This window comes from Mesoplodon densirostris, chromosome 2 (genome assembly GCF_025265405.1).
Source record: "Mesoplodon densirostris isolate mMesDen1 chromosome 2, mMesDen1 primary haplotype, whole genome shotgun sequence".
Taxonomy (NCBI): Eukaryota; Metazoa; Chordata; class Mammalia; order Artiodactyla; family Ziphiidae; genus Mesoplodon; species Mesoplodon densirostris.
In genome coordinates this window covers 140,676,370-140,820,548 of record NC_082662.1, presented here as the reverse complement: position 1 = coordinate 140,820,548, position 144,179 = coordinate 140,676,370, and the positions used below count along the sequence as shown (strand labels likewise).

General features: G+C 40.2%; 2 protein-coding genes across 7 annotated transcripts; one reads left to right on the top strand and one right to left on the bottom strand.

The window, feature by feature from the left end:
- The first annotated feature begins 61,408 nt into the window (after positions 1-61,408).
- LOC132484449 (membrane cofactor protein-like) lies at positions 61,409-118,614 on the top strand. Of its 6 annotated transcripts, none has more exons than XM_060090977.1 (16): positions 61,409-61,661; positions 77,851-78,039; positions 78,393-78,495; positions 85,703-85,788; positions 86,849-87,046; positions 96,900-97,082; positions 97,469-97,513; positions 97,626-97,670; positions 99,437-99,481; positions 99,593-99,637; positions 101,631-101,681; positions 108,011-108,061; positions 109,557-109,592; positions 110,095-110,155; positions 113,566-113,623; positions 116,283-116,367. In XM_060090977.1, the coding sequence occupies exons 1-15, from the start codon at positions 61,541-61,543 to the stop codon at positions 113,615-113,617; spliced, it is 1,311 nt and encodes a 436-aa protein (XP_059946960.1). In that variant the 5' UTR covers positions 61,409-61,540; the 3' UTR covers positions 113,618-113,623; positions 116,283-116,367. The 6 variants fall into 6 exon arrangements, with proteins under 6 accessions (XP_059946960.1, XP_059946962.1, XP_059946959.1 ...); XM_060090979.1 differs by lacking the exon at positions 113,566-113,623 and adding an exon at positions 110,725-110,768; XM_060090976.1 differs by lacking the exon at positions 113,566-113,623 and having other exon boundaries at positions 116,283-118,614.
- On the bottom strand, positions 82,869-83,405 carry LOC132483852 (ubiquitin-ribosomal protein eL40 fusion protein-like). The gene has a single exon (XM_060089667.1). It carries the CDS (start codon positions 83,403-83,405, stop codon positions 82,869-82,871), a length of 537 nt encoding a protein of 178 aa, XP_059945650.1.
- Positions 118,615-144,179: the final 25,565 nt, after the last annotated feature.

Below are 144,179 nucleotides of genomic sequence, written 5' to 3'. Positions count from 1 at the left end.
TAGTGCAAAGGAATGTACAATCCATGGATACTAGGTTAAGTAAAAAAATTTAAAACTAATTTTCCTACTTCTTTTCCTTTTTTTAATGTAGCTTCTACAAAATTTAAAATTACCTGTGTGACTCGCATTATATTTCTATGGACAATGCTGGACTTGAGTAATAGGTTTTAGAAAGCTGTCTGTTGTTACAAAAAAAAAGTGTGATGTGAGTTTCATTTACTTAGGAGACTCTCTAACCAGAACACATGATTTTCTTGACAGTGAGGGGTAAATGAGGCATTACTGAACTTGAACGCCACTGGAATTGTTACCTTTTTAAAGATTTCATCTCAGAGACAGAATTAAAATTGTATTTTAGGGAAAACATGTACTTCTCTCTAGTTTTTCTCACTGGCCCTAAACTAAAATAAGGGAATATTTACAAAGTATATGAGACTACTCTATTTCTTGTTTTGGAGGGAATCAGAAATATAATACAGGGATAGAAAAAGGGTTCCTGGAGTGAGACTAATTGAACATTTGAAATTACTTTAAAAGAATCATTTATTTCCTAGTTCAGTGACTCTTACTGCTATAAATACATTTTTTTCATTGTCCATTTTGTAAATGTGCTTCTGGAGTTTAATTTCTGTACTTAATTATGTTCACCTCTGATGCTATCTTTTTGTCTTTCCTTGTAGGAAAGAGGAAGTTGGTGCTGGACCCACCACTCACCAGAAAAAACCAACCAGTCCATCAGTGTAGAAGCACTAATTATTTTCCACAAACCCATGTGTCAGTTTATCATTTGATTCTATTAATATGTTAAGATCTACAGTAAATTCATACAGCAACTATGGAAAACAGTATGCAGGTTCCTCAAAAAATTAAAAATAATGCCACCATATGATTCAGCAATTCCACAATAGGTATATAGCCAAAGGAAACGAAATCACCCTGTGAAGAGATAACTGCACTTCCCTGTGTATTGCAGCATTATTTACAATAACCATGACATGGAAGGAACATAAGTGTTCAGTGATGGATGAACAGATAAAGAAAATGTGAGAGATATAGGTATATATATATATATATATATATACACACACATACACGCAAATGTATATACATACACATATACACAGCATACAGTGGAATATAATTCAGCCACGAAAAAGGAGGAAATCCTGCCATTTGCAGCAACACTTATGGAACTTGAGGGCATTATGCTAGGTGAATAAGCCATACAGAAAGAGACAAATACTGAATGACCTCACTCATATATGGAATCCCAAAATCCACACTCACAGAAAAAGAAATCAGATTTCTGGTTGCCAGAGGCAAGGAGTGGGGATGATGGGGGAATTGGGTGAAGGGTGTCAAAAGGTACAAAATTCCAGATATAAGATAAATGAATACTGGGATATAATGTACAGCGTAGTGACAATAATTAGTAATGCTTTATTGTATACAGCTGACACTGTATCTGATGGTTCTGCATCAGCATCCATGGATACAGAGGGCCGCCTGTGCTATGCCATATAATATAAAGGCCTTGAGCATTCAGATTTTTATTTGCAGGGGAAGGGGGTGGGAATCTGGAACCAGTCCTCCTCGCATATCAAGGAAGACTGCATTGGCAAATTGCTAAGAGAGTAGGTCTTCAAATTTCTAATCATGAAGAAGAAGAGGAAAATTTTGGTAACTATGAGAGGTGACAGATGTTAAGAAATTTATTCTGGTAATCATTTCACAATGTATACATTATCAACTCATGCTGTACACCTTAAACTTATACAGTGTTATACAGGCATACCTCAGTTTTCTTGTTCTTCACTTTGTTGCACTTTGCAGATATTGCATTTTTTACAGATTGAAGGTTTGTGGCAACCCTGCATCAGCAAGTTTATTGGTGCCATTTTTCCAACAACATTTGTTCATTCCAGGTCTCTGTCACATTTTGGTAATTCTTGCAATAATTCAAACTTTTAAAATGATTATTCTATTCATTATGGTGATCTGTGTTCAGTTATCCTTGATGTCACTACTATGATTCACTGAAGGCTCAGGTGATGTTTAGTGTTTTAGCAATAAAGTAATTTTTAATTAAGCTATGTACATTGTTTTTTAGACATAATGCTCTTACACTCTTAATAGACTACAGGATAGTGTAAACAGAACTTTTATATGCACTGGAAAAACCAAACAATTCATTTGACTCAACTTATTGAGATAAATCGCTTTAATGCAGTGTTCTAGAACCAAACCCACCATGTCTCCGAGGTATGCCTGTATGTCAATTATGTCTCAGTGAAACCAGAAGGAAAAAAATGATCTACAAAAGTTATTCTCTGGTTTCTCTCACTCTCATGTATGCAACTGTTAAGTAACAATACTAACATTTTACTGCGGCTTAAATGTAGTCATCATACTTTATGCTTCTCTGAAACATGTAGGAATTTGGAATTGAACATCTTGCCTATTTTCCCTTAAATAACACTTGTATTTATAGCGCAAGTCAACAGAGTATCCCCGGTAGTATTAAAGTGAGAAAATGTGGTTTTTAAATAAAATCTCCAAACTCAGAGAAATATAATTCAAAATGAAATTAATTAATTAGAATTCATTTGTAAAGAAAGTGATTTTGAAATCTTTTCTATTCAAAGATTAAAGCCAAGTCTTAAGATTCATTCCTCAACAACCACAAAATGTGTTTATATATTGTTTATTATAAGAAACTTTACAAATGTGTGTACACTACTTCAGCCCTTAGACATTAAAAACAAGAATACTGAATACTGGGAATTTGAACAAGTTTGACTTCCTTAACTAAGAATATCACTGGAAAATACTCTTACAGTTTAGTAGGTTAAAATACTATTTTAAAAAGTGTGTAACCTCTTGGTGATTTAGAGAAGCTATACAGTTTATGTCTGGCATTTGTTCTTCACCCCTTTTAATAACAACTAGCCAGTCTAAAAAATCAAGAAGAATTCAGCATAAATTTCAGGCTTCTGTACAAAGTTAGAGGGCTCTAACACCCATAGCAGGAATGCCAGTTCAGGAAAAGTGAACACTGTGGGCTTGTAGTTTTCTTAAAAAGAATTCCATTCTTTAAGAGAGTTAGAGTCCACCCTAAATTCTGGCTATAGGTGGTTTTCTCTCCCCACCTGAATCTTTATTCAAGTTGCATCAGAATCTGAGTCTCACCTCATCTGTAAAGGGCAGAGTAAAAATGAAGCCCCTTACTTCAGAAAAGCAAACTTAACTTTGTGGATTTGCTGTAGGTCATACAAAGGGATGGAAAGAAGAAAGAGCTCAGGTAGCTCTTGATGCTCAGGTGGGACAGATCCCAGCCCTCTTCTCTGTCCTCACACCAGGCAGCGCCTCCTTCAAATGAGCCAGTGGCCAAAGAGGGAGCTGCTCTAACTCAAATTTACATTTTTACATGTTTTGCTTCACACTTTTTTTTTTTAAGAATTTGAGGGAATTCCTATCAGACATTCTGTTTTTTAATACTTATTTATTCATTTATTTATTTTTGGCTGTGTTGGGTCTTCGTTTCTGTGCGAGGGCTTTCTCTAGTTGTGGCAAGTGGTGGCCACTCTTCATCGCGGTGCGCGGGCCTCCCACTATCGCGGCCTCTCTTGTTGCGGAGCACAGGCTCCAGACATGCAGGCTCAGTAGTTGTGGCTCATGGGCCTAGTTGCTCTGCGGCACGTGGGATCCTCCCAGGCCAGGGCTCGAACCCGTGTCCCCTGCATTGGCAGGCATATTCTCAACCACTGCGCCACCAGGGAAGCCCCTGCTTCACACCTTTTGAGTTACTTTTTTTAGTCACAGCACAAGTTGGGCCAAAGAAACGTTGCCTTGAGAAGGATATGAATGAGGAATCAAGGGTGAACCAGAGTAAATATTGCTTTACTCCCTAAGAACATGTTTGTAAAGCCCTGTAAGTGGTCTTTCTCTTTGTAATCTCAGGCAAGGCACTTTAGGAAGATAATTCTGAACAGAATAAATTCAGGAGTTCTGAAATAAATATAGAGTTGAAGTTTTGCTGTACCCACTTTCACACGCTTTTCAAGAAAGCAGCACTTGCTTAGAAACAAGGGGTGGCTGTAAGTACTTATTTTTTAGAAACCCTCAAGGAGGTATTTTTCAACCAAAGATTATTATGCTTACCAAAATAAATGGACTTCCATAGTAGTTTCCACTTCAAATTTAGTTTTCCCAATTTAATGTATTTATATGTGAGATTGAAATATGTGTGCAAATATAAATTATGTTCTCTTTGTCAAATATTAATTTGTCAATTACTTAAATATATGGGGAAACCATTTCTCTAGAAATGTTTGTTTAAATGAGAGAGGGAAAAGTGTATTTGAATTTGAGGCTTTCTTAAAACTTCAAGAATATATCCCCAGTGAAATGAGAAGTCTCATGTCTGTATTGTTCATTTTTTGAGAATTGGTCCTTCAAATGTATTTAAAAAATAAAATGTCATTATGGAGACATTTCATTTGTGATAATGCATTTATTTCCAGTGTGTTTTATCTCAAATCAGAGTATGCTTCTAATCGGGGCCCACCTTCTAGTAAGCATTCCCCTCCAACAATCATCACTCCTGCCCCTCCCATCTCAGAGCCTTAACTTAAACATGTCCAGGCTTCTCCCCTCCCCAGCGGTCACGTGCCTCCCCTGCTCAAAGGTGCTCAGTCCTACCTCCGTTACCCACAGGATAAAGTCCATTTCATGAAAGATACTTGAAAGCTTTCTACAGTTAATTCCCAACTTTTCTTCCCAAGCCTTCTCTTTCTGCAAGACTTCAGGTAACCTGCTCTCAGTCAAGCCAGACCATCCGTCATGTGCTCTCTGCTGTATTCCTGGTTCACTATTGGCTGAAGCGCCTCTGGTCTTGTCTGATCCTGGGCATCTTCCAGGGCCCAGCTCACAGAGCCCATTCTGTGCAGCACTTCCTGATTTCTGCCCAGCTCTCAGCCTTCATTATTTCCTGGCCTTGAGTTAACCACGTTCAAGTATCTATACCCGTGTGTGGGAGAAGACATATCTTCCACATCACGTTAGTGCATGCGTGTGGCTGAGTAATTAAAAACCCAAATCCCAACCATGAAAGCGTAACATGCTTCTGAACAATGGCTGCACACTGGAATCCCCTGGGGACTTTTACTGATGCCTGGGTCCCACGCCCCAGAGATTTGTCATGTCGTTGACCTGGGGTGCGGCCTGGGCATCAGGCTTCTGTCAAGCTTCCTAAGTGATTCTAACATTCAGCTAAGCGTGAGAACCTCTGCATTAGTTGTTCTCAAGCCTCAGAGTCCACTTCTACATGTGAACTTATAAAGACAAAGGTTAAGTGCTTTTATTTACAAGAGAAAATTGTGGTTTTGTAATTCAGCCTATTAAAGAAGTCAGAAAATGACTAAGACTTGAATTAAAATCTTGTTGCCTGGCTAAGCAATGGAAGCTATCTGTAGTTTAAAAGAAAAAAAGAAGAAACAATCTTTGTAATACCATCACTGAGTGAAAGTTAAGGTTGCCTATAAAGAAAGAAAACATTTTGTCAAATGTCATTTGCCTATAACTTGAGACTACTGTATTTTTTTAATTGTCATAAGATATACAAGGAGAGCTTTTAAGGTGAAAATAAAAGTCTTCTGCAAGAATGCTAAAGAGAACTGAGATAGGCAGGAAGTTGAATTTTCATTGTTAAAGTACATTCTAGGGTTTAAGGAAAATAGGCAACTGTGATGCTGCATTCTAAAAGTCAGTAGTGCCTGACAGCTAGCATTTTAATGAAAAATGAACTTTTATGCATATTTTTTAAGACTTGCATATTTGTACTCAAGGGCAACATCTAACATAAAGGGTCTACCGACTTCCAGAAATGATACAAAATTGATCTTTACGCAAAGATGTGTAAGCTGCATTGCTTTCATCATTTCCAGGCTCATCTGGAAAAGGTTACCCTAAAATGAAGTGGTGCGCCTTTATAGTATTAGCACTGCTGCCCTCCTGTGGACTGTTAGGGCATTTGACAGTTCCCTTCCTTAGTTGTTCAAACTTTGTCATTCCTCAGAGGTTTCAGTCATTGCTGTGATATCTAGAAGTCATTTTCAATTATATTTTAATTAACTAGCCCTTTTCTATGTACCTTCTAGGAAATTAACTTTTTTAAAACGGCTAACCTCTGTCCTTTATGGCATACAAATGGGAGAAGCATGATATAGGGGTCTGCAGTCAATAAACCATTTTCCCTTCCTCTGGCTTACATACAAGCAGAAGGTGACAAAATTGCTTTAAGTATGGATCACACTAAGAAAGCTACCCGCCCTGATTCTTCACTTGCTAGCCAGAGAAAATCTGTATGGGGTGGTAAATAGGTGGTAAAACTTAGAGAAGCGGGACCCATGCCTGACAAAGCCTTTTCTGCCTAAGTGGAAAGCATAGTCTCAAAAAACAGACTCAAGATGTGTCCCAAAGAAACATTCTGCTTCGCAATTTATTAGCAAAAACTACCTTGGAATGCTAATTTTAGGTAAAGAGCTGTCCACCTCCAGATGCATAATGAAAAATAATCCTGCTGAGAGGCCCTTCAGTTACAAGTAAGGGGCATGCATTTTGCTTCTCATGACACATCCATGAGCACTGTTTAAAATCAAGCATTCATGGGAACACCAGAAACTACTTTTATGGAAAAGATATCCCAAGTCATTGTTTTTGTACTTTCATGTTAAACTCGATCATCTAGCACTTTCTTATTTGGGGACTGGAATCACAGCAACCTGCTGGCAGAATCCATGAGTTACTTGTTTTATTTGGAATACATAGACTGGAGCTAGGGACACAGTAGGTGAATCAAAAGTTGTTCAGTTTGTTACAACTGACCCAAAGCTGTTATGCCTATAGGTCTATTGTAACTACCTCGGTAGAAAGGTGAATAAAACAATTCAGGGTCTTAACTGTTCCCACCACCACATCCTGGGGATTAAAACATGAATTCTCCAGTCAACAGCCTGAAACAGCACTGCAGCTGCAGTGAAAGGATGCATCCCATTCACCTGGAAGTTTTCCCAACAAATGCTTCACCTGTCCCACCCCCACCCGATTGGGCACGGCAACCAGCTGGGGGAAGACTGGCAGGAGGTGGACTTAGAAAGGCTTCCCAGGTGCTTGAGATGCCACCACTTATGGAGAACCACTGGCGTGAAACAAAAGTCCTACAGGTAGGTCAGGGCTGGCCTTGCATCTCTTGTGCAAAATGGTCAATCAAGGGGACACAGCTCTCCTACCTAAAGAGTCCCCAAGTTTAATCCCCTGTGAAGTCAAATGTGGCTCATCCCTGAAGACCTTTACAGAACTGGTTCACTCTCTCTACAAAGGTTGATAGAAACGAAGAAGCAAAAGTAGCAATACTCCTGCATCTCTTATAATGCAGCTGAATTCATCAGTGCTCCTCCAAGGGCCATGTGAGTACAGGCTCAGTTATGCCAATGTTTCTGAGGGAACACTGACTGCAGAGGTTCCAGGGCTGCAGCCCACTGGGAACCGAGGTCAGTTTCCCGTTCAATAAGCAGCATCCTTCAGCCCAGGTCTGCAACGTGTCTCTCTTCTGTAATCTTTTTTCTCATTTTATTTCTTGGCTCATAGAATTTCATTCTTGTCTTCATAGGCTACATTTTTAATATCTGTCTGCTGCAACAGACTTCAAATTCTTTATGAAGTAGGCAAGATCTGCACAGCAAATTAACTTTTCAGGACCCCACTTCTCATCATCATACAATTAGGAATGAAAAATAAAAGATAGAAAGTGAGGACATGATAAATTGAATATAGTAAACCATTTACTAAGGTCAGGACACATGAACAGGAAGATAATTCAACAGCAACCAATTTATAGAGTTTATAGAACTACCATATTTCAGCAAACTGAGGACATCAGATAAATTTTAGTGATTTGCTTCTAAAAATCCATTAACTGATCTATTACCCGTGCATAAAGTATTGTAGATGTAGTTGAAGAAACTAGTCGGAAAAAGCATAACCTTCCTCTCCCTCTCTCTGCACATCCATCTTCCAGGAAGCCCCAGGCTGTTGCTGACCAGACTTGGCATGAGGCCTCGAGGCTGCTGCTTTTCCCCCTACATCATAACCGATTTCAAATGGTGCTAGACAAAAACAGACTCTGAACACCAGGAGAAATCGGTCAGCCTGTGTAAGAGATGGGTCCAGTGGTGCTCGGTGGGGTCCGGCACCTTGACAGTGCAGGTGGCAAGTCTGAGTTCAGCTGCTCGGCAACTGCAGCTGAATGTTCCACGGCATCTAGGAGCAGGTGGACAGTGCTGATGTGATGAGATAGTCCTTCTGGGACATAGCCCTCCCCTTGCCTATTGCAATCAAGTACCCAACCCAGCATTGCCCAAGCATGTGCTCAAAGGCCCTACCAACAGGCTACTGCTAGGGGCTGCCGCTCCCGTCAACAGAAAGACTCTCACAACGTCGGGCTCTGCTCAAGCCTCTGAGTTCCTATTGAACACAGCCCCATCCCTGCACTGTCCCCCTCCACAACCCAACACACTCAAGAGTGTACTTTGTTTCTCAAGTCCTTCCTTTCTTGAACCGGCTCGTGTGGCAGGAGGAGGGAAGCTGATCCCACGAACAGCAGCTCCTCTGAGGTTGGCCTTTTGCTGTGCTGCAATTCTTACTCCTAAAACACTGATTTCAAATGGTGCTAGATACAAAGATGGAAAAATCTAAGCCACCATTTGAAACCAGCTTCCAGAAGAAGAGGATCTCACTGAAGAAAGAAGGGAGATGCGATCGGAAGACCCAGTCTCTGCCCCGAGCAGAGGTGTCTTCTTGCAGTTCCACTAGTGATGGGACACGATATATGGATCCATTAGAAAGGCACAGAGAAGAGTTATAAAGTGACGCTCAAAGAACATGAAAGTCAAGGCTGATAATTTACATAGACAATCGCAATACAAAACTCATGAATTCTAAGTTATTTAATTCCATAACCAGTCCCTACATATTATTATATATATGACAAAATAAAATGGCCAAAGCTGTTACTAAACTGGGTTAATATTCACATTAGTACTGCCCTGCTTTGTAAACTACTTGACAGTGTGCAAAGCATTTTCCGATATTATCTCACGTCATCAGGAAACAAGCACCCTTTCTGCCTGTGAGGCTCTAGCCACTACACAAAGGTGGGTTTCACCTGAGCCAGGGCAACTCTTCCATATGTCCTAGTCATGTAGATCATGGGCTCCTCCTTCCCAGCCATAGGTGAGTGGTCAGGACATTCAAATATGACCCCATTAACTGCCAATCTTATTTATTCTCTACTGTGACACAAAAAGATTAGTGTCTTATAATTGTACTAAGTAGATAATCCTCTAATAAAAGAATGGAGTTTTGTTTTGTGTTGTTTTCAAATTCTGCCTGAAAATTAGGTTTGCAAATGGTGTTCAAATTAGATTTCCCATCTCCTAATTGCACCATCTTTTTTGGTTGTTTGAAGCTGAGAAAATATGTCTGTATTTCCTCTGACACCATAACCAAGAGAAAGAAGAATCTGTATTTCTCCGGTTCCCTACCAATTCTTCAGGACTCTAGATAAACCCTTTTATTTTTTATGCCTCCTGGACATAACATCATGTGCTGCTCTAGAGAAGAGAAGGAAATAAAATTTGAACACCAAGTTGTGCTCTTGAATTCTGACAACAGTCTTGCGGAGTAGGTATTATTCCCATTTTTGCAGGAGAAGAAACTGATCCTCAGTGTGGTTCAAAAACTTGTCTGTAGTCACATGACTAGGGAATGGTGTTGTTCCCAGATCTAACTCCAAAGTCTGTGTTCCTACCCCTCTACCCACTGCTGCCTGCTTTGTAGTTGGACTATCATCTCATTCTGTTCTTGAACTTAATTATGAGCAAGATTGAGGGTAAAGGAAGTCATAGGCAATATTTCTGCATGGAAGTGGGGCTTTACTGACTGTACAACACATTAAACTTGGGCAGAGATGAGAGCACGCCTGGTTCTGCAAGGAGCCAGTGCTTTGATACTTGCTTTGTTCTCCAGCACCCTGGTGCCTCTGTGGTCTCCACTGCACGGCTGTGGGAGGGGAAGACGCTGGGGATGAATTGGCCTGCAGTACCTGTGCTGGACGCCTGAGGAATCCTGAGAGCAGCACTAGGCTCTGCAGCCTGTGGGATGAGAAAACACTTCTTTAGCCATGAATGACCTTTGTTGTAAGATGCAGAGTAATCTTTTTCAAAGCAGTGCTCTGTATCTGCTTGATTCTGAGGTTGTTTGGGGTTTCCTCAAAGTAGTCAATTCTTGGAACAATCAGAAGTATACAGGACATTCAGTATGCTACACTCCAGTCTGAATCTTAAAAACAAATGTAAATAGAACTGTACACCTCATCCTGAATTCTGCTGCTTTTTTGTAGGAAAATCATGTGCAAAACCTCCAGAACTCTTCAGTGGCATGGTGCAAATAAACACAGATGCCCAGCTCAGATTAACAGTTAAAAATTCTTGTAATGAAGGGTCAGTTGTGAGCACTATCTGTGGAATATGAGTTCCAGAACAGCAATGCCAACCTTCCACCCGGTCTTAGATATGCAAACCAGAATATAGATATCTCACTTCCAAAAGTAAGCAATAGGACTTCTGGGTCGAGATGGTAGCTTGAGCAGAGGCATATGACCAAGGAATATAAAAAAGAAGGAGTAATCCGTACCTGTGTAATAAACTAGGGGAAGGCACCATGGTCCTGTTGCAGGTAGCACATGAGAAACCTAGCAAGATATTCACTGGCTAAAAAGAATCAGACTGCCAAATAAGTTAAAGGAAAAATGCTGGTTGAACCATGCAAACATCTTTAACTGAGATCAGGTGGGTATAGTTGATTAGAGGATCCTGGGGCAGGGTTTAGAAGGGTAATCTTAAATGTTACAGCAGCTTTAGGAAATGTAAGTGTTAAAGTGCACACAGTGTGGGGACCTTAATGGAGTTCTTGCCCTTGACTTTTCCCTGGGCTGGGGAAACATGCTAGAAACTAATCCCTCAACTTAAAGGGAGCAATTAAAGAATGTGTACTAACTTGCAGCTGTTGCTACAATAAAGTCAGAGGAAAAATGACATCTATACTAAATCTTCCTGTGAAAAGTGTCCCTAGTCCTCAGCTCCATCCTATTCAACCCAAGATATTGTACCTATGATCCAGCAAGTGTAAACTAAGATAAATCAATATTTGCCTCTTCTCATTTTGTCTGAGCCTGGGAGATTTTAAAGCTTTCCATACAATCTCATCATCAATCCCTTCTCACCTCCCATTTGAATAAGCCTAAAGCTCTCTGTGTGGTGAGCAAACAAAACATCACTAAACATAAAGGAAGATACCGCAACTGAAAATAAAAGAGACCAATCTGAGAAATCAGAGAGAGTATTCCTCTACAAATCAATGTACTGCAATAAACAAGGGAATAAAAAATCCAAGACATGATATTAGAAATCTCTCATATGTTTTTGTAACATAGAATTCATAAAACAATGAGGCATTTGTAAGATATAATGACTTGATATCAAGAAATTTTACATATGAATAAAAGGAGAGTCTAAAAACAGCAATAATCAATAGGTTATTGAATCTAGAAAAAAAACCCAAAGAGATCATGAGAAAACCAGATTAAATTCTCCATAATTAACCATGGACAAAACTGTAAATTATATATATACACACACACACATACACACACACACTCACATGTATACACAGATCTAGATATGAGAAAAATAAAAGAAGGAAAGAAGAGGTGAAGCATTAATTAGCAAATAATGAAGACAGTTTCCCAGACTAGGAAGAAAAAGACTACATTGTTTGAATCTTTAAGGTTTACTAAACAAATGCAAGTTTGATGATAAGAGGCCCTGCCCTGAATGGAGAAAATTTATGAAATTCAGATATTAAAAATTATTGTAACTATCCAGAGATTTTTTTAAAAATACAGAAAAAGAAGAAATTCATATTGGTATCAAATGTCTTTTTCATATACTAAATAATAGAAATTAGTGTTTTGAGAGAAAATATTATGGCATAAAATTTCTGTACTCATGCAAGCTACCATTTATCTACAAGGCACAGATAAATAGTCTTACGTGAGCAAGAATCCAAAACATACACCAATTAGATATACTTCCTAAAAAAAAAGAATAATTCTTACAAACCCATGGGGAATTTTTAAAGAAGAAATCAAAGAAATAGTAATGAGGCACCAAACTAGTTAAATAGTGTTTTTTAATATGGATCTGAAACTAGATATAATGGCAGGACTAATTCTTGAAAAAGAACTCATGGACCATGAAAAGAAGAATAATAAACTTGATATAAAATAATAGATTTTGTCACTACAACTAGGAAGTTGGGATGAAGTAAAGATAAAAATTATGCTTAACTTGTAATACATAGGGGATAAGTAGAAAACACATATTCTTGACATGATAAAGAGAAAATGGTATTCCATACTAGTATAAAATCGAAAAATGCAACTTCAAAATCACAAGGACAATCAAAACAGCAAAACCACTTGGTTCATGTAACAAAAGAGGGATGAGAAAAGGAAGAGCAAAGAAGCTTTCTATCTCTCTTGCTGGAAACAGCATCAGCAGAGCAAGAATGGAGCTAGTCTTGTACAGTGTTGAGTTCTAGCCCTTGGAATTGTTAAATAAATAAAAGGGAAAGAACACTACAAGCAAGATCAAACACGTCAATTATAGCAGTACATGTGAACAGCTTAAATTCCCCTTTTGAAGGACAATGCTTTCTAAATACAGTCAATGAAAACTTCAAACTACATGATATTTGAAGACACATTCCTAAAATAAAATGACACAGAAAAATTCCATTTATAATAACATCAAAAACAATAACATTTTTAGACATATATTTGACCAAGGAGACACAGACATACACTGAAAACTATAAATTGTTGCTGAAAGAAATTAAAGATCTAAGTAAATAGAAAAACATCCATATTCAGGGATTTGAAGACGTTAATATTCTTAAGATGAAAATACTACCCAAAGTGATATACAGGTTTGATTCAATCCTTATCAAAATCCCAAAAGTACTTTTTGAGGAATGGAAAAAACATCCTAAAATTCATTTGGAATTTCAAGGGACCCAGAATAGTCAAACAATCTTGAAAAGAACAAGGTTGGAGGACTCACACTTCCTGATTTCAAACTTACTACAGTCATTAAAACACGGTGTTACTAGCATAAGGTTAGACATACTGAACAAGGGAATAGAGTGATAGCCTAGAAATAAACCTGTATATTTATGGTCAATTGATTTTCAATAAGAGTGTCAAGACCATTCACTCAGGAATGAACAGTCATTCAACAAATGGTCACGGGAAAACTGGATATCCACCTGCAAGAGAATAAAATTAGAGCTTTACTTTATACCATATACAAAAATTAACTCAAAATGGATCACAGACCTGAATTTAAGATCTAAAATTATAAAATTCTTAGAGGAAAACTGTAGGGGCAAATCTTCCCAATCTTGGATTTGGCAGTGATTTCTTAAATATGACACCAAAAGCATAAGCAACAAAAGAAGACATAGATAAATTGGGCCTTACTAAAATTAAAAATCTTTGTGCATCAAGACACTGTCTAGTCTGTTTGGGCTGCTATGACAATATATCACAAACTAAACAGCTTATAAACAACAGAACTTTACTTCTTATCCATTTAGAGGCTAAAACTCTGAGATCAGCGTATCAGCATGATCAGTGAGGTTCTTCTTCCAGGTTGCACATGTCTCGTCATGTCCTCACATGGTGGAGGAACTAGGAGCTCTGTGTGGTCTCTTTTATAAGAGTACTAATCCCATTCATGAGGGCTCCATCCTCATGTCCTAATAACCTTCCAAAGGCCCCACCTACTAATGCCATCACTGTTGTAGGTTAGGATTTCAACATATGAATTTTGGGAAGATAAAAACACCGAAACCATAGAAGACACCATCAAAAGAGTGGAAAGACAACCTACAGAATGAGAAAAAAATATTTGCAAATCATGTATCTGACAAAGGTTATATATCCAGAATATATAAAGAACTCTGTAATCCAACAATAAAAAGACAAACAATCCAATTTTGAAATGGGCAAAAGACTTGAATCGACACTTCTCCAGAGAAGATATACAAAAGGGCAATAAACACATGAAAAGATACTAAACAGCATTAGTCATTTGGGAAATGCATATAAACCCACTTCACACTTCCTAGGATGGCTTTAATAATAGTTTGTTTTAAACTGAAAATAAAAAGTGTTAGTGAGAATGTGGAGAAATTGGAACACTTACACATTGCTGGTTGGAACGTAAAATGGTGCAGGCACTGTGGAAATTGTAAGATATCTATACTATGAACTATTTTGCATCAATGAAAAAGACTTCATTAGATCCTGTATTCAGTGGCCATGATGTGGTATTAATTGAGGAAACAATTTGCAGAGAGTCATGTAGAGTTTGTTCTCAATTTAGAAAAAATAATGTGACAATTTTGGAGGATATGCTCTATATGTATATGTGTGTTTGAATGCTCTTGAAAAAGTGAGGTTATTGAGACGGGGTGAGACTGACAAAAAAATACATGTTATTCTAAGTAAATACATATACTGTAAAATTTTGTTGTCACATTACTGAAAAGAAATAAATTAAACTTAAATAAGTGAATAACCAAGGAGCAGATGCTAACCTGGACAAATGAAACATAGATTGCTTTGACAAAAGGATGACAAACGTTTTCTGTGAAGAGCCAGATAGTAAATATTTTCAGCTTTGTGAGCCTTACAGTCTGTGTTGTAACTACTCATCTCTGTAGTTGCAGTGGGACAGCAGCCCTAGACAATACATGAATGAATGTGTGGTTGAGTTCCAATAATACTTAATTTACAAATACAGGCTGCAGCATACATGGGGCCCATGGGACTTAGTTTGCCAACCCCTGGATAGATGAAGGGATTGTCAACATTATTTTTCCTCAATTCCTGTTGTTGATCAAAATCAGAGAAGTTTTACAAAGAAGTAAAAAGATAAATTTTAAAATAACAATAATAGTTGAAAACTTCATATTGGGTAAGCAAAGGTACAAAAAATAAGACATTGATGGATGAGGCTGTTTTGGTACATGTGTATTGAATTTTTTACCTTAAAGAGAATGCAAACTCTTTCTAGTAACCATTTATGAGAGTTGATAGCATATCACTCTACAGGGTGTACCTCAATAAATTTGAACATAGGAGAAACTAAAACAGCTATATACTCTTATTATAATAAAAATAACACTAGGAACTAATGACAAAAGAATAAATAAAAATTCAAGTTTTGGCAAAGAATCCACCTTACAATGCAGGCGACACAGGTTAAATCTCTGGTCAGGGAATTAAGATCCCACATGCTGCGGGGCAACTAAACCTGTGCGCCACAACTGCAGAGCTCACACGCCTCAACTAGAGAGCCTGCATGCCACAAACTACAGAGCCCACGTGCCCTGGAGCCTGTGCGCCACAACTGGAGAAAGAAAACCCGCATGCCACAATTAGAGAGAAGCCCACCACAAAGAAGAGCCCATGAGCCACAACAGAAGATCCTGCATGCCTTAACAAAGATCCTGCGTGCTGCAGCTAAGACCTGACAATTAAACAAAGTGGTCAATTAAACAAACAGAATTTAGCCAATTGTAATTTCACAAAATAACAAACCTACAAATACCCATGAATCAGAAAGAAGATATCACTATAGATGTTGAAGAGATTCAACTATTTTAAAAATAGTATATCATCTGTATTCTAATGAAATTGAAAACATCCATGAAATATGTCATTTTGTAGGAAAAATACAATTTATCAGATGGTACGTAAAAACAGGTAAATCAGATGATTTATCCATTTCTGTGAGTCTCTTTTTTCAGTCCTTTCTGATATATAGTTAGGATTGGAATTGCTGGGTAATATGGTAATTCTATGTTTAAGTTTTGAGGAATCACCAAACGGTTTTCCACAGTGGCTTTTACATTCTCATTATCAGTGTTCAAGGGTTCCATTTTCTCTACATTCTCACCAACATTTTACCTTCCATTAAAAAATTATTATTATAGCCATCCTACATGGTGCGAAGTGGGCCTGATTTGCATTTCCCTAACAACTAATGATGTTTAGAATCTTTTCATGTTTTTTTATATAGATCTTTATTGGAGTATAATTGCTTCACAGTACTGTGTTAGTTTCTGTTGCACAACAAAGCGAATCAGCCATATGCATACACATGTCCCCATATCCCCTCCCTTTTGAGCCTCTCTCCCATCCTCCCTATCCTACCCCTCTAGGTCATCGCAAAGCACCGAGCCAATTTCCCTGTGCTATGCTGCTGCTTCCCACTAGCCAACTATTTTACATTCTGTAGTGTATATATGTTGATGCTACTCTCACTTCGCCCCAGCTTGGCCCTCCCACCCCATGTCCTCAAGTCCATCTTCTATGTCTACCTTTTTATTCCTGCCCTGCAACTTCCTTGGATAATGTCTATTCAAGACTTTTGCCCATTTTTAAATTGGGCTGTTTGTCTTTTTGCTACTGAGTTGCAAGAGTTCTTTCTATATTCTGTATATTAAACCCTGACCAGATATTTAATTTGCAAATATTTTCTTCCATTCAGTGGGTTGTCTTCTCACTCTCTTGATAGTGTCATTCATGTTGACTGGGACTATAGTCACCTAAAGGTTTGACAGGATTGGAGGATCAACTTCCAAGAAGTCTCACTCACATGGCTATTAGCAGGAGACTTCAGTTCCTCATCTCATGGACCTCTCCTAAGGGCAGCTGGCTTCTTCTAGAATGAGCAATCTGAAAGACAGAGGAAGACTTCATAGTGTCTTTTCTGACCTGGTTTCCAAAGTTGCTCACTATCCCTTATGCTTTTATTTTATTCATTAAAATCACATCACTAAGCCCAGCCTGTATTAAGAGGAGAGGAATTAGGCTCCACCACTTGAAGGGAGATGCATCAGAGAATTTGTGGGCATTTTTAAAACCACCACAAAGAAAAGTGCCTTCAAATAAAGAAAATGGCCCAGATTTATGACTCCTTTTAAACCTCAATAAATAAATAATAAAAATATTATTTAAACTATTACAGAGTATAGAAATAAAATTTTGCCCATAGTAAAATTTGCCAAAGATGGCAAATGAAAAGAAAATACATTTCTGGTTCATTTCCTAATATAAATGTTAAAATCTTAAATCAAATATTAAAGAAATATAATATAAAAAGAATCATGCAGGGCTTCCCTGGTGGCGCAGTGGTTGAGAGTCCGCCTGCCGATGCAGGGGACACGGGTTCGTGCCCCGGTCTGGGAAGATTCCACATGCGGCAGAGTGGCTGGGCCCGTGATCCATGGCCACTGAGCCTGCATGTCCAGAGCCTGTGCTCCACAACGAGAGAGGCCACAACAGTGAGAGACCCGCCTACCGCAAAAAAAAAAAAAAAATCATGCAAAGTGAACAAGTAGAACTATTCCAGAAATGGTTCAAAATTAGAAATCCAAAAATTTATTTCATAATAGTATAGACAAATATATTGTTCCTTTCATATAAATATACTATATGATACCCCTCCAAAAAAACAACATAAAAAAAGGAAAAGATAAAAATGACACCATCCTAGCCCTTGATTCTCTCATCCCTGACATTACTTAATGGGCTCTCCAATGCCTCAGCGTGCTTCTCCACAGTGTATAAGATGCTTACAAGGAAAGAAATCTCATAACTCCTCTTGAACAACAGTTTAGATTCAGATTCATGACTACACAAATTTCTAATGCCCAGGGGAGCTAAGTAGGCTCCAATAAAAGAACTTCACAGAGATGGGAAATCAGGTCAGGAAAAATTACAACATAATCACTACTGGGTCTTACAGTACATTCAAAAATAGTCACTGGTTTTGGGCTTCCCTGGTAGCACAGTGGTTAAGAATCTGCCTGCCAATGCAGGGGAAACGGGTTCGAGCCCTGGTCCGGGAAGATCCCACATGCTGTGGAGCAACTACGCCTGTGTGCCATAACTACTGAGCCTGTGCTCTAGAGTCCGTGAGCCACAACTACTGAACCTGCGTGCCACAACTACTGAAGCCCACGCGCCTAGAGCCTGTGCTCCGCAACAAGAGAAGCCACTGCAATGAGAAGCCTGCTCACCGCAACGAAGGGTAGCCCCTGCTCACCGCATCTAGAGAAAGCCCATGCACAGCAACAAAGACCCAATGCAGCCAAAAATTAATTAATTAATTAATTAAAATTTAAAAAATATTCCCTGGTTTTTATAGCCATACAGAGGCTGGAACTTGCTTCACATTTTTACTCCAAGGCTCTAGCTTAGTCATAGTGAGCACATTAAGAGCAGCCTTTATTAGGTCAAAAGTCAGAGGACACCCATGACCCTGTGCTTCTAAGGCCACTTTTAAATGTATGATAGGAGACGGGCAGAAGGAAACACACATGTAGTAGAGGGATTATTCTTTCCTTACTCAAGTGGTTCTCAAAATGTTTGTTTGCAGAAAATTTGAAGATTAAATATTTGTTGGCACACTTAAAACATTTTACAAGATAGCCAATAAAAAACAAGTTAATACTAAGTAAAATTCAATCACTACCTAAATATAAAAGTGACTCACTGTGTCTACAAAAATATTCACTGTCATTGCTATACCCACATTGTTCCCATCATTTTTATATGTCACTGTTTCAGGAAGCGCTGATATATCTGTTAAGATTATATTAAGCTGTAAAAGACAGGAAAAAAAATAACAGGAGTTTAAACAAGACAGCAGTTGACTTCTCTCTCAGGTTAAGAATGATGGTCCGCCCAGGGCTCAAACGGCGGCTCCATTATCCACAGAAACCTGGGATCCTTCCATTAGAGAATCCATCTCAGCTCATGGTCCAAACTCTATTCAGCAGAGGAAGAATGGAGGAAGGGAACACATCCCTGTAAAGGCACTTTCCAGACACTCCGCTTACATCTCTCTCTAGCCAGAATATGGTCACATGGCAGTAAGGGAAGCTGAGAAATGAAGCCTTTAGGAAGGTGGCCAATGGCCCAGTTAAAAATACAGGGTCCTGGGGCCTCCCTGGTGGCGCAAGTGGTTAAGAGTCCGCCTGCTGATGCAGGGGATACGGGTTCGTGCCCCGGTCTGGGAGGATCCCATATGCCGCGGAGCGGCTGGGCCCGTGAGCCATGGCCGCTGGGCCTGCGCATCCGGAGCCTGTGCTCCGCAACGGGAGAGGCCACGACAGTGAGAGGCCCACATACCGCAAAAAGAAAAAAAAAAAAAAAAGAAAAAAAAAAATACAGGGTCCTGTTACTAATGAAGAAGAGGAAACTGGATACTGGAGATTCCAGCAGTCTCTGCTACAAAAGGGTACTGCCCTGATCACGTCTTAGGTAATCAAGAGGCAAAGTTCTTAGCTGTTCCAGTAACTACCTCACTGTTATATGACTTTGCCTTATACCCCTTGCCTTTTACTTTATCAACTTTAGCCCTCCTGTACATTGGAACACATGAAGAGCTTGGCTGAGTATCTTTTGTGACATTTCTCACAGTAATAGTACTGAGATACTTAATACATGAAAAAAATATAATGAAATGTTCCAAATTTGGGGGCCTGCTCTAAATGATTTTATGACACAGTGAGTAAGTAACCCTGTCTTTTACATTTAAAGTGTTAAGATGGTTAGCTATTTCCTCTGGCTCTCACTTAGTGAGTCTTCAGGGTAAAGACACCACTCATTACTTCAACAAATATTTTTGAGCATCCCAAGCTTAACAGTCTTTAGGCTAGGTGTTGGAGAGTGCACATATTTCAATAAGGCATCTTCCCTGTCATCAAGGAGCTTATAATTCCCTGGATGGAAGTACACACGAATAAAATAACTCTGTGAAGTTCCCTAAAGACAAGCACAAAAAATGTCCCATGATGAGTAAGGAAAATACTGCATTAAGTTGTGAGGAGATCAGGAATGAAGATAAATTAAAGAGGTAAGAATTTAAGCTTCTCCTTAGAAATAAAGGACTAATTTGCAGATGGAGATGATCTTTCTTCTTTGAGGTCTCCCGTGCATAATTAGTAATTTGTAACAGCCTCCTGCTATTATGTGTAGAGTATAATCATTTTTCATTCTTCGCTTCTACATATTGAATGATTGGTTCCCCTTCTGCTACTTGTCTCCTCTCAGGCAATGAGGTCACTTGGGATAAGGAGGCACCTATCTGTGAGTCATTAAATTTTTTCCCATAATTCCCTCCACATGATCCTGATTTGTTTCCAGAGTTGCAAAGAAAAACTCTAATCCTTCTTGCATGGAGTAGTCTCTAAGATATTTGAAAATTGGAGTCATGTGCTGTGTGGTCCTCCTAGATTTTCTTTACTTTAGGAGGAAATTTATCTGAAACTGTGGGCTTAAACTCAGGTAAAATTACCCTACTTTCCTTCTCTGATAGTAAACTCTTTCCAGTATAAAGATCCTTCTCCTTAGTGACTAAACTTAAAAGACATCAGAGAAAATTAAATCTGCCTGTGCTACTTCTTAAAATAACATTACAATCCCAGGAAGTATATGTCTCCCTTCCTCATTATTCTTCTCTGAACAATGAAGAATTTCCCCAAGCCTCTGGTCATTCCGCATTTTTCTTCATCCTTCATATTCTTATTTGGGCTTCTGAGGGCTCCTTCCCTTAGCTGCATTTGTTGTTGACTAGTAGACAGTCCCTCTTGTCCTTTTATTTTTTATTGAAGTATATTAATTTACAATATCACTACTTTCGGGTGTACAACATAGTAATTATATTTTATACATTACTTTTATAATTTATAAATTATATACATTATGAAATGATCAACATGATGTCTAGTTATCATCTGTCACCATACAAATTTATTACAATATTATTGACTATATTCCCTATGCTGTACATTATATCACTGTGACTTCTTTTATTACTGAAAGTTTGTACCTCCTAATCCCCTTCACCTATTTTGCTCATCCCCTCCACCCTCTCTCCTCTGACAACCCTGAGGTTTCTCTGTATCTATGAGTCTGTTTCTGTTTTGTTTTTGTTTTTAGATTCCACACATAAGTGAAATCATATGGTATGTGTCTTTCTCTGACTAACATTTCACGTAGCATTATCCCTTTTAGGTCCATCCATGTTGTCACAAATGGCAAGATTTCACTTTTTATGGCTGAGTAATATTCCATTGTGTACCTATAACACTTCCTCTTTAGCCATTCATCTATTGATGGACACAAGTCACTTCTATATCTTGGTTAATGTAAATAATGCTGCGATGAACGTAGGGTGCGTATATCTTTTCTAGTGTTCTTAGTTTTTTCCAGTAAATATCCATAAGTAGAATTCCTGGATCATATGGTAGTTATATATTTTTTTATTTTTTGAGGATCATCCATACTATTTTCCACAGTAGCTACACCAATTTACATTCCCACCAACAGTGAATGAGGTATCCTTTTTCTCCACATTCTCACCAACCATATTTTTTGTCTTTTTGATAATAGCCATTCTGACAAGTGTGAAGTATATCTTGTAGTGATTTTGATTTGCATTTCCCTGATGATTAGTGATGTTGACCATTTTTTCATGTTGGCTGTTTATCTTCTTTGGAAGAATGTTCAAGTTCTCTGCCCATTTTTAAATCAGATTGTTTGTTCTTTTGATATTAAGTTGAATGCATTCTTTATATAGTCTGGATATTAAGCCCTTATTGGATATATATGATTTGCAAATATCTTCTTGCATTCAGTAGGTTGCCTTTTCATTTTGTTGCTGGTTTCCTTCACTGCATAAAAGCTTTTTTAGTTTGATGTAGTACCATTTGTTGACTGCTGTTTCTGTTGCCTTTGTCTGAGGAAATATCAAAAAAAAATTGCTAAGACTGATGTCAAAGAGCATAGTGCTTGAATTTTATTCTAGGAGATTTATGATTTCAGTTCTTACCTTTAAGTCTTTAATCCACTTTGAGCTTTTTTTTTTAATATGATGTAAAAAAAAGTGGTCTAGTTTCATTCTTTTACATGTGGCTGTCCAGTTTCCCCAGCACCACTTATTGAAGAGGCCGTATTTTCCCCATTGTAGATTCTTGTCTCCTTTGTTGTAGATTAATTTACCATATAAGTGTGGTATTGTTTGTGGGCTCTCTATTCTGTTCTTTTGATCAATGTGTCTGTTTTTGTGCCAGTGCCCTACTGCTTTGATGACTATAGCTTTGTAGTATGGTTTGTAATCAGGGAGTGTGATACCTCCAGCTTTGTACTTCTCTTTCAGAATGTTTTGGTTTTCGGGGGGTCCTTTGTGGTTCCATACCAATTTTAGGATTATTTGTTCTAGTTCTGTGAAAAACGCCATGGGAATTGTATTAAATATGTATATTGCTTTGGGTAATAGGGACATTTTAACCATATTCATTTTCCAATACATGAGCACATTATATCTTTCCATTTATTCATGTCATCTTCAATTTCTTTCATCAGTGTCTTGTAGCTTTTTGAGTACGGGTCTTTCATCTCCCTTGGTTAAGTTTATTTCTAGGTATTTCATTCTTTTTGATGAAATTGTAAATGGGATTGTTCTCTTAAATTATTTTTCTGATAGTTCATTAATTAGCATATAGAAATGTAATGGATTTCTTTATATTAATTTTGTATCATGCAACTTCACTGAATTCATTTATTAGTTCTAATAGTTTTTTAGTGGATTCCTTACAGTTTATTGTATCTTGTGATCTGCAAATAGTAACAGTTTTACTTCTTCCTTTCCAATTTGGATGCCTCTTATTTCTTTTTCTTTTTTAATTGCTGTGGCTACAACCTCCAATTCTACGTTGACTGAAAGTGAAGAGAGGAGGTATCCTTGTCTTGTCTTTCAGGTTTTCATCATTGAGTATGATGTTAAATGTGGGTTTGTCACATAGGCCTTTATTATGTAGCAGTACATTTCCTCTATACTCATTTTACTGAGAGTTTTTAATCATAAATTGGTGTTGAATTTTGTCAAATGATTTTTCTTCATATTGAGATGATCATATGAGTTTTCTCCTTTTTGTTAATGTGGTATATGATGTTGATTGATTTGTGCAGATCTAGAACTATCACTGAATCCCTGAAATAAGGTCCACTTGATCATGGTGTGTGATTCTTTTAATGTATTGTTAGATTTGATTTGCTAATAGTTAGTTGAGGATTTTTGCAGACTAGATTTTCAATTGGATATTTTAAAGTTATCCTCCAGAACTTTAAGAAACATGGAAGAATGACTCACTGCAATTTTGTAAAGTATTAATTAAGATTGTGAAGAAATCAGTGTCACACAGAGCTGATGGCAGTAAAAGTGGGCACAAACTACTGGAAGGCTAATAAACAATATTTACAAAAGCCTTAATGCAAACACCCTCTTATGTGGCAATTCCATTTTTCAGAATTTATCCCAAGAAAAAAACCATGGGATTATCCTATGATTTTGGTTCAAAGACACTCAATGCAACAGAATTTAGGATGGCAGAAAATCTTAAAAATCTAAATGTTCAGTATGGTTTGTAAATAGCTAATGGAAGAAATGAGGTTTATTAAAAATGGCTATGATGAACTTTTAAGGAAGATATAACATGTACCATGAGGTATTAGAGATTGAGATGCCTCATCTTAGTGGAAAGAGATAGTATATCTAAATATCTACATGCCACCAAATATGATTTCCTAGAAAATATATCCATAGACATATATGCATGTGCACACATACATATTTGAAAAAATATACATTAAATTGTTAAGAATCGTTATTTTGGGACCACTGTCATTTCCCTCTTTTTGTTTGTCCATATTTTATAAATTTTCTAACATAAGTGTTAATTGTGTTCAAAAGTACTCACAAAAAGAAAATAATGCTGACATTAAAGATTTAAGAAATGAAGGAGATGTCATAAATGGTGCCGCTCTTATCTGCCAGAGATTTAAAATTGTCTGAAAAAAAATCAAATTAGGAAGGTATTATCAGTTTACTATAAAAAAATGTCTAGGTCTGGCAACTTTTGTAAGCAGTTATCTTCAAAGAAAACTGTTTCCACCTCTATTATATTTATAGGTCAATAAACATTTAACTGAGTCAATATTGGTTACATATTCTCTTTTTTTGCATTTTATTTTTTATATACAGCAGGTTCTTATTACTTACTTTTTAAATATATATTAGTGTATATATGTCAATCCCAAAATCCCAGTTCATACCACCCCCACCCCATCCCCACTTTCCCCGTTGATGTCCATGAGTTTGTTCTCCACATCTGTGTCTCTATTTCTGCCTTGCAAACCAGTTCATCTGTAAAAATTTTCTAGATTCCACATATATGCATTAATAGTCGATATTTGTTTTTCTCTTTCTGACTTACTTCACTCTGTATGAAAGTCTCTAGGTCCATCCACGTCTCTACAAATGACCCAATTGCGTTCCTTTTCATGGCCGAGTAATATTCCATTGTATATATGTACCACATCTTTATCCATTCATCAGTTGATGGGAATTTAGGTTGCTTCCATGACCTGGCTATTGTAAATGGTGCTGCAATGAACATTGGGGTGTATGTGTCTTTTTGAATTAGGGTTTGCTCTGGGTATATGCCCTGGAGTGGGATTGCTGTGTCATATGGTAATTCTATTTTTAGTTTTTAAAGGAACCTCAATACTGTTCTTCATAATGGCTGTACCAATTTACATTCCCACCAACTGTGCAAGAGGATTCCCTTTTCTCCACACCCTCTCCAGCATTTGATGTTTGTAGATTTTGTTATGATGCCCATTCTAACTAGTGTGAGGTGATACCTCATTGTAGTTTTGAGTTGCATTTCTCAAATATTTAGTGATGTTGAGCAGCTTTTCATGTGCTTCTTGGCCCTCTGTGTGTCTTTGGAGAAATGTCTCTTTAGGTCTTCTGCCCATTCTTGGATTCAGTTGTTTGTTTTTTTTAAATATTGAGCTGCATGAGAAGTTTATATATTGAGGAGATTAATCCTTTGTCAGTTGTTTCATCTGCAAATATTTTCTCCCATTCTGAGGGTTGTCTTTTTGTCTTGTTTGTAGTTTCCTTTGCTTTGCAAAAGCTTTTAAGTTTCATTAGGTCCTATTTGTTAATCTTAGTTTTTATTTCCATTACTCTAGGAGGTGGATCAAAAAAGGTCTTGCCATGATTTATGTCAAAGTGTGTTCTTCCTATGTTTTCCTCTAAGAGTTTTATAGTGTCCGGTCTTACATTTAGGTCTCTAATCCATTTTGAGTTTATTTTTGTGTATGGTGTTAGGGAGTGTTCTAATTTCATTCTTCTACATGTAGCTGTCCAGTTTTCCCAGCACCACTTATTGAAGAGACTGTCTTTACTATACTGTATACCCTTGCCTCCTTTGTCATAGATTAGTTGACCATAGGTGTGTGGGTTTATCTCCGAGCTTTCCTTCCTGTTCCATTGATCTATATTTCTGTTTTTGTGCCAGAGCCATATTGTCTTCATTACTGTAGCTTTGTAATATAGTTTGAAGTCAGGGATTCTGATTCTTCCAGCTCCATTTTTTCCCTCAAGACTGCTTTGGCTATTCGGGCTCTTTTGTGTCTCCATACAAATTTTAAGATTTTTTTGTCTTAGTTCTTTAAAAAATTCCATTGGTAATTTGAGAGGTATTGCATTGAATCTGTAGATTCCTTTGATTAGTATAGTCATTTTCACAATATTGGTTTTTCCAGTCCTAGAACATGGTATATCTCCATCCGTTTGTGTCATCTTTGACTTTTTTCATCAGTGTCTTATAGTTTTCTGAGTACAAGGCTTTTACATCCTTAGGTAGTATTATTCCTAGATATTTTATTCTTTTTGTTGCAATGGTAAATGGGAGTGCTTCCTTAATTTCCCTTTCAGATTTTTCATCATTAATGTATAGGAATGCAAGAGATTTCTGTGCATTAATTTTGTAACCTGCAACTTTACCAACTTCACTGATAAGCTCTAGTAGTTTTCTGGTGGCATCTTTAGGATTCTCTATGTATAGTATGTCATCTGCAAACAGTGACAGTTTTAATTCTACTGTTCCAATTTGTATTCCTTTTTTTCCTTTTTCTTCTCTGATTGCCATGGCCAAGACTTCCAAAACTATGTTGAATAATAGTGGTGAGAGTGGACATCCTTGCCTTCTTCCTGATCTTAGAGGAAATGCTTTCAATTTTTCACCATTGAGAATGATGTTTCCTCTGAGTTTGTCATATATGGCCCTTATTTTGTTGAGGTAGGTTCCCTCTATGCCCACTTTCTGTAGAGTTTTTATCATAAATGGGAGTTGAATCTTTCATTTATTTCTGATATGATCTTTATGATTTTTTTCCTTCTGCTAACTTTGGAGTTTTTTTGTTCTTCTTTCTCTAATTGCTTTAGGTGTAAGGTTAGGTTGTTTATTTGAGATGTTTCTTGTTTCTTAAGGTAGGCTTATATAGCTATAAACTTCCCTCTTAGAACTGCTTTTGCTACATCCCATAGGTTTTGGGTCATTGTGTTGTCATTGTCATTTGTTTCTAGGGTCTTTTTTTTGATTTCCTATTTGATTTCTTCATTGATCTCTTGGTTATTAAGTAGTGTGTTGTTTCGCCTCCATGTGTTTGCATTTCTTACAAATTTTTTCCTGTAATTGATATCTAGTCTCATAGAGTTGTGGTTGGAAAAGACACTTGATACGATTTCAATTTTCTTAAATTTACCAAGGCTTGATCTGTGACCCAAGATGTGATCTATCCTGGAGAATGTTCTGTGCGCACTTGAGAAGAAAATGTAATCAGCTGTTTTTGGATGGAATGTCCTATAAATATCAATTAAATCTATCTGGTCTAGTGTGTCATTTATAGTTTGTGTTCTTTATTAATTTCTGTCTGGATGATCTGTCCATTGGTGTTAGTAAGGTGTTAAAGTCCCCTGTATTATTGTGTTACTGTCTATTTCCCCTTTTAGAGCAGTTAGCAGTTGCCTTATGTATTGAGGTGCTCCTATGTTGGGTTCATATATATTTATAATTGTTCTATCTTCTTCTTGGATTGATCCCTTCATTGTTATGTAGTGTCCTTCCTTGTCTCTTGTAACATTCTCTATTTTAAAGTCTATTTTATCTGATAGGAGTATTGCTACTCCAGCTTTCTTTTGATTTCCATTTGCATGGAATATCTTACTCTATCACTTCAATTTCAGTGTGTGTGTGTCCCTAGGTCTGAAGTGGATCTCTTGTAGACAGCATATATATGGGTCTTGATTTTGTATCCATTCAATGAGCCTGTGTCTTTTGGTTGGAGCATTTAATCCTTTCACGTTTAAGGTAATTATTGATATGTATCTTCCTATTACCATTTTCTTAATTGTTTTGGGTTTGTTTTTGTAGGTTCTTTTCTTCTCTTGTGTTTCCCACTTAGAGAAGTTCCTTTAGCATTTGTTGTAGAGCTGGCTTGGTGGTGCTGAATTCTCTTAGCTTTTTCTTGTCTGTAAAGCTTTTGATTTCTCCGTCAAATCTGATGAGACCCTTTGCAGGTAGAGTAATCTTGGTTGTAGGTTCTTCCCTTTCCTCACTTTAAATATATCATGCCACTCCCTTCTGTCTTGTAGAGGTTCTGCTGAGAAATCAGCTGTTAACCTTATGGGAGTTCCCTTGTATGTTATTTGTCATTTTTCTCTTGTTGCTTTTAATAATTTTTCTTTGTCTTTAATTTTTGTCAATTTGATTACTATGTGTCTCGGTGTGTTTCTCCTTGGGATCCTGCCTGAGACTCTCTGCACTTCCTGGACTTGGGTGTCTATTTCTTTTCCCATGTTATGGAAGTTTTCGGCTATAATCTCTTCAAATATTCTCTCGGGTCCTTTCTCTCTCTCTTCTTCTGGGACCCCTGTTATGTGAATATTGTTGCGTTTAATGTTGTCCCAGAGGTCTCTTAGGCTCTCTTCATGTCTTTTCATTCTTTTTCTTTTTCTGTTCTGCAGCAGTGAATTCCACCATTCTTTCTTCCAGCTCACTTATCCATACTTCTGCTTCAGTTATTCTGGTATTGATTCCTTCTCATACATTTCCATTTCCATTATTGTACTGTTCATCTCTGTTTGTTTTTTCTTTAATTCTTCTAGGTCTTTGTTAAACATTTCTTGCATCTTCTCGATCTTTGTCTCCTTTCTTTTTCCGAGGTCCTGGATCATCTCCACTATCATTATTCTGAATTGTTTTTCTGGAAGGTTGCCTATCTCCACTTCATTTAGTTGTTCTTCTGAGGTTTTATCTTGTTCCTTCATCTGGTACATAGCCCTCTGCATTTTCATTTTGTCTACCTTTCTGTGAATGTGGTTTTCATTCCACAGGCTGCAGAATTGTAGTTCTTCTTGCTTCAGCTGTCTTCCCTCTGGTGGATGAGGTTACCTAAGAGTCTTGTGCAAGCTTCCTGTTGGGAGGGACTGGTGGTTGGTAGAGCTGGGTGTTGCTCTTTTGGGCAGAGCTCAGTAAAACTTTAATCTGCTTGTCTGCTGATGGGTGGGGCTGAGTTCCCTTCCTGTTGGTTGTTTGACCTGAGGCGACCCAGCACTGGAGCCTACAGGCTCTCTGGTCTGGCTAATTGCTGACTCTGGAAGGGCTCATGACCAGGTGTACTTCCCAGAACTTCTGCTGCCTGTGTCCTTGTCCCTACAGTGAGTCACAGCCCCCACCCCCGTCTCTGCAGGAGACCCTCCACTGCTAGTACGTAGGTCTGGTTCAGTCTTCTATGGGGTCACTGCTCCTTACCCCTGGGTCCTGATGAGCATACTACTTTGTGTGTGCCCTCCAAGAGTGGAGTCTCTGTTTCCCCCAGTCCTGTCAAAGTCCTGCAATCAAATCCCACTAGCATTCTAAGTCTGATTCTCTGGAGATTCCTCCTCCTGTTGCCAGACCCCCAAGTTGTGAAGCCTTATGTGGGGCTCAGAAACTTCACTCAAGTCACCAGACCTCTTTGGTATAATTGTTCTCCAGTTTGTGAGTCACCAGCCCAGTGGTTATGGGATTTGATTTTATTGTGATTATGCCCCTCCTACTATCTCATTTTGCCTTCTCCGTTGTCTTTGGATGCAGGGTATCTTTTTTGGTGAGTTCCAGTGTCTTCCTGTCAATAATTGTTCAGCAGTTAGTTGTGATTCCAATGCTTTCACAAGAGGGAGTGACTTCACGTCCTTCTACTCTGCCATCTTGGACCCATCTCCTTGGTTACATATTTCAGGTGAACATACATGTAGTAAGTTATACCAATATTTTAAATTTATTATGTTATGATAAGAAAGTTTTCATTATAATTTTATTACCCTGATTCTGATTATTTCATTTCTTATGGCTTCTTTTTTATATATTTTTCTGTTTTCTTTTGAGTAGTGCCAGAGGTAGTATATTTATCCTGCTGTTATTAAATCATCAATAGAAAAAAATAGTCCAGCAGCAATAATAATTTTTGGTAAAATCTCAGAGATCATCCACTTAAAATCATAAATATGTAAACCATAGTAATACATAGATATTTTTACACAAAATAATTATTATGTACCGAACCCAATCACACAAAACGAAGTTTCAACTATGTAAACAACATGTCTGATTACTATCAAATATTATAAGAACAGTATTTTAATTAGCTATATTTTAGGAAGTCATTTGATTCTTTTTATTTGTTATTTAAATTCATAGTAAAATCTTTCATAGTTAAAAACTTAATTCTAGAAAAGGCAAAACTATGGAGATGATAAAAACATCAGTGATTGCCAGGGGTTGGGTAGGAGGTGGTATTAATATGCAGAGCACTGAGAAATTTCAGGTAAATGAAAGTACTCTGCATGATATCATAATGATGGGTACATGTCACTATATATTTGTCAAAACCCATAAAATTTGCAAACCAAGAGTGAACCCTCATGTAAACTATAACTTTGAGTGATTATGATGTGTCATTGTAGGTTCATCAATTATAACAAATGTAACACCCTGGTAAGGGATATTGATAATCAGGGAGACTATGCTTTTAGAGGGGCAGCACGTATATGAGGAATCTCTGAACATTCCCTTCAATTTTTCTCTGAGCCTAAACTGCTCTAAAAAACTTATCTTAAAAAATTTTTAAATTAAGCTATTGTTTACCACTCTCTCTTTTATCCCAGGTATATCTTTCTTTGTAGTTTCATGACTTCCTTTAGTGGTATCCTTAAATTTCCTCTCTATCTTTTGTGTATTTACTATAGGTGTTTGTTTTGTGGTTGTCATGAAGCTTATGTATAACAACTTATATCTGTAACAGTTTATTTTAAGCTGATAACAAATTAAGTTTGATCCCATTGTTAAACTCAGCATTTTTACTCTCTCCTCCCACAATTTATGTTTTTGATGGCACATTTTACATCTTCTTATCTTGAGTATTCTTTGAGTAATTGTTGTAATCATAGTTGTTTTTACTAATTTTATCTCTTAAACTTCATACAAGATTTATAAGTGATTAACTCACTACCTTTACTATTTATTTACCTTTCCAATGAGATTTATCCTTTCATGCATGTTCTTATTACTAATTAGCTCCCTTTCTTTCAGCTTGAAGAATTCCTTTTAACATTTCTTGTAAGACTAAAAGAAAAGCATTTTAAAATGCTTTTTTCTTTTTGTTGCACTGTTTGAGTGAGTTCCACTACCCTGTCTTCCAACACACTGATTCTTTCTTTGCTTCATCCAGTCTGTGGTTGAGTCCTTCCATTGTAGTTTTCAGATCAGTTATTGTATTCTTTAGCTCTGTGGCTTCTATTTTGTACTGTCTTGTATTTTCCATCTCTTTGTTGGTGTTCTCAATAGGTTCATCCATTCTTCATGACCATTACTTTGAATTCTTTATCAGGTAAATAAATTACCTCAATTTCATTATTTCCTGAGGTTTCCTCTTGTTCTTTCATTTGAATATATTCCTCTGTTTCTTCATTTTGTTTGACTCTCAGTTTTGATTCTTTACAGCAGATGAAACAACCACCTCTCTCGGTATTGAAGGAGTAGTTTCATGTAGGAAATAAACCTTGTTCAACTCTGCCTCAGCCCCTCATTGTCTCTCAAACCTCTGTGCTTGGCTAGAATATCTATTATATTTTGAATAGTTCTCAGTAGTTAAGGATGTACCAGGACATGTCAGTGACCCAAAAGGAAGGATCTCAGCACCTAGATTCAGGCTAACTGGAAGCCAGACTGTCAGGCATCAGCTTTTAAGAGTATGGAAATACATACAGTCCTATGGTACCACAAGCATAAGTTCCACTGTTCACCAGTGCCAGGCCAACTGGAGGTGTCCCCTGAGTAGCTGTCACAGAAATTGGTGCTCCAGATGAATGTATAAACTCTGTTCTGGGTGATACCCTCAAGCTGAAGCAAGGCAGAAGGGGAGGGCCAAGATGATGTATACAGCCTATATTCCCTGAGAGCAGCTCCATAGGCCACTAAATGTGCACTGAACCTGAAGACTGTTCCTCAGACCAGAGCTCCAGGACAGGCACAGAGGGCTTCTTCACGGAAAGTCTGGGGAGTGTGCCCCAATCCACTGTCTGGGCAGTGCCTTGGGAGTGGTAGCCTGTCAGAACCATCTCTCCAGTTGCCACAGTGCTGTGGGACCCAGGATACAAGACCCCCAGCCATCAGAGCCAGGCCATCAAGTGGCATCCCCTGGGAAGCAGTCACAAAAGCTGGGGCTCTAGACAAAAACCATGGCACCAGTCACACATAAATCTACCCTCCAGGAGACACTGGTGCACTGGAGTGTGGCAGAGGGTGACCATGAAGGTAGTGCCCACCCTCTAAGTTCTCTGGAAAGGATTACAATAAGCCCCAAGATCCTGCCTAATCAGAAGCCCACCCCTCGGGCTGCAGTCAGCATGATCAGTTAAAAAACCTTCACAGGAAAACCAAGCTCCTGAACCTGTTTCCTCTTGCCATGCCCAGGGGATGGTAGCTGTTTAAAAACTTTCTCTCCATTGGTTACAGTCCTGTGATACCCACTGGCCCCCAGAGCCAGGTGATGTAGAAGTGCCCCCTGGCAGCAGTCTAAAAAATTGGGGCACCAGAGAGTGGTATGAGATCCTTTCTGGGTGACACGAATTATTAAAGAATCATGGGAACAGGAATACAAGATCCCCTGGTATCCAGAGCCATGGATGAAGAGGTGTCCACTAGGAAGAAGCCACAAAAAGTTGGGGCACTAGACACAAGCAAAAGTTCCCCTCCAGGAGACAACAGTGCTCTGAAGCATGACAATAGAAGAGCGTGAAGATGGCAGGCACCAGTCTATGTCCCCAAGTGTTTGAGCAGGCTCCAAATGTGTGTTAAATAAGATGCTTCCCCCTCAGGCCAAGGCTTTAATCTAAGCAGATGAGCCTCTTTCACTTTATGTCTGAGCACTATTGGCTGCCTCTGAGCTGGGCCCTGGGGTGGGCAAGTCTGAGCAGGAGCACTTTAAGAGTGGTCTCTCAGATCGCTATCATCTTGTGGGTCTTGGGAAGTGATCCCATTGGTTTTCAAGGCCAGATGTTTAGGGGTTTCTCTCTCAAGTGTATGTCCCCAAAGTTAGAATGTCTGGTGTGGGGTCTGAAACCCTTGATCTTCAGGGAGAATCTCTGGGTTCAGAGTTCCCTCGTGGTTGTGGGACATCATGGGGGGATAGGGTTTATGGTGAGATAGTTTCCCAGGTTCTGCTACCCACCTCGATGTCATTTACATCTTGTTTGGACAATGTGTAGTTCTCACTCAGCCAGGCTTTCAAACGTTTTAAGAGGAAATTGTTCCATAAGTAGCTGTAGACTCAAGTGTGTCCATGGGAAGAGGTGAGTTCAGGACTTTGTATGTTTCCATCTTGGAATAGAACCTACTTCTTATTCATTTTTAATACATTGTATATCGTTCAGATTGAGGCTCAAATGTGTTCTGATGCCCTGAGAACACACCAGTTGGGCTGTGAATGGAGGCAGCCAAAATCTGAGTCACAATATGCTCTACACAATATATTCTCTAAGTCTATAGCTTTTTACTTTTATGGGGATTTTGTTCTTGACGGCTTCTCTTGTCTTCTTATGCTGAAATGGCTGGCTTAGCAGTGGAATGGGAAGAATCCATGCTGGCACATAGGGACCAAGCAGAGGCTTATAGTTCTGGAGGAGGAGTTGGGAGAAAAGATGAAGGGGGATGGGTGACTAACTGTACTGTAAGCTAGGTGTGGGGTCTGTTGGATGACACTTGGGCAAAGGTATCCCTTGTTGAGGCCAGAAAGAATAGCTTTCTAGGAAGTGTAAGAGTGGAACTATCCACCAGCACTCACAGCTCTGTACTGGATGGCCAGTCCTGGAAAGCAAAGGAACATTCTGCTTGTAGTCTTAGGAATGTTTTAGTAGAAAAAACACAGACAAGGTGTTGAAGAAATGTTTATTCTACTCACAGCTCTGCCCTGTGGCCTTAGTTTGCTTACCAGTAAAATGTGGGTACTGAACTAGCACATCTTTTAAAATCCACACTCTCTAAGTAGGATTTTTAAGCTCCCTGGCAAGCACAGGATAGAGCAGAAGATATTTCCTCATAACTGACAGGTACTTTGCTGTTCTTTCCTCAGTATGTCAACCACCTCCAGAAATCCTGCATGGTAAGCATGCCGCAAGACACAAGGATGACTTTTCCGCTGGGCAGGGAGTGTTCTACAGCTGTGAGCTCAGATATGATCTCAGAGGGGCTTGTTTCCCTGCCTTGTACACCCCAGGGAGACTGGAGCCTGGCAGCTCCCAGATGTGCAGGTGCCTGTATTCTTATCTGGTCTGAGGATCAATCTCTTTGTCCCTCACATGGACATCTAACTCCTGTGTTTTTTTCCTAGTGAAATCTTGTGCTGACTTCCTGGACCAACTTCCTAGACCAACTTCCTAATGGACGTGTGCTCTTTCCACTTAATTTCCAACTTGCGATAAAAGCATCCTTTTTTGTGATGAGGGACTGAGGGACCCTACAAGAGAGACCAGGGACTCTGTGATGGATAGAGACTCTCTTGGGTTCAGGGATTAATCCACAAAGGGAAGCTGACCTATGGAATAGAAGTACCCGGAGGACTAACTGCTGGGCAGTTTTGAAATAAGTGTCACGACTCGGGAGCATCACTATCAAGGAGATGAAGAAAATGGCATATGTAATTCAGTGTCAAATACAAACATAAATATAGACAGTGATCTTGAATTCATGGTTAGAAGTTGAAGTAAATGGGGAAATAGTTGTTTGGAGGCAGGAAAATGTAACTTTCTAGGAAAATCTGCTAGTAAAAGGCTTGACATATAAGACAACAATTGTTTGCAATGTGATAGATCAGGGAAAGGTTGTTTCAGGAAAATAAAAACCAATCAAGAGTGGAATTTGTAATACTATATGGATAAGAAATAATTCAATCATATATCTTTGCATCTGTAATATCTTGGTCTTTGGGATCATAATGGCCAATGTTATTGTTTCAGGAAGTATTATTAACTGTTCATGTGGATCTAGGACTCTCAGTAGAATGCAATGTCTGTGAGAGGTAACAAGACTGGGTAATATAGTAGTTACTCTAAACAATTTCCAAGGAAACTTTGATATTTACAAAGTCTGCCACCCAGTAATGATGAGCAGATTTCATAAGGACCATAGGATCTAACAATAATCTGAGCATTTCAGTGGCAGAGACCTCTGTGAGCCCCTTCTGGCCATTACAGCTCTGGTGGCAAGAAGAGCAATGTCGGTTCTCTTTCCCGATGTTCCCTGTTTTGATTCCCCAAGTCAGGAGCCGATCTTGCTCATGACCTACTAATTAGGATAAGAGGAATGTCAGAGGACTGTCAGTGAGAAATGCAGAATGGGTCTAGGGCACTGGGGAGAGTCCAGCTCTGTGTTCAGGGACTTCTGAAGTGACACTGGGCTATGTCTGTTTGACTAATAAGTGTACAAGTTCTGATTACTTTGTCTGTCACAGGACACCGCAATACTTTAGAATAATTTGGCTTCTGAATTTCTGCCAGCTACTGAATGCAAGTCCTTAATAAACTGAGACTTCTGGCTTGTTCTGAACCTAAGAAACAAATGGTATTTAGGCTGAAGTGAAAAAGCTGAGCATCTATCAGTGAAGAGATGAAGGGAGAAATGGGAATTGCTCACCTATTTGCTACCCTTTTTCTCCTTAGGTTCTGATTAAAAGACAACTCTGCTAGCCATTGTGTCTTAGTTGGAATGTAACCCCCTTGAAGAGCAATATTACTGTGTGTGAACGTGAGTACAAATAATTCTGCAGCCTGGATATATCTCCTTATATTTTTCCTAGTGTGTTTCACCTCATTGAATCACCTGTTGTCTGGATCTTTATTTAACTAAATTACTGATAAAATACTTCTTTGTTGTAAGAATTTTTATAAGGTCTGGTAGGTCTTATACATCATGTGTTCATGTTACTAATCTGTAAGTAACTAGTTTAATGTTGGTGTTGAATTTTGTGGGGAATATGTGGGGAGAAAGTAGATGACATAAAGGTATGTCAAAATTTATTTATTCATTTACTTTTTAAGTTTCACCACTAAAGACTAATCTCTCTTAAATTTTTATGTCCTTCTATCCCTCACATAGGTGAACTATTTTTTCAGCCTCTCATTTAGCCCATAGTATTTACGAGGAAGGCTTCCCATGTGCCAGGACTTTCCATGTGGCGGGGGGTGCTGAATAGGAAAGTCTTATTCCTGCTCTTATGAAGTTCATTTTCTATTTGGGGAGGCAGACAATAAACAGGAAAATAAGTCAGTAAACAAATTAAAAATAGAATATATAAAATAGTATGTTAAAAAGTGATGTGCTATGGGACTTCCAAGGTGGCACAGTGGTTAACAATCCACCTGCCAATGCAGGGGACATGGGTTCGAGCCCTGGTTCAAGCACAGGCTTCACGTGCTGTGGAATAACTAAGCCCGTGTGCCACAACTACTGAGCCTGTGCCCTAGAGCCCACAAGTCGCAACTACTGAGCCCACAAGCCACAACTACTGAAGCCTGCGCACTTAGAGCCCTTCCTCTGCAACAAGAGAAGCCCCGCAATGAGAAGCCCGTGCACCACAATGAAGAGTAACCCCCACTCACCACAACTAGAGAAAGCCTGCATGAAGCAACGAAGACCCAACACAGCCAAAAAAAAAAGGGGGGGTGTGCTATAGAGAACAAAAGCAGATTTATATGATAAATTAGTATGGTTCAGAGAGGTGAGTCAATATTTGAAATGTTGAGGTGAAGTACCTTAAATTTCCAAACGACCTGTTTAAACAAAACATACCAAAGACTCAGAAATTAATAAATAGGTAAAAATATTTTATATACCAAGACATTACTGATGTATCCTACTCTGTTTACTAAAGCAAGGCAAGATTTTTTAAATCCCTTCCTGATGATTAGAAAATGTTTTATTTTGGATTTCATTAAAGTACTTTGCTGGAAATCTATTTGGACATCTTATGGGATTATGATGGAACTTTTAAGAACACTCGATACGTATAAAATTCATATATACAATAAACTTAACCTTCCTGAAACACAAAAAGCTGAAAATAAGTTAGGTAAATTTTGGAGAAACATAAACACACAGTTAAGAGTCCAGATACGAGGAGTCAATCATTGTTTGATGTACTGAGGTCCTCATCTGGAGACATTCCCTATGGAAAAGAAGTACAGTGGACCAACTGTATCTACAGGTCCTGCATCCGTGGATTTAATCAACTGAGGATTCAACTAACTTTTTTTACTGAAAAGTAAAACTTAAATTTTCCCCATGCTAGCAACTGTTTACATGGTACTTACATTGTATTAGCTATTATAAGTAATCTAGAGATGACTTAAAGTATACAGGAGGGGGTACTTAGGTTATATGCAAATACTACGTTAAGCCATTTTATATAAGGGACTTGAGCATCCATGGACTTTAGAATCCATGGGGATTCTGGAACCAATCCCATGTGGATACTGAGGGCAAATTTATCTTACAAATGTGACCTCCCCCTCCAAGACAGAGAGATGACCTTCAGCCTCACTGGGGACAGCACCACCCAATGCACAAGCGACAGTCAAGGGATGGGGTTTGGAGCAGCGCCGCCCCTCCCTGTGAACTTTCTGGTCCTACTGGTCAGTGCACATTTCCCCATGATCCAGAAGGATCAGTGTATCTAGATGAAACCTCCGTGTTTCTATAGTGACAATCGTTTTTGCTTGTGATATAGCTTTGTTATGAATGTCAGAGGCAAAATTACCTGCAGGATGAATAACATGTTTTAGATGTGCTACAATCTCTCCCAGTTGGTGGTATTCTGATGACCCTTCCCTCTGGAGTGAGGAGTGTGGGATGGTGAGGAGAGGTGGGAGTAGAGAGAATAAGTAAAGGCCAGATTTTACAGGAAATATTTTCAAAACACAGAAAACAAATGCCAAAGAAATATTCTGTTATGCCATCTCTACTGAGTTGTCCTTATACTAGATAGATGGGTGCGCAGAGCAAAAAGCACATGTTGATGTCTGTAATTTACTTCAGAACTGATGATGTTACTGAGTATAGGAGATGGCAGAGTAGGAAGACCCTGAGCTTACCTCTTCTCACGTGACATCAAAATTATAACTATTTACAGAGAAACTAATTGATGAGGATGACCAGAACCTAGTAGAAAAGAGCTTCTACAACTAAAGACTTAAAGACGGAATCACAACAAGATGGCTAGGAGGGGCAGAGTCAAGGTAAATCGAAGACCCATACCCCTGGGTGGTGACTCCCACAAATGGAAGAGTAACTAAAACTGCACAGGTTCTCTCCAAGGAGTGAGGGGTCTGAGCCCCACATTGGGCTCCTCAGCCTGGGGGTCCTGTGCCAGGAGAGTGAGAACCCAGAATGTTTGGCTTTGAAGGCCAGTGGGACTCTAGGAAATAGAGACTCCACTCTTAAAGGGTGCACACAAAATCTCACATGCTCCAGGACCCAGAGCAGAAGCAGTAATTTGAAAGGAGCCTGGGTGACCCACGTACTGATCTTGGAGAGTCTCCCAGAGAGGTAGGAAGCAACTGGAGCTCATCCTGAGGACAAAGACACTGGTGGCAGCCATTTTGGGGAGCTCCTTCTATCATGTGGACATTGGTGCTGGCAAGTGCCATTTTGGAATTCCCCCCATTAGCTTTTTAGCCTCAGGACCCAGGCCTGCATCTACCCACCAGCCTGTACGCACCAGTACTGAGCACAGCTCTACCCACCAGCAGGCTGCCTTAAGACCTCCTAAATCCAAAGATAACCCTGGACACAGCCCTGTATGGCAGAGGGCCCAGGACCCAGCACCACACATGGTGTAGTCACTAGACTTGGGACTCCCAGGGTCCTTGTGGCCAGAGACCCTAGGACCCAGCCTCACCCACCAGTGGGTGGACACCAGCCCTATAACAACTGCAAGTCCACAGCCTGCCATGTCAGGACACAGCCTACCCATCAACAGGCTGGCACCAGCCCCAGGAACCACTGGGCTCCAGCCCCACCCACCAGCAGGCCAGCATCAGCTCTGAAACACTTTGAGCCTCTCAGCCAACCTCAGTGGATCTGGCCCCACTCACCAGCTAGTCAACACAAGCTTCAGGACAACCCAGACCCCACAGGCAGCTGTGTAAGGACCTGGCCCCACCTACCAGCAGTTCGACACCAGCTCTGGGACCACAGTCAGAGACCACAGATCCCAGTTCTGCACACCAGTAGGCTGGCACTAACCCCAGGACCTGGTTTCACCTACTGGACCTACTGGTGGGCAGGTATGGGTTCCAGGATCTCCTGGGCCCCACCCCCACCCACCAGCCACTGGTCCCAGGACCACCACAGCCCACAGCCTTCCTTGTAAGGACCCAGCCAATGTACCAGCAGGCTGGCAACAGTCCCAAAATTTCCCAGGCTCTGGCTCAGCACAGCAGCAGGCCAGCTCCAGCTCTGGGACACTATGTGACCCTCAGCCAATGGCCCTGGATTCCAGCCCTATGCACCAGCGAGCTAAAACAAGCTTCAGGATTCCCAGGGTGCTCTAGACAGAGTCCCCAGGAAATGGGTCCACTCACCAGTGAGCCAGCACTAGTCCTGGGAACACATGGGCCCTGGACCCACCCACCATCATGGCATCAGCAGTTATGAGACACCTTAGTCACTTTAGCCATACACCCCAGGATCCAGCCCCATTCACCAGTGGGCCAGCACTAGCTTTGGGACACCACAGGACCTGCAGCCGGCCATGTTAGGAATCAGTCCCACCCACCAGAAGCCCAACACTAGATCTGGGAACCCCAACCCTGCAACCACCCACCGTGGAACCCAGCCAGCTCTGCCAGTTCTACCAGTGAGCCAGCACTAGACCTGGGACCCACTGCAAAGCCAGCCAAGTCATAACCTAGCCCCATAAACCAGTGGTTAACAGCCTCCACACAAGGCAGGGCCTGGCAACAAACTGAACTGGGGGCTAGCCATGACTATCAGGCCACCCACAGTAGTCAGTCCACCACAAAAGAAGGACTCATGCAGCTCACATAAGGGGCAGCCCTAGAGCATATAAGCTCTGGTGACCAGAGGGGAGTGTGCTACAGGAACACATAGGATGTCTCCAATAAAAGGCCACTTCTCCAATATCAGGAAACTTAAACAACCTACCAGATACATAGAAATAAAGTCAGCAAATCAGGCAAAAATGAGGCTAGAGAGGCATGTTTCCCACACAAAGAAACCAGATAAAACCCCAGGAAAAGAACTAAATGAAGTGGAGATAGGCAATCTACCCAAGAAAGAGTTCAAAGTAATGACTGTAACAGTGATCAAAGAACTCCAGAGAAGAATGGATAAATAGCACAAGAAGTTAGATGCTTTTAACAAATAGGTATAAAATAGGAAGAACCAGACATGAAAAACACAATAACTGAAATGAAAATTACACTAGAAGGAATCAATAGTAGATTAAATGATACAGAGGAACGGACCAGTGAAATGAAAGACAGACTAGTGGAAATCACTAATGCTGAACAGAAAAAAGGAAAAAGAATAAAAAGAAATGAGGACAGTTTAGGACACCTCTGGGACAACATAAAACATACTAATATTCACTTATAGAGGTCCCAAAAAGAGAAGAGAGAGAGAAAGGGGGAGTAAACATATTTGAAGGCATAATAGCTGAAAACTTCCCTAACCTGGGAACAGAAATAGACATCCAAATCCAGGAAGCATAGAGAGTCCGAAGCAGGATTGACCCAAAGAAGACCACACCAAGAAGCACTGTAATTAAAATGGCAAAAATTAGAGATAAAGAGAGATTAAAAGCAGCAAGGAAAAAGCAACAAGTTGAGTGCAAGGAACTCCCATAAGACTATCAGCTGGTTTTTCAGCAGAAACTCTGCAGGCCAGAAGGGAGAATCATGATATATTTACAGTGATGAAAGGGGAAAACCTACAACCAAGAATACTCAACCTGGGAAGGGTTTCATTGAGATTTGATGGAGAGATCAAAAGTTTTACAGATAAGTTAGAGCTTTAGTACCACCAAACCTGCTTTACAAAAATATTAAAGAGACTTCTCCAAGTGAAAAAGAAGAGGCCACAACTAGAAACATGAAAATTATGAAAGGAAAAAGCTCATTGGTAAAGGCGAATATACAGTAAAGGAAGTAAATTAACCACATACAAAGCTAGTAAGAAAGTTAAAAGACAAAAAGGAGTAAAATTATCTGTATCCACAATAATCAGTTAAGGGCTACACAAAACAAGTAGATGTAAAATACAAGGTCAAAACCAGTAATGATAATAGGAGAAAAATACAAATGCAGGGTTGTTAAAATGCATCAGCAACTTTAAATAATCATGTAAATATATACAGATTGCTATATATAAATCGTATTATAACCACAAACCAAAAATAGATACACACACAAAAAAGAGAAAGGAATCCAAACATAACACCAAAGACAGTCATCAAATCACAAGAGAAGAGAGCAAAGGAAAAGAAAGGAATGAAAAATAACTGCAATAACAACCTCAAAACAATTAATAAAATGGCAAAAAGTACATACCTATCTATAACTACTTTAAATGTAAATGGCTTAAATCCTCCAGTCAAATGTTATAGACTAGTTGAATAGATACAAAAACAAGACCCGTATATATGTTGCCTACAAAAGACTCACTTTAGATCTAAAGATTCACAAAGGCTGAAAGTTAGGATATGGAAAAAGGTATTCCATCCAAATGGAAATCAAAAGAAAGTCAGGGTAGCAATGCTTATATCAGACAAAATAGACTTTAAAACAAAGAGATAAACAGGACTTTACATAAAGATCAAGGGGTCAATCTAAGAAGATATAACAACTGTAAATATATATGCATCCAACATAGATTTAGGAGCACCTAAATACATAAAGTAAATATTAACAGACATAAAAGGAGAAATCGACAGCAACACAATAATAATAGGGGACTTTAACACCGCACTTACATCAATGGACAGATCATCCAGACAGAAAATCAATAAGGAAACACTGGCTTAAGTGACCCATTATACCAGGTGGACTTAATAATATATACAGCATATTCCATCCAAAAAGCATAATACACATTCTTTTCAAGTGCACATGGAACAGTCTCCAGGATAGATCACATGCTAGACTGCAAAACAAACCATGGTAAATTTAAGAAAAGTGAAATCAAATCAAGCATCATTTCCAACAATAATGCTATGAGACCAGAAATCAACTACAACAGACAAACTGCAAAAACACAAACAAAAGGAGGATAAACAATATGCCACTAAACAACCAATGGATCACTGAAGAAATCAAAGAAGAAATTTAAAAAATATGTGGGGACAAATGAAAATAAAAACACAACAATCTAAAATTTGTGGGACACAGCAAAAGTAGTTGTAGGAGGGAAGTATAGCAATATGAGCTTACTTCAGGAAGCATGAAAAATTTCAAATAAACAACCAAATCTTACACCTAAATAGCAAGAAAAAGAACAGAACAAAACTCAAAGTTAGGAGAAGGAAAGAAATCATAAAGATCAGAGGAGAAATAAATGAAATAAAAACTAAAAAGACAACAGAAAACATCAATGAAACAAAGAGCTGGTTCTCTGAAAAGATATACAAAATTGATAAACCTTTACCCAGACTCATCAAGAAAAAAAGGGAGAGAGCCCAAATCAATAAAATCAGAAATGAAAAAGGGTAAGTTATAACTGACATCACAGAAATACAAAGGATAATAAGAGACTACTACAAACAACTACATGCCAATAAAGTGGACAACCTAGAAGAAACGGACAAATTCCTAGAAATGTACAATCTCCCAAGACTGAACCTTGAAGAAATAGAAAATATGAACAGACCAATTACCAGTGATGAAATTGAATCAGTAATATAAATAAAAAACTCCCAACAAACAAAGGCCAGGACCAGATGGCTTCACATGTAAATTCTACTGAACATTTAACTGTGCTGACTCCAAAACTAACAGCATAGTACTGCTTGACAGCTAAATAAATTCAACTCCAGAAATAATGTAAAAACTGAGAGACAACTTTATTGGAATCTCTCAAAGAGGCTCAAAGAAAGATTACACTATATGATGCTCATTAAAATGTCCTAAAATCCACTTTACCCATTTATGTCCCCCAGGGTTCCATTCCTTAAAGCAACTGCTTTCCTAAAACCTAGCTTCTCTCTCTTCCTCTCAGACTCTCTCTCAAAAGCTCCAGCTAAAGTTGGCTTATCTGTCTTCTACTATGCCCTTACCATCTGAATCTTCTATTTCATCAAAGTCTCCATGACATTTCTAAGGTAAATAATGTTTCTTCTCTACAGCTCAACAAAACACAACACTGAAAGGGGCACAGGGAAGTGCAGAAAATATCTTAGAATGTGGGGTTGGGAGAAAGGGTGCAAATATATGTTTATGCTGGCACATAAATATCGGGAAATTGTTTAACCTCACTAAAACTGAAAGAACTGCAAAAGAAAAGAACAAGTTACCATTTCTTTGTCCATTAAATTGTCAACAACAGAAGGTTCTTATGTGACCCCCAATAAAAAGCAAAATGTGATGAAACTGATACCCTCATATGTTGAAGGTACAATTATAATTGGCAAAAACCCTATGAAAAACAGGTATGCAATGTATGTAGACAGTAACACAAATACTCATGCCAATTAGCCCTCCTAGAAATCCAATCTAATGAAATAATGTAAAATACAAAAATATTTCATGCATTTTTATCAAGGATTTCATTACAAATAAAACTTGAAACAGCTTAATTCTACAATAGAAATCTTGAACTACACTATGATACATTCACTAGAAAAGTTTATATTACTTTGCCTCTGACATAATATTCATTCCTATTGTATCACTATGTAAACTTTAAATGCATGGGAAAATTTACCGGAAAGGAATGTACCACAACATTTCAGGGTAGTAGGATTATGGATGATATTTTTCTTTTGCTCTGCTTTGTAAATCTTCTGCTGTAGTTATATTATTTTTATGACAAAAATATTACATTAAAAAGAATAAAACACACTTCTCTGAGTACAAAAAATGAGATTGTGTGAGTAAAATCAATGGCTTTTTATATCATAAAAGGCTTTTTATATCAGAAAAAATTAAGACTATGTATTGAAAAAAATCAGGATGAATTATAACTCACTGAGAGTTCCTGTTTGATCATATTGTGTGCCAGACTGACGTTTTTTGTGGCTTTTGCTTCCTTTTAGACACAAGTGATAATCTCACAGTTGGTAAGTTTTATGAAGAGTTTGCCAAGGAAACCTAGCATCCTTAACAGTAAGTATCCACTTATAATAAATGAAATGTAAAAAGAGAGATCAAAATATCCTAGACTGCAATTTTAATTAGAAAGAAAAGAATAATGAATTCAGGCCATAGTGTAGCAAAACTGGTATCCTTATATGCATATAGAGTGAGTGTCCTTTATCAAAGTTTCTATACTATCTTTGAACCATTATTAAAAAAGAATCCTTCTTCCTATTTTATGTCTGGAGAAGACAACTTGCTCTTTGGTTTATAACCTAGGAATAGCCTTCAGGATGGTAATCGTGCCCATTTGCACAAATTGAAAGCCACAAAGACCAATTTTCTAAGACCATTTCTGTGATCTGCCTATGTGAGAGGAATAGTTTTGTGGTAGAGTTTCTAAGAGAATCAGTAGAGTCTGCTGCATAGAGTATCTCGTGCCTTGTGCCTCACACAAGAGACATGCAGGGTCATGGCGAGCTGAGCAGAGGAGCTCCAGTGCTTTTTTTCACCCACTTGTTGAAAGGCTGCTATTGGACAAAGGTTACAAACTGCTCTCTCACAGCTTATCTGTAACCCTGTGGTAATAAGACTAATATGCTAGATTAAACCAGGAGCAGAGGGGAGTTCTTAAAGATAAGCCTGTGGGAGGTGTTTTTAGTAGCAGAATTTGTAGTTATATTTTTTTAACATCTTTATTGGAGTATAATTGCTTTACAATGGTGTGTTATGTAGTTACATTTTAAAAACTCATTGGCAATCTCTAGTGGGACTAGATATTAAGATAGAATTTAAAACCTCCAGGTTAGGGACTTCCCTGGTGGTGCAGTGGTTGAGAGTCCGCCTGCCAATGCAGGGAATATGGGTTCGAGCTCTGGTCCAGGAAGATCCCACATGCCACGGAGCAACTAGGCCCGGGCACCACAACTACTGGGCCTGTGCTCTGGAGCCCTCAGGCCACAACTGCTGAGCCTGTGTGCTGCAACTGCTAAGGCTCATGCTCCTGGAGCCCGTGCTCTGCAGCAAGAGAGGCCACTGCAATGAGAGGCCTGTGCACTGCGATGGGGACTGACCCCCGCTTGCTGCAACTAGAGGGAGCCTACACGCAGCGACGTAGACCCAACGCAGCCAAAAAAAAACCAAAAACAAACAAACAAAAAAAACCCCTGCAGGTTAAAATATAAGCCATGACCCCTAAAACTCCTATAAGAGAAAGTCGGCAAAACATTCTTTGACATAAATCACACTAATGTTTTCTTAGGCCAGCTCCTAAGGCAAAGGAAATAAAGGCCAAAATAAACAAATGGAACCTAATCAAACTTATAAGCTATTGTACAGCAAAGGAAACCATAAACAAAACAAAAAGATAACCTATGGACTAGGAGAAAATATTTGCAAATGATGCGACCAACAAGGGCTTAATTTCCAAAATATACAAACAGCTCATACAACTCAACATCAAAAAAACAAACAACTCAATCGAAAAATGGGCAGAAGACCTAAATAGACATTTCTCCAAAGAAGACATACAGATGGCCAATAGGCACATGAAAAGATCCTCAAGCATTGCTAATCATTAGAGAAATGCAAATCAAAACTCCAGTGAGGTACCAACTCACAACAGTCAGAATGGCCACCATTAAATAGTCTACAAATAACAAATGCTGGAGAGGATGTGGAGAAAAGGGAACCCTCCTACACTGTTAATGGGAATGTATGTTGGTGCAGCCACTATGGAGAACAGTATGGAGGTTCCTCAAAAAACTAAAAATAGAGTTACTATATGATCCAACCATCCCACTCCTGGACATATACCCAGACAAAACCATAATTCAAAAAGATACACACACGACCTATGTTCATAGCAGCACTATTTACAATAGCCAAGACATGGAAACAACCTAAATGTCATCGACAGGTGAATGGATAAAGAAGATGTGGTATACATATACAATGGAATATTACTCAGCCATAAAAAAGAATAATGCCATTTGCAGCAACATGGATGGATGCAACTAGAGTTTATCATACTAAGAGAAGTAAGTCAGAAAGAAAAAGATAAGTACTATATGATATCACTTATATCACTTAAAATATGACATAAATGAACCTATCTATGAACCAGAAACAGAGTCACAGACATAGAGAATAGACCTGTGGTTGCCAAGGGGGAGTGTGGGTGGGGGAATGTTGGCTTGGGAGTTTGGGACTAGCAGACACAAACTATTATATAGAGAAAGGATAAACAACAAGGTCCTACTGTGTAGAACAGGGAACTATATTCAATATCCTGTAATAAACCATAACAGAAAAGAATAAGAAAAATATATATATATGTGTGTGTGTATGTATATATATATATATATATATATATATATAAATCTTATTTATGCTCAAGAATAAATAAGATTCAATAACCATTTCATAAAAATGTATTTCTTTAGAAATCATTATCTTGTCTAATCTAAACAACCTTAGATCACACATCATTTCTTCATGTATTCCATCTCTTAAAACCTGCCTGCTGGGCCTCCCTGGTGGCGCGCTGGTTGAGAGTCCGCCTGCCGATGCAGGGGATACGGGTTCGTGCCCCGGTCTGGGGGGATCCCATATGCCGCGGAGCGGCTGGGCCCGTGAGCCATGGCCGCTGGGCCTGCGCATCCAGAGCCTGTGCTCCGCAACGGGAGAGGCCACAACAGTGAGAGGCCCGCATACCGCAAAAAAAAAAAAAAGGAAAAAAAAAAAAAACCTGCCTGCTGTTTTTCTTCTATGTTCCATAAATGTGTAATGTCCATGGCAGGAGCATTCTCTCTCTGACCAATGGCAAACCAGATGGTGGCAGGGGAAAAGATCATGGTCCTCTTTAATCTTAAAGGTCAGGGAGCAAACCTCCCAAACATGTAAGCAACTCATAATAAAACCTATTGTGTGTAATTTATCAAAATTTCAAAACATTTAAAAAACGTTTATTTTTCACTTGATTCACTTCTTGGGATAACAAGCAACTCACAATGAAACCTATTAGGTGTAATTTATGAAAATTTCAAAACATTTTAAAAACTTTCATTTTTGGCCTGATTCACACCTTGGGATAACAAAATGCCATTTATTTTCATCTTAGAAATAATGTATAACTCTAATTAGAAAAGGAAGTTCTAAGCTTAAATAATCAGAATGCAGAAGTCCCTTCTCTACCTGGAAGGAACTTGTATTCTAGTGGAGGAAGAGACAACAGTAAACCAGACACTCAATGAATTACAGGGGATAAAGGCTATGATTTTCTTTGCCTATTTCTGAATCTGATATTGTGTCATTGAAATTCCATATCCAGAACTGTATAGTACAAAGCTGAAATAATTCTTTTTTTTCTTTCAATATTCCTTTTTTTCTTCCCTCTATTTTATTGGATTTGTATTAGCTTTCTGGTAGATTGAACCAGTATCTTTCTGGAGAACAGTACTCAATCTCTCCTCTTTCACTGTATTCTGAGTTATTAGCCTATAAGAAAATTACAGTCTTTCTGTAAGGGTATCTGTCCATATTAAGGTTTTGTGAAAACTTTCCTGTTTGTTTGCACAGACTTGCAAATTCTTTGTGATTTAACCTCACCGGCTTGACATTTCACTAGTGAAAAAAATACTATTATCAGCACATTTGATATTTTACTGTGTATTTATGACATAATAATTTGTGACAAATGTTAAACAAGATAAATCATGCACCTATCACTGAGAAACAATACTGTTAGACTGCTCCACAGAGCCCATTTATCCCTGCCTCTTTGTTTCTGCCTCTAATCCACTCCCATTTCTATACAAAAAACCTTCTTGTCCACAGTCAGATAAAGCCTTGAGTTTTCATTAGTATTATGCGTATTTCAAAACTATTAAGGCCGCTCTCTGGAAAGGCTCGCTGCATTACCCTCTATTCACATTAGCCATCAACCACCTGCACAGCCATTCTTTGAACACATACTCACTAAGGTTGTATCCTCTCACGCCCCATGTACCACTCAGCATCCAAGACCACTTTCAGGCCATTACTCACCTAACCACCTAGTCACTGCTCCTTGGACGCCCATCCAACGTGGCTGTCCAGCCCTCTATGCTTCCTCATGCATGAATCTCAAGTTGCCCTTCCTCGTCCTGTGGACACTTTGCTCCTGACTCACAGTCTCCTCTTTATCTCAAGTGGTGCCACCATCTAACCTCCATGAGAGGGTAAAGAGGAATAATGAGGAAGTACTGGGAAGTGGTGGAGTGAGTGAACTCTTTGTGCTTCCATTCTTAAATCCCTAATGCCAACTTAGACTTGAAATCTAAAGGTACTAGTATTGTATGATTCATCATTTCATTTATGTAAAGTGAAGTGCTGATTAAATGACCCACAAAGGCAGAGGAGCATACCCGGTAAGACCCTGGGCTTTGCAATCGGTAAGACTTGTGTTCACACTCACTTACTACTATGAGACCCTCAACAAGATACATATCCTGTCTAAACTCTACTTTCCTTCCCTGTAAAATAGGGAAAATAAGAGTTTCTACCTCACTTAACACAGTGCCTCACTTATGATGAATGCCAGAAAATTTTAACTATTGTTATATATGCATGATTATTATTACTGACATTTAAAAGTCATTAAATACTTCTATTTACTGTCAGTTCTCATATACCTTCATGACAACTACTGCTGCTCTCCTAACTGTGGGTAATAATTGTACAGAAAAGAGAACTTATGTCTTCACGACAGGGGAAGAAAGAAGTCTTGTGTAAGATTGCAATGCAAAGACATTCACATTGTGAAGCCTAAATGTCACAGTGTTGTGGTGAACAATATTCAGTAATCAAAATTACTTTGGGAATGGTGAAATGTGTTGTTTTAAGGCATGGGCCCTTGTCTAATAGGCAATTTAGATTCTTCTGACATGATGGATAGGATGGTTTTATTATTATGTCCTAATAAGTTTTTACTTAGTCTTGAAAGTTGGGATTTAGTTATGTTTTTCCTTTTAGATACCTTGCAAATATTTCAAAAACTTGAGACAAATTATGTTCTAAATTTCAAAAATTAAAGCAACTAATTTCTTTCAATACTGAAACATATAACTGAGATACTTTTCCTGCTTTTCCCCATTGCCAATTAGCAATAATACAGATGAAAAATCTAAAAAAGTGATTATCCATTTATATTCCCAAGAAGGCAATGGTGTTCATCCTCAAAATCAGCAAACAAATCAAGAAAATAGCAAGTACCTAATACACATACTGAATTAAAAATTTTTTCAACAACTCAAATGTTGAAAGTGGAAACAATTTGAATATGGTACTTCACTAGTTGGATCACTGGTACCAAAGAAGTTGGAATGTACTTCAGGAGGTGGAAATGCCTTTGTTGTTGTTGTTGTTTCTGGATTATTGTTTCTTCTAGTGATTTGGGGTGATGACTCTGTCAGGGCTGTGCACAGGCACTATCTTTTTCAAAACAAAGACTAAGACTTCTCCCAGAAGAAGGAATTGAGCCCCAAGACTGCAACATAGAAACCTCACCTAGTTTCCAGCCTGCGTGTCTTGCCTGGTGGAGTTCAGACTCCAGACTGCAATATCATCTCTACCCTGAATCCCCAGCCTTCTGTTCTGCCCTGCAGATTTCAGACTTGTCTACCCAACAACTTCATGAGCCAATTGCTTAAAAGAAATCTCTCTCTATATATGTAGATACCCTATTGTTTCAGTTTTCTCTGGAGAACCCTAATACAGTTGCCATTGGTCAAAATAAATAAATAAAGTAGTCTTACCCAAGCTGTTGTGTAATAAACGTGTTAGCTGTTTGCATAAGGTTTGGGGTGAAAAGGAAAATTATGCTACAGCCAAAAGTGGCACACAACCTAGACTGAATAGTAGAAGTCACTGAACCAAACATAACTGTTTCGTAAATAGTTATACTGGAACACAGGCACACCCATTCCTTACTTAATGTCTATGACTCTTTCATATTACAGCAGCACACTTGAGTGCATGCCACAGAGACCCAGAGACTGCATGGCACACAAAGCCAAATATTTACTACTGGCCCGTTAAAGGACAAATTTGCTGACCCCTGAACTACACCAGACTGTGAGGATTTTCTCACAGGCTGGTCCCCCTTTAAGTTTTGCTTTCTACCCTTTTCTCAGGCCTTTCTCCCATTAGACACTCATCCATTCAAATCTTTACTGCAATCTCAGGGTGCCTCATTTCAACTCAAGGTTTTCTTGTAAATTCAAAACTTCTGTTTTTCATACAGAGTCATTCACCTGGTCCTTGCTTACTCTGGCTATGGCCAGGAGTCCTAAAATTTCCTATCCATAATATCCTTAGGGCATTTTCAGAAACACTACCTCCAAAAGCACTAGAAAGGTATTAGGCCATTCCTGTAGAAGCAGAAGCAAAATCATCACATTTTTTAGTAAATTTCTTTTGTTTCTGACCTACCTCTTTCCCTTATCAATGTGCATTAATCTAAATCTGGCATCTTATATCTACATACATGTCAGAAGTTATAAATTTAATAGAGAAGAGTGGAAGGAGCCACAGGAAAAGGTAAGGAAGTGGGAGAGGCATTTTATAGTTAATTAAGTTATATGCAATTCAACTTTTTCTAAACAAAAATATACAGGATAAGGTCAATTTTCTCCTAAATAGAAATGAATTTGCAAAGCCCTATGTTTATTATCTGGCTTCTACTCACTTTGCTTCTGTCAAACAGCTTGTTTTTCATGACTGTTAACGGAAGCAAATGAAATGTCTATTGCTTTTAAAAGCTTCAGAATTGGTAATTTATTTTTTGAAGGTTTAATGATCATCTAGCCTGATGCTCCCCCAATGGGCATTTGCATATGCCCTGGGACTGCTTGGCTGGTATACCAATAGGATATAGAAGTCATGAGATAAAAATGGCAAGACTTCCTAGGAGAACATTTTTCCTAATGTTATTCCAATAGTTCAAATGGAAAATAGCATTATATTAACACAAATACATACGTAAGAAAACAGAAGACAAATAAGGCAGGATATTTTAAGATGAGTAAGACAGAGAATATTGTACATTCAGGGCTGCTTTAAGGTCTCCAAGGCTCATGGCTGATGAGTACCTTTTCTTTGCTATTGGGGTACTGTGATGGAAAATTTGTGCAAAACTGTTCCATGGCCAGCCATGTTGCCTCCAAATATAAACAGCAGACAAAATGGTCGTCTTTTCAAGAGTTCATTTAAAAAAACAGTCCATAAGAGTGCTTAAAATATCATTTTATTTGGTCTCATTCCTGCCAGGTTACCTGTCTAAAACACGTTTCACCTTTCTTCCCATCTAAGTTGCATTAACCCAGCTCAGAATTCACTCACCCAAGAAGCTCTCCCAAACAATTCCAATCCAAAGTGATGTTTTTCTTTGGAACTCACAGCACTTCCTTTCTATACCATTTTAAAATAATCTAGTTTCTTTAAAAGTAATGTGTGCTCACTATTGAAAACATGTAAAACACAGAAAAATAGAAAGAATATTAAAATTGCCTATAAGAGCCTCCACCCAGTGGTTAGTGTTTTTAAGCTTCCTTCATAATATTTTACATTTGCAAGGTTATACCTTGAGATTATATTGATGGTATACTATTTTTTTTTCACCAAATGACAACCATTTCTCCCATCATTTCCCCCAAGCTTTATCTAAACACATCCCATAGTATTTGACATTTCATGTCTTGTTTTTTATCTATTAACTCTATGACAGTCATTCACTTGCTCATGCATTCATTCTTGTAACACTCAGTAGTCAAATATAATGTACCAAACTTTGTGCTTACGTGTTTTCTTTCCCATACTAAATTAACTTATGGGTAATGAGCACTTTTTAAATTGTCCCCACATTTCTGAGTATAGATTTAATCAAATGAGAAGTATACAGTAAGTATTTGAGAATGAGCTTACCAAAATTTCATTCATCCTCAACTTTTTGGAAACATTCTTTTCTTTTTTTTTTTTTCCTGTACGCGGGCCTCTCACTGTTGTGGCCTCTCCCGTTGCAGAGCACAGGCTCCGGATGCGCAGGCTCAGCGGCCATGGCTCACGGGCCTAGCCGCTCCGCAGCAAGTGGGATCTTCCCGGACCGGGGCACGAACCCGTGTCTCCTGCATCGGCAGGCAGACTCTCAACCACTGCGCCACCAGGGAAGCCCTGGAAACATTATTTTACATCAAGGTGCATCTCAAATTGTGCATGTTGACTACTGACCACCTTTTAATAAAAAGGTAGGACGTCCTTAATGAATTGTCTCAAATGTTTCCTTTTAAGCTTGCAATTTAAAAAAAAATAAATTTACTTATTTATTTTTGGCTGCGTTGGGTCTTTGTTGCTGCATGCGGGCTTCCTCTAGTTGCAGTGAGCCGGGGCTACTCTTTTTTGTGGTTCGTGGGCTTCTCATTGTGGTGGCTTCTCTTGCTGCGGAGCACAAGCTCTAGGCACGCAGGCTTCAGTAGTTGCGGCATGTGGACTCAGTAGTTGTGGCTTGCAGGCTCTAGAGCACAGGCTCAGTAGTTGTGGCGCATGGGCTTAGTTGCTCTGCGGCATATGGGATCTTCCCGGACCAGGGATCGAACCCGTGTCTCCTGCTAAGAATCTGGCAGGCAGATTCTTAACCACTGTGCCAACAGGGAAGTCTCTAAGCTTGCAATTTTGATCACTGACTACCAAAGGATCAAGGTTAATCATTTGTGGCAACATATGGTAGACAAGGCATCAGAGTCTGTACCAAGCTTAACACCTGTGCACCCAGGCCAGGTGCAGGAGCAGAGAGGGCAATAAAATTAAAGAAGCAGACTCCAAAGACACGGCTGTGTTTTGAAGGCCATGACAATGTTCAAAGATGATGCAGGTAACACATGATGTTGGGAAATCTTATGAGGTAGAAGGAGAACAATGATGAGGAATCATTAGTAACTGGGGGTGTCAGGTAAACTGACAGGCCTCATCAGGGGTTTGTGCACTGGTGGAAGGACAGTGTTCCTGGCCTTATGAAACAGGAGAGGCTTCAGCATGGCCAAGAGAACATTCTGATATCTTGTATTATACAATAGTTTCTTTCAATCCTGACTGTGAGTAGGGGAGGAGGATGTGCTATCTGAAACTGACACTCCTCCAAACTACCAGCTCTTGTTTATTTCCTCTAACAAAATCATCATTCAGAAAAAAGAGACTCAGGAAATATTTTTTGTATTAAGAGGAACCTATATGTGTTCTGGAATGGGGCTCTTTTTATTTAGTTGCTCAACTCTGAGAACAAAAGAAGCAATGTGAAAAGGTCAAGTTACTCATTACCCTCTCTTATCTACTCAGTGTCTCAATTTATGCCATACTTTCTTGTGCCCAAAATAGCAACCACCACAGCAGGCAATAAGCACTTCCTTTGAAATTGTAATTTATGTGTAATGCTTGCATCATGATTATCAGCATATAAATTCTGGGTAGTCCAGTTGTCGACCATGCTGTCATCTAAATAAAAATATTTTGTTATTTCAGTGTCCTTCCTTGACAAAGTACTATAAAGCTGGAGAACACCTCCAATTAAAATGTTGATTGGAAAAGAGCCAATTCATTTCAACAGAATAAGATCTGAGACTCATAAAATCTTTTAAGTGACTTCACAGAGATGCAAACATGTGCACTTGAAGATGCTGAAGTTCTCCCAGTACCTACTGAAGCACCCTCTTCTTAGCTTGGATTACAGTCACCCCTTCACCCTCTTCTCTTGTGCTGAAAGCACACATTACCTAGTCAGGGGAAAACTACACTTAGGATTTATAAGTAGTCTCAATTACTTAAAGAAATGTCACCCAGGATTTCTGTTTACATGTTTGTCATTTTTCTTTCTTATTATCAAATATTATAATATGAAATAGGCTCATTGAGGAGAATTTGGAAAATGCAGGAGGAAGATATGAAAAACTGATCAGTCACATAAAAATATATTACCTAGTGATAACAACTGTTAATATTTCAATTCATTTTCTGCTAATCTTTCTTCAAGTATATTTCTTTATACACACAGATATCTTTCTTCTTTAAATAACTTCTTTGCTTTTATAGAGCAGAACGCAATCCTTATAGATAGACTGTGGTAAAATGTATGCTATAACAGTTTTCACTTTCTCTAGAAAAAAATTAATTTCTGTTTAGTAAAAAGGCATTAAATGATTACAGAGAGAAGGATCAAGGGAAATATCTGGAACAAAATAAGGAAATTAATATTTCCTAAGCTCTAGTTCAAAAGAACTTTGTACTGTGTTCTATATAAAAAACACTAAAATTTAAATAAAAGAATAATTTTTATTACAAAAGTAGCTAGATTATTTTTTATGGATTCAGAATAAACTAAATTAACTAAGAAAGCATGACTTTTAAGAATTTATCAAATTAATAAACATGTATTGATACTTTCTTAATAAATGGCCCTGGAGTCTCAACTGGTCCACATCTTTATAGATCAAAAATTTATTTGGGGACTTCCCTGGTGGTCCAGTGGTAAAGAATCCACCTTACAATGCAGGAGATGTGGGTTCGATCCCTGGTCAGGGAACTAAGATTCCACATGCTGCAGGGCACCTAAGCCTACGCACCACAACTACTGAGCTCAGGCGCCTCAACTAGAGCCCATGGGCCCTGGAGCCTGTGCACCACAACTAGAGAAGAGAAAACCTGCACGCCACAGCTAGAGAAATGCTGCGTACTGCAACTAAGACCTGACGCAGCCAAAATAAAAATAAATAAATAAATAAATAAATCTTTAAAAAAATTGTTATGATATTATGAGCCTTGCTAATGATCTCTAGAAAATATCAGGATATTTCTGAATATTTAACAATAGATTCTCATATGACTACTGCTAACTTCTGTGTAATTCTGGGTTTTAATAGTTGCTTTTAGAGTGTATTCTGCCATATATACTTTGATAAATATAAAGAGTGAGCTGGACATCAACCTGAATTTCAGTTTTAAATTACTCAATACAGAAAAACAAAAAACAGCATAAGCAAAGTCAACTGACAAACTGTGACAAAAAAATTGCAACCTCTATCACAAATGAAGGGTAACTGGCTTCTTTAGAGAGTTAAAAATTCAAAGACCAGGCTTCCCTGGTGGCACAGTGGTTGAGAGTCTGCCTGCCGATGCAGGGGATACGGGCTTGTGTCCTGGTCCAGGAGGATCCCACGTGCCGCGGAGCGGCTGGGCCCATGAGCCATGGCTGCTGAGCCTGCATGTCCAGAGCCTGTGCTCTGCATCGGGAGAGGCCACGACAGTGAGAGGTCCACGTACTGCAAAAAAAAAAAAAAAAAAATTCAAAGCCCAACCCTCCCCCAACTTCCCAAAGTATGGGTAAAGGACATACACCTAGGTCACCCAAAAAAGAAAAGCAAATAACCCACGAATATATGAAAAGATGTTCAATGGCTTTGCTTAGTTGAACCTCTATTATTATCTGCATTATTTCTTGGGTTTCTGGAGAAGAAACTTTTAAAGGAAAAGACCCCAAATAGCCAAAGCCATCTTGAGAAAGAAAAACGGAGCTGGAGGAAGCAGGTTCCCTGACTTCAGACTGTACTACAAAGCTACAATAATCAAGGCAGTATGGTACTGGCACAAAAATAGAAATATAGCTCAGTAGAACAGGATAGAAAGCCCAGAGACAAACTGATGCACTTATGGTCACCTAATCCATGACAAAGGAGGCAAGAATACACAATGGGGAAAAGACAGTCTCTTCAATAAGTGGTGCTGGGAAAACTGAAAAGCTACATGTAAAAGAATGAAATCAGAACACTCCCTGACACCATACACAAAAATAAACTCAAAATAGATTAAAGATCTAAATGTAAGACCGGACACTATAAAACTCTTAGAGGAAAACATAGGCAGAACACCCTTTCACATAAATCACAGAAAGATTTTTTTTGACCCACCTCCTAGAGTAATGAAAATAAAAATAAAAATAAACAAATGGGACCCAATTAAACTTAAAAGCGTTTGCACAGCAAAGAAAACCATAAACAAGACGAAAAGACAACCCTCAGAATGGGAGAAAATATTTGCAAATGAAGCAACTTACAAGGGATTAATCTCCAAAACATAATCTCCAAAACATACAAACAGCTCATGCAACTTAATATCAAAAAAACAAACAACCAAAAACTGGGCAGGAGACCTAAATAGATGTTTCTCCAAAGAAGAGATACAGATGGGCAAGAGGCACATGAAAAGATGCTCAGCATCACTAATTATTAGAGAAATGCAAATCAAAACTACAATGAGGTATCACCTCACACCCATCAGAGTGGCCATTATCAGAAAATCTACAAACAATAAATGCTGGAGAGGGTGTGGAGAAAAGGGAACCCTCTTGCACTGTTGGTGGGAATGTAAATTGATACAGCCACTATGGAGAACAGTATGGAGTTTCCTTAAAAAACTAAAAATAGAACTACCATATGACCCAGCAATCTCACTACTGGGCATATACCTTGAGAAAACCATAATTCAAAAAGAATCATGTACCACAATGTTCACTGCAGCACTATTTACAATAGCCAGGACATGGAAGCAACCTAAATGCCCATCAGCAAATGAATAGATAAAGAGGATGTGGTAAATATATACAATAGAATATTACTCAGCGATAAAAAGGAACAAAATTGGGTCATTTGTAGGGACGTGGATGGACCTAGAGTCTGTCATACAGAGTGAAGTAAGTCAGAAACACAAAAACAAATATCATATATTAACACATATATGTGGAATCTAGAAAAATGGTACAGATGGACCTATTTGCAGGGCAGGAATAGAAATTCAGTCATAGAGAACAGATGTGTGGACACAGTTGGCAGAAGGGAGAGTGGGATGAATTGGGAGATTGGGATTGACACATATACACTACCATGTGTAAAACAGATAGCTAGTGGGAACGTGCTGTATAGTGCAGGAAGCTAAGCTCAGTCCTCTGGGGTGACGTACATGGGTGGGATGGAGTGGGGTGGGAGGGAGGCCCAAGAGGGAGGTGATATATATATACATATAGCTGATTCACTTCGTTGTACAGCAGAAACTAACACAACATTGTAAAGCAACTATACCACAAATTAAAAAACAAGGAAGTAGAAATTAAATGCTTGGAAATAGGCCTTTCTTAGAATTAAAATTCTCCAGCACAAGAAAAAATGTGTTTTGTTTTTTTCAAAAATGGAGTAGGTAGGTCACTGAGCAATATGATTAACAAATATCTGATGCCTGTGACTTTTTAATTTCAAGAAATCTGTGAGATTTTTTCTATCACATCAGTTATCTATGGGAAATAGTGTATCTATTAATGATGCCTAAAATATTATATAGCTAACTTGTATTATTGAGCAATTCTTTTCACCCCTGGCCTTACATTTTTCATGTGAAAAGCAGGGACTGGAACAACCGGTCTCCAAAGCTGTTCCTAGTGCTAACATTCTAATTTTGTTTTGTTTGACTTTTTGTATAGTTAAGTGTGAGATGTAAGTTAGTTTAAGTCTGTGGGGTTTTTTGTTTTTTTTGTTTTTGTTTTTTTTTTGCAGTACGCGGACCTCTCACTGTTGTGGCCTCTCCCGTTGCGGAGCACGGGCTCCGGAGGCGCAGGTTCAGCGGCCATGGGTCACGGTCCTAGCCGTTCCGCGGCATGTGAGATCTTCCCGGAATGGGTCATGAACCCATGTCCCCTGCATTGGCAGGCGGACTCTCAACCACTGCGCCACCCGGGAAGCCCAAGTCTGTGATGTTTAAATGCACTGTCTCCACCATTATAATGAAAGGAATAAAAAAAATTATGTTTGCAAATGTACTTATGGAATATGGTTTGTAATATATTTACTTTTTAAAGCCTTGAAAAGCCAAGAGGAAACAAAATGAATATGTGATCCTTATGAGAAATCCACTCCTTGCTGTACTTGACTGGGTTCAGAATCCCTGTGTTGGATGTGGCACCACAGTAACGCTCTTGAGGTTAACAGCCAAGTAAGAAGGTCAGTTTCCTGGCAGGTGCCTACCAGGTGCAAGTAGAGGTGGCAGAGCTCCCAGGACCAGCATCAAAAAGGTGGCTTAACTATCCTCTGTTTAGCCATTCTCTTTCAGGTTTTCACAAATAACTAACCTGTAAAGCAGCATGACAGGGGAAAGCCTCTTCTCAGAGCATTCACAGGCCCCTTCATGCTGCTACCTTCACCTCTGAAAAGCAAAATGTAAATATACCAATTTAGGAGGCAAAGGATCATCTAACATTGTTTTATTTAATGAAGTCCCCCCTCGGGTTAATGACATCCACAGACACCTCCCTCCACCTTACCGCCATTCCTAAAGCTTACAGGAGAGCTACTACGTAGCTTAAAACCTGGTCTACAGTCATCTTCTCCATTCTCTCCTTATTTTCCTGTTTGCAGTTTTACAAAATCTTTAGGGGGAGTTGGAGGAACCATTAGGGTTTGAGCCCCTACTTCAGTCAAAGCCTCGACTCTTGAGTTCTATTCCTCTCAGCACCTTAGGAAGTTCACAGTCAATACCCTCCCTTTGAACTCAGTCACTAAAATGACCTCAAGGCTAAGGGTTAGACAGTAGATCCACTTCATAGGTCAGCTTGCCATGCCTGATTTAGGAAAGTTTTCTGTGCAGACAGTTGTAGACAAATCCTTTCAGAGACAAATTCTGCTTGTTCCCAGTACCTAACATTATTAAACTCAAAATTTCTCAGAACTTTTCCAGCGTTGGGTAAATCCATGCTGGGGAGGATTGGCAGAGACATGTTAAATGCACTTGACAGCAATGCCCATTTATTTCATTCAGTATTTAACGGGTATTTGTTATGCACCTGGTGTAGGTCTAGAACTGTCTCAGCACTGGAGATACAGCCAGAAAACTGTCCCTGCCCCATGGAGCTAGTCCAGAAAAATAGGGAATAAGGCTCAAAACCTGTCAAATGGAGCCTCAGTTGGGTCGAATCAAAGTAAGTTAGAGAAATCTATGTGAAAGTCTTCAGTTATATTAAGAATGGCTTGATGAAACACAGGTATAGAAATTTCACTGATTGAAATAAAATTCCAGTAAAGCCCCAGTTCTTGAATCTAATCTAGCATTTGTAACTAGTAAACCAAATGCTAGTCATATGTTTTTCCCTTTTAAATTTTCTCACGAGAAATAAAAACTTACTTCCAAGACTAGAAATAGATGGGAAAGTTTTTTTCAACTTTATTCAGATATAACGGACATATAACATTATGTACCAATAGTTACAGAGAACATAAATAGATCCATTTTAAGTGCCAACATTGAACCACAGAACATTTCTGTTATATCACTGTTTTACAACTATAAGAAATAACAGAAATGATAAGTCCCCCTCATTGAGTTTTCTATTCACTGTCTCCTTAATTGTACCTCCTTTAATTGTCATCATGGAGTGTCTGGAGTTTATAATCCAAGACACTAAGGTGTTTATTTTATACATCACCTCCACACTTAGTATCTTGTATGCCAGATATAAGAATCCAAACATTGTGTTGGTGTGGGAGGAAACGGAAATTCCATAGTTTGCTGAACCCAGAAAACCTTTAGTACATCTCAGATATAAAGTTGTTTAAATATATATAAAATTCTCTAATTGCAGAAGATGCATTTGAGGTTTACACGAAGAGCTTCCATTTTCTTACCATCCTCTCATACCTTAACCCTATGTGATACAGGTTCTATTCCCACCATTCTATGAACAAAAGAGCAGGTGATATACAGGCTGGCTTTTTTAAAAAGTGTTTCTTTCCCTGATTCCAAATGTAACAAAGGTCAATACAGAAAAAAAAAAGCACACAAAAATGAAATATAGATAAGCCTATGAACTGTTAGTTAATTTTGACTTATTTCAAACTAATCTCTTTTTAAGTGTATCAGTATACTATTTTGTTTTAATAAAAGTAATGACAAAAGGCACACACCGATTTGGAGTTTGCTTTTTCTACTTACGAATATACCATAGTTTTTCATATTTTTTTTCACACTGCTTGCTGCGTAGAAATTCATTCCATAAAGCTGCCTATCAAAAACTCTTATACTTCTGCTAGACATTTAAGAGTTTATATTTTGTTCAAAATTATACATCTTTGCTCACAGCTCTGATGATATCTTTGGCATAAACTCTAAATGAAACTAGTGGTTTAAAATTCATGTCCATTTAAAATTGTAACGCATGAGAAAGTTATGTAAACTAAAACTTTGAGGGTGCTGCCCCCCACCCCACCCCGTCCCCAATATGTTTACACACTGGTTGACCTTTTTATTCTTTACCAGCTAATACGAAGAGAATGTCAGCTCCTTTGTTTGCTGTTTAAATCCGGTCATGTTACTTTCCTTTCCTTTTACTAGCCATACAGGTTTACTCACAACTCTACAAATAAATCTTACTCATTCTTAATTTCCAGCATTGAGAGATTGGTTCACCAGAAAAGGTGTCGTTCATCAATTCCTACCCATCCCAACTCTGACGACATTCATTGCTTCCAGAAATATGGCACTTAATGCACCCTTGTCCTTACCCTTTTCATGCATGTATATGTCATCTTCAATAAAACATTTAGTCGTTCGAAGGCAAGGCCGTAGAGTTGAGGCCCAATATGCTAATGGCCCGGTGTTGTTTAATAATTTACCTTCCCAGGGGTGCTCTCCTGGGAATACAGGTGAGACTAATTGACTTTAGCAGTTGGGAGAGCAACAGCCAAACCTTCCATGTTTTTGAAATCTATCAGGCCATGAGAGGCTTCAGTAGCAGAGGCTCAACCACGGAAATCTCAACTATTGTCCCGAATTATGCCTGACTAATGCCAAAGATTGAGCAAGGGCCCAGGTATCCGGACAGTCTGGAGTGCCCCAGGTCCAGACTGGAGTCCTGAGGGGTGTCTGCCCCACATTGACCCACTGCCTGGGCTCTAGTTTCTATCTTCAGCTCGATGAGTTTTACTCTTTAATCTAGCGTTCCGGAAAACTGACAATGCTGACCTCGCCAAACCTTGCTTCCTTTCCACCCTTCCTGTATAGGGTGGTTAACAGTCTTTACGAACAGGCGGTGAACAAGCCATTTCTCTCAAACCGCAGCTGTGCTTCCTTGAGGTCTGCAGAAGGAGGAGCCAGGTACAGCCAGGGTCCAGCAGTGAGGCATAAAGCGGCCCGCGCGCAGGGACTGTTAGACCCTGGCAAGCGCCACGCTCCGCCTCTCCAGGTCTAAGGGCCACCCCCAACACCGAAGCCCCGCCTTACAGCCCGCCTATTGACCCGGCAGGCCCCGTCCATAGAGTCACTTCCGCCCTGGGCTCGGTCGAGGCCACGCCCGGCTGCGTCACCGCAGTTGATGGTTTGTGAGTGTGCTGATTCTTATCTCTTGGTAACCGGACTCAGAAAGATCTCTCCTGAACTGTTTCAGGTTTCTCCCTGACCTCCCGAAAATGACGGCGTCTTTCTCCTCTCGCAAGGCACCCCCCTACCGCTCCGAGAGTCCCTTTTCTTCTAGGTGCTTCGTTGGAATTCTTTTGGTGGCGCTACTGCTCCTGCTTCCCATATCCTCCGGTAGGAGCCTGGAGAGGGTGTCGGCACAGGCGGCGAACTGGAGCGGGTGTTGGGGGGGGGCAGGCCGGGTCGGCGGTCAGGCCCACTGGAGCCGAGGGTCGGGGGAGCTTTGCTTGGTGGCTCGGGGCGGTGGCTCGGGGCGGAGGCTCGGGGCGGAGGCGCGGGGCTGAGTCCACCCGGGGTCGTAAGGAGTTAGGGTAGAAGGTGTGGCCAGACTGTCCCCGGCTCGTACCGTGTGGGGACCCCGGGGGGTGGGGACCACGTAGTGGCCGAAGAGCAGGCTTGCTTGGTGGCGTGGCTGGGGTTTACCCGGGGCCAAGCTGGGTCTCTAGCAAAAGCCTGCACGGTGTTTCCGGGACTGATCAAGTCGATAAGGGAGCGCCAACCCGGGGCTGGTGGTGAAGGCTTGCTCTTGAGTTGCCCAGGTGCCTGGGGATGTTGCTAGGCTGGTGCTGTGCTCGTGGGGAGAGTTTGCCCTGTGTTCCCTGGGCGGGATGACGCCTTGTGCCCTGCTGGGCGTGGTTAGGGGAGCCCAGGCCAGGTGTACGCAAGTGTGTGCTTTGAGGAAATGGCCAGTGCAGCCGAGCCGAGTGTGGGACAGGGAAGCTTGCTACTTGCTTAAGTGGGCCTGCGGAGCAGATGTTGTGCCTGTAGCACTCCGGTGAGAGCAGGCTCTGGGAGCCTGGGATTTAGAGGGTTTGGAAGTGGGCAAGGTGCTTTTTGTAAATAAAGTTAACAGGAAACTTGGTACTCGAGATCGTATTGATATTGATTTGCAGGTTCTTCTTTTTTTTTTCTTTGCAGTAGAGTTATCTTCCTGTTCTCATCCAAAAGACAGTATTCAGTTCTATTACCGAATGGCTTTTTGGCATTGCTTTCCTTCTTTCTGAAGGTTGGGTCATGTTTGAGGGTATATCCGAAGCAACCTAAAAAACACTGGTAGCCACATCTACGGAAAAATGAGTATCCTAAGAAGTGAACCAGAAATGGTGGTAATCTGGTTTTCTCCTATAGCTCATAAACTAAACCTGAAGGCCCAACCACTAAGTTTGTTTCATGTTTCACAGAAAGCACTTTGAAGTACATATATTCTAAAAAAAAAAGGCATGCTGGGCTTCCCTGGTGGCACAGTGGTTGAGAGTCCGCCTGCCTATGCAGGGGACACGGGTTCATGCCCCGGTCCAGGAAGATCCCACATGCCGCGGAGCGGGTGGGCCCGTGAGCCATGGCCGCTGAGCCTGCGTGTCCAGAGCCTGTGCTCCGCAATGGGAGAGGCCACAACAGTGAGAGGCCCGCGTACCGCAAAAAAAAAAAAAAAAGTCATGCTTATTGTATAAAACTTAGCACAACCATTTTTAATACTTTGGTAGATTTCCTTTTGTCTTTATATGTACATATGTTTTCATGCCCAAGTTATTTTTAGGATCCTATTACGTATACGGTTTCATTAGCAGCATTCATTCAACAAATACTTGCCTTCTATATGCCAGGTCCTGTACTGGTCCTGAGGATACACTGGTGAGCAATAACACACCATTCCTATTTTCATGATCCTTATTTCACTATTTGTCTGCCTACACACATGAATATATGCAGGGACTGTGTTTTGCTTACTGCTATACCTCCAGTGCCAGGCACACATTAGGAAATCAAATATTTGCTACAATTTATTGGAAGTGGTAGACAGTAGCCAAAACATAATACTAATGAATATGTTATAACCCAAGAGAAGTACCCAGGAGGAAAGGAGCATGATTCTCTGACAGCATTTAACAAATGACTGGTGGAAGGGAAGACATTTCTGTTCATCAAACAAGCCAAACTCTGCCACTTTGCCTTCTGTACTTGCTGTTCCCTTGGCCTTGGGACATTCTCCTGCCTCTAGCATAGTTGGCTCCTTCTTATTCTTCAAATTCACTTGTGATATTACCTTCTCAGAGGGACCTTCTCTGACCCACTATTTCCAGTAGAGACACATGTTCCAGCTCAATTACCCCCCTAACTGGTAGTCACTCTCCCAAACTGTTTTCTGTTCTTTCCTCACTAGAATGCAGAGATCTTGGCTGTCTTGTCACACTTGTGGTTCCAAGTGCCCAATTTTTTGCCTAAGTGTCAACACTCTTGTATAACTCTCAAGTACCAGAAAATTAAAGGTGACATTCGGCTGGGGCTTAGAGCCCAGGAAAAACTTCTCTTGCTTCCAGGAGGAAGCAAGAGAGCCATGCTTAGGATGGCCTTTCTTTGGTGCCTAAAAAGCTAAGGCAGGAGCAGCTGGGGGTCAATCTACCTTCTCCTGACAGTAGACTCCTCAGGTCTCACCATACTCATCTTGCTTATTACGGATCATTTTAAAAGTTTATTTCTATGCCGGAGAGGTGTGGGGGATGGAACAGCAGTGCTAACAAGAAATTAAAAGGAATTTTTTTAAAGAATAATAATGTTTAGAATAGGCTTAAAGCTAGAAGTTGAAGGATATAATGAGAACTATTTAAAATAGAGGAGGGCTTCCCTGGTGGCACAGTGGTTGAGAGTCCGCCTGCCGATGCAGGGGACATGGGTTCATTCCCCGGTCTGGGAAGATCCCACATGCCGCAGAGCAGCTGGGCCCGTGAGCCATGGCTGCTGAGCCTGCTCGTCCAGAGCCTGTGCTCTGCAATGGGAGAGGCCACAACAGTGAGAGGCCCGCGTACCAAAAAAAAAAAAAGTAAAATAGAGGGAATTCTCTGGTGGCGCAATGGTTAAGAATCTGGGACACGGGTTCAATCCCTGGTCTGGGAAGATCCCACATGCCACGGAGCAACTAAGCCCGTGTGCCACAATTACTGAGCCCGCGTGCCACAACTACTGAAGCCCGTGCACCTAGAGCCTGTGTACAGCTTCAGCAAGAGAAGCCACCACAATGAGAAGCCCGCGCACCACTATGAAGAGTAGCTTCTGCTCGCTGCAGCTAGAGAAACCCCGCGCGTAGCAACAAAGACTCAATGCAGCCAAAAAGAAATGAAAATAAAATAAAATTTAAAAAATAAAATAGAGGAAAATAGATAAGTAAAATGAATAGCATGTACTGTGGAAGATAACAAAACTAGAAATGGAGGAAAAACAAGGTGAAGTTTAAGGCTGAAAGGTAAAATCAGGATAGGTGGGAAACATAGATGAGGTACAAATGAGAACTTACTATACTGGGCAGGGAATGTATGTGGATACAATAAATATTTCACTGAAGCAGCTCATGAGGAGAAGGTTTTGTAAGTGGGCAGTGTGTGCTTGGGAGACTTGCCATCTCAGAGGTAGTTGCCAAATGGTAGGGGATCACAGAAAGGACCAGTCTCATTCCTCCAGAATGGGTCTGCTTTTTGGAACAAAACCTACAATTTCCTTTTATGGGTGGTCTCTTCTGCCTGTTTTAGGTCTTCTCTTTCTTCCTAATGAAAGAATCCAAGATCAATAAGGGCTTACACAGTAGTTTCTTAGTTTCTTACTCTACATATTACAGTGCAGGGAGAACAGTCCTTATCTGGTCAGTTGCTAGGTTACATATACTGGGAGATATGAGACAAAAGAAATTAGGTGGTCAAATATTTCTCCAGTGCATAATGCTTTAAGATGATTATTTTCAATATTAGATTCATTATACTATATTCTTTACCATTGGTTTCTGTTTAACAGCAGTGGTTCTTTGAAAACCAAAGTTTTTTGAATAACAGCTATGAGGGACATACTGTGTGAGGTGTTGTGCCCACATGGATGAATGGAGTCCACTGGTGAGCTGAGACATCCATGCAGAGGAGAGTCCAAGAGAAGAGGACTGGTCACTGCCTCCCCAGGATAAGCAGAAAGTACTTCCCAGAGGAGATGTTGAGTGGATTAAGTCAAAGAAGACAAGACTTGAACAGGAGTTGCTCCTGAGCAGGAGGAAGGGTGTTCAGAGCAGAGGGAGCATTGTGAGCTCAGAGATGTGGCATGGCTCAGAGCAGCCATGGACTGCCTAGTTACCCTGTGTGGCAGCAGTAGGGCAAAGGAGGCAAGAGGAAGGCAGCAGTGTAGATCACAGAGTGAATAATTGTGAAAAGAACAGGATAGGTAGCAATGAACAAACATCATAATAAAAATCACCTGTTGTTTTTGGGCACCTTGACTTGACTTAGCAGAATGCAAATCTAAACCAGGGTTGCTTTAATTTCCCTAGGCTCAGTATAAGACCATTTCTTGAGGACTAAATTGCAGACAGAGTGTATTGGTGTAACCATGCAAGGGTTCCAGGTTAGAGACAGTGATGGGAAATGGTGTTGGCAGTAGAACTAGGCTGCCTGGCTTCACTCCTGGGTCTCGTACCTTCTGGGAATGTGTTCTTAAGCAAGTTACTTCATGGCTCAGATTGCTCATCTTAAAGAGGGTGAAATAGTACCTAACTCATAGGATGTTTATGAAGAGTAAGTTAGTTTAAAAGGACTTCAAATATAGTTGGTACAGGTAGTGCTTAAATGTGCTATTTCCAAAATAATTAATATCATCTCTTTTGTTGTTAGAAACAAGTTCTGGGATCTTTCATACCATACTTTAGGGAAAAAATGTAACCAACATGACTTGGAGTTCTCCTTTGAGAATGTTAAAATGCCATTTCTAGTCATAGCAGTAATGGAGAATGGGTTCAAATAAATAAACCACAAATATTTTGACATAAAAAAAACTCTGATAAAGGGAAACATCTGTAACTAAAGGACTGGAAAAAATTTGAGGAAAGGCATACAAAAGCAAAGAAAAATGGTGATTTTCAGATATCTCTGGAACAGGTTGGCTGAACAGTATAAAGAATTTGAATTTTGATCCAAGAGTGCAGAGAACTGATAACAGTGCTCCTTCAGCTCTGGCATTAGGAACTAGAAATACACTGAAGAATGAGACATGGTCCTCAAGAAGGTTACAGTCTCCTAGGGAGTACAAACAATGAACAATTACAGTATGAAAATTGCTATGAAAGAAGTAAATTGGGGCACCATGAGGACACTTAACTGAATTTTCTGGGTGAGAGATGTTAGCAGCCTCTGGGAAGAAGTGGAATCTGAGATGAAACTGAAGGATGAGTGGGTGGGAGGAATGGCATGGTCTCGGGTCAAAGCTGAAGTAATATGATGCAAGGAGGTCTAGAGTGCTAAAGTAAGTTGAGTAATTTAATGGGCACTACTAGTGGAATTGAATGTGGCTTAGAAGAGTGTGCAAGAGTGAGCAGATATTAAAGCTCTGTTAGCCATGTCAGGGAGCCTTAGACATTATCACGGGGGCAACGGGGAGCCATTGAAACGTACCTGACTTGGAAGGGCCTTGGTCCTAGTATCATATCAGTATTACTCTGGTGGCAGTGTGAAAATGAACTGAATGAAAGGTGGCAAGACCAGTAAGGAGACCTATTCAGAAACTCTTGTAGCAATCCAGATAAAGAAATGATAGTGGCTTGAATTAGAAGTAAAGGTGGAAACAGAGAGAGGGAACAGGCATTTCAGTTGTGGAAACCATGTATCTTGTTTGCTGGCTTCATTATGTTATTTGAGATAGTGTGACACATTCCAAGTGGAGCTGTGGGGAGGCAGTTGAACACATAGACTTGGCACCCCAGCTAAGATCTAGGATGGAGAGAGGGATTTGGGATGCAGCTCTCATCAGTTGTAATGATGTCATGAGAGTATACATTCTGACCCAGGGGGATTTGCAGAATGAAAAGAAGGAGAGCTCGTAGAATAACCCATGAGGAACGTCACATTATGCCATCAGGCAGAGAAGGAAGAGCAGCCAGAGGACAGGCTGAAAACCAGACTGGTTTGCTACCTGGAAACCAAGGAAAAGAGCTTTATAGGCACAAGGGTGCAAAGAGAGAATGAGCAATAGCTCCAGATGTTATAGACAGGGTGATTAAAATTACTGAGGGAGAGAGTGCTAGGATGAATTTACTTAGAAGGTGGCTACTTAATTATTTCGAACATGGTTTATGTGATTTTTTTATAGGTCTAGAAATGAGTGGAACGTGAGAAATAAAATTGACAGGTATAGATGTTAGAGCGTCCATTCTGAGGAAGCAAAGAAAATTTGAAAGTAGGTTGTGTAGAGTGAGAAAAGGGTAAGATTCATCAGGATTCATTGAGGTTCCGGTTTGGGTCAGAGACAATGATTTTCTAAAGGTACCACCTGTGCAGGGGTGTGGGTGTGTGCTTATGCCAGAGAGTTATTTTTAATTTTTGCAAGCAGGTAGAGAGTCCTTGCATAATTTTGTAAGTGTACAGAAGGTGAACAGTTTTCTTGATCCATATTAGGGACTATTTCACCTTCCTGAAACTCATCTGGAAAATTGGGGAATTTTCTGAATGCAGCCTATCATATGATATAATGGAATCTGTTATTAAAGTATAGCATTGCAGCCTAATAATAATTATATTGTAAACTCTGTAGAAAAAAAACTCAGTCCACATACTATTTTTCTGATGCTCGGAATGTTTAGTTTGAAAATCCTCATAGGAAAAACGAATTCAGTATTCTGAGCAAGAGAAGAAGATATTTGATTATAAAACAAGTATGATATTGGACCCAGTTATTACAGTATATAAAGCTTGTAATCAACTGATTGCCAAAGCAAATGTTCTAAACTGCACATTGTTGAAGGCATGTCTTTTGCGATGCATGTTATTGGGAAGAAATACTTCAAGTTAGTTGAATAGATTGAACCATCCAGTTGACATTTGTTTTTCCATACACAGCACTGTATGTGAGAGTCATATTAGGAATTCTCTCTTCTTTTTATGCCTTCAAGATAGTTACTGGGGGCTTCCCTGGCGGCTCAGTGGTTAAGAATCCACCTGCTACTGCAGGGGACATATGTTCGAGCCCTGGTCCAGGAAGATCCCACGTGCCGCAGAGCAACTAAGCCCCTGCGCCACAACTAGTGAGCCTGAGCTCTAGAGCCCATGACCCACAGCTACTGAGCCCACGTGCCACAACTACTGAAGCCAGCGTGCTTAGAGCGTGCGCTCTGTAACAAGAGAAGTCACCGCAGTGAGAAGCCCACGCACTGCAAGGAAGAGTAGCCCCCACTTGCCGCAACTAGAGAAAGCCTGCGTGCAGCCATGAAGACCCAAAACAGCCAAAAATAAAAATAATAAATAAAGTAAATAATTTATTTTAAAAAAAGACAGTTACTGAAATTGAATACATAAAACAAAGATCACTTGTATAATTTAATCACATGCATGCTGTTACTTGATTTCTTTCTTGGTGCTTCCAGGATATTCTAGAATGATATGTGTTTTTATCTAAAATGGAATTATATAGCATTTCTAGCCCATTATTTCCTATTGTAAAATGAGAATGTATGGCTCAGGGTATTCAGTAAATTTAATGTTATTAATAAAATTCAACTCTTTACTGATCTTTTTAAAAAATGCTTTTAATAACTATGGCTTTTTGTTTGTTTTTTGCTTTAGCCTTGTTTTGGGCAGTTGATTGAGGAGCATTCATGTAACAAGATCAGCATAGTGGATATGTTCAAAACATTTGCTAAATGCTGAAAGAATTTCAGCACATGACGTAAATGAAATGTTGGACAGTGTATTGAGAGAGGAGTTTAGAATTTAGAATAAGATGTAAAATATTTCACTTGTTTAGACTTCACTCTTGACCAGTCTCAATCTGAAGACCAAGTTCCAGGGAGTAAGAAAGAAAAAAGTTCCTCAGGGACCAGAATAGGTCTCTCTCCTTTCTCCTTAGGTTCTTTTTATTTTTTATTTTCTTAACACCTTTACTAGAGTATAATTGCTTTACAGTGGTGTGTTACTTACTGCTTTATAACAAAGTGAATCAGCTGTACATATACATATATCCCCATATCTCCTCCCTCCCACCCTCCCTATCCCACCCCTGGAGATGGTCACAGAGCACCAAGCTGATCTCCCTGTGCTATGCGGCTGCTTCCCACTAGCTATCTGTTTTACATTTGGTAGTGTATATATGTCCATGCAGCTCTCTCACTTCGTCCCAGCTTACCCTTCCCCCTCTCCGTGTCCTGAAACCCATTCTCTACATCTGCGTCTTTATTCCTGTCCTGCCCCTAGGTTCTTCAGAACCATTTTTTTCTTTACATTCCAAATATATGTGTTAGCATACGGTATTTGTTTTTCTCTTTCTGACTTACTTCACTCTGTATGACAGTCTCTAGGTCCATCCAGCTCACTACAAGTAACTCAATTTCGTTTCTTTTTATGGCTGAGTAATATTCCATTGTATATATGTGCCACATCTTTATCCATTCATATGTCGATGGACACTTAGGTTGCTTCCATGTCCTGGCTATTGTAAATAGAGCTGCAATGAACATACGGTACACGACTCTTTTTGAATTATGGTTTTCTCAGGGTTATATGCCCAGTAGTGGGATTGCTGGGTTTATGGTAGTTCTATTTTTAGTTTTTTAAGGAACCTCCATACTGTTCTCCATAGTGGCTGTATCAATTTACATTCCCACCAACAGTGAAAGAGGGTTCCCTTTTCTCCACACCCTCTCCAGCATTTATTGTTTGTAGATTTTTCGATGATGGCCATTCTGACTGGTGTGAGGTGATACCTCATTGTAGTTTTGGTTTGCATTTCTCTAATGATTAATGACGTTGAGCATCCTTTCATGTGTTTGTTGGCGATCTGTATATGTTCTTTGGAGAAATGTCTATTTAGGTCTTCTGCCCATTTTTGGATTGGGTTGTTTGTTTTTTTGATATTGAGCTCCATGTGCTTGTAAATTTTGGAGATTAATCCTTTGTCAGTTGCCTCATTTGCAGATATTTCTCCCATTCTTACGGTTGTCTTTTCATCTTGTTTATGGTTTCCTTTGCTGTGGAAAAGCTTTTAAGTTTAATTAGGTCCCATTTGTCTATTTTTGTTTTTATTTTCATTACTCTAGGAGGTGGGTCAAAAAGGATCTTGCTGTGATTTATGTCATAGAGTGTTCTGACTATGTTTTCCTTCAAGAGTTTTAGAGTGTGTGGCCTTACATTTAGGACTTTAATCCATTTTGTGTTTATTTTTGTGTATGGTGTTAGGGAGTGATCTAATTTCATTCTTCTCCATGTAGCTGTCCAGTTTTCCCAGCACCACTTATTGAAGAGGGTGTCTTTTCTCCATTGTATAGTCTTGCCTCCTTTATCAAAGATAAGGTGACCATATGTGCGTGGGTTTATCTCTGGGCTTTCTATTCTGTTCCATTGATCTATATTTCTGTTGTTGTGCCAGTACCATACTGTCTTGATTACTGTAGCTTTGTAGTATAGTCTGAAGTCCAGAAGCTGGATTCCTCCAGCTCTGCTTTTCTTTCTCAAGATTGCTTTGGCTATTTGGGGTTTGTGTGTCCATAAAAATTGTGTAATCTTTTGTTCTACTGTGAAAACTGCCATTGGTAGTTTGATATGGATTGCTTTGAATCTGCACGTTGCTTTGGGTATTATATTCATTTTCACAACGTTGATTCTTCCAATCCAAGAGTATGGTATATCTCTCCATCTGTTTGTATCATCTTTAATTTCTTTCATCAGTGTCTTGTAGTTTTCTGCATATAGGTCTTTTGTCTCCTTAGGTCGGTTTATTCCTAGGTATTTTATTCTTTTTGTTGCAATAGTAAATGGGAGTGTTTCCTTAATTTCTCTTCCAGATTTTTCATCATTAATGTATAGAAATGCCAGAGATTTCTGTGCATTAATTTTGTATCCTGGTACTTTACCAAATTCATTGATTAGCCCTAGTAATTTTGTGGTGGCATCTTTAGGATTCTCTATGTATAGTGTTATCTGAGAACAATGACAGCTTTACTTCTTCTTTTCTTTTTTTTTTTTTTTTTTTTGCGGTATGCGGGCCTCTCACTGTTGCGGCCTCCCCCGTTGCGGAGCACAGGCTCCGGACGCGCAGGCTCCAGACGCGCAGGCTCAGCGGCCATGGCTCACGGGCCCAGCCGCTCCGCGGCATATGGGATCCTCCCAGACCGGGGCACGAACCCGTATCCCCTGCATCGGCAGGCGGACTCTCAACCACTTGCGCCACCAGGGAGGCCCTACTTCTTCTTTTCTGATTTGAATTCCTTTTGTTTCTTTTTCGTCTATGATTGCTGTGGCTAAGACTTCCCAAACTATGTTGAATAATAGTGGTGAGAATGGGTAACCTTGTTTTGTTCCTGATCTTAGTGGAAATGCTTTCAGTTTTTCACCATTGAGAACAATGTTGGCTGTGGGTGTGTCCTCTATGACCTTTATTATGTTGAGGTAAGTTCCCTCTATGCCTACTTTCTGGAGGGTTTTTATCATAAATGGGTGCTGAATTTTGTTGAAAGCTTTTTCTGCATCTACTGAGATGATCATATGGTTTTTCTCCTTCAATTTGTTAATATGGTTTATCACATTGATTGATTTCCATATATTGAAGAATCCTTGCATTTCTGGGATAAACCCCAGTTGATCATGGTGTAGGAACCTTTTAATGTGCTGTTGGATTCTGTTTGCTGGTATTTTTTTGAGGATTTTTGCATCTATGTTCATCAGTGATATTGGCCTGTAGTTTTCTTTCTTTGTGACATGTTTGTCTGGTTTTGGTATCAGGGTGATGGTGGCCTCGTAGAATGAGTTTGGGAGTGCTCCTCCCTCTGCTATATTTTGGAAGAGTTTGAGAAGGATAGGTGTTAGCTCTCCTCTTAATGTTTGATAGAATTTGCCTGTGAAGCCGTCTGGTCCTGGGCTTTTGTTTGTTGGAAAACTTTTACTCACCTTCTCAATTTCAGTGCTTGTGATTGGTATGTTTATATTTTCTATTTCTTCCTGGTTCAGTCTTGGAAGGTTGTGATTATCTAAGAATTTGTCCATTTCTTCCAGGTTGTCCATTTTATTGGCATATAGTTGCTTGTAGTAATCGCTCATGATCCTTTGTATTTCTGCCGTGTCTGTTGTTACTTCTCCTGTTTCATTTCTAATTATATTGATTTAAGCCTTCTCCCTTTTTTTTTGGTGAGTCTGTCTAATGGTTTATCAATTTTGTTTATCTTCTCAAAGAACCAGCTTTTAGTTTTATTGATCTTTGCTCTTGTTTCCTTCATCCCTTTTTCATTTATTTCTGATCTCGTCTTTATGATTTCTTTCCTTCTGCTAACTTTGGGGGTTTTTTGTTCTTCTTTCTCTAATTGCTTTACGTGTAAGGTTAGGTTGTTTATTTGAGATATTTCTTGTTTCTTGAAGTCAGATTGTATTGCTATAAACTTCCTTCTTAGCACTGATTTTGCTGCATGCTATAGGTTTTGGGTCGTCGTGTTTTCATTGTGATTTTTTTCTAAGTATTTTTTGATTTCCTCTTTGATTTCTTCAGTGATCTCATGGTTAGTTAGTAGTATATTGTTTAGCCTCCATGTGTTTGTATTTTTTACAGATTTTTTTCCTGTAAGTAATATCTAGTCTCATAGTGTTGTGGTCAGAAAAGGTACTTGATACGATTTCAAGTTTCTTAAATTTACCAAGGCTTGACTTGTGACCCAAGATACGATCTATCCTGGAGAATGTTCGAGGAACACTTGAGAAGAACATGTATTTTGTTGTTTTTGGATGCAATGTCCAATAAATATCAATGAAGCCCATCTTGTTTAATGTATCATTTAAAGCTTGTGTTTCATTATTTATTTTCATTTTGGATGATCTGTCCATTGGTGAAAGTGGGGTGTTAAAGTCCCCTACCATGATTGTGTTACTGTTGATTTCCCCATTTATGGCTATTAGCATTTGACTTATATACTGAGGTGCTCCTATGTTGGGTGCATAAATATTTACAATTGTTATATCTTCTTGGATTGATCCCTTGATCTTTATGTAGTGTCCTTCCTTGTCTTTTGTAACATTCTGTATTTTAAAGTCTATTTTGTCTGACATGAGACTTGCTACTACAGCTTTCTTTGGATATCCATTTGCATGAAATATCTTTTTCCATCCCCTCACTTCCAGTCTGTATGTGTCCCTAGGTCTGAAGTGGGTGTCTTGTAGACAGCATATATATGGGTCTTGTTTTTGTATCCATTCAGCCAGTCTTTGTTTTGATTGGAGCATTTAATCCATTTACATTTAAGGTAATTATCCATATTTATGTTTCTATTACCATTTTCTTAATTGTTTTTGTTTGTTATTGTAGTTCTTTTCCTTCTCTTGTGTTTCCTGCTTAGAGAAGTTCCATTAGCATTCGTTGCAAAGCTGGTTTGATGGTGCTGAATTCTCATAGCTTTGCTTGTCTGTAAAGGTTTTCATTTCTACATCGAACCTGAATGAGATCCTTGCTGGATAGAGTAATCTTGGTTGTAGTTTCTTCCCTTTCATCACTTTAAATATGTCCTGCCACTCCCTTCTGGCTTGCAGAGTTTCTGCTGGAAGATCAGCTGTTAACCTTATGGGGATTCCCTTGTATGTTATTTGTTGTTTTTCCCTTGCTGCTTTTAATATTTTTTCTTTGTATGTAATTTTTGATAGTTTGATTAATATGTGTCTTGCCATGTTTCTCCTTGGATTTATCCTGTATGGGGACTCTCTGCATTTCCTGGACTTGATTGACCATTTCCTTTCCCATTTTAGGGAAGTTTTCAACTGTAATCTCTTCAAATATTTTCTCAGTCCCTTTCTTTCTCTCTTCTTCTTCTAGGACCCCTATAATTCGAATGTTGGTGCATTTAATGTTGTCCCAGAGGTCTTTAAGACTGTCCTCAATTCTTTTTATTCTTTTTTCTTTATTCTCCTCTGTAGTAGTAATTTGCACTATTTTATCTTCCAGGTCAATTATCCATTCTTCTTCCTCACTTATTCAGCTATTGGTTCCTTCTAAAGAATTTTAAATTTCATTTATTGTGTTGTTCATCATTGTCTGTTTGCTCTTTATTTCTTCTAGGTCCTTGTTAAACGTTTCTTGGATGTTCTCCATTCTATTTCCAAGATTTTGGATCATCTTTACTATCATTACTCTGAATTCTTTTCCAGGTAGACTGCCTACTTCCCCTTCATTTGTTTGGTCTGAGGGGTTTTTACCTTGCCTCTTCATCTGCTGTGTTTCTCTGTTTTCTCATTTTGCTTAACTTACTGTGTTTGGGGTCACCTTTTCACAGGCTGCAGGTTCGTAGTTCCCATTGTTTTTGGTGTCTGACCCCAGTGGGTGAGGTTGGTTCAGTGGGTTGTGTAGGCTTCCTCATGGAGGGGACTAGTGCCTGTGTTCTGGTCGATGAGGCTGGATGTTGTCTTTCTGGTGGGTAGGACCGCGTCCAGTGTTGTGTTTTGGGGTGTCTGTCACCTTATTATGATTTTAGGCAGCCTCTGTGCTAAGGGTGGGGTTGTGTTGCTGTCTTGCTAGTTGGTATATGGTGTCCAGCACAGTAGCTTGCTGGTGATTGAGTGGAGCTGGGTCTTAGGGTTGAGTTGGACATCTCTGGGAGAGCTTTCACTGTTTGATGTTACTTTGCGCCGTGAGGTCTCTGGCGGATCAGTGTCCTGAACTTGGCTCTCTCACCTCAGAGGCCCAGGCTTGACGCCCGGCCAGTGCACCAAGACCCTGTCAGCCACACGGCTCAGAAGAGAAGGGAGAAAAAAAAATAAATTAATTAAATAAAATAAAGTTATTAAAATTAAAAATATTATTATTAAAGGTTTTCAAACTTTTTTTTTTTTTTTTTTTTTTTTTTGCGGTATGCGGGCCTCTCACTGTTGCGGCCTCCCCCGTTGCGGAGCACAGGCTCCGGACGCGCAGGCTCCGGACGCGCAGGCTCAGCGGCCATGGCCCATGGGCCCAGCCGCTCCGCGGCACATGGGATCCTCCCAGACCGGGGCACGAACCCGTATCCCCTGCATCGGCAGGCGGACTCCCAACCACTTGCGCCACCAGGGAGACCCTTCAAACTTTTTAAAGTAATAAAAGAAAGAAAGAAAGAAGAGAGCAACCAAACCAAAAAACTAATCCACCAATGATAACAAGTGCGAGAAACTATACTAAAAAAAAAAAAAAAAAAAAAACGGACAAACACAACCCTAGGACAACTTGTAAAAGCAAAGCTACATAGACAAAATTACACAAAAAAGCATACACATACACACTCAGAAAAACATGAAAAGGAAGAAAAAATACATATCTATATATTTTTATAAAAATAGGGAAGAGAGCAACCAAATGTATAAACAAATCTACCAATGATAATAAACTCTAAGTACTAAACTAAGGTAAACATAAAACCAGAAACCAATTAGATGCAGAAAGCAAACCCCAAGTCTACAGTGGCTCCCAAAGTCCACCACCTCAATTTTGGTATGATTCGTTGTCTATTCAGGTATTTCAGAGATGCAGGGTACATCAAGTCGATTGTGGAGATTTAATCCGCTGCTCCTGAGGCTGCTGGGAGAAATTTCCCTTTCTCTTCTTTTTTCGCACAGTTCCTGGTTTTCAGCTTTGGATTTGGCCCCGCCTCTGCGTGTAGGTTGCCTGAGGGCATCTGTTCTTTGCTCAGCCAGGACTGGGTTAAAGTAGCAGCTGATTCCGGGGCTCTGGCTCACTCAGGCTGGTATAGGGAGAGGAAGGGGTATGGAATGTGAGGTGAGCCTGCGGCTGCAGAGGCCAGCGTGACGTTGCACCAGCCTGAGGCGCGCCGTGTGTTCTCCCCGGGAAGTTGTCCCTGGATCTCGCGACCCTGGCAGTGGGGGGCTGCACAGGCTCCCAGGAGGGGAGGTGTGGATAGTGACCTGTGCTTGCACACAGGCTTCATGGTGGTGGCAGCAGCAGCCTTAGCATCTCATGCCTGTCTCTGGTGTCCACACTGATAACCGTGGCTCGCACCCATCTCCTCCTTAGGTTCTTAACTTCATAAGAGTGGCCTCTGAATTCTTGTAGTCCTTTAGAACTTAATATGTCTCCATCACATTATTTTACATAATTTTTCTAACAGATTTGTTAGGTTATCAAGTACCCAGATAGTTAAAAGCAAGAGGGGGCCTCCCTGGTGGTGCAGTGGTTGAGAGTCCACCTGCCAATGTGGGGGACACAGATTCATGCCCCAGTCCGGGAGGATCCCACATGCCGCGGAGCAGCTGGGCCCGTGAGCCATGGCCTCTGAGCCTGCATGTCCGGAGCCTGTGCTCTGCAATGGGAGAGGCCACAGCAGTGAGCGGCTCGTGTACCGCAAAAATAAATAAATAAATAAAAGCAAGGGGGCTTACTGTTGTAGAAATGACATTATTCTAGGGAGTAAAAAACTCCTTCCCTCAACACCCCCCAGAAAACCCCAGAAGTAAAAAATTCTAAAAGCATAACAATATAATAGCTTTACTGTTGGGATATATTGGATAAACAACCCAAACAGCTACCTCAGGGAGCTTCTGAGGAATGAGCAATCCATTGATCTGTGAAGGAAAGTTAAATTATATTTAAAGTAATGTTGAAGAGAGCAAGTTGTTTTTTCATGTAATATTTTTCAGATAGTTCATTTTGATATTTACATGGTGTCTATTCATCACTTTTAAAATGCTCAATTCACTAATAGGAAACAAATGAAACGAAGTATTATTTTTTGAAATACTTCAGTCCATAATTATTTTGATTTATGAATCCCAGAAGGCATATTTTATATTCATCTCTTTCATAGCATGTCTTGAGTACCAAGTGAGTACAGATTGTAGTAGAAAAAGAAGGCATATGATCCCTGCCCTCCAGGACCTTGCCTTCTGAGAGGAAACTGAGCCTGAAATGACAAGTGATCATATGCTTGTGTTTCAAACTATGGAAGAGTAATCTGAACAGAGTGCTGTATACTGTAAGAGACCTCTTAGAGGAGAGGTGAGTTTTGAAATGAATTTAGAAAAAAGTGGGGAAGGATACATACCTAAAATGTATTTATATTTCAAAACTAAAAACACTGATGCTATCTCTTTAATTTACTGTTGAATAAAAATTCATCTTATTCCCTAACAAAGCAAAAGCTAATAGGTTGTTATTTAATGTAAGTAAGGCACATACTCCACTACTACCACCAGTTGGGTAAAAGCATGGGACGGTCATTTAAAATCTTGCTAAGAACCTTTCCATTTATTCTGTACTACCTACCTGATGCCAGGCCACAGTCACTGGCTGGTGAATGAGATAAAATATTTTTATGCTCTTCTTCTCTTATACCTAGATGCCTGTGGTGAGCCACCAAGGTTTGAAACTATGCAGCTCCGGGATGTCCCTAAACCCAGTTATAGCCCTGGGGAAAGTATACATTATGAGTGTCGCCCAGGTTACCAGCCCAAGCGTCCGCCTCTTCCTACCTCTGCTGTTTGTCAGGATGATAATATGTGGTCAGTTCTCCAGGAGGCCTGTACAAGTAAGTAAACAAAACTTTTTTTTTTTTTAATTCAAAAACCTTTTTTATTGCTCTAGAGATTTTTCACACATTTTAGGGTTCATGTTTTACGACTGAAGTGGTTTTCTCATGTGAATGTAGGTTTTAGAGAGCAGTGCATTCAGGCTTTGAAAAATCTCCCGGGAACCTTTTTTTTCACAATTGGTTGCCTGGGTAAATGTGAACCTTCTTTGATGTTATAATAGTTAAAGAAAGAAAATAATAAAAGATAATAATATTCCCATGAATTCAAGTGAGCAATGTAGAATTTTGAATTTGATTCAAATCTGTTTTGAAACCAGTATAAAACAACGAATTTGAAATTTTCCTTTTAGGAAAACAGTGTCCTAACCTAGGGGATCCAGCAAATGGCCAAATAAAGTACCCAAATGGAAGTATTCTGTTTGGCTCACAGGCTCACTATGTTTGTAATGATGGGTAAGTAGAATGCTCCTTAGAGGAAATAATGTTATATGTTACTAAATCCATTTTCATTTTGCCTGTCTTCTTAAGCATTCCCACAAAGTTGATTCCATTTTGCTTTCTGTGTGACAAGTTTTACTGTAGCCAAATAACTCTTGGGCTTTTTATGGAGAGTGAAAAGATGTGTAACTAGTAGAAAGAAATTTAAATTGAAGGAAAGTAAAATTGTATAATACTTGGTATATGTATTAATAAACCTCTCATAAGCATTAAAAATGTGTTAATCATGGTGACTTTTCCTTGACAACACAATGCACCCTATTTAAAATGGTCAATTCTCAGAGGTGAAATAGGTTTATGGAACTGGGAGGTAGAGTTGCCAACCGAAGATATTCTTATATCAAAGTAATCTGTAAGATGTCACGAGACCAAAAGTGACCTGGTAACTTAGACAATAATGTTGATCAAGATCTCTTAGTTGGAAAACCTTATTTTTAAAGCTACTACAAAGGAGTGACGCATCTCAAAGAGAGCTACTGAGGATTTAATAATAGCCTTTGTTTTACAGGGCTCTTTAAATAGCATATGTTAGGGATACTGAACATTTATAAAAAATGTGAATTTAAAAGGTAAATGTAATATGCTATGGAAACACAACTGGTTTTTTAATATTGTCTATGTATCCTGGTAGTTTACTGAATTTATTTATTAGTTTTTACATTGTGTGTGTGTGTGTGTGTGTGTGTGTGTGTAATCTTCAGGATTTTTTCTGTAGAAGATTATATCCTCTGCAAACGTGATAATTTTACTTCTTTCTTTCCAAGGTAGAAATATATTTCTTTTTCTTGCTTAATTGCTCTGACTAGAACTTCTAATACCACGTTGAATAAAAATGGTAAAAACAGTTGTTCATGCCTGTTCTGATCTTACAGGAAAACTTGCAGATTTTCACCACTGACCATGATGTTTGCTATTGGATTCTCATGTATGGAGTTTATTATCTTAAGGCAGTTTCCTTCTGTTTCTAGTTTGTTAAGTATTTTTATTATGAAAAATATTGAATTTTATCAAATGCTTTTTCTGCCTCAATTAAGGTGACCATGTGGTTTTTTTTCCTTTCATTCTTTTGATGTTGCATATTACGTTGATTGATTTTTATGTGTTGAGCCATCTCTTTCATTCCAGGAATAATTCCCACTTGGTCTTGATGTTTAATCCTTTTAAAATGCTGCTAAATTGTTTGCTAGTATTGTGTTGAGGTTGTTTGCATCAGTGTTCTTAAGGGATAGTGGTCTCTAGCTTTCTTTTCTTGTAGTACCTTTATTGAATTTTGCTATGACCGTAATGCTTGTCTCATAGAATGGGTTTGGAAGACTTCCCTCCTTTTCAGTTTTTTGGAAAAGTTTGAGAAGGATTGGTATTACTTCTTTAAATGTTTGGTAGAAATCACCAATGAAACCATCAGATCCAGGATTTTTCTTAATTGGGAGAATTTTGATTACTGATTCAGTCTCCTTACTAGTTACAGATCTATTCAGATTATCTGTTTTTGTGATTAACTCTTGGTAGGTTTTGTGTTTCTAGGAATTTGTCCATTATATCTAGTTTATCCATGTGTGGCATAAAATTGTTCATAGTATTCCCATAATAGTTTTTATTTCTGTCAAATCTATAGTGATGTGCCTGCTTTCATTTCTGATTTTAGTAATTTGAGTCTAATCTCTTTGTTTTAGTCAATCTAAGGGTTTGTCAATTTTGTTGCATTTTTTGAAGAACCAACTTTTAGTTTCATTGATATTCTCTCGTTTCGCTCTTTTTGTTGTTGTTGTTTATCTCTGTTCTAATCTTTATTATTTGCTTCCTTCTGCTAACTTTGGGTTTATCTTTTTCTGGTTCCTTAAATTGTAAGGTTAGTTTGTTTTTTCAGAGCTTTCGTTTCTTAATGTAGACATTTATAGCTATAAATTTCCCCCTTAGCACTGCTCTTGCTGAATCCCATAAGTGTTAGTATGTTATGTTTTCATTTCCATTCATGTCAAAGTATGTTCTAATTGCCCTGATTTCTTCTTTGAGCCATTGGTTGTTCAAAAGCATATTGTTTAATTTTCACAATTTTATGAATTTTCCAGTTTTCCTTTTGATGTTGCTTTTTAAATTCATCCTATTGTGGTCAGAGAATATACTTTTATGATATCTGTCTTTTAAAATCTATTATTAATATTAATTCGTGGCATAAAACAATTATATTATTAATTATTTATTAAATAATTAATTATGTTTTGTATAACATTAACTTGTTTTCTAATTTGTCACCTAACATATGGTCTATCCTGGAAAATGCCCACTTGCTCTTGAAAAGACTGTGTATTCTGTTGTTGTTGGGTAGAGTGCTTTGTATATATCTGTGGGATCATGTTGTTTTACTGTGCTGTTGAAGTCCTCTGTTTCCTTATTTATCTTCTGTCTAGTTGTTCTATCCATTATTGTGAGTGAGGTATTGCAGTCTCCAACTATTGTGTAGAAATGCATATTTCTGCCTTCAATTCTGTCATTTTTTGCTTCATATATTTTGATAGCCTGTCATTAGGTGCATAAATGTTTATAATTGTTATATCTTCAGTACTGAGTCCTTATTAATATAAAATTTACTTTATTTCTTGTAACCTTTTTCATTTAAAGTCTATTTTGTCAGATTTTAGTATAGCTACTCTACTGTCTTTTGGTTACTATTTGTGTGAGATATCTTTTTCCAGCCTTTCATTTTCACCCCATTTGTGTCTTTGAATGTCAGGTGAGTCTCTTGTAGACAACATGTAGTTAGATCATGTGTTTTTATCCATTCTGCCAATCTCTGTCTTTTGATTGGAGAGTTTATTCCATCTACACTTAATATAATTATTGACGAGGAGGGATTTATTTCTACCATTGTGCTACTTGTTTTCTATATGCTTTATAGCTTTTTCCTAGTCCCCCATTTCCCGCATTACTGTTTTCTTTTGTGTGTAATTGATTTTTGTAGTGAAATGTTTAAATTCCTTTCTCATTTCCTTTTGAATATATTCTATAGTTATATTGTTTGTGGTTACCATGGGAATTATTATACATTGAACATAGTACATGGGAATTCCCTGGTGGTCCAGTGGTTAGGACTCTGCATTTCTACTGTAGGGGGCAAAGGTTCAAGCCTGGCTGGGGAGCTAACATCCCACAAGCCTCACAGGTAGGCCAAACAAAACAGACAAGCAAAATTTTACAGTTATAACACTCTAGTTTAAATTTATACCGGCTTAAATTCAATAAATTACAAAAACAGTCCTTAATAGCTCTATCCTCGCCCCTTTTGGTTGTTGATATCATATTACCCTCTACACAAATATTGCATACTAGCTTCTACTTTAAATATTTATTTATTTTAAAATTTAGTGTTTTAAATCACATATAGAAAACAAAAACTGTAGTTGCAAACCACTGTTTCAGTCATGCTAGTTTTATCATTGCCTTTGTATTTACTTTTACTGAGATATTTATTTATACATAGGGCTTTGAGTCCCTTCATTTCTTTTTCAGTACTCCCTTGAGCATTTCTTCTTGAGGAGTATAGTGGTCACAGACCTGCTAAGCTTTTAATTCTGGGATTCTGGGAATGTCGTAATTGCTCCCTCACTTTTGATGCTCAGTTTTGCTCGGATAGAGGATTTTTGGTTGACAGTTTTTTTGTTTTTTTTCTTTTAGCACTTTGACTATATCAATGCACGGTCTTCTGGTCTCTGAGTTTCTAATGACAAATCTTAATTAGTATCCCTTGTATGTAATGATTCATTTCTCTCATGCAGCTTTCAGCATTCTTTGTCTTTTGAAAGTCTGATTATCATGTATCTTAGTAAGATGAATACAAAGTGACCTGCACTTAGAATTTTAAGCTTTTGGAGAATTTTCAGCTTTTGGCATATTTGTTTCTTTTATCAAATTTGGGAAGTTTTCAGCCATTATTTCTTCAAGTATTCTCTCTGTCCCTTTTGCTGTATCTTCTCCTTCTGAGAGTCCCACAGTGTATATGTTGGTCTGCTTGTTGGTGTCCCACAGATCCCTTAGGCTTTGTTCACTTTTCTTCAATCTTTGTTCTTTCTGTTTCTTAGAGTCAATAATTTCCATTACCCTATCTCAATTTCACTAATTCTTTTTTCTTCTCAAATATGCCTTTAATTCTTCCAGTGACTTTTTCATTTCCATTAATGTACTTTTCAACTCCAGAATTTACTTTTGGATTCTTTTTAGGTTTTCTAGCTCCTATTGATATTTCCATTTTGATCACATATTGTTCTCTTGACTTTCTACATTGTTTCCTTTAGTTGTTTGTGCATCTTTATCCCAGGTATTTCTTTCAAATTTTACTGAGGCTCCAGGGTGGGGCTTAGGCAGGGGACAACCCTGTGGGCAAAAAAAGAGCCAGTGGAGAGGATGTATCTGACCTTCTTCTTGGGGCACAGGTTGTTCGTTTGGCCATACTTCTTCTTGTGGCAGTTGACAGCACTGGTGTGCAGGTGAGCATAACACTTGCAGCAGATCATTTTGTCACAATTGTACTTCTGGGAAAGCTGGCAGAGGGAAGACTTGATGATACCACCCTGCAGGTGAAGCACCAAGTGTAGGGTGGATTCTTTCTGGATATTATAGTCTGAGAGAGTAAGGCCACCCTCAGCTGTTTGTCTGCAAGAGTCAGACCCTGTTTGGTGGGGCAGGATGTCCTCAGTGTCTTTGATTTTGGCTTTGACATTCTCAGTGGTGACACTGAGCTTGACCTCAGGAGTGATAGTCTTGCCCATCAGGGTCTTCACAAAGATCTGCTGTTTGGCTTCTTCATTGGCTTCTCTGTGTCTGCTGTTTGGCTGCTTCACTGAAGAAAAATGGGGTAGCAGAACTGGCATCTGTTAATTTCCATTGAGAATGCCTTCACAAGACATTTAAAGTCTTTGTTTGATAGATTTGTCATGAGATCTCCTTCAGAAAAAAATTCTGTTCATGTATTTTTCCACTGTATGAGCCATACTTTTCCTTTCCTGTTTCTTTGTATGCCTTACAACTTTTTTGTTGAATCTAATAATGTGGTAACTCTGGAAATCAGATTCTGCCTGCTACCTAGAGCTTACTGTTTTATGGGGTTTTTTGTTTTGTTTTCTCATTGTTGTATTGTGTCTCTGTGCTGAGGAGCAGGCTGACATAAACTTGAAGGTCATCTCAGGTTTTCTCTGAGCCTTTCTCTGGGCAGGCGGAATCATTTTCTAATTTTTTTCCACATGGCAGTTATTTTTGAATGTCCTAGTGTTTAATGTCTGGCTCCTGTTAGTGGAAACAAAGTAAAAGTGAAGGGGAGGGGCAAAGGATGCTGGATTTTACATCCCTTGGATATCATTTGTCCAGTGTTGAAGGAGCTTGAAAAAACTGGGGGAGGTGTGACAACACAGGCTGCCCACCTCGATTTCTGCTTCTCTGTGACCAGAAGCAGCAGTGATAAGAACACAGATCCCTGATACTTGGAGGGCAGATTCTTTTTTGCCCACCCTAGCTCCCACAGGCTATTTATAAGCTGCTCTAGCAACACGTTTACAGATGCCAGCAGGGCGGTGGTGGGGGGGTGGGTTAGGTAGCTGCCACTCTGCTAAGAGCTAAAATTGACTGAAATCAAGTTAATTTACCTAAGTCTTCTCCTAGTAATTGCAAGCCATGAACAGATTCTAGACTTCCAAAATAGTGATATCAGGCAGATTCTGTCAGTGTCATCATCAAGGGAGACAGATTTCTGTTGCCACTTATTTTGTCATCATCCCAGAATCCTCTCCTAACGCATTATAATATAGATTCAATGAATTAGCCTTTAGGGAAAAGTCCTCTGGAAGTGGGTACAGGCAGTTACACTGAGTCTTTTTTAACTTGATCAAGTAAAAATAGCAGGTAGTGAATGTTCCACTGGAACATATAGATAAGGCTACTAGGCACCAAAAGTTTAAGATGTAGAATCAAGGAAGTTGTAGCCCTCTTGAGAAACACAATATATAGAGAGAGGCATCAGAGCAAAATAGTAAATGAAAAGTACCAAATAGAATCATTCATGATCATTACAGTGAGAGTCCAGAAGAAGAGTGTATTATGAATTTAAATAATTGGAGAATATTTCATTGAGTAGTATTCCTGAACTACTACTAGAAAGATACAGTCATACTTTGGAGATATTGCAGTTTCATTTCCAGACCACTGCAATAAAGCAAATCAAATGAGTTTTTTACATACATTTATACTATAGTGTAGTCTGGTAAGTGTGCAATAGAATTATGTCTAAACAAATGTATATACCTTAATTTAAAAATACTATATTACCAGAAAATGCAAACCATAATCTGAGCCTCAGAGTCACAGTAGTAACATTAAAGACATTGATCACAGATCACTCTAACAAGTATAATAATAGTAATAAAGTTTGAAATATGTGAGATTTACCAAAATGTGACACAGAGACATGAAGTGAGCAAACATTATGGGGAAAATGGCACAAATAGACTTGTTTGATGCAGGGTTGCCATACACCTTCAATTTGTTAAAAACTTAATAAAGTGAAGGGCAGTAAGATGAGGTATGCCTGTATTCTGAATATTAATAAAGAATCTAACGAATATTATTTAAAGAATGTTTAAAAAAGCTAAAACTTACCTAGTACTCTCTACATGCCAGTTGCTAACTCATCCAATCCTCAAAACAGTCCTATGAGGTATGTAGTGTTACCCTCCTTTTCATAGATGAGGAAACTGAGCAAGAGAACCTTGCCTAAGGGGCTTGCCCAAGCTCAAGTAAGTCAGTCTTAGAGCTGGAACTTGAATCCAGGCAGGCAGGCTCTAGGGCCTGATCTGTCTGCTCAGTCCTTACTGAGCAGAATGGTGTGATCAAAAGGGTAGAGAAGTGAACGTGTGATGCATTTGCCAGAGAGAGCAGAGGGCCTACACTGACAACATGACAGAGTAATTTAGACATTTTGCTGTGGGCCAATGTGTGTTCACATGCAGAAACTCTATTTAATTAAGTTGCATATTTAGTTAGCACTTACATTATATTTTGTTTAAGGAACTTCTCCCTCAAATTACTAGAGTGCAGGAAAACAACCATATAAAATCGTTTTCATTATGTCCATCTTGTAAGTACAAAAGAACGTCATAACTTTTCTTTTCTCGTTTAGTTATTTCTTAATTGGACCAAGTATTCTATACTGTGACATTTCTGAAAGTACTGTGAGCTGGAGTGATAATCCTCCAATATGTGAAAGTAAGTATATTCTCTCTTTAGAATATAGAGGAGCAGTTCTCAAACTTTGGGCCTCAGGACCCCTTTATGCTTTTAAATTAACATAGATACCAATGAACTTTTCTTTATGTGGGTTATGTCTTTTGCTATTATTATATTGGAATTAAAACTGAAACGTTTTTAAAATAATTATTATTCATTTTTAAGAAGAGTAAGCACAATACCTGTTCGTATATACACCATACTTTTTTGAAAAATCAAAAATTTCCAAAACAAATAGTGGCATTGTTTTACATTTTTGCAAATTTCTTCAATATCTGGCTTAAAGGAAGACATCTGGATTCAGTCTCTTGCAAGATCACACAATTATAGCCTCTGGAAAATTTCACCATACACTTGTAAGGATGAAAGTGAAAAATGACGATAATACTTGGTATCAATGTGAAGAACTGATTTAGTGAATAGATATATTTATAAATTATGAAGTGTTTCTCAAGCAGCCCTGAGTTCTGTTTTGTTTTGTTTTGTTTTTATCTGTACGTGGGCCTCTCACTGTTGTGGCCTCTCCCGCTGTGGAGCACAGGCTCCGGACACGCAGGCCCAGCGGCCATGGCTCACGGGCAAAGCCGCTCCGCGGCACGTGGCATCCTCCTGGACTGGGCCATGAACCCATGTCCGCTGCATCAGCATGCGGACTCTCAACCACTGCGCCACCAGGGAAGCCCCTGAGTTCTGCTTTTAATCATAATTATATTATATCATGAAATTGTCAACATCTCTTATGATGAGAACAAAACTTAGTATGGCCTTGCAGATAAATAAATGTGTTTCATATAGATTTTTAATGTCGTTATTTAAGAAAATTAGTTTTATTTTAAATAATTCACTTCTAAATTAATAGTTTGAATTTAGGATAATACATTTTCTCATAGAAACCTTCTAAATGGATATTGGATTCACAACTAGCTTGTAGAAATGATATATTAATTTACTGAAGGCAATTCATAGATCTTTACTAATTGCTGTTTAATCTTTTACCTTTCCTTTTGCCTTTTATGTCTTCTTTTTTTCCCTTTCTAAGAGATTTTGTGTAAACCACCTGAAAAAATTCTAAATGGAAAATACACAAATAACCACAAGGATATATTTGAATACAGTGAAGTAGTAACTTATAGTTGTGATGCTTCAAATGGAACAGATCCATATTCACTTGTTGGAGAGAGCAAGCTTGTTTGTATTGGAAAAGACAAATGGAGTAGTGACCCTCCTCAGTGTAAAGGTAATAATATTTCCATTCATTTCCTTCTTAATTTGTAAATACTGTAGAAACGCTTTGTAAATTGTTTTACTTACAGTAAAAACAGTCATATGTGCTTGATCCTCCTGTTAAATTGGTTTCTAATTTAATTTAATATCGGTCAAATCAAGTAAAAAATACTTCTGCTTGTAGAGCTTCCCCCCTCTCACCCCACAGGTTCTTGGCATTCCAATTTATACGTTGTGAACTACTGTGTATATGCATGAGTTAGGACTTTTTTCCGTGAAAAGCATCAAAAAATTCAGCACACACTTTCTTAAACATAACAGAGTGTTATCTTGTATTACAAGAAGTCTGACAGTTTTGGCTACAGGAAATCATAGTGTAAATTGTAAAAGATTAATTGTCTCACAGGTATGATTTATAAACTCTGGGCAAATCTTACTTAAAGACGACGTTTAAGGCAGTAGAGCATGATCAAAAGCAGGGAGACACTGGAGGGATTTTTACTCTTGAAAGAAAGGGTCCAATGAATAATAGCAAAATATTTACTCTTCTCAAGTGAACATGGAATATTCTCTAATACCGTATTCTAGGCAATAAGGTAATTTTTAACAAATTTCAAATAATTGAAATCATTCAGAGTACATTATCTGATCAAACTGGGATGAATGTAGAAATCAAAATATAAATCTAGAATATCCCCAAATATTTGAAAATTATGCTGACACTTACAACTAATAAATGAATCAAAGACAAAGTACTAACAAGGGAAATTAGAAAGTGATTCGAACATACTAAAAATGAAACACAGCATATCAAAATATCAGAACTTGTGGGATACAGCAAAAGCATTGCTTAGAAGGATATTTAAACCATGAAATATGTATATTGGAAAAAGAAAAGTCTCAAATCAATAATCTGAACTTCTACCATAAGGAACTAAAAAAACAGAGCAACTTAAACCCCAATAGGAGAAAATAAAGCCAGAGAAAAAATCAATGATATTGAAAAGAGAAATAATATAGAGAGAATCAAATCAATACCTGCTTCTTGGAGAAGATTGATAAAATGGATAAACCTATAGGTAGCTTGACAGGAAAACAGAAGATACAAATAACCAGTATCAAGAGTGAAAAAGAGGAGGTCACTACATATACTGCAGACATTTAAAGAATAGTAAGGGAATAAAACAAACAACTTTATGCCTGTAAATTTGACAACTTAAACCTTGCATGTAGATTTTGTCTTTCCTTTTGTTATTGTGGTATATCACATTGATTGATTTCTGTATGTCGAACCATCCTTTGCAGAAGGAAATTTTGTCAAATGCATAAATAACATTTGACGAAATTCAACATCCATTCATGATAAAAACCCTCATGAAGGTGGTTGTAACAGGAACATATCTCAACATAATAAAGGTGATTTATGACAAACCCACGGCCAACATAATACTCAAAGGTGAGAAGCTGAAAGCTTTCCTGAAATTCAGGAACAAGACAAGGATGCCCACTCTCAGGACTTCTATTCAACATAGTATTGGAAGTCTGAGAAGAAAAAGAAATAAAAGCTATCCAAAATAGAAAGGAATAAGTAAAACTGTCACTATTTACAGATGACATAATACTCTATATAGAGAATGCTACTCTACACAAAAACTATTGGAACTAATATATGAATTCATCAAGGTAAGAGGATACAGGATGCATATACAGAAATCTGTTGTGTTTCTTCACCCTAATGAAGAGTAAGAGAGTAAGTTAAAGAAACAATTCCATTTAACATTGCATCTAAAAACAAACAAACAAAGAAAGCCTAGGAATAGACTTAACCAGTGAAGTGAAAGACCTATTCACTGAAAACTATAAAACATTGATAAAGGAATCTGAGCATGATCCAAAGAAATGGAAAAATATACTGTGCCCTTGGATTGGAGGAATTAATATTGCTAAAATGGCCATACTACCCAAACCAATCTACAGCTTTAATGCAATCCTTATAAAAATACCTGTCACATTGTTCACAGAACTAGAACAAATAATCCTAAAATTTATATGGAACCATAAAAGACCCAGAATTGCCAAAGCAATACTGAGAAAACAGAAGAAAGCTCAAGATATAACCCTCCCTTGACTTTAGACTATACTACAAAGGTACAGTAATCAAAGCAGCATGGTATTGGCACAAAAACAGACATGTAGATCAATGGAGTAGAGAACCTAGTCCCTTGTAGTTCAGTGGAACAGAGTAGAGAACCCAGAAATAAACCCATGCACTTATGGTCAATTAATCTCCAACAAAGGAGGCAAGAATATACAATGGAGAAAAGACAGTCTCTTCAACAAGTGGTCTTATGAAAGCTGGACAGCTACATGTAATACAATGAAATTATAACATTCCCTCACACCATATACAAAAATAAACTCAAATTGTGTAAAGGCCTAAATGTAAGAAATGACACCATAAAACATAGGCAAAACACTCTGACAAAAGTTGTAGCAATATTTTCATAGGCCAGTGTCCCAAGGCAAAAGAAACAAAAGCAAAAATAAACAAATGGGACGTAATCAAACTTAAAAGCTTCTGCACAGCAAAGGAAACCATCAACAAAACCAAAAGACAACCTATGGAATGAGAGAAAATATTTGCAAATGATGCAGATGACAAGAGGTTATTATCCAGAGTACCCAAACAGCTCATACAACTCAATATTAAAAAAACAAACAACACAAAAAATGGACAGAAGACCTAAATAGACGTTTCTCTAAAGAAGACATACAGATTGCCTACGTGTATATGAAAAGATGCTCAACATCACTAATTATTAGAGAATTGCAAATCAAAACCACAAGGTGTTACCACTGGTCAGAATGGCTGTCATCAAAAAGTCTATAAATAATAAATGTTGGAGTGGGTGTGGAGAAAAGGGCACCCTCTTGCACTGTTGGTGGGAATGTAAAGTGATGCATCCAGTAAAGAAGACAGTCTGGAGGTTACTTAAAAAACTAAAAATAGAGCTGTGATCCAGTAATCCCACTCCTGGGTATATGTCTGGAAAACGAAAACTCTAATTCAAAAAGGTACATGCACTCCCAATGTTCATAGCAGCACTATTTACAATAGCCAAGACATAGAAGTAACCCATGTGCCCATCAACAGGTGATTGGATTAAGAAGATGTTTTGTGTGTGTGTGTCTGTGTGTCTGTATGTGTGTGTATTGGCATATTACTTAGCGTTAAAAAAGAATAAAATAGTTACATTTTAGCAACATGGATGGACTTAGAGAATATTATGCTTAGTGAAGTAAGTAAGACAGAAAGACAAATACTATATGATATCAGCTGTATGTGGAATCAAAAAAATAATACAAATGATTCTATATACAAAACAGAAACAGACTCACAGATGTAGAAAACAAACTTATGATTACCAAAGGGAAAAGCGAGGGGGGCAACAAATTAGGGGCATGAACAGATACAAACTACTATACCATATAATAAAAAAGCAACAAGTATTTGCTATATAGCACAGGGAATTATATCCAATATCTTGTAATAACCTGTTATGGAATATAATCTAAAGAATAACCAAACAACAAATCACTATGCTGTACACCTGAAACTAATGCAATATTGTAAATCACCTATACTTCAATAAAAAATTATAAAAAACCTTCTTATGAAGCATACTGCAGGCCCCATGTCCTCACTGGGGAATTATACCAGACATTTAAGGAATAAATAGTAGCAGCCCTACACAAAGTTTTCAAGAAAACTAAAGAGATAGGAATACTTCTTAACTCATTTCATGAGGACAGCACTGCTCTGATACCAAAACCAGACAGAAACATTGCAAGAAAATTACAGACAATGTCCAAAATGGGCATAGAACTAAAACTTCTTAAAATATTAATAAATCAAATCCTTGCCTATAAAAAAGTAATACATCATAATTAAGTAGGATTTATTCCATGAATTCATGGATGATTCAAATTTGAAAATTAATCAGTGCAATTTACCATATCAAGAAACTTTGAAGAAGAAAAAAAAACACTCTTGCGTTCCTATACACTAACAATGAAAGATCAGAAAGAGAAATTAAGGAAACAATCCCATTCACAAATGCAACAAAAAGAATAAAATAACTAGGAATAAGCCTACCTAAGGAGGTAAAAGACCTGTACTCAGAAGACTAAAAGACACTGATGAAAGAAATTAAAGATGACACAAATGGAGAGATACACCATGTTCTTGGATTGGAAGAATCAAATTGTGAAAATGACTATACTACTGAAAGCCATCTACAGATTCAATGCAATCCCTATCAAATTACCAATGACATTTTTTACAGAACTAGAACAAAAAATCTTAAAATTTGTATGGAAACACAAAAGTCCCCAAATAGCCAAAACAATCTTGAGGGAAAAAAATGGACCTGGAGGAATCAGACTCCCTGACTTCAGAGTATACTACAAAGTTACAGTAATCAAGACAATATGATACTGGCAAAAACCCCAGAAATATAGATCAATGGAACGGGATAGAAAGCCCAGAGATAAACCCATGCACCTATGGTCAACTAATCTATGACAAAGGAGGCAAGGATATACAATGGAGAAAAGACAGTCTCTTCAATAAGTGGTGCTGGGAAAACTGGACAACTATATGTAAAAGAACGAAATTAGAACACTTCCTAACACGTACACAAAATAAAATGGATTAAAGACCTAAATGTATGACCAGGCCCTATAAAACTCTTAGAGGAAAGCATAGGAAGAACACTCTTTGACATAAATCATAGCAAGATCTTTTTTGACCACCTCCTAGAGAAATGGAAATAAAATCAAAAATAAACAAATGGGACCTAATGAAAGTTAAAAGCTTTTGCACAACAAAGGAAACTATAAAAAAGACAAAAAGACAACCCTCAGAATGGAGGAAATAGTTGCAGATGAATCAGTGGACAAAGGATTAATCCCCAAAATATATAAACAGCTCAGGCAGCTCAATATTAAAAAAACAACCCAATCAAAAAATGAGCAGGAGACCTAAATAGACATTTCTCCGAAGAAGACATACAGATAGACAAAAGGTACATGAAAAGGTGCTCAACATCACTAATTATTAGAGAAATGCAAATCAAAACTGCAGTAAGGTATCACCTCACACCAGTTAGAATGGTCATCATCAGAAAATCTACAAACAGCAAGTGCTGGAGAGGGTGTGGAGAAAAGGGAAACCTCTTGCACTGTTGGTGGGAATGTAAATTGATACAGCCACTATGGAGAACAGTATGGAGGTTCCTTAAAAAGCTAAAAATAGAATTACCATATGACCCAGCAATCCCACTACTGAGCATATACCCAGAGAAAACCATAATTCAAAAAGACACATGCACCCCAATGTTCATTGCAGCACTATTTACAATAGCCAGGTCATGGAAGCAACCTAAATGCCCATCAACAGATGAATGGATAAAGAAGATGTGGTACATATATACAGTGGAATATTACTCAGCCATAAAAAGGAGTGAAGTTGGGTCATTTGTAGAGATGTGGATGGACCTAGAGACTGTCATACAGAGTGAAGTAAGCCAGAAAGAGAAAAATATCATATATTAACGCATATATGTGGAATCTAGAAAAATGGTACAGATGAACCAGTTTGCAAGGCAGAAATAGAGACACAGATGTAAAAAACAAAAGTATGGACACAAAGGGGAAAAAGTGGGGGGAGGCGGGCGGTGTGGTGTGATGAATTGGGAGATTGGGATTGACATGTGTACACTAATATGTATAAAATAGATAAGTAATAAGAACCTGCTGTATAAAAAAATGGATAAATAAAATTCAAAAAAAAAAAAAAAGAGAACTAATGAGAGCTTAGAGTATGCTGCATATCCTCCCTTATTTGATCCCAGAGCCATTTGCTTAGACAAACCTTCCCTTGAATATATTGGACAATTCTGTCTCCACTTCTCATTAGCTCTGTAAGTTATTTAACTTCTTTGAATGTCAGTTTCTCCTGCAAATAGAATGCCTAACTTAAGGTTTATTTTAAAGATTAAATCTTCTAGCATGTGCCAAAAAACAAAAACAAAATAAAACCACACATGATCACCTTAATAAATGTAAAAGAAAAAAGAGTATATGACAGAATTTATCATCTTTTCATTATAAAACTCAGCAAGTAAGGATATAAGGGAACTACCTGAAGCTGACAAAAGGCACCTATAAAAATTCCCCAGCTAACATTATACTTAATAGTAAAAGAGTAGTTTATTTTTACTTAAAGTGGAAGAAGACAAGGATGTCTACTGTTAACCATGCTATTCGGCATTGTTTTGGAGTTGCTAGACAGTACAATAAGGCATACATATTGGAGAGTAAGAAATAAAATAGACTTCATTCACTTATGACGATTGCTTTTGTAGAAAACTTGAATGGCTGAAGTTTTAGCAAGGTTGCAAGATACACGATCAACATACAGAAATCAACGGTATATCTATATACTAGTAAAACACCATTAGAAATTGAAATTTTTCAAGTACTGTTTATACCAGCTCCAAAACATGAAATACTTGCATATAAATCTAGCAATGTATGTGAAATATTTAAATGGTAAAAACAACTAAACACTTATAAAAGAAATTAAAGAAGACCTTAATAAATAGAGAAAATTCAGTGGTCATGGATTAGAAGACACAATATAATAAAGATGTCAGTAATTGATCTTTAAAATCAACACAATCCCATAAAATCCCAGCAGAACTTGACAGACAGGTTCTACAATTTATTTAGAAAGATAAAAGAACTAGAATAGTCAATATAAATTTGAAAACAAATTATAGATGTCTCATTCTACCTGATGTCAAGACTTCTTATAAACCATGCTCTAAGGAATATAATCAAGACAGTGTGGTATTGGTGAAAGGATAGCCATGTAGAGCAGTGGAACAGAATAAGTGTCCAGAACTAGACCCTTTCAAATATGTCCACTTGATTTCATCACAGATATACAAACAATTCATTGGAAAAATGGTAAAATTACAGGCTCCATTCGATATACATTATGCATAGAAAAAAGAAAGCACCTCAACCTATGTTAGCACCATAGACAAACATTTACTTACAATGAACCAAAGACTTAAATGTAAAACCTAAAACCATAAGGCTTTTACTAGAAAATGTAGAAAATATTTCTGCCTTAGCCAAAGATTTCTTAAATCAATGCTAAAAGCATGATCCTTCTTCTTTAAAGAAAAAATATTAATTGGACTTATTAAAAACTCAAAACTTCTGCTTCAACTACACTGTTCAAAGAATGAATAAAATGAGCCATAGACTGGGAGAAAATATTTGCAAAATACATATCTGCTAATGGACTTGTATACAATATAATATATAAGTAACTCTCAAAACACAATAAGAAAAGAACCCAATTTTTTTTTAGATGGGCAACATATTTGAATAGATCTTTTTCACCAAAGAAGACATATGTATGCCAAAAAAGTACATGAAAAGTTGCTTGATATCATTAGTAATTACAGAATGGAATTTAATACCATAGTGAGGTATCACTAAACAGCTATTAGAATGGCTGAAATTAAAAAAAAAAACTAAAAACTAACAGTACCATTAACTGGCAAGTATATGGAGCAATTGGAGCTCTAATACATTGCTGGTAAGTATGCAAAGTGGTATGAACATTATGGAATGCAGGTTGGCAATTCCTTATAAGGTTAAATATACATTTACCCTACAACTCAGCAACATAAGTAAAACGGTATGTTTATATAGAAACCTGCATGAGAATATTCACAGCAGCATTAGTCATAATCGTTCCACACTGGAATTAGCCCACATGTCCTTCATCTGGTAATGGATGAACAGCCTATACCACATCCATACAATGGAGTAATACTCTGCAATAAAAAGAAGTGAACTCCTGAATCATGCAACAGCAGGAATGAATCTCAAATGCATTATGCTAAGTGAAATAAGCCATACTCAGAAGCTGTGATCCCATTATGACATTCTGGAAAAGCAACATTATAGGGACAGAAAACAGATTAGTGGTTGGCTGGTTGGATAAGGTGGTTGAAAGCTGGGGAGGGTTGATTACAAAGTGGCATGAGGAAGTATTTGGAGATAATGGAACTTTTGTTATTGTGCAGGTAATTACATGGTTATTTGAATTGATCAAAACTAATACAGCTGTACACTTAAAAGGGTGAGATTTACTGTATGTACTTTGTTATCTAGTAAACCTAACTTAGAAGAAAATCATTAGGTACAATTAAGAGCATATTGGCCCAACAGTGAAAAATATCAGTGACAGAGCGATAGAAATCCACCATGATTTGAAAAGAAAGGTTAAAATAAGAAACAGAGAGAAAGACCTTTGGGAGAAAAAGCAAAGAGTCAAACATACATGTAACTGGAGTTTCAGAAGAGAGGAGAGAGAAAAATGTAGAAAATCATTTCAATAAATACTGGCCAAAAATTATCTAAATTTGATCCAAAACAACAACCCCACAGGTCTGGGAAATTCACTGACCGTAGCAGAATAAATTTCAAAAATTTACCAAGAAACCCCCACTAAACTAAACACAACATGGTAAAACTACCGAAAACAAAAGAAAGAGTAGCCAGTGAGGGGGAAAAACGAAAAACAAACATATTACATTCTCCCTCTCCTCACCCCAAAGTAAGAATGACATGACAGCTGACTTTTGTTGAGGAACTGTTGAAACTACAAGACAATAATTTCTGCTAATGTGCTGAAAGAAAAAACAGTTAGCCTAGAATTCTCTGTCAAAGAGAAATCTTTCAGAACTGAAGGTGAAATAAAAACAGTTTCAGATAAACAAAAGCTAAGAGAATTTGTCATTAGCCAACCTGGACTATAAGAATTGATACGGAAATTCTCCTGGCTGAAGAGAAATAATACCTGATGGAAATTCAGACCCAAAAGAAAGGAGAAAGGACACTCTTCTGGTTTAAAAGGCAGTGTATTATCTGGTCCTCATCTATTACTCAGATTTAATCTCATAAGATGTCCTCTTGAACTCACTGCCCAGCCCAGTGTTTCTTGATTTTGTTTTTTCCCAAATTCTGCCAAACCCATTAATGGGTCGTGAATCCTAGAAGGTCAGGATGAGTATTTTACTTTTTAAGCAGTAGAGTAGAATGGGAAATACCAGAGTACACTGTTGTGAGGGCTAAGTATTAACTTTTAACATTATCTCAGGCCCGTTTGTTTATATACTGGTTTACAATGTAAAATGTATTTCTTGATCTCTGGGTTACAGTCCAGAATGTTTGGAAAACACTACCCTAACTCCGCTGGCCTTTGTACTTGAACATCCCAGTTCCTGTGTGCTGTTGTTGCTTCTTTTTCATATCTTGGCATGGCTAACTTCTTCTCAGCTTTTAAATTTGAACTCAAATATTACCTTCTAAGAAAAGTTTTTGCTACCTTTCTAAAAGAGCAGGGTACTGCAATTAGTGTCAGCATGATCTTAAAAAAATCCTAGAGCTAAAGAGCATTGAAAGTTTCTTTTGAACTTACCCTGAATTTTTGTCTGGTACTCAGACCTTTCTCAAAACTTGTCAATAATGGAAAGAAAATGTAGGAAAGCAAATAAACTATAATGATAGTCTGTTTTAGGTGGGAAAAGGTTATTAGACTTCTCCAGATCTGTTCCCTGGAATTCAAATGCACAAAATCTTTTTTTTTTTTTTTTTCAATTAACATCTTTTCATTCCTTTCCTCTTTCTTTCCACTGGAAATTATTACTTTGCACTACTTTTTCTGGTCCTATGTGAAAGCAGCTTTCCATTAATTCTGGAATTTCTCCATTTTTCAGTGGTCAAATGTGTATATCCATACGTTGAAAATGGAATGATAGTCTCAGGACGTGGACCAAAATTTTACTACAAGGCAATGGTTGTATATAGATGCAACGAGGGTTTTAAGCTTAATGGCAGCAACAAAATTGTCTGTAGTGCGAACAGTACTTGGGAGCCTGAGATACCAACATGTATTAAAGGTATAAATATTGTCGTTTTCCTTTTTTTTTTTCTTTGACATTAAATATGAATGATACAGAATAATAGAAAAGAAACAATTTTCATATTTAACTGTCTTGTATTCATTTCTGTGATAGTTGTATGACTTCAAATTCACAAAGAAATCTGCTGTTGCAATTTTGGATGTCTTTATAGGGTCTTAGCATTTCCCGTACATCACGCATGTGTATAACTTTCTCTTGTTTGGCATTTTTTACGTGTAAAAATGAATAGCAATGATTTTTCAGAGTAAATTGAAGCATAGGAAGTTTTACCTAAATAAGAGTGAAAGGCATAATTCATATTAATGAAAAGAAAATAATAATGCCTGAGTTTTTTATTCAGTCTACATTATTTTGTTTTCCAGAGTCAACTACTCCTAGTACCCAGCCTCCAATTTCCAGTGCCTCAGGTTTAGTAACTACCTACATATATTTTTTCAGAAGTCTTTTAAATTCCTGGTGAAAATGCCAGCAGTAACTCCCAAGTGTTTGATCCGATCTACATTTTTTTTTGTTTTCTAGTGTCAACTCCTCCCAGTTCCCAACCTCCAGTTCCCAGTGTCTCAGGTCTAGTAACTTCCTGCTTATATATTTCAAAATCCTTTACATTCCTTGTGATTTTTTTCAAAATCTTTTAAAGTCCTATGATTTACACTCATTCATCAATTTTAGGAATGAAAAGAAGAAGAACATATTAACAGCCATTTTAGTTGTTACATTTAGTGACTTTAAAATTATTTGCAGTAGTCTGCAGATATAAGCAGGTGGCAAGTTAAGTAAACTTTAAACATGTTTACTTACATGTAAAATGATTAAAAGATGGGTTTTTTGGTGGATGATTTAAAACCTTCCTTACTGAGTGATAGTAAATTTAAAATGGGATCCATTTAAAGCACTTAGCACAGTGCCTGGTATCTATCTAGAAAGCTCTTAAAGGTAGCTTGTATGCATTACAGCATAACTCAAAGTAATATTAATGCAGAGGAAGGTCCATGGCGTCTGTTTTTTAACATGTATGTTTTCTGTGTCATCGACATTGATAATTTATTCATTTTAAAAGTGATCTGTTGGCACCTTTACAGGGTATCTTCTGGGTCTAGGACTATGTTTCTTTTCCCAGACGGTGACCAGTTTGGTTCTGCAGGGACTACTGATTAGCTGCTCTGCCTAAGACCTGAGAGACTATTTTGTTATGGTGGAAGGAATTATCTTCCTGATTTCAGGGCTGCTATCTCTGGCTTCTTCTCTTTGGTTGCAGCAGAAGCAAGAGACAAGAGGAAGAGAGGAAGAGCATTAGCCTGGGCAGACTGCTCTCAGGGTCCCAGTGTGGCTCTGCTCACTAAAGTAACATCATTTCTATAGGTTCCAGTGTCCCATTGTTTAATGACTCAAACAAATGTCATCTACTGGCTTTTAATTTGTTTACTTCCTATTGTCCTAATATTTTAAGGGCTGAGGGGAATTTTTCATGTTAACATGGTAATTAGAACACCTTTTTTTATAATTCCTGTAAACCTGGTATCCAGTAATCTCCTTGAGTACCTTGGTGAGGGCTGTGAAGTTTTGGGGGGAAAAATGTGTTTTTTTGGTGGATGATATTGACCCATCCATGTTTACTCACATGGTCCTATCGGGACTATGCACTGTGGTATACTGTGTTTGTTGATAGGCTCTTTTGAAAGAGTTGACCATAAGCATTTTATAAAGGATTTATAAAACACTGATACAGTTTAGTGTTTGAAGAAGAGAGAATTGTGAGGACAAATTTATAAAGAAGGTAAACTACAGGGATTTTTTTTTTAAATATCAAAAATCAGAATTCCTCATGAGACTGTCAGTCATTTTTTATCATCAGTTAGAGAGTATGAAAAGGATCATTAGTGACATATACTGGTGATAAGGTGGATATGATTATGCAAATATGAAAAAATGTGGGCAAAATACTAAGTGGAAAAGAAAAGGATACAAATTATGTACTAGGGTACTATGTGGATGGTATTTTACAGAATAATAGAAAAGAAGCAATTTTCATATTTAACTGTCTTGTATTCATTTCTGTGATAGTTGTATGACTTCAAATTCACAAAGAAATCTGCTGTTGCAATTTTGGATGTCTTTATAGGGTCTTAGCATTTCCCGTACATCACACATGTGTATAACTTTCTCTTGTTTGGCATTTTTTACGTGTAAAAATGAATAGCAATGATTTTTCAGAGTAAATTGAAGCATAGGAAGTTTTACCTAAATAAGAGTGAAAGGCATAATTCATATTAATGAAAAGAAAATAATAATGCCTGAGTTTTTTATTCAGTCTACATTATTTTGTTTTCCAGAGTCAACTACTCCTAGTACCCAGCCTCCAATTTCCAGTGCCTCAGGTTTAGTAACTACCTACATATATTTTTTCAGAAGTCTTTTAAATTCCTGGTGAAAATGCCAGCAGTAACTCCCAAGTGTTTGATCCAATCTACATTTTTTTTGTTTTCTAGTGTCAACTCCTCCCAGTTCCCAACCTCCAGTTCCCAGTGTCTCAGGTCTAGTAACTTCCTGCTTATATATTTCAAAATCCTTTACATTCCTTGTGATTTTTTTCAAAATCTTTTAAAGTCCTATGATTTACACTCATTCATCAATTTTAGGAATGAAAGGAAGAAGAACATATTAACAGCCATTTTAGTTGTTACATTTAGTGACTTTAAAATTATTTGCAGTAGTCTGCAGATATAAGCAGGTGGCAAGTTAAGTAAACTTTAAACATGTTTACTTACATGTAAAATGATTAAAAGATGGGTTTTTTGGTGGATGATTTAAAACCTTCCTTACTGAGTGATAGTAAATTTAAAATGGGATCCATTTAAAGCACTTAGCACAGTGCCTGGTATCTATCTAGAAAGCTCTTAAAGGTAGCTTGTATGCATTACAGCATAACTCAAAGTAATATTAATGCAGAGGAAGGTCCATGGCGTCTGTTTTTTAACATGTATGTTTTCTGTGTCATCGACATTGATAATTTATTCATTTTATTTTTTTTATTTTATTTTTTTTTTCTTTTTGCGGTATGTGGGCCTCTCACTGTTGTGGCCTCTCCCGTTGAGGAGCACAGGCTCCGGATGCGCAGGCCCAGCGGCCATGGCTCACGGGCCCAGCCGCTCCGCGGCATATGGGATCCTCCCAGACCGGGGCACGAACCAGTATCCCCTGCATCGGCAGGCGGACTCTTAACCACTGCGCCACCAGGGAGGCCCAATTTATTCATTTTAAAAGTGATCTGTTGGCACCTTTACAGGGTATCTTCTGGGTCTAGGACTATGTTTCTTTTCCCAGACGGTGACCAGTTTGGTTCTGCAGGGACTACTGATTAGCTGCTCTGCCTAAGACCTGAGAGACTATTTTGTTATGGTGGAAGGAATTATCTTCCTGATTTCAGGGCTGCTATCTCTGGCTTCTTCTCTTTGGTTGCAGCAGAAGCAAGAGACAAGAGGAAGAGAGGAAGAGCATTAGCCTGGGCAGACTGCACTCAGGGTCCCAGTGTGGCTCTGCTCACTAAAGTAACATCATTTCTATAGGTTCCAGTGTCCCATTGTTTAATGACTCAAACAAATGTCATCTACTGGCTTTTAATTTGTTTACTTCCTATTGTCCTAATATTTTAAGGGCTGAGGGGAATTTTTCATGTTAACATGGTAATTAGAACACCTTTTTTTATAATTCCTGTAAACCTGGTATCCAGTAATCTCCTTGAGTACCTTGGTGAGGGCTGTGAAGTTTTGGGGGGAAAAATGTGTTTTTTTGGTGGATGATATTGACCCATCCATGTTTACTCACATGGTCCTATCGGGACTATGCACTGTGGTATACTGTGTTTGTTGATAGGCTCTTTTGAAAGAGTTGACCATAAGCATTTTATAAAGGATTTATAAAACACTGATACAGTTTAGTGTTTGAAGAAGAGAGAATTGTGAGGACAAATTTATAAAGAAGGTAAACTACAGGGATTTTTTTTTTAAATATCAAAAATCAGAATTCCTCATGAGACTGTCAGTCATTTTTTATCATCAGTTAGAGAGTATGAAAAGGATCATTAGTGACATATACTGGTGATAAGGTGGATATGATTATGCAAATATGAAAAAATGTGGGCAAAATACTAAGTGGAAAAGAAAAGGATACAAATTATGTACTAGGGTACTATGTGGATGGTATATTTTTAAAGATTCATGTCTTTATTCTGAACACATATTTTTATGGTTTATTATTAGTTAACTTCTAGGATTTCCATTATATAATACAAAGCCATAGTGAACATCCCATAGTGAACATTCTTATGGATACATTCGTATGTACTTGTGTAAATATATATTTTAGGTTAACTTCACAGAAGTAGAATTGCAAAGTTTAGGAAGTATGTGTATTTTTCATTTTGAGAAATAATTCAATTTGAGAAATAATCTTTTTTAAAAAATCAAAAGTAAATCCATAATTTTGTATTGATAAGTCTGGAGAATTGAATCAAATTTATTTTTCCAGATTCCAAGCCTACTACTCATCCAACTACGACTCTGGGATCAAGTCGTCCAGGTTCAGGAGTTCTTTATTCTACATATATTGCTTAGAACTTTTTAGGGTGATGAGTGAAAAATGATGTCACATATTAATTTGCATTTATTTAATTATCAGTGAAGCTGAGCTTTTTTCATGTACAGTTATTTATTCATGTCCTATTTTCATTTTTCTGTTTGGTTTCTAAAATATTTCTTTTTTTTTTTTTTTTGTTACGCGGGCCTCTCACTGCTGTGGCCTCTCCCCTTGCGGAGCACAGGCCCAGTGGCCATGGCTCACGGGCCCAGCCGCTCCGTGGCACGTGGGATCTTCCCGAACCGGGGCACGAACCCGCGTCCCCTGCATCGGCAGGCGGACCCTCAACCACTGCGCCACCAGGGAAGCCCTCTAAAATATTTCTTGTTGATTTGTCAGAACTCACCAAAGCCTGTTTAAGATGAACTTTTTTTTCTAGGTTTTTTTTTTTTTTTTTTTGCCTTATATTTACTAGTCAGTTTTCTTTTAAAATTTTATATTATTGGGTATATATATTGCTTTTTATAACTTTTAATTACATAAATAGTAAATGAATATTAATTTGTAAAATTTCAAACATTATGAAATCATACAGAGTAAAAGATTACTTCTCCTCCTCTTTCTCTAGTCCATTTCCTGAATCATCACTTAATAGTTTAGGGTATCTTTGGGCCTCCCTGGTGGCGCAGTGGTTGAGAGTCCGCCTGCCGATGCAGGGGATACGGGTTCGTGCCCCGGTCTGGGAGGATCCCATATGCCGCGGAGCGGCTGGGCCCGTGAGCCATGGCCGCTGGGCCTGTGCATCCGGAGCCTGTGCTCCTCAACGGGAGAGGCCACAACAGTGAGAGGCCCACATACCGCAAAAAAAAAAAAAAAAAAAAAAATAGTTTAGGGTATCTTTTTATTTCTGTACATCAACATCTTTATATGTGTACTTATACATATTTGGGCATTTTTTCTTAACCAAAAATGGCATTATGCTGCTCATATTTTTCTGAAACTTTCACTTTTTCCATTTAATATCTTGAATTGGGGTTGTTTTTAGATTTACTCCCATCCTTTTTAATGATGACTTTAATATATACCATATTTAACTATTCTCCTATCAGTGGTCATTTACATGTGCATTTTACATTGATAGGTAGCTGGGTGTATTGATCTTTTCCCTAATGGCTATGACTGTGTATCCTTCTTATAAAAGCTTCAGGACTTCCCCATGCTGAAATTATATAAACATCTTAACCATACATCCTGATTGCATTATTTGCATTAAATCGTTGTTTTATCTGAAATTCATTATGGTATGTGGAATGAGATTAGGTTCATCTCCATTCCACCCACCCCATCTAATGGCTAAGTAGAACTATTTTTTGAATAAGTTGTCTTCTCTACAGCTGTTTTGAAGTGCCAGTTTTTATCATACATTAAATAAAGTCATAGGTGTTCTAATCTTCTCTCTGTTCCCTTGATCTCTGTCCATTCCTGTGCCCCCACTAAGTCGATTTTTTGATGGCAGTACTATGATATGTTTTAATATCTGGCAGAAGACATCCTTTTCAGAAATGTTCAGGCTATTTTCTATGTTAATTTTTCTAGATAAAATTTTTTTTTGATTATTTCAACCATTTTAAGTGTACATTTCAGTGGCATTAAGTACATCACTACTAGCTATCATCACAACTTTTTCATCATCTCAAAATGAAAGATTATATCCATTTAATAATAACCCTCCATTCTCCCTCCCCTCAGCCCTGGTAACCAATATTCTACTTTCTATCTCTATGAATTTGACTATTCTAGGTCAAGAAGTAGAATCACTTCTGACTTATTTCACTTAGCATGATGTTTTCAAGGTTTGTCCCTCTTGTAACATGTAGCAGAACTGTATTCCCTTTTATGGCTGAACAATATTGCATTATTTGTATATACCATATTTTGTTTATCCATTCATTTGTTGATAGCCACTTGGGTTGTTTCCACCTTTTGGCTATTCTGAATAACACATTGGGTTATATGGTAATTCTGTGTTTCCCTTTTTGAGGAACAAACTTAGTGTCTTCCTCAGTGGCTGCACCATTTTACATCCTCACCAGTGATACCCATAGGTTCTAATTTCTCCACCTCTTTGTCAACACTTATTTTTCTGTTTTTTTATAATAGCCATCCTATACATGTAAAGTAGTATCTCATTGTGCTTTTCTATTTTTTAATTTCCCTAATGATTAGTAATTGATCATCTTTTCATATGCTTATTGGTCTCTTATAGATCTTCTTTGGAGAAATGTCTACTCAAGTCCATTGCCTATTTTTGAATTGGTTTTTTGTTGTTGTTGAGTTTTAGGAGTTCATTATGTATTTTGGATATTAATCTCTTATCAGATACATTATTTGAAGATGTTTTCTCCCATTCTGTGTATTGCCTTTTCACTCTGTTGGTAGTGTCATTTGAAGCACAAAGGTTTTTAATTTTGGTAAAGTCCAATTTATCTCTTTGTTCTTTTGTTACCTGTGTTTTTGGTGTGACATCCAAGAAATCATTGCCAGATCCAATATCATGAATATTGTCCTCTATGTTTTCTTCTAAGCGTCTTGTAGTTTTAGCTCTTAAGTTTAGTTCTATGATCCTTTTTGAATTAATTTTTGTATATGATGTGAGTGTCCAACTTCACTATTTTGCATGTGGATATCAGTTTTCCAAGAACCATTTGTTGAAGAGATTGTCCTTTCCCCATTTTTCCCCATTGAATGTTCTTAGCACCCTGTTGATAGTCATTTAACCATATAAGCAAGGGTTTATTTCTGGGCTTTCTACTCTATTCCATTAGTCTGTGTGTTTGTTTCTATGCCAGTACCACTCTGTTTTGATTATTGTAGCTTTTTAGTATGTTTTGGAACCAGGAAGTATGAGCCCTCTCAACTTTGCTCTTCTTTTTCAAGGTTTTTCTTGGCTATTGCTAGTCACTTGATTCCATATGAATTATAGGTTTGATTTTTCTGTTTCTGCGAAATGGATTTTCAAGATGGTGATAGGGGTTGCATTTAATATGTAGATTGCTTTCTGTAGTATTAGCATCTTAATAATATTAAGTCTTCCAACCCATGAACACAGGATGTCTTTCCATTTATTTATGTCTTTAATTTTTTTTCAGCAATGTTTTGTAGTTTTCACTCGATGAATGTTGCACTTCCTTGGTTAGTTTATTCCCAAGTATTTTATTCTTTTTGATACTATTGTAAATGGAATTGTTTCCTTAATTTCCTTTTTGGATTGTTCATTGCTCATGTATAGAAATGCAACTGATTTTTGTTTGTTGATTTTGTAGCCTGCATCCACCTTTGTTGAATTATTTGTTCTGTCAGGTGCGTGTGTGTGTTTGTGTGTGTGTGTGTGTGTAATCTTTAGAGTTGTCCTTTTATAAGATCATATCATCTGGAACAGAGATAATTTATTTCTTCTTACCCAATTTGGACGCTTTTTATTTCTTGTACTTGCCTAATTGCTCTGTCTAGAACTTCCAGTGTTATGTTGAATAGAAATGGCAAATGCAGGAATCCTGGGTTGTTTCTTATCTTAAGGGAAAAACTTTCAGTTTTTCACCATTGAATATGATGTTAGCTATGGCTTTTTTATAAATTGTTTTTATTATGTTAAAGTTTCCTTCTATTACAAATCAGATTCTAAATTGTTTTTAAGCCCTCTTGTACCTTTTAGTTTTTTTGTTCTGTTGAGATATAATTGACATATGGCACTGTATAAAGTTTACGTTGTACATCATAATGATTTGGCTTACATACATCATGAAATGATTACCACAGTAAGTTCAGTGAACATCCGTCATCTTATATAATACAAAATTGAGGAACTAGAAAAAAATTTTTTCCTTGTGATGAGAACTTGTAGAGTTTACTCTCTTAACAACTTTCTTACATAACATACAGCAGTGTTAGTTATATTTATCATGTTGTACATTACATCCCTGGTACTTATTTATCTTATAACTGGAAGATTGCACCTTTTGACTGACTTCATGCAATTCCCCTTTCCTCCCACCCTCTGACTCTATTAACCACAAATCTGATCTCTTTCTATGAGTTTGTTTGTTTGTTTGTTTGTTTTTGAAGTATAATTGATCTACAGCACTATGTTAGTTCCTGGTATACAACATAGTTAATATTTTCATACATTTCAAAATGATCACCATGGTAAGTCTAGTTACTATCTGTCACCATACAAAGATATTACATAACTATTGACTATATTCCCCATACCTTACATTTCATACCCATGACTCATTTATTTAGTAACTGAAAGTTTTTACCTCCTAATCTCTCTCATCTATTTCTCTCCTCCCGGCAGCCACCTGTTTGTTCTAGGTATGACTGTGTTTCTGTTTAGTTATGTTTATTTGTTTTGTTAGATTCCACATATGAGTGAAATCATATAATATTTGTCTTTGTCTGACTTGCTTCACTTAGCATAATACCCTTTAGGTCTATCCATGTTGTCGCAATTGGCAAGATTTCATTCTTTTTATTCCATTGTATGTGTGAATGTGTGTGTTTATATATGTATATATATGGATAAAGAAGATGTAGTGCGTGTGTACAGGAGGGCTTAAAACCAATTTAGGATCCAATCTGTAATACAAGGAAACTTTAACAAAGTAACATTCATCTATGGATGGGCACTTAGTTTGCTTCCGTATCTTGGCTATTGTAAATAATGTGCCAGTGAACATAGGGGTGCATATACTTTTCGAATAAGTGTTTTCATTTTCTTAGGATAAATACCCGGTGTTGGCTTGTATGGTAGTTCCATTTTTAATTTTTTGAGGAATCTCCATACTGTTTTCAATAGTGGCTGCACCAATTTACTTTCCCACTAACAGTACACAGGGGCTCCCTTTTCTCTACATCCCTACCGGTATTTGTTATTTGTTGTCTTTTTGATGATAGCCATTCTGACAGGTGTGAGGTGATATATCATTGTGCTTTTGATTTGTACTTCCTGATGAGTAGTGATGTTGAGCATCTTTCATGTACCTGTTGGCAATCTGTATGACTTCTTTGGAAAAATGTCTATTCAGGTCTTCTACCTATTTTTAAATTGGGTTCTTTGTTTTGTTTTGATGTTGAGTTGTATGTGTTCTTTGTATATTTTGGATATTAACCCCTTGTCAGATATATTGTTTGCAAATATCTTCTCCTATTCATAGGTGGTCTTTTTGTTTTGTTGATAGTTTTCTTTGCTGTGCAAACATTTTTTAGCTTGATGTAGTCCCATTTGGTTTTTTTACTTTTGTTTCCCTTGCCTGAGGAGACATCCAAAAAAGTATTGCTAAGGCTAAAGCTAAAAAAAAGGGTATTTGCTATGTTTTCTTCTACAAGTTTTATGGTTTCAGGTCTTACATTTAAGTCTTTAATCCATTTTGAGTTTATTTTTGTATATTTTGTGAGCAAGTAGTTCAGTTTGATTCTTTTTCATGTTGCTGTACAATTTTCCCAACACCATTTATTGAAGAGGCTGTCTCTTCCCCATTATGTTTTCTTGTCTCCTTTGTTGTAGATAATTTTCCATATAGGTGTGGGTTTACTTCTGTGCTCTCTCTTCTGTTCCATTGTTCTATGTGTCTGTTTTTGTGTTAGGACCATACTGTTTTGATTATTTTAGCTTTGTAGCGTAGTTTTAAGTCAGGATGTGTGATACCTCTAGCTTTGTTATTCTTTCTTAAGATTGTTTTGGCTATTCGGGGTCTTTTTGTTTCCATACAAATTTTAGAATTATGTTTTCTAGTATTTTGATAGGGATTGCATTGGATCTGTAGATTACCTTGGGGTGTATGGTCATTTTAACAATATTAATTCTTCCAATCCAAGCACAGTATATCTTTCCATCTGTGTTGTCTTCAATTTCTTTCATCAGTGTCTTATAGTTTTCTGAATATAGGTCTTTTACCTACTTATTTCTTGGTATTTTGTTCTTTTTGATTTGATTGTAAATGGGATTGTTTTCTTAATTTTAGTTTTAAGTATAATCACATTGAATCCATAGGATAATTCTGACAATACACTAATGATAAATTTGTTTGCTATACCACAGAATATTGTCCCAGGAAATGTTACTGGACAGGAAGAAGAATGCTTTGATACTGAATATAAATTTATAATATTTTGATACTTCTTTTAATGAGAAACATTAATATAGTTTATATAAGGAAAATGAAATTATAAGGGTTTTTGTACAAAGCAAAACCTATGAATTTAGAGGACTTTAAGCTTTATTGTTTTTTCTCCTTCTTTTTTTTAACTTCCATTTTTTTCCTTTTTTCTAGGATATCCCAGTCCCAGTGATGAAACACCACCTAAAGATGCTGAGAGTTTAGGTATTATTTTGGTTGTTAATAACCCTGCATCATGAGGCCCTAGTTTTCAACATGGAAATATTACCGCTATCTGTAGTTAGAAAAGAGACAACATGTCACAAATTGGTGATAATTGTTCAATGTGTAATTGTAAAATTGTACATTTTAAGTAATTTTAAAGGTGAAGATACCATGACAGATATAAGTGGTACTATGTATAGGCACATGTGGGTAATACAGTTTTTAAGAGGTTCCCCAATTTAGGCTTCCTAGCATGATAAGTTTACTTTCTTAAATAATACGGTTATATGTAGTTTAATATATATAAAACACAGCTTGTTTTCCATGTGATAGTGTTACTTTGTAATGGCAATTTTTAGATAAATTTTCTTTCTACTGGTACCTTGTATATACAAGCCTTAAAGTACTGCTAGTTGGGTTAGTTTTTCTATATCAAGCTGGGGTAGCACACTTAATGTTGGCTTACATAGTTCACACATATGTGTTAAAGAGCTTGATGAAGTATAGTTATGACAGTTAAATGAAATATAAAGATTTACTGATAAGGAAATGAAGAAAAATAGCTATTACTTTACTTTAGACTAGTAAAGTTAATCTTTTTATAAAGTGTACTTTAGGCTTGTTATGTTTTCCCTCTGAAAACTGGTCAAATTGCCACTGTGTCAAGTGAATCCAGTGCCATCTCAAGAAGCTTACACTTGATAATATTTATGAAATAAAAAAAGCAGAGCCAAACATGACATTTTATGCTATGAGTTATAGATAATAAAAGTAATGGCAGTTTAGAAGCAGAGGTACTACTGACAAACATTTCTAAGAATTTAGATTTGGTAGTATTATTTATTGCTCTCTGGATAGTCAAAAATGCATGCTTATGTTTCTGTGCATAGTTTTTATCCATGTGCCCTGGTGTTCCCTTTACATTCTTAGAGCAAATCTCCTTGTAGGACTATGTCTTAATCTGGGGGGAAAGGGGAATAGGAGCTGTGATGATACAATGATGTATTGTTTGTGAAGACTCTGCAAATAACATCTATATGATAGATTAATAGCACTCTATGACTTATTCTACAGACCCACTTAGGGAAAAAAATATATGTTAAATTTCTAACAAAATCATAAGTAATAAAAGACTGAATGTTGAACTAAACGAACTATAGTGGGCTACTACGTTTCTAAAATGATTTTCCTCTAAACTAGTAAATTCTAATTGTCTTAGTTACCTTTACTAAATAACCTGGTGTGGTAGCTACAGCATACAACAATGAAAAGTGAGGTTCCTGTTAGGAGTTTCACAAGGTGTGTCCTAACCCTGGAATGTGATTAGAAGGGTTCTGTGATCAAAATAACCTGGAAGCACTAGCAGTCATGCTAAAACTAGATTGATAATTTTTTCTTTGTAGTTATAGATGATCTGAACAAATTAAAATGCAGCTGCTACCTGGAGACCCCTAGGTACTTAATTATCTCCCAAACTGTTTTCATTTTTTCTCAGGTGCAGGAATCATTGTTGCAATTGTCATTGGTGCACGTACGTATCCCAAACTTTGATACCAATTAAATCAACACATTACTCTGAAGAAGTGCAATAGTTTTTTAAAAGATTTTTCTATTTCTGTGGCTTTATAGCTTGAAATTAAGTAAAACAGGAAAAACCTGACCTTTTATATAATACACTACCTTGTATTATTGTTTGTCTATTCCTTTGTATTCTACATGTCCAGTTACTAACAAACTCTAAATAATACAAGTTATTTCAAGATCATTACTCATATGAGCTTGCATCCGAAATATGCTTTGGGTAATTTTCTCAATTAATCAAGGACTCTTCTCTGACTTACTCTGTACTGTTTAATGCAAAGAATTGCATTGATACTGAAGAGTCCAGATGGAATGTAAATGTATATGTGCTTAGATAAGATAACATTTTCTGGCCATGGAAATCTGACCATCGTTTATTTCTTCTGCTAGATTTTGAATCTTGGCAATGGTTTTTCACAGTTACATATCATTTGTTTCCCGATTTCTTGTAGTTTTTGGCGTTGGAGTAGTTGTCTGCAGCATCTGCTTCTGTTTTGGCAAAAAGAAGAAAGGGTAAATTAAAGCATGTTTTTTAATTTATTGGTCCTTCTCACAGTTGACATAGTTTTGTGCAGTTTTGGTTTGTAGTATGTATTGCATGTTGTTTTTTCAAAAAATGCACCTGCATGAGTGTGTTGTCTGAATTACATTTCTTTACTAAAAACGTTTTCAGCTGCTTTCAATATCATTGCAACAAGAGTAATCTGTGCAGGTTGCTTCAGCTAATTATGATGTAAGAAAAATTCCTGTGGGATTTGAGGTTTAAGTGCTGTAGTAAATCATGGAACATTTGGGGGCTTTCTCTATCCTAGGTGTACCTAACGTCCTCGATTGGACTAATGGCCAAGATTAAATATTATAAAAAGGTTCACTGTGGAGACTTTGACAGCTGTCGTCACTGTAATTTTTATGGTGAAAATGTTCAGTTGTCTGTATAACTGAGGTAGTAGTAAAGAGCGACATAGATGGCTCATTCAGATGCCCGCTGTGCTTTCTCTTAGATTTGTTATTCATACAAGTTAAACTGGGGAATTTAAGGCAACACTATTTGATTTCCCTCTTATGTTCTCTTAATTTACTAGGTTGCAGTAAAACTGATGGGGTTAAACTAAAAGTTGCTGAGAGGGTAAGATTTATAAGGCACTTCATGAACTCTGTCTTTTTATCTATAAAAATGAAATAAGGAGGGGGGACTTAAAATTGACAAAGAAAAGGTACAAATACATAGCTTCTAAGGAGAATAGAATTTTTAAACATCATCTTAAATTTTAATGAAATAATTTAAAATCTAATGAAAGACTGAGAATAAAACTGGAGCATAGACCAAGATTAAGTGCTTTGATATTTCTGACTTTTAGTGATTTTTTCCCCCTATTGCTTTGGAAATAGCTTTGAAATCAAACTAATAATTAACAACAATTGGTATTCATGGCTTTATGATATATATTCCTTTTATATTAATCACTGGGTTTGGACGACATAATAAAAGTACATTCGTCACTCATAAAGAGCTCAAACTTTTTTTATATTTCTTGGTTATCTTTTAAAAAGATCCACAGTGCCTTCATTTGAATCTTAAATCTTATACTTGTAGAACACATAGTATGCATATTTGATTTCTCTATCAGCAGTATATTTTTAAAATTACATGTACACAGCAATCTGAGAAGGAAGTACTATCAGTGAAATATTTGACAAGTCTAAAAGGTTTATCTAGAAATAACCTCTCAAGAAAGCAAAACAAAATAGCTCTCTGCTCCTCACTCCCCTTCTTTGCTTAAAACATCACTACACCAAAATAAGGTTCCCTAACAAGTATCAACCAAAAACTCTCTCTAGCTACCAGTTAATGAAAGCCAAACAATTATCTGAGCATCGTATCCCCCAGGTTAAAGTTTCAGTAGCATTACAGATCTGAGATCCCATTTCTAATGTGTTCCCAAGTGATGATGCTGCTGGGCCTGGACTACACTTTGAGAAACCAGGGTGTAGACCATTACTGATATGCCTGTGCTCTTTAACTTGAAGAAACACCATCAAGCTTATTGGGAAATGTTTTACCTGTTTAAGATTATTGGATTTTTTTAAAGACTCCTCATTTATGTGTATGCTTTTTTAAAAGAATGTGAAGTAATACCTAGCTTTAGTTTGCCTTTCTTTTAAAAAGGTAAATATTTTTATTATATTCTTTACATTGCTTAATGTCCATATTTCACCCCCCCCCCCCAAATTGCTTTTGTTGCTTTAGAAACTCCTTTACAAGACTGTAAAGTGTAGGCAGTTGCTTCTCTATTCCTAGGGTTAACTCTGGAAGCAGGATACCAGGCACAATAATCCAGAATTGCTGTTAATGGGAGTTCCCTGGCGGTCCAGTGGATAGGACTCAGCACTTGCACTGTCGTGGGCTGGAGTTCAACCCCTGGTTGGGGAACTAAGAACCTGCAAGCTTCGTGGTGCGGTCAAAACAAAAGAACACACATTTGCTGTTAAAACTTGATACAAAATGGATTTGATATAAACTTGAATTTATGATAATTTGGGAACACAATTACCCTGCTACAATATTTATACCAAAGCATGAAAATAGTATAAGTAGTCATTTTTAAGACCATTAAATTTTGATGAAATATGACCACAGGGTTAAAGTACTCTGTTATAGTTTCCTGTTTCTTAGCTCTCAACTAAGAATAGAATAAGGATCCCAGTTGGTCTGATGGGCTCCATCTACACCCTCCTTCCTTTTCCCTTGCAGTTTCCTTTCTTAACTAACTCTTCCACCAAACTTTCCAGCCTTGGAATCCACAGCCCTTGCCCTCTCCTTTGCTATTGCTTGAGTCCTGTCTTGCATGTCCTGACTGTGTGGTTCCAAAAAAGATACCTTTTGTTTACATTAATGTTTTCAATTATTTGTTGTGAATATTTTTTTCATAAATGCATGATTTTCTCTACTCGGGTTAAATCATCACTGGATAAGTGAGAGTTTTTTTAAGTTCATTAGAATTATTGCAATAATTTATGTATTTTAGTAACGGTGACTGAGTACTTTTTCTTTTTTTCCATTAAGGATATTTATTATTTGGTGTAATTTTAAAGTATTTTAATGTTATATTAATAATGGCTGATCCAGTAACTGTAATTTTTAAGCTGTCTGCTTAAATTAATATTACTGAAGCTTTTTTGGATATAATATAAATGGTGAATCCAGTTCAGGTGGTGGGGAGTATAATGACATGGGTAAAAACTTGAATGGTCAAATTAACTTGAACATTTTTCTACCTGGTTCTCAAATTCTTGAGCATTGAACAAAGGCTTTAAAAAATTTTAGACAAAAACTAGTAAATAACAACGATGTTGTAACAGCTGAGAGAGCATATTTACAAAACTTAGGTCCATCCTAGAAAAATGGGAAGTCATATAATAAGTTTTACAGAGATCTTCCCTTAGGTGAAAACAATTGTGCCACAGGAAGAAACTGTCCTCGATGCAAAAGATCCATCTGAAAATGTATGATGTCATAAAATCGATTTCTGAGACAGTATTACATGGAATTAATACATGCTCTGTGTATTGCCTCAAAATCTAAGGTGCTAGAGACAGGACCATTTCTCCTCATACAATCTTATTCTGTGAAAGAGAGTTTACATTATTCACTTCAGGCTAAGAGGTTTCAGAGGTAAACAGATTGCACACAAATTTAGAATCTGTTTATCTGCTGGATGATCTGTAAGACTTAAAGTAGCTTCTTGCACCAAGTTCCTGTTTCAGGTTCCTAATGAGAATCAGGAGAGCCATAATTTATGAACCTAATTGTCAGCTTTACTTCCCTTCTCCATCATTGATTTTATCCCATTTTTATGCCACTCTTCCTTCCTTTTGGTTTGACGTCACTATTTTATTCATCCCTGTTCCCTTCCTTTGTTCAGCACATACCTAACTGGTGAAAGCCACAGACAAGTAAATTTTATTTCTCTCTGAGAAAAGGTGAGAGAAAGGTTTGCTTTTATCATTAAAAGGTATCTGCTTTCTGTTGCGTTTCTTTTCAGAGATGTCCTTTCTTCTGAAAAATATTCAATAATATTTAGATATTGATAAACTGAACTAAGATAAGTGGGCAGTAGACATCCAAGAGGACATTTGAATTCCTGTTCCCTTTGCTAGATTATTGATGTTTTCTCCTACCTTCCCTGTTTTAATGTAAAATAATGTGCATTGACAGGCTCTTGCTTTGATATAGGCGCCAACAGAGTAACGTCCCCCATGTCCTTTCATCAGACTGTCTAGCTCCTCTACCTTCTAGCAGCTATGAATCCAAAGCTGGGGGAATTCTTTAGCCCAATGGGAAATAATCACAGAATGTGTTCATTTTAAGTTCATTTTGGTTTTTTGACAGAAACCAAAATACATTTCACTTAATTTTGTAAAGATATTCAATTTCCACTTGTAAATATTAATTATTTAAAGGCATTTATCTGTTTCCCTTGGCCAGGATATTTTTAACATATAAAAGAGAAACCACCGGGCTTCCCTGGTGGCACAGTGGTTGAGAGTCTGCCTGCCGATGCAGGGGAGACGGGTTCGTGCCCCGGTCCGGGAAGATCCCACATGCCGCGGAGTGGCTAGGCCCGTGAGCCATGGCCCCTGAGCCTGCGTGTCCGGAGCCTGTGCTCCGCAACGAGAGAGGCCACAACAGTGAGAGGCCCGCGTACCGCAAAAAAAAAAAAAAAAGAGAAACCACCACCAGCAAAAGATCCTCAGATTTTGGAAAATTATGAAATGCATTGCCTTAAGCCATTTAACCCCCTCTACCTTCTGTCTCTGAATGTTCCTCTTTTTGTGCCAGAATGTGTATCTGCATGGCCAGGAAAAGAGGAGTTATGTTTCCCACCACTTATAATGTGAGGCGCTACCCTAGGTTACAGTCATGAGTTTGGGAGCAGATTCTAGAATGGCCAATAAGAAGGGCAATTTCTTAGTAAAAGCAAAGTGGTGACTTTGATCACAGGGGCAAAGGGGAAGGCAAAACATACCAACTAGAATGGCACTGTGGGCCTACCCAGCCCTATGTATCTGCTTGGTTCTCTTAGGATTCCTTTGAGGCTAAAGCCAACCAGGAAAGTAGTTTTCAGATGGGCCGTGAGCTTAAAGTTGTCTGTAAACACTTGAAGTGAACTTAATGAATGCTGAAGGTAATATGACATAACTGTAATTAGTACAATAATTCACTTTCACATTTTAATCATCTTCAAATAGCTTTGTTGCTATATCAAATTAATGTTTCTTTAAGTTTATATTAATGCAGGGACTTTCCTGGTGGTCCAGTAGTTAGGACTCCGCGCTTCCATTGCAGGGGGCATGGGTTCAGTCCCTTGTCGGGTAACCAAGATCCCGCAACCTGAGGGGTGTTGCTGAAAAAAAAAAGAAGAATTTTATATTCATGCTTATTTATCCTTCTCATATATTGGATTTCTATTTAGAATTCTACTTAGAGAAAAGTATTTCACTACTACAGAAAAAAAAAAGGATTGACCTCAAAAAATAGTAAAATATAGTGGTCTTAGAGGATTCAGGATAGGCCTAAGTATTGAATCACTCTCCAGAATAGTCCTGAGGAAACTGCTATATAACAAGTGTTGTGCTGTGACGGTGCTGGTTCATCGTGATGCCTCCCCCACCAAGAGAAATGTGAAAGTCTCCAGAATTAACACGGTTAGCTCTTACATGGGGTCGGCACCCTGAAGTGTTTGCTGGGGCAGGCATACTGTAAATAACCGACTGGTCCATATTTGGTTGTAGTCTGTTGATCGTAGTCAGTTTCCTAAGCAGGGACTGGAACTGCGTTTTCCAGCTCCAGAGTCAGTAGCCCTGAGTGGCTGCCGAGGACGGCAGAAGTGGCTCATCCTACGTAAGATGAGCTTCAGTGCACACTACACACCAGATTCAAAGACTTACTGCAAAGGAATGTACAATCCATGGATATGGGGTTAAGTAAAATATGTTAAAACTAATTTTCCTGCTTCTTATCCTTTTTTTGATGTGGCTTCTAGAAAATTCAAAATTACCTCTGTGACTCGCATTATATTTCTTTGGAAAACACTGGACTTGAATAACAGAGTTTAGAAAGATGTCTGTTGTTACAAAAAAAAAAAAAAAAAAAGTGTTATGTGAGTTTTAGTTACTTAGGAGACTCTCCAACCAGAACACATGATTTTCCTTGACTGTGAGGGGTAAATGAGGCATTCCTCACTGATCTTGAACGCTGCTGGAATCATTAGCTGTTTAAAGGTTTCATCTCAGAGCTAGATTTTAAATCGCAATATTAGGAAAATGTGTGTTTCTCTGTAGTCTTCCCCATTAGCCCTAAATTAAGATAAGGGAATATTTACTAAGTATATGCAACTGCTCTATTTCTTGTCTTGGAGAGAATCAAAACTACAATACAGCAATAGAAGAAGGGTTTCTAGAGTGAGACTGGTTGAACATTGGAATTATTTTAAAAGAATCATTTAATTCCTAGTTCAGTGACTCTTACTAGTATATAGTTTTTTTTTTAATTGTCTATGTTCTAAATGGGCTTCTGGAATTTAATTTATGTACTTAATTATGTTCATGTCTGACCCTATTTTCTAACCTTGCTTCGTAGGAAAGAAGGTATTGCTACATACAGCGCTTACCAGGATAAGGCAACCACTCCAGCAGAGTAGATGAACTAAATGGTTTCCACAAACCCATGTATCATTCAGCCATGAAAATGAAGGAAATCCTGCCATTTGAGACAATACAGATGGACCTTGAGGGCATTATGCTGGGTGAATAAGTCATATAAAGAAAGACAAATACTGTATGATCTCACTTATATGTGGAATCCAAAAAACCAAGCTTACAGAAAAAGAAATCAGATTTGCCTTCATCAGAGGTGGTGGGCTGGGGGTGGCGGTTGAGTAAAGGCGGTCAGAAAATGTAAACTTCCAATTATAAGATAAAAACGTACTGGGATGTAATGTACAGATTAGTGACTACAGTTAGTAACACTGTATTGTATATTGGCAAGTTGCTAAGAAAGTGGATCTTAAAACTTCTAATCACATGGAAGAAAAAAAATTTTTTGTAGGTACATGAAGTGATGGATGTTAACTAAATTTATCGTGTAATCATTTTGCAATATATACATGATCAAATCATGCTGTACACCTTAAACTTATGCAGTGTTATATGTCAGTTATATTTCAATACTGAAAGAAAAAAATCTATAAAAATTATTTGCTAGATTCTTACATTGTCAGGAATGGAACTGTTAAGCTATGGTGCTAACATTTTAATGTGGCTGAAGTATAGTCACCATCGTTTAATGCTTCTTTGAAATGTGTATGAATTTATGTTTGAATATCTTGCTTGTTTTTCCTTAAATAATGCTTGTATTTATAGGGCAAGTCAACACAGTATCCCCACTAGTATTAAGGTGGGGAAATATTTTTTCTATAAAATCTCCAAACTCAGAGAAATATAATTCAAAATGACATTACATTTCATTTGTAAAGAAAGTGATTTTGAAATCTTTTCTGTTCAAAGATGATTGCCAACTCTTACGATTCATTCTTCAACAATCCCAAAATATGAATTATATATTGTTTATGATAAAAGTTTGGTTTCCTTAACTAAGAATATTACCAGAAAGTACTCTTACAGTTAATAGGTTAAAATACTATTTTAAAAAATCTGTAACCTCTTGGTGATTTAGAGATGCTATAAAGTTTATTTCTGGCATTTGTTCTTTGCCCCTTTTAATAACAATAAACCAGTCTAAGAAATCAAGAAGAATTCAGCATCAGTTGCATGCTTCTGTACAAAGTTAGAGGGCTCTAACACCCATAGCAGGAATGCCAGCTCAGGACAAAGTGAACACTGTGGGCTTGTAGTTTTCTTAAAAAGAATTCCACTCTTTAAGAGAATTAGAATCCACTCTAAATTCTGTTTTTCTCTCCCCACCTGAATAAAGAGATGTCTTACTTTAAACATGTCATCTGAATGTAGGCAGTTTTGTAGGGAATAAATTCATCAGATAACCTCAAGTTGCATCAGAATCTGAGTCTCACCTCATCTGTAAAGGGCAGAGTAAAAATGAAGCCCCATATTTCAGAAAAGCAAACTTAACTTTGTGGATTTGCTGTAGGTCATGCAAAGGGACAGGAAGAGGAAACAACAAAGGTAGCTCTTGATGCTCAGGTGGGACAGATCCCAGCCCTCTTCTCTGTCCTCACACCAGGCAGCGCCTCCTTCAAATGAGCCAGTGGCCAAAGAGGAGGGACTGTCTCTCTAACTCCAATTACATTTTTACATGTTTTGTTTCACACTTTTATAGTAGTAGCACAAATTGGGCCAAAGAAACGTTGCCTTAGAAATATATGAATAAAGAATCAAGAGTGAACCGGAGTAAATATTGTTTTACTCCCTAAGGACATGTTTGTAAGGCCATGTAAGTGGTCCTTCCCTTTGTAGTCTCTGATGAGGCACTTTAGGGAGATAACTTTGAGGAGAATAAATTCAGGAATTCTGAGATAAATATAGAGTTGAAGTTTTGCTGTACCCTTTTCCACATAATTTTTGAGAATCTAGCACTTGCTTAGAAGCAAGGGGGTGACTATAGTACATATTTTTAAAATCCTCAAAGAAGTGTTTTCAACCAAAGATTATTACGCTTACCAAAATAAATTGACTTTCATAGTATAGTTTCCACTTCAAAATTAGTTTTTCTAATTTAATATATTTATATGTAAGATTGAAGTATGTGTGTACATATCGATTATGTTCTGTTTGTCAAATAATTTGTCAAATATATGGGGACACCATTTTTCTCTAGAAATGTTTATTTAAATGAGAGAGGGAAAAGCGTATCTGAATTTAAAGGTTTCTTAAAACTGCATTTTGAGAATTGGACCTTCAGATCTATTAAAAAAATAAAATGTCGTTATGGAGAAGTTTCATTTGTGATAATGCATTTATTTCCAGTGTGTTTTATCTCAAATCGGAGTACGCTTCTATTCAGGGCCCACCTTCTGTAAGCATTCCCCTCCAACAGTCACCACTCCTGCCCCTCCCATCTCAGAGCCTTAACTTAAACATGTCCAGGCTTCTCCCCTCCGCAGGGGTCACATGCCTCCCCTGCTCAAAGGTGCTCAGTCCTACCTCCGTTACCCACAGCATAAAGTCCATTTCATGAAAGATACTTGAAAGCTTTCTACAGTTAATTCCCAACTTTTCTTCCCAAGCCTTCTCTTTCTGCAACACTTCAGGTAACCTGCTCTCAGTCAAGCCAGACCATCCGTCCTGTGCTCTCTGCTGTATTCCTGGTTCACTATTGGCTGAAGCGCCTGTGGTCCTGTCCGTCCGATCCTGGGCCTCTTCCAAGGCCCAGCTCACAGAGCCCATTCTGTGCAGCACTTCCTGATTTCTGCCCAGCTCTCAGCCTTCATTATTTCCTGGCCTTGAGTTCACCACATTCAAGTATCTGTATCTATGTGTGTGGGAGAAGACATATCTTCCACATCACTTTAATGCGTGGGTGTGGCTAATTAAAAACCCAAGTCCCCACCATGAAAGCATAACATGTTTCTGAACCATGGCTGCACACTGGAATCCCCTGGAGACTTTTACTGATGCCTGGGTCCCATGCCCCCAAAATTTGTCATGTCATTGACCTAGGGCGTGGCCTGGGCAAGTAATTCTAATATGCAGCTAAGTGTGAGAACCTCTGCATTAGTGGTCCTCCAGTCTCAGAGTCTGCTTCGACACGTGAACTTATAAAGACATAAGGTGAATGCTTATACTTACAGAATAAAATCATGGTTTTGTAATTCAGCCTATAAAGAAATCAGAAAATATCTAAAACTTGAATTAAGGTCTTATTGCCTGCCTAACCAAAAGAGGCTATCTGTGGCTTCAAAACAAAACAAAAACAAAAAGCAATCTTTCTAATATCAACACTGGATGAAAATTAGTTTGACTATAACTAAAGAATGCATTTTATCAAATTTTGTCTTTAACTTGAGACTATAGTATATATATATATATATTTTTGAAATTGGCATAAAATAAACAGGGAGAGCTTTTAAGGCGACTAACAATAAAAGTCCTCTACAAGAATTCTGAAGAGAGCCGAGGTAGGCAGGAATTTGAATTTAAATTGTTTAAGAATGTTCTAGGTTTAAGGAAAATAGGCAACTCTGGTATTCTAAAACTTAGTAATTGCTGACAATATTGTAACCAAGAATGAATATTTTAGCATATTAAAAATTTTATATATTTGTACTCAAAGAGCAGGATTTAACATAGTCTATTGACTTTCAGAAACAATGCAAAATTGAGAGAGTGTACACATATATTTTTTTTTTCTAAGCTGCATTGCTTTCAACATTTCCAGGCCCATCCATCCAGAAAAGGTTACCCTAGAATGAAGTGGTGCGCCTTTGTAGTATTAGCACTGCTGCCCTCCTGTGGACTGTTAGGGCATTTGACCATGCCTTTCTTAGTTTTTCAAACTTTGTCATTATTCAGAGATTTTAGTCATTGCTGAGTCCCAGAAACCGTTTTTAATTTCATTTTAATTAACTAGCGCTTTTCTGCTTGCCTTCTAGGAAATTAACTTTTGAAGAAGCGCTAACCTCTGTCCCTTATGGCTTACATGTGGAGGAGCATAATATTGGGGTCTGCAGTCAGTAACTATTTTTCCTTCCCTCTGGCTTAAATAACAGCAGAAAGAGACCAAAATTGCCTTAAGTATGCATCACATTGAGAAAACTACCCACCCTGATTCCTGACTTATCGGCCCAAGAAAACTTGTTTGGGATAGTAAAACTCGTAATTGCCAGGCAGTCACCTAAGTTTCTATTGTTCACCACCTTTATGAAGCTTTTAGAAACAACTATGGTAGGTACGTACGTATGACACAATGGCAGGCCTTGTGCAGAACTAGCAGAAAGAATCAGGACATCTGGCATCCTGGTGCTTAGGGTTTGTGGCTTCACTGAGAATTCTGGAGACGACTATCATTTAGATGAGCACTGTTCATGGTGTTCAGGAAAATGATTGGTCTTCTGATCACCCACTGCCACCTGAAAAGGATCCAAGGGAAAAATATTCCTTTCAATCTGTCTTTGACGTGGACTCAATTATTGGAGAATCCTTGGGTAGGATCCCATACAACCACGCTTCTCAAATTTTTGTGTGCAGGTGAATCACACGATGATCTTGCTAAAATGCAGATTCTTGAAGCAGTAGGCCTCGGCTGGGGCCCGAGGTACTGCACTTGTATGTGTTCCACATACTGCTGTTTGTGGAGGCTGTATAAGGGCCTCCAGAGATACTGGAGTCATAATACAAGTATCACCTTACTTTTTAAAATCCACTTTATGCCACTTAGTGCTTTTACAAAAGACCTACATTGGTACCTGTTTTCATTAATCAAAAGAAATCCAAAGAGGATTTTTGCTTTTATGAAAAAAAAAGTGAAAAGCGAAAATATCATTCAGCATTTATTTTGCAGCGAGCTGTTTTACAGGCAGCCCACACAGGAGGTGAGAGTGGCACCCCCACGCTCCTTCCTGGGAACTACACTCAGCATCTCAGCATCAAGCTGCCATAGGTCTAAAAGTATCTGTGCTTTATCTCCATTTATTTTGTGCATTCCTTTGCAAGGTATGTCCTTAGGCGTTTGCTTCAATGCTTTATGCCAAATCTGCTTATGAAAGGTTGCATAGGAACATTCTACTTTCAGATACCAGGGGAAAGCAGTACCTGGAACCTGTGAACGTTGCTTTGTATGCAAAGGGTCTTTGCAGATGAGATTTTGGGTGGGGAGATTATCGCCCCCAGGTAGGGCCCTAAATGTAATCACATTTAATCCTCAAGAGAAGAAGGCAGAGCAAGTCTTGACTACAGCAGAAGGCAATGTGACCACTGATGCAGCATGCTATGGTGCTGGCTTTGAGAATGGAAGAAAGGGCCACAAGACAAAGAATGCAGCTCTGGAAGCTAGAAAAGGCCAGGAAACTGATTCTCTGACAGTGCATCTGGAGGGAGTGTGGCCCTGCCTATAACTTAATTTCGGATTCTGACCTCTAGAACTAAAAGAATACAGATGTGTTGTTTTAGACAAGTTATTGTGTAAATGTTTGTGTCCCACCAAAATTCCTACCTTAAAATCCTAACCCGAAGGTGACCGTATTAGGAGGTGGGGCCACTGTGAAGTGCTTAGGTCATTTTTGTGGAGCCTTCATGAATGGGATTAGTGTCCTGATAAAAAGAGACCCCAAATCCCTTCACCCCTCTGCCCCAGGAAGTTACATGGCACTGTCTACAAACCAGAAAGCTGGCTCTCACCAGGCACTGAATCTGCCAGCACCTTGATCTTGGCCTTCCCAGCCTCCAAACCATGAGAAGTAAACCTGTTGTTTATAAGCTGCCTTGTCTGTAGAGTTTTGTTATAGCAGCCCGAAGAGACTAAGACACCAAGTTTGTTGTAACTTGTGAAAGTGGCCACAAGAAACAAATACACCAACACCACGAGTCCTCGGGTCACATTTTATGTAGAAGCGAGACCCAGAGGAGGAGCTCTCAACCCTGACTGCACAGTAGAATCCCCTGGGAAACTTTCAGAAAACACATGTCCAGACCCCACTTCTACAGCAGTATAACCAGAACCTGTAGGGGTGGGATCTGAAAATCACGATTCTAATGGCTCCTTGGGTGAATGCAATCAGAAGGTGGGTGGAGCAGAATCACATTAGAATAAACCCAAAACGTAGCTTTCCTTGTGTTCAAGGAAAACTCTTAAACTGCCCTAAAATGTAGACACACCAGTCTGCTAGGCAATTTCATGAAACTATATACCAGCTTCTCAAAGTGCAGGGCTGAGCCAACATCTTACATGAAGACTTGCCAGGTTGGAGATTTAACACATTGTTTACCCTAAGCTGGTAAAAGACTTGACTCGTCTCATAGTTATTAAGATTCACCAGCACTTAGTTCCACAGGTGGGAATTCTTTGCCAGTACAACTTGCATGAGGCTGGAGGTGCCTTCAGTCCAACTCGCTCTCCACTCTCCACTGTAAGTAAATGTGTAGCAAAACTCAGGGAAGTGAGCTCCATGCCTGACAAAGCATTTTCTATATCTGGGTGGAAAGCATGGCCTCAAAAACCAGACTCAAGATGTCTCCAAAAGAACCATTCTGCTTAGCAATTTATAAAGAAAGACCACCCTGGAATGCCAACTTTAGGTAAAGACCTGTCAGCCTCCAGATGAATAAAGCAAAATAATCCTAAATGAGGGGCATGTTAATTACTTGGGGTGTGCACTGTGCATCTCATGACCCAGCCATAAGCACTATTTAAGTATTCATGGGAGCACCAGAAAGTACTTTTATGTAAGAGATGTCTCAAGTCATTGTTTTTGTGCTTTGACGCTAAACTCCATCTTTTGGCACTTTCTTATTTGGGGACTGGAATCACAGCAACCTGCTGGCAGAATCCATGAGTTACTTGCTTTACTGGTGATACCTAGGCTGGAGCTAGGGACACAGTAGGTGAATCAAAAGTTGTTCAGGGGGGCCTCCCTGGTGGCGCAGTGGTTGAGAGTCCGCCTGCCGATGCAGGGGATGCGGGTTCGTGCCCCGGTCTGGGAGGATCCCATATGCCGCGGAGCGGCTGGGCCCGTGAGCCATGGCCGCTGGGCCTGCGCATCCGGAGCCTGTGCTCCGCGACGGGAGAGGCCACAACAGTGAGAGGCCCGCATACCGCAAAAAAAAGAAAAAAAAAAAAAAAAAAAAAAAAAAAGTTGTTCAGGGGCTTCCCTGGTGGCGCAGTGGTTGGGAGTCCGCCTGCCGATACAGGGGACACGGGTTCGTGCCCTGGTCCGGGAAAATCCCACATGCCGTGGAGCGGCTGGGCCCGAGCCATGGCCGCTGAGCCTGCGCGTCCGGAGCCTGTGCTCCACAACGGGAGAAGCCACTGCAGTGAGAGGTCCACGTACCGCAAAAAAAAAAAAGTTGTTCAGTTTGTTACAACTGACCCAAAGCTGTTATGCCCATAGGTCTATTGTAGCTACCTCAGCAAAGAAGTGAATAAAACAATTCAGGGTCTTAACCGTTCCCACCACCACATCCTGGGGATTAAAACATGAATTCTCCAGTCAACAGCCTGAAACAGCACTGCAGCTGCAGTGAAAGGATGCATCCCATTCACCTGGAAGTTTTCCCAGCAGATGCTTCACCTGTCCTACCCCCACCCGATTGGGCGGGGCAGCCAGCTGGGGGAAGACTGGCAGGAGGTGGACTTAGAAAGGCTTCCCAGGTGCTTGAGATGCCACCACTTATGGAGAACCACTGGCGTGAAACAAAAGTCCTGCAGGTAGGTCAGGGCTGGCCTTGCATCTCCTGTGCAAAATGGTCAATCAAGGGGACACAGCCCTCCTACCTGAAGAATCCCCTGTGAAATCAAGTCTGGCTCATTGCTGAATACTTTTACAGAACTGGTGCACTCTGTCTTCAAGAGTTGATAGAAACTAAGAACCAAAAGTAGCAATACTCCTGCATCTCTTATAATGCAGCTGAATTCATCAGTGCTCCTCCAAGGGCCATGTGAGTACAGGCTCAGTTATGCCAATGTTTCTGAGGGAACACTGACGGCAGAGGTTCCAGGGCTGCAGCCCACTGGGAACCGAGGTCAGTTTCCCGTTCAATAAGCAGCATCCTTCAGCCCAGGTCTGCAACGTGTCTCTCTTCTGTAATCCTTTTTTCTCATTTTATTTCTTGGCTCATAGAATTTCATTCCTGTCTTCATAGGCTACATTTTTAATATGTTTGCTGTAACCGACTTCAACTTCTTTACGAAATAGGTAAGATCTGCACAGCAAATTAACTTTTCAGGACCCCACTTATCATCATCATACAATTATGAATGGAAAATAATCTATGAAAAACGAAGACATGATAAATTGTATACAGTAAAGCATTTATTAAGGTCAGGATGCATGACAGAAAGATAACTTAACAGCAACCAATTTATAGTTTACATCACTACCACATTTCAGCAAACCAAGGACATTAGGTAAATAATAGTGATTTGCTTCTAAAAATCCATTAACTGATCTATTACCCGTGCATAAAGTATTGTAGATGCAGTTAAAGCAGCTAGTCGGAAAAAGCATAACCTTCCTCCCCCTCTCTCTGCACATCCATCTTCCAGGAAGCCCCAGGCTGTTGCTGACCAGACTTGGCATGAGGCCTCGAGGCTGCTGCTTTTCCCCCTACATCATAACCGATTTCAAATGGTGCTAGACAAAAACAGACTCTGAACACCAGGAGAAATCGGTCAGCCTGTGTAAGAGATGGGTCCAGTGGTGCTCGGTGGGGTCCGGCACCTTGACAGTGCAGGTGGCAAGTCTGAGTTCAGCTGCTCGGCAACTGCAGCGGAATGTTCCACGGCATCTAGGAGCAGGTGGACAGTGCTGATGTGATGAGATAGTGCTTCTGGGACACAGCCCTCCCCTTGCCTATTGCAATCAAGTACCCAACCCAGCATTGCCCAAGCATGTGCTCAAAGGCCCTACCAACAGGCTACTGCTAGGGGCTGCCGCTCCCGTCAACAGAGAGACTCTCACAACGTCGGGCTCTGCTCAAGCCTCTGAGTTCCTATTGAACACAGCCCCATCCCTGCACTGTCCCCCTCCACAACCCAACACACTCAAGAGTGTACTTTGCTTCTCAAGTCCTTCCTTTCTTGAACCGGCTCGTGTGGCAGGAGGAGGGAAGCTGATCCCACGAGCAACAGCTCCTCTGCGGTTGGCCTTCTGCTGTGCTGCAATTCTTACTCCTAAAACACTGATTTCAAATGGTGCTAGATACAAAGATGGAAAAATCTAAGCCACCATGTGAAACCAGCTTCCAGAAGAAGAGGATCTCACTGAAGAAAGAAGGGAGATGCGATCGGAAGACCCAGCCTCTGCTCCGAGCAGAGGTGTCTTCTTGCAGTTCCACTAGTGACGGGACATGATATATGGATCCATTAGAAAGGCACAGAGAAGAGTTACAAAGTGACGCTCAAAGAACATGAAAGTCAAGGCTGATAATTTACATAGACAATCGCAATACAAAACTCATGAATTCTAAGTTATTTAATTCCATAACCAGTCCCTACATATTATTATATATATGACGAAATAAAATAGCCAAAGCTGTAACTAAACTGGGTTAATATTTACATTAGTACTGCCCTGCTTTGTAAACTATTTCACAGTGTGCAAAGCATCTTCCGATATTATCTCACGTCATCAGGAAACAAGCACCCTTTCTGCCTGTGAGGCTCTAGCCACTACACAAAGATGGGTTTCACCTGAGCCAGGGCAACTCTTCCATGTGTCCTAGTCACGTAGATCATGGGCTCCTCCTTCCCAGCCATAGGTGAGTGGTCAGGACATTCAAATATGACCCCGTTAACTGCCAATCTTATTTATTCTCTACTGTGACACAAAAAGATTAGTGTCTTATAATTGTACTAAGTAGATAATCCTCTAATAAAAGAATGGAGTTTTGTTTTGTGTTGTTTTCAAATTCTGCCTGAAAATTAGGTTTGCAAATGGTGTTCAAATTAGATTTCCCATCTCCTAATTGCACCATCTTTTTTGGTTGTTTGAAGCTGAGAAAATATGTCTGTATTTCCTCTGACACCATAACCAAGAGAAAGAAGAATCTGTATTTCTCCGGTTCCCTACCAATTCTTCAGGACTCTAGATAAACCCTTTTATTTTTTATGCCTCCTGGACGTAACATCATGTGCTGCTCTAGAGAAGAGAAGGAAATAAAATTTGAACACCAAGTTGTGCTCTTGAATTCTCACAACAGTCTTGCAGAGTAGGTATTATTCCCATTTTTGCAGGAGAAGAAACTGATCCTCAGTGTGGTTCAAAAACTTGTCCACAGTCACATGACTAGTGAATGGTGTCGATTCCAGGTCTGACTCCAACGTCTGTGCTCCTACTCTTCTGCCCACTGCCTCCTGTTCTGTAGCTGGACTATCGTCTCATTCTGTTCTTGAACTTAATTATGAGCAAGATTGAGGGTGAGGGTAGTCCTAGGCAATATTTCTGCATAGATGGGGGGGTATTACTGACTGTACATGTTAAACTTGGGTGGAGATGAGAGCACGCCTGCTTCTGCAAGGAGCCGGTGCTTCGATACTTGCTTTGTTCTGCAGCACCCTGGTGCCTCTGTGGTCTCCACTGCACGGCTGTGGGAGGGGAAGACGCTGGGGATGAACTGCCCTGCAGTACCTGTGCTGGACGCCTGAGCGATCCTGACAGCAGGCAGCACTAGGCTCTGCAGCCGGTGGGGCTCTGCGTGGCCTCGGCCACAGGTGGGAGAGCCAGGGCTGGGGATCAGCACTGCCTGCAAGGGTTCTAAGTAAGGACACCTGCAGTCAACAGCGGAGGGGTGGTCAGTGTGCGGGGGTGGGGGGCGGGGGGTGAATCTAAGGCTTTAAGGTCACGACTGAGTGTTAATGAGTGTCATTCCCGTAGAATATGAACCCTATAAAACGTGGGGTTTGGAGACCTACATTCGCTAATTCTCAGCTTTGCTGCTCTGTACTTCAGCCAAACTCTTCTTCCTTTGTAACTTCCAACTGCCACTCTCCACAAACCCTTTCCTAAGGTGTCGTCACAGGAGTCCTTCGGTGATCCAGACTGCCTCTTTCTCCACCAGAAGGCCTCTGCACAGGCTGTTCCTTCTTTCTGGAACAATCTGCATCTACTCTCCCGTAACTACCAACCCTCAATCATTGCCCTCCCCGCCAAGTAAGCCTGGTGGTCTGAAGTCCTCCTTCAGGTCTCAGCTGGGCCACCCCATCCGCAGGAAAGCTCCCCAGTCTAGCCTGGCTTTGGGTTAAGCTCCCCTCTCACACCATCAAGCTCTTGTCCTTCAGAACACACTCAGGTCATCTAGTCATGAGGGTGATTAATCCATGTCTCTCCTGCTACCCAGGAAGCGTCAGCTCTGAGTGCAGAGGAGGGGATGCACATAGCAGAGGAGCAACTGTCACCGAGGGAACTAAGGGACATGAACCTGAGTTTGGGCTCCAACTCTTGAGTTCTAAAATACTCTCAGTTCTCTGGAAGAAGAGACAAGAAATCATTAGCAATGCACTGCTGTAAACACTCTAAGAGCAGAGGGGGTAAAAGTCACCTTAGTATCCAAACCTTTCACCCTTCCAATCCCACCAGATAAAAGGGTCCGCTGAGGTCTCAGACCTCCAACAGAACCAGGCTTCTCTCTTGAAGCCAGTCGAGCAATGAACGACTCACTTACCTGAAACCAGCTGCTGATTTTGTCCCCTAGTTGCATGTAGCCAGGTGATTTCATGCGGCTGGAAGCAGCTTGCTCTCCCTGGCACCCAACCCAAGGGCCTCCTTGATCTGGAAGAAGGCAGCCTGGTAAAACCCCAGCCTGCTATAAGGGCTCTGTCGTCAAAGGCGGGACGCTGGATCCTCCCACCTCAGCCTAGCAGCCCCACGCAAGCTGACCAGTGGAGAAGAGCTTAGAGGGCTGCCGGGAAGGAGAATCAGCCCCTGAGGAGCGGCTATGTCAGCCCTGGGAGGTGCCACAGCACAGGAAGAGGGTTTGGGGGCCACAATGCCGCACCAGTCCAGTCTGTGCCCACATTCTATTTGGAGGTTTTTCCACCCCCTCATGCCTACGAAACTCCTCTGCCTGGGCAGGGACCCGAGGGTGGAGGAAAGGTCACCATACAGTGAATCAGAACACAGTGGTTTTAATTCCTGCTCGGCCAGGCTCTGAGAACTGGGGCCTGTACTTTCCTGGAATAGGCCTCGGAATGTTCATCCGAAAAGAGAGGGGCTGGTGCAGACTGGTCACTGCAGATTCAAATGTACGGAGGGGTCAGGCAGGAAGCTTTCAGACAGAGAAGCAGAGACAGTGTGCAGCAGAAGTGTGGGGACCCGGAGGGGCCGTGTTTAGTCTAAAGGTATGCAGAATCAGATACAGCTGAAAAAAAAAAAAAGAAAGAAAGAAACAGAAACTCTGCACAGGCCAAACAAAAACATTTGAGTGTTAAATACAATTCATGGGCTGTTGCTTAAAGAAGAGCCTGGAGATTGCAAAGAGAGCTTCTACTGCATTCTATAAATGATGCTGTGTCATTTAAAGTCCTAAAAATCCTATGCCCAGCACAGTGCCCAAAAAATAATACGGGAGGAAAACAGGAAGGAGAGAAATCCTTGTTTACGAAATCCGTAAGCAAACCCACGGAACAAACAGATATTTGCCTCCAGGAACCGAATGCTGCTGGCTTGTTCTGCGCTACCACAGCGTGTTCAAATCCAGAACGCTTGGGAAGGTTCCTGCAAGGCAGCAGCTTCTCCCTCCCTCCCGACCCAGCTGGGTGCTGAGTCACAGCTACTTACATGACTGACGCAAGTTCCAGCCAGAGTGGGGGAGGAGCGCCGGAAGTGGAGCCCAGATCATCCATCTTCCTGACGCTGGGAATGCTGGTTTCAGGGCTCCTGGGAGTGAGGAAGAGTCATGTTGGTGAGAGAGGGGCCTCGAAAAGGCCCTTTTGAAAAAGGGGAACAGTCTGCCCTTGAGTTAGTCCCAGACCATTGTACGTCTGAACAGAGAGGCCCAGCCCAGCTTCCTGTCACTCTCGGCTCTAGCCCTGGCCCAGTGTCCTGGACATTTTGTCTTAAGCTGTCAGGGTGGGACCTGTTGCCAACTAGCTGTGGTTAATGAATCAGAGGAAAGGGTGATAAAATGAAAGGTATATATACAGGGGGCCGTGGAGGAGGGGAATGTGGAACTGGCTCTCTCTCTTCCTCTCTCTCTCTGGCAGCTTGGCCCCCATGAGGGCTCAGCATCCAGGAACCACCACACTTCACAGGCCCTAGATCCCAAGATGGGATGACATACTCCAGACCCACTAAACCCCGCCAGGTGACCCCTGAGGTAAAAAAATTCACCACGTTCTCAGCTTGTGTGGGCCCAGCATCAGCAGTTCCGGTTTCTCGTGGGGCAGGGGTAGGGAGGCCTGTGTTCCTAGGCCTCTGACCCTTCCTCAACACCACTTGGGTCTGGAAATCTCCCAACCTCCCAGACTCAGGACAGGGCATGGAGCCCCTAATCGGGATGACTGGCTGGCCAGGAGGATGCACACGGCTATCCTGCCCTGGGGATGCCATGGGGCCTGGGGGGTAGCAGGAGACAGTGGGCAGCAAAGGGGAGGAGGAGGGGTGACGTGAAGACGGGATCAAGGACGCCTCCCTGTTTCCCAGAGAGTGACTTAGGCTGGGCAGAGGATGGGCACAGCCCTGAACTGCTTTCAGGGAGGCTGGTGCTTTCCACAAGAGGAAAAATGAGTGTGCCTTTGGTCTATTACACACACGCAATGCCCACCACAGTTCACAGGTCCAAGCCAACGCAGATCCGAAGAAAAACCACCAACACTGCTCCCTTGTCACTCCCAAATCATCTACTTGACCCAGTGAAGATGGACTCAGAAGTGAAACTTCAGGCTCAGGTGAAATCTAACTCTGGAGGTTAGGGGAGAGACACCCAGAGCCCAGCTTCCCCACCTCCCAAGGAGGAGCTGGGTCATCCCCTCCTGCAGCCACCAGGAGTAACTAGTAGGCACAGTATGCCTCCAGGAGCCCCATTCAGAGGACCGCATGCCTGCCTGCTGGGTGAAGCATGTTCCTGTCCCCAGGAACCTTTACAGAGGTGTGCCCAGCCTCTGCAGTGCTGCTCCCACTCCTCCTGGAAGGAGAGCAGAGCATCTCCCCAAGTCAGACATCCTCCCAGGAGCACAGCCCCGGAAGGCCCCGGAAGGCGCCAGGAAGCCCGGGGTGTACCCATTAACCTCCGAGTGGCGGTTCTACCCAGTACCTGGGCACACACCTGGCGGAACACATGGACCGGGTCATGCCCATGACCTGGTTCCACTTCCCTAGGTTGGGGGCAGGAGGCTGGGCAGGCAGAGGGTAGGTCTGGAGTCCAAAGCCAGCTTGGAGCACCTTTCTCTCCTGCTTCCCCTGCAGCTGGCCGGGCTGGTGGCTGTACCTTCACGGCTATGCCAGCCTCATTCTGTTATCAGGACCTCTGTCTGCCAGTCTCAGGACCTGGAACAGTGAGTAGTGGGAGGAGGCAGGAAGAGGAGGGAGGGGAGGGAGGGAGGAGGAGGAGGGGGAGGAGGGAAGGAGGAGGAGGGGAGGGGGAGGAGGAAGGAGGGGAGGAGGGGGAGGAGGGAGGGGGAAGAGGGGGAGGAGGGAGGGGGAAGAGGGGGAGGAGGGAGGAGGAGGGGGTAGTTTCACAGTCTAGTGCATTCCCATCAGATCGGAGAGGGGAACACGTACAACTTCCCCTTTTCAAGAGCTCCGCTGCCCCCACTTTCGTTTCGGTTCCTTCCCCTCTGGACTGGGGATGGCACAGCTGGTGGGCTGGGCAGGGGCAGGCACCCAGGTGCCAGCCAACTGGGCTCTTGCCTGGCTCCATCTCGGGCCTGGCAGGCTCCCTCGCCCATTACCCGGCATGCCCTTCTCCTTGTCAGGGAGGCCGCGCCCTCTTGTTTTCAAAGTTTTATAACAGTATTGTTTGTTGTCCAGCAGATTAAATTCTTTTGGAGGCGGGTTGGCGGGGGCGGGGGGGGGGTGCGGGGAGGTTAGGGAGAGGGAGGAGGGAAAAGAGAGAGGGAGAGAAAACACAAATAACTGCTATTAGGGCCAAAAGATTAAATGAGTTCCTTTCTGAACGCAGAGTTCACCTGTCTTGGAAAGAGGCCAGTGGCCAGGAGCCCACGTTCCCTTCCTCTCTGTCCCTGTCGCTCTCTTGTCTCTCTGCCCCCTCCTCACCTAGCAAGGTGACATGTGGTCTCAGACTTTCCAGGCCACTACTCAGGGTTCAAGCTGAAAAGAAGAAATAGCTAATAGGGCTGGGGGGGGGCGGAATTCATGCCTGAGCAACTCCCACCCCAGATAGGAAGCACGACATGGGTCCGAGCTGGTCCTGGCAAGGAGACCCTGGATTCCCATCTCCTCAGGGCTTTGGATGACCTTCTCCAGGACCAGATGGGGAGCTGCCCCATTTCAGAAACGGTTCATCTCTGCAGTGAGCCTGTGCCGTGTTCACATGTGAAATAAAAGTAATACATTCTATGATGTCAGAGACACCGGAAGAACTGGATCCCAAGGAAGTGGTAACACTAATGCATTGACAAATATTCCCGTATACACCTAAGGAGTGAGTGAGGGTGAGAAACAGCAAAGAAGGGAGATAAACAGCTGATATAAAATAAGCATGATCTTATAAAGAGGGGCAACCAGTGAAAAGCTCCTGACCTGTCAGGCCTCTCGATGCTAAATCTGCAGGCAGTAACAATACAAAAGGATATATGATTCTCCGTATGTAATACAACCCTCATTTAGACAGTAACTGGTTGACTTTGGACTTTGGTCACCTTTAAGTAGTATGCTCGCTTCAACACACACCCGTGCCTTTAGAACAGCAGGCAATGCTGGTGGTCCCAGAGCTGTGGACCTGCCCTGAGATATTCCTCTTCAGCCCCTGCCTTTCTCCAACAACTAGGCGTGGCCCTGTCTCACGCACCCCTCTCTCTTTCACACACACACGCGCGTGCGCGTGCTCCTTCACATCTCTGATGCCTATCAAAGATCCCTAGGGCTAGGAGGAATTGGGGGGGGGGGCGGGGGGTGTGATACAAATCAGGATTAGAGCAGCTCAGGGCTCTTTCCTGCCAGGGATAAGGGGCAACGTGCCTTTCTCCCTTCTTTATTTTCAAATATTATCAGTCCTATACAGTCAGTGGCAGTTCTCTCTGCAAGGAGAAACAATGCTCATGTGTCCGTCCCCCCCCAACCCCCCAACCCCGCCCCAGGCTCAGGCGTGCCTCAGAGGCAGAAAGGAAAGATGAAGAAGCCTGCGCCGGATCCTGACATCCACACTCACGCTGTTCTGGGGTGGCCTCAGAGTTCACAGAGTCAGGCCCAAAGGCCCCTGTCCGGGACCTCCAGTCTCCCCCTCTCAGATAAAGGAGCCTCATCTTTCCTTGGGAACCCTCAGCGAAGGGGATGCCACAGTCCTTCCCAAAGTCTAGCCTAAGCCACCCTCCCTGCTACAGGTTCAGCCATCCTCCTTCCCAACCTCCAGGCAAACAGGGTCTGATATGACAAATCTTCGTATGTACAGTTACTGAAGCCTGCTTCCACCAAAACAATCCCCCGGTAGCTTCCCCATCACGGGGTTTCTCTACAAGCCGAGGCTATATTCAGGGGATACAAATGGACAAACGTCCAATCCCAATCCTCCTTCAAGGAATAACCCGGGACAAAGCCTAAGCCACCGTGGCTAAATGTGTTGTAAATTAACACTTCTTTCCCCTTCAAAGAGGTTCTGGCCTATTTGAATGAAGATCACACAGAGGGCCACGTGGCCAAGAAGATGTGCAGCTCCCACTCTGCCTCAGCACCCTTCTAAAGGGTGAGGGCTGTGCTCAATATTCAGAAAACACTGACACCAAGAATTCTCTGACCACCTTCTCCTCCGTGGGAAAGGGCTACTTCTTCAAGTCAATAGTGATTCAAACAATCAGAGATGAAGCCAGCGTTCCCAGTATCTTACTTTACCATTGTACATCAGCCAATTCTTCCAGCAGGTGCTGTACACTAAGTAGCTAACAAACAGGTAACGTACACACAGTGTGCATCCTGGGCAAAGCTCCGTGTGTACCTTATAAATCCGATGGGAAAATCTCAAAGACCCCACAGTGAGGCCTCATTTCTAAGAGAGCTACTTAGCTGAAGCATGACCATAGGCACACACAGGAAGTGCCATACAGACATGTCAGAACTGTCTGAAGCACTGCATATTCCAGGAGCTTCCAAATGTAAGAAACCTCACCAGAAACACATGACGCATGGCTGGCTTCCCAGCCAAGGAGGGCAAGCCAGTCTTCACAAGAGCTCCAAGAAGTTGAAAGAACGGAGAACGGCAGAACCCAGATATTCTGAGGTTTCATGCCCCTTCAATATATAGAGAAGTGACCCAAGACCTAGAGAGATCAAGTCAACTGCCCAAGATCCACCCCGATCCCTGCCCCGCTCCATGGGTCCCACAGCTAGAACCCGAGGAAATGACAACCAGAGTCAGGGGGCCTGGGTGGGTGTCCCAAATTAAGCGGATACAAGCAGTTAGACCCTGGCAGCATTCCCTCTGGTTCAGTGTCATCAACTACAGGGCTAATACCACCCACTTGCCCTCACAGGGCTGTGTGAGGCCAAAAGAGCTCGCAAACGTGAAAAGAACTGTGAAACATCGCACGGCACATGTGAGACAATGGTTACTACTCAATCCCTCTCCTGCCTGCATCCTAGCCTGAATCCCTCTTCACACCACCCTCCTGGGAGCTGGGGAGGCTCGGCTCAGAGTTACCAATCCCAGGTGAGTGTCCTGCAGAGTGGCAAGCAGACAGCATCTTGGAGAAATGTAGCTATTTTTAAAGCTCTGCATTCTGTCTAGCGGGTTGCACAATGTGTGCCTCCGCCTCTGGGCTCCTACCCACGCAGCCCAGGAAACATGGTGGACGCCAGGGACTGAGGCTGCCATGGAGAAGTGAGGCCAGGACCCGGCCACTCCTGGCCACAGCCTGGCTTTGCACAAACGCCCAGAAGGGCCTGGGGCCCTGGGCTTTGCTGTATGTGTTTCATTTTTGCTGTCTTTTAAAGAATGACTCAAGACTAAAAAGCCAAAATGGAATTGGTAGCTCTGAGATACTTTTGTTTTCTTTTCTCTTGTCTTTTTCTCTCTCTTTTTTTTTTTAAATAGAAGAGCTTAAACAACCACATGAGAAAAGGCGGCTAAATATAAAGGGAAACTTCCTGACAGCAAAGGGGCACAGACCCTGAGGATAAGTCGCAGGGAATGCACAGGACACGAGGGCCCTGAAGTCCTATTTTCTCTCCAGGATTTAGGGCCAGAAAGGATGGCACATCTTTCCTGGGGCACAACATGTCAAGTCACCCCCTGCAGCACAGCAAGCCCCCAGCAGCTCCCACACGACCCATCTCCAGACAAGCCTCTTGGTGGGAGCCAGAGTCCACGTCCTTGGTCACCTGAAGGGTCCTCATCAGCCACCTTCGTGCAATCTTCACCCTTCGCACTTGCTTTCGGGGGTCTTTCGAAAACTGTCTCCACCCACCCGCCCTAATTCATGCCGACAGTGTCCCTTCAGAGAACACGATTACAGCTGCTCTCAGACGGGTCTTCAAGGTCCCAGCCCTCTCTTGTGATGCAGATCCTGAGTTTCGGGCTAAGAAATACCTCCATGAACATCCAGGGAGCCCCCATATGGGAGTTGGCAGGAACCTCCAAAAAGATTCTGATTCAACCCTCTCATTTTACAGATAATGAAACCGAGGCCCAAAGAGGTGAAGGGGGTGGGTGAGTTTTTACCAAGGGAGCCAGAACCCAGGCCTGGTGACTCGTCTACAGGCTCCCTGAGCCCCCACAACCACACGCCACCGAGACCCACACGGCCCCCTGGCAGCAGGTGGCAGTCTCCGTGGTCAGGGTGGGCCAGGCGGCAAGGACCATGGCACCAAAGAGAGAGAATCTCGTGGCCCGACTCACCCGGGCCCAGCAGCCACTGCACTCCTACCATGTAAACAAGTCCTGAGCCCAGAGGTTGCACACAGGAAATGTCCCCTCCCCCGTCCCCAGCCACTGACCTCTCAAGACACAGAGCTCGTCCAAGCATCTGATACAAGGGGACTCCCCTCCCTTAGCCTCTGCCTGTCCCTTCCCTACTGCGAAATCACAACCGCGTGTTCTGGCAGGAGAGGCTCAGCTGAAGTCTGCCTCCTGCAGACATATGTTTTACCAGTGACTCGGCAAAGACTGAACCCGAGTGTCCCCCTGTGGTGCGTGGACCAGAGGTGGCCACGGTGACCAGGCTGAGGTGGAGATGCCAGCTGGCGCCTGGTGAGGGTGGGAGACAGAAGGTGAGGAGCAGCCACGGCTAATGGAAAAAACCCTAGTCTGCTGGTGACGAAACTACAGGCTACTGCCCCCTTGATTCCTAACTCACTCCAAGTTCCTGTGAGCTCTGTGGACCTTGGATGGGTCTTCCCAGCTGTTAGGAAAAGAGAGGGGTTCGTCTGTGTACCAGTTCTCTTTGGAGGCTCAATCAATATGGCTTCCCCAGGTGGCCGAGGTCCTTCCGTCTCTCAAATTCCCTCCTTGACCAACATCTGGATGCCTCTTCTTACGTAGGAGCGTCCTTCTTTTCCATATATGTCTACTTTATTTTAAAATTCTATTTATTATTATTAATGATCTCTCCCCACGCTAGAATACACACTCCACAAGAGCATAAACTTGGTTTCGTTGAATTCTGCATCCCTAGCACCTAGCACAGTGCCTGGCATATATACAGCAGAGGCTGAAGACATATTTGTAGAAGGAATGTATTTGCCTGCCTGTCCACGGATACCAAAGGGTATCTGCCCCTGCCCTGCCTCCCTCAAAAGGGATGTCATGCAGCCCTCCCTGTGACAGCAGAGTCCCCTGGGTATCTGGCCTTTCACTATGGGTCACATCATTTGCCTATCCTCTGAAGGTCTTAGCTCCCAAAAATGTCTGGCTTCAGCCTAAGAGGGTGGAGAAAAAGTACAGGCTTTGGACTCAGAGGTGCCCGAGTTTAAATCTCAGTAGTGCCACCTACCAAGTGTGTGACCTTGGTTAAGTCACTGAACAATCACAGTTCTTTAACCATCAAAGGGAAGTAACACCGACTGCATATGGTTGTTCTGAGCATGAAATTAAATAAGCAAAAGGGGGCCCTGACAAAGGTCAGTTTCCCTTTCCCTGGTCTGCATGCTGAGACCAAGAACTCTGATGCCTGTCTCTGGGCTCCCTGCACACACGTGTTCACTCAGGCCACAGCAGGCAGCCCTGGCTGAATGCTGGACACCTCCTCCAACCCCCTCCTGGCCTTGATCCTGTGGTCAGACGCTGTACAACCATCTGCCCGCATGGCTCTCTCCATCCTTGTCCCCCTGCGCCTCCCCTGCCCAGGCTCCACACTATTGCATCAGGCTCCGCAAAGGCCCGGGGCCTGGAGGCGTTCTCTGGCCTTATCAGCCCACGAGCAGCTCCTGCGGAAGGAGCTACCAAGGAACCAAACCCAGTCTCTGCTTTCCTCACAGACACTCCAAGTCCCAGAAAAGCAACGCAAGATGAGGGCCTCCCACAGACAGCCGGCTAGTGGAAAAGGCACTCTCTCTCGCATATTTCAGAGGGAGGCAACAAGCCCAAAAAAGTGACCAGCATGAGGTACAGATCCTCTCTAAAGCTGCAGCTGCAGCCTCGGGGGCACTCATGCCAGGGGATAGAGCTATGATATGCATTAAACAATTCACAGCCCTGACCAGACCAGGATTCAATGGAGTAGGAAGGTGCTGACCAATCGGGTCCCCTGGCAGGGCCCCTCCCCCATGCCTCCTGGCCAAGCCACACCATCACGGCTCCAGTGCCACCAGCTCTGTTAACCGCTGCCGGACCCCAGCTGGAAAGGCCCCACGCTGCCTCCTGGCTCCCAGACTGCAGGGATTCAAAGGTCGAAAAGAAGTGCCAGCTACGCCTGGCCCCCCTCTCAGGGGATGCCAACTATTCTGCTAGCCTGGCTTCTGACACATAACATTCCGTGTCATGTCTGGAGAAGCCAGGCTGGTGAACAGGAAGGAAAGAACTAGGTGAGGGACGAAAGTAGGAAAATCAGCCGGCGAGCACCAACCCCAATTCTGGGAACACCAGAGGCCACAGAGGCTACTACATCTCAAGGAGCAAAACCAACTTCCCCACCCTGGTGATATCAACCTAGCTGAGGGCAGGGCTGTGAATGGAGGCAGCGGTCACCCGGAGCCAGGCCCGGGGACGCACTGCACACAGGACAGCGAAGGCTCCTGAGCATGGCCAGCAGTTCCATCTGGCTCCGGCCTGACAGCCAGTGCTGGCCAGACTCTAGCTGACACATCTTGAGGGACTTGGCCAGCTCCTCTTCATCTCCCCAGCTGCACCAAGGCTGATCTGTCTGCTTTATTCACGTTCCAGGTCCAACACCCCTAGCCATCCCTCCCTTCGTTACTGCTGGAGGGGCTGAGACTTGTCAAATTCCTTGAAGGAAGAGACATCGGACTCTTCCAAACAGCCCTGGATTCCTCACTCAGCGAGGATCTCAGGCTGCTCACAGCCAACTCAGAGACTCATCTCAGATGGGAAGAGGAGAAGATGAAACACTGGGAGGCAGGGTACATCAGACTTCCCTGGGTAGGGGTGGGCGGGGGGAGTGGGGAGGAAACAACAGCCATGTCCACGAGGCAACGGCAGAGAGCTGGCATCCCGCAGGTGCCCCCTGACATTAGCCGGGAGCGTCATAAAATTCCCCAGCACCATCCCTTTTATCTTTAGACCCCAGACAACCTGATGTCAGCTCATTCCAACCGGGCCTGTTGGCCCAGAATGTGGCAGGAATCTACTTGATAGGAGAAAGACTTCCTGGTAATGTGGCAAGTGCCTCCAGTCTGCCTTCTGAACCATCTCTGTAATGTGACGGACCTCCCCAGTTCTGCAGGCCCTCATCGCTTTTAATCACGATCGCTATTACTGTGACCAGCAACAGGTGACGTAGAGAAAAACACACTTCTACGTCAAACTGCCTGGAGATCTTTGCAACGGTTTACTGAGCCAGCATTTTTTTTTTTTTTACAGTAAAGGCAATGAGGGCCTAGAGGAAAGAAGTTATTCACTCAAGAAAACAAACAACAAACAAACAAAAAGAAAAACCCAAAGTAGGGGGAAAGAGCCCCAAAGTCCACTGCCCAGCCCACAGTCTATAAGCTCCAGACCACAGCCCTAGACTAAGTGAGGCTAAAGGTGTCCAGACGACACAGGAAGAGAAGGCCCAGTTCCCAGGCAGGCTCGCGGCCCCTCTGAGAGATCAGCACTCAGAATCTCGTGCTATTCGTAGGGGGTCAGGGAGAGCAGCTGGTCAGTTACTGCGGGAGGCCCAACTGTTTTGCCAACTACCACACCCCACCATCTCCCACATGGCCAGTGCCTGATCGCTTAGGCTGGCCGCCCTGCCCCCGAGCCTTCGCTGGTTACTAACCCCATTCACAGAAAAGCCAGGAGGAGGAGAATGGAAAGAAGGGAGCAATTGTCTGGGAGATTCTGAATGGAGAAGTTTGAGGCTTCTCCACTGAATAAGGAAAACGCCCTCGTGGGAAGAGCAGGGGGTAGGGAGGGCCCGGAACGGGTGGCCCACACCTGACTTACCTGGGAGGCAGGGAAGGAGGGCGTTGAATCCTATCTTCCTTGCTGCACCTGGTTTCCAATAAGCAGCCTGCTGATGGTTCACCGACAAGACTGGGATGGCGTCACATCCATCAGCACTTGTGGTCACAGAACCACACAAACTGGGGGCTCAACAGCACCTCTGAAAGGGAGGAGGCAAAGACCCAGCCCACTCCGCCCTATACCTCCCAGCATGACATGCTCATGCTCATTCACCACCAGCTGTCCTCTGAGGACAGCTGGCCCCTTGTGCCGGTCAAGCCAGACTTCCGGAGGCCCCAAACGAGGGTGAGGGTGGGGAGCAGACAAGCTCCCGGATGCCCATAGCTGGGTCTGCCTCACATATCCCAAAGAAAATCAAAGAAAGGACGAGGGAGGGCTGGAGGAAGGCAGGGAAGGCAGCAGGTTCAAAAGAAGGAAGAGAGAGGTCAAAAGACATCCCTGGGCAAAGCAAGGCAAACCGGAAACCAGGAAGACACACCGGAGGCCACACTGTGCTTTCAGCCACATCATGTGCCCAGCCTGTCCTCCAAACCCAGGATCCAGGATCCTTCGAGAAGCACCAGCCCCTCCTGGCCCTCAGCCTACATCAGCGCCCTCCTCCACAAGATTCTGAATCTACTAGCATCTGAAATAGGGGGAAGGAGAGAAAGCTTGGCAGCCCTGAACCAGACACAGACACATATACATAGATACATATATGCACGCGTGTGTGCACGCGTGCGCGCGTGCGCGCGCACACACACACACACACACACACACACACACAACCCCTCCCCAGTATAAAAGGCCCCATGGAGATGGCTCATACTCTCCAGGTTCTGGTTCTCTGATAGAAGTGCTCCTCTCCCGCAGGGGAGGGCAGACACATTTGATAAGAATTGCTTAGCACAATGCTATATATAGTCTAGGTTCCTCGCGGCCTAGAGATCTGGAGCTAGAACTTGGCAGAGAACCATGCTAGATGCTGGCAAGGCCCACCCCCCTCCCCCAGCTCCTCCAGCCAGCCAACTGAGAGCCTCACCTCCCTGCTGGGGGCAATGAGCGCAGGCAGGGCCCTTCCATTCAGCCCATGAACACTCTGCTCTGAGGGACCCGGCCTTTTGGCTCTCTGTTTTAGGGAGAATAGACTTCTCCTGAATGTGAGGGGGATGCGCGGGGGCTGAACACTGAGTTCTAGCCTCTCTGCAGCTCTCCAGCAGCATGAGGAAATCAATCCAGTCCTCTCTTCTGGAGGACCAAGGGCGGCAGTGTGCAGGAAAGAATGGAGAAGGCACAGCAGCTGGCTAGGTTCAATAAACATCTATCCACTTCCGACGTTTGAAGGGATAAAAGAATGCAAAAAAATACTTACTGCAGAGAGCCAGGCTGCCAGGCAGCTCCTTTTTTTGTTCCAAATAAATGCAAACGGGCACACACTTATCCCACAGGATGACAACTGTCTCCTGCACACCGGCACCATCGTCAGCGGAGTCTCCAGGAGTTTGTCACCTACTCATGGAGCTGAACTCCTCTGAGTTCTCTGTGGGGAAGAAGCGAAAGGTAGGCTCAGTTCCCAGGGCCAACCAAGCAATGCACATGCAGGCCCCAATCAGGGTCCCTTCCGGGCCCCCGGACATGGCCCTCCGCTGCGGCTCACCATCCACTGACAGAAGAAACACCACGCCGGGCCCAGCATCCTGGAGAAAGGCCAGTCCCAGCGGGCACGCCGTCTCATCAAGGACGGCCCATCCATCACATCTTTCTGAAAACAAACCTGAAGGACAACAGTTCTCTGAAGTATAGAACCTGGGCTCTCATCACATGCACAGCTTCTGGACAAAGAGACACAAAGGATCCAACACCCACATATATACAATTTTTTTAGGTCAAGTTGCTCTCTACTCAGGCTGAAAAAGACATGACGCAAAGGGGCCGGGGCTGCCTTTGCGTTTGGGTGGGGTCGGCCAGCGCCCAGCCCTCGCCCGTCTCACAGTCTGCTGTGACCTGGGCCAGGTCTCCCTGTCCCCTCTGGCTCCCAAGGCCCCAGAGCCACTCTTCCCAGATCCCAAAAGAGTTGCGCGGGCAAGTCCTTGGGGAGAGGAGGTGCTCGGTGACAAATGTCAGTGCTGGTATCATCCATCCGCAGGAAAGCGTGAGGCTGAAAAATGGCACACGAGGAGAGGAGGCAGAGAGCTCCAGGCCAGGCTGTCCCTCCATCCCCTCCCACAAGTTGTTTGCTCCTCCACCCCAGACGCTGGCCGAAAGCGGGGGAGGAGAGAAGGGAGGCCAGATGCTGGGGATAACGGTTTGGCTGAGATTCAGTGGCAATGGAGGCCCATGTTCTCTCTTGCTCCGAAGAAGGCATGGTGGGGCGGGGCCGGGCGGGCGGGGCGGAGCAGGGGGGTGTCACGCGCACAAAGCGCAATGCTGCAGATTCAAGAAAAGCCTAGAACCCTGAGCCGCCATGATGACACACACACAGATGCAAAGGTCAAGGACTTCAGGCCCACTATTGCGCCTCAGAAGGAAATGAGGAAGATGAAGGGGAGAAGATAAGGCTTTGATTTGAGATAATAAGGAAAGGAGAGGCTGAAGTGGGCTGCCCAAGAGCTGGTCTTCAGCTCAAGGCCTGTGATGTGGATCCACCATCTTCACGTGATGCCAGCAGAGGAAACCTACGACTCCATATCCCCATAATGGGCAGTAGGACTGCCAGGCCCACCCCTGCCCCCTAGAAGGGACCTGCCCTCCATCCAAGGCCATAAGCCACAACTGAGAAATCCCAAAGGGTTTTCTGAACCTGGGAAGATGTCTCTTGCTGGGGACCGGTGAGAGGAGTTCAAGAAGTGATCCTGTTTGCCAAGCTCACCTAATAAAACACGAACAGCTGATTTTCTTTTCAGATTCTAAAATTCAAGGGTCTACAGGGTCCTATTGAGTTATTCGACGTCACCCCCAATCCCGTGCCTGGCGGCGGTCTTTCTTGTGCCAAGCCCTTCCTGAAAATGACCCCAGCCCAGGACCAGCGCTGAGCCCCGACAAACTGTTTTTGCTGCTTTCATGTTGACAGAACGTCCTGGCCACTCGGCTGAGTGCTCCATCTCCAGGCTCCCGACACACTGAGTCATCATCCGAAGAGGAAAAAAACAACAAAGCAGCCGTCACCAGGGTCCCCGCTGCCGTCGGCTGACGACTCACGGGCTGTCGTCACTCTCTGCTCTGCAGCCCCGGAACTGGTGACAGGGGGCTTCAGGGTGCCCAACTCCCCTCCCATGGGATGCAACAGCATCAGGAAGCAGGCAGTCACTGCTGCGTTCGGAAAGAAGGGAAACCAACCTGGCATCAAAAGGATCCCAGAGAGGCTCACTGTTTAACCCTCACTCCGCCACCACCAATGCTCATGGCGTTTCCACGGTGTTTTCCTGATGCAAAAGTTCCTAATGCAAAAGAGGGTATTTACTCCAGGTGGGGGAAGGGCACTACCTCACAGGCTTCAGGTGCATACTGCCTGGTTACCTCCTCCCCTGCCCCTGCTTATGAACGCACATGAGCTTCCTTCTCCCCCAGTTCTTCTCGAGCCACCTGCTATGTTCCTTTCTTAAGTCCCCACTAGACAACTGGGCAGGGGGAATGGAGCTGCATCACTTTCTCTTGGGAACCTATTTGCTTGGTAATATATCAGGCATTTCTGTGTAGCAGGTATAGAGGCTCCATCTCACTGACCGAGGACACTGAGACTTAGAAAAATCAAGTAACGTGTCTAAAACCACCCAGCTAAGATGAGGCAGAGTGAAGATGCAAACCTAGGTCTGCCCAAGCACCATGTCTCTGCTTCTACGGTCTCCACTGATCTCTGGATTCTGGAGCTTATCCTGCTCTGAAGAGGCTACAACCTATCCCGCCTCTGCCTCCTCTTTCGAGAGGAAGGAGACCAGGAAATCTGAGGTTTGTTAGTCCATCAATTTCAGCTACAAAAAATCCCCACTGCCTTGGGTGAACCTAGCCTCAAAGAAAGAGGAGAAAGTTGATGAGGCAGCAGGAGGGTGGCATGAAGAGCCAAGTGACCCAGACCTTGGGCGCAGGAAGATGAGCCACCCAAACTCTCACAGAACATCAGGGACTCACAAAACTCCTTAAATAGACACATTTTGGGGATCTACCTCGTATGCGGCATTTTGCAGACACTGAAGACTGAGAGAAGAAAAATGCAAAGGCTTTGACAGACCAGGGTTCTAATCACGATCAGAACACTTACCGGCCATGGGACTCTCCTCGCAGGGTTGAGGTGAGAAATAAATGAAATAACCGCCGTGAACCAGATGGATGTGGTACCTGGCAAACAGAAAGCACCACACGGGTACATGTTTCCCTTCTTTTCCCTAGCTTCCTGGGGCTCGCAATCTAATAGGTGACATAAGAGTTATACACAAAGAACCACAGCACATCTACAGTAGCACAAAAGAGGCATGAAGCGTATGGGAGTCTGGCCGGATGGGAGGAGGACTGCTTCTTGTGAAGGTGATCAGGAGAGGTCCACGGGAAGCTGGTGGGACTGCCGCAGGTGGCTGCAGTGGAGAGGAGGCGTGGAGAAGATCACTAGTGAGAACAGAGAGATAGAAAAAGCAAGAAGAAGTAAGTCGCCTGGTTTTTCTGGAATACGTGGTCCACCTAGGGAAACTCAGAGAGGTGAGACTGAGTTTAGGAAAGCTAAGACAAGACTAGTTACAGTCAGCCTCCAGCATACTGCTTGAAGGGAAGGAATCTCCTTCTGGAAACGATGAGAAACCATTTTAAATTTCTGAGCAAGAAAGACAAGATGGCCACTGCACGCAGAAGGGCCTGGAGAGGAGAGGGACGGGCAGCAGGGAGCCTCACTGGAGGACTACAGCTGGAACCATGGCACTGGCAGGGGGCGTGCGAAGGAAAAAACGGGAAAAAGGCAGGGCCATCCAAACAAACCCTCAAAGCTGCCATGGACCCCACCCCCTGTCTCCATGGGGAGACTGCCAGAGACAGAACCTATTTGGGGAACACAAACCACAGGTCCGACGTGTCTGCGATGAGCTGCCGTATCTCTGCCTCCACCCTCCCGCCCCAAACTCGGCTTTTCCCCGGACTGCTCTAAGCCTCAGGCCGA

Excerpts from the sequence above, each read along its gene's own strand:
- LOC132484449 (XM_060090976.1), top strand. The coding sequence starts at position 61,541 with ATGACGGCGTCTTTCTCCTCTCGCAAGGCACCCCCCTACCGCTCCGAG. Across the intron at positions 97,514-97,625 it reads TCCAATTTCCAGTGCCTCAG|TGTCAACTCCTCCCAGTTCC; the intron begins GTTTAGTAACTA and ends TTTGTTTTCTAG. Across the intron at positions 99,638-101,630 it reads TCCAGTTCCCAGTGTCTCAG|ATTCCAAGCCTACTACTCAT; the intron begins GTCTAGTAACTT and ends TTATTTTTCCAG.
- LOC132483852 (XM_060089667.1), bottom strand. The coding sequence starts at position 83,405 with ATGCCAGTTCTGCTACCCCATTTTTCTTCAGTGAAGCAGCCAAACAGC.